Below are 121,116 nucleotides of genomic sequence, written 5' to 3'. Positions count from 1 at the left end.
GACCCAAAACAAATTAATTCTGTCATCCTGCTGGTTTGAAAATACACCTGATATAATGACATCTTTACTGGCAACCCTTTAGGTTGTAACCTTAAAGTTGCAGCAATGGAATGTCTCAGAGAGACACGAGATCCCACCACCAATCATCACTCAGAAAGCATCAAAACCAAAATGTAACCACATAAGATATCAACATGAACCCTCCCTCTTTGTTTATCATGTCATATTATTCTTCATTTTGAGTTCAAGTCAGAGTTTCTGCAGATCAGTGAGCACCAGAGCTGAGATCAGGACTTTTATCCAATGCAGCTCCACCACCAGATTTAAGACATAGTGAAGTAGCTAATGGAGCCAAACTGATACATCAACACGCCAGTTTTTATAAGACAATCCTGGCTTATTGAAGAAAGAAAAAAAAAAAAAAAAAAAAAAAAGTGTTATAAGCCAAAAAGAAAACTGCTGTAACAAGATTATTAGAGGGGAAAAAAAAAAAAAGATGTGAGTGAAGGCTGATGGGGAGATGCCGTTGTCCTGGTCAGCTACAACCAACTGGGCAGCTTCATATCAGAGCAGGTGGATGATTGCTGATGGTCTGGTTCCACTGTTAGTCGACAGGGGGTGCTGGGGGCTCCCTTCTCTCACTCTGCAAAGAAACAAGGAACAGAAACATCCTGAAATATAATCAACCAGTAAGAGTTAAACCTTGAGACCCAGTATCCTGCAAACAAATGGCAGCATTCCCACATGCACTTGTCATTCAGCTCTACAGAGGCCTGGTAACAAGACATTTTTTTTATTTGATTCAGGTTTGTTGGAGAAGGTTTGGATCTCAAACTTGCTGGATGGTAGATCTTAAGGACCTAGAGTTAAGACACCCTTGAGCTAAGGCAGGGCTATTCAACTTGTTCCCACGAGTGCTGTAGCCCTGCAGGTTTTCAACATATCCCTGCAACAACACACATGACTCAAATTAATGAGTCATTGTGCAGAATTTCATTGGCTGTATTGTCAGGTGCATTCAAGCAGGGATACATTAAAATCCTGCAGGGCTGTATCCCTGAATATCCCTGAGTTATGGAGGGGCTGGGCGACATGACCAAAATCTCATATCCCGACATAGCTCATTTTATTTCCACATAACAATATAAATTTTTTTGTGTAATTTTGTGTCAGTCATCAGTTATGTGTCAGATGTGCTTGGAAACGGCAGCAGTGATCTCCTTCCATCTGTGAGAACTATGGCTGTATGGCGTTTCATGGGTAAATGCCTGTTGCAGTGTTTGTGTCTGAGGTTTATTATGAACACTTTCGCCCCCACTTAATGTTGCTTTTGCTTGTTGACTCTATTCTTTATTCTGTATTCTTTATCCCGATTCCTGCGCAGGTGATAAAATGAGTTGGTTGTGTCGGAGTCCGTTGTCGGGACTGTGAGCCAGTCTGTTGTCGGTTCCACGTCGGTCTTTTTATATCCAAACTGCATCCATGCAACAGAAATTTCCCCTCTTTTATGAACAAGCTCATCAGTTTGGGTTGGCTGGTCATCTTTTAGTGAATTATCCTGCTCTGAAACACATCTGCCAACATCCTTCTCCATGTTTATTTATATACTGCAGCGTGCATGCGGTGAAGCGCATCTTGACATAAATACTGTAGTAAAGCACTTTATTGTGGCGTAAACGATAGAGCCTCATATGAAACGATAGACATTTTCTATCATCCAAACAGTATATATTGTCGTATCTCCCAGCCCTAAGTTATGGCATGAAAATATAATGTTAAGTACTTACATTATGAGGTCCAGTTGGTTTGCCTGTAGGACGGGGTCCCCTGAGACTTGATGGGCGCAATAGAAACAGGACCAAAACCACCACGACCCATCCCATCAGAACCATGGGGAGGGTCAGGTCCCCACCACCCATTGTCCCACTGGGTCCTGGCACTGTGCAGAAACACAACTTTCACATAGATGTATTCTAATATTTCTTATTTGAGAAAATGAGTGCTGCCATTTCCACTCTGACATGGAAACACCACAAAGTGTCTATTAAAGAGGTGGGTATACATACACTCCTGTGGGCACTCCGTGTCTGTGCAGTAGGACTGAGATTGCCTGAGCTGGAAAAAAAAAAAAAAGATTATAGAAGGAACATATGACAGAATAATTCACTCATTAGTGCACTCATCTGGGAAAAGAGAAAACCATAAGTGGCCTATAATCAGACAGCTTCCTATAGCGTTGTATTTTACACCATAAAGATTTCCTTATTATAAAAATCAAACAGTTTTATGAAGTATGCCATGCAAATATGACTGGAAAATGTCACATTACATCTTTAGGTGATCTTACAATGCAAATCAGAGCTCAGAGTAGCATAGTAGGAAGCTCTCAGCCAACCACAATCTGCCATGTAAATTTAGCCTCTGTATAAAAAGCAAAGATCCCCAGAAATCTGAACAAAAGGACAACAGCCTGTATTGTTTATTACAAATCTGACCTCATATTTGGAAACTTGTATCACTGTTTCATACAGTGAAGCAGAAAGAGACATCTTTCCAGGACAGCGCTGATAGGATATGAAAACAAACACGGAACAGGAACCAGGATGTGTTGTCTCAGTGTGACTGAGTAGCTTTTCATTTCCCTCTCCGTCCTTCTGAAAAGCCTTTCGTTGATTGCTGAAACGTATGCTTTTGCTTCCTTCTCTACGTGTCTTATTCACATTACATTCCTGAAATACTTCAACCTGTCCCTGCACCTCAACAGCAACACTGCTGAATCTGCCATGCCATTCAAGTGACTTTAAAAGCCTTTCAGTTTTGTTGCTTACCAGGTTAATGAGGCGCCTCATGGCGTACTCCTGGGTGCAGATGCACTCACAAGGGTCAAAGCCTCCCTCCGCCATTTCTCACCAGATAGTATCCACCTTGAAAGAGAAGCACTAGATGTAGCTAGGACGCACATTAACAAGTGAGACAAGTCCAGTGCTGCTGGTTGTTAGTGCTGCGTTGTATTGTTGTTCTACAGAAAGGGGGAGGAGACTGCTCTGCTAAGAACAGCCAACATGTTCTGCATTATCGCCACATTAACAGGGAACAGCTAAGTTATAGGGGGTTATGTTTTCCTTACCAAATTTGTTTTCTAGTTGTTGGAGCAGAGAAAAAGTAGGTAAGAAAATTTATAACAACAACAAGGATGTCCCAAAACTTTACCATGTTCATGATGAAAAACTAACCATAGCTTAAAGAGTCGATTATAGCCATATGTACGTATCAAGCTGAATTAAAGGTCAGCTGATAACAACTTTTTTTAATGACTGATACAATAAAATCTACTATTAAAGATAAATGATAAGAGCACTTCTGCAGAACATCTAATCATAAAGAGAAACAAAACAGCTTGAAAATCCGCCATCGTACTGGCTGACTGACTGGATAAACTGTTCAGCCAGCCAACCTCCACAACATTCGTGCACGATTACTTCACCTTGGGATAAGATGAGCATCATACGTGTATACAAAAGGAGAGCAATCACAACCGAGTAAGGAATTTAAAGAAACAGAATCTGTGGACAAAAACTAGTTATGAACTGGTCAAATGATGGACAGGCTGCTGGATCTGACTGGAGGATCCAGCAACAGCTGAAAGGTGGTTTAACCTCTTCATTACCACCAGATGGTGATAAAATGTACTACTGGATCACTGGCAATGCAGTGGTCATGAAGAGGTTAAAAGGTATGTAAATTCTGCCCACTTGGTGCACCACTGTCACCGTTGTGGTGCAAACCCACCCTTTGTAACAAAAGAAGTAGGTCATCGCTCACATCTTGGACCATTTCTTAACCCTTTAATGTATCATAACTGATGCAGAGTATATGACTTCTGCACCATTTAGCTTAACAAATACTTTTGTATACAAATATGTATTCTGCAAATCCAGGATTTAATTGATATTCTACAAACAAAGTATTATTTGATTATCTTCAGACCTTTTTTTTGAAGAATAAAAGCAAAAAAATAGATGCTAGTTTGAATCCTGTGTTGTTTCCAGGGCTTCTTTTTGCACTTTGCAAACCCCAACCAATGCCAAGAAAAAGATCCAAAACCCAGACAAACTGAGGGAGGATGTCTAAGATGTAGGACAGGGGCAAAATACACACAAGGAAAGGGAAATTTAAACCTTTTCTTCCTCGTATCATCATAGGGAATGTGAGATCCTGGGAAAACAAAATGGTCAAGCTTTGAGCACTAAGGGAATATCAGGAATGCACTTGGCTATGTTAACATAGACAGCAATACAATGACTAATGAATATTAAATAAACGTAAATAATATTCCCATTATAATGTTAACATGAGCTCTCTGGGACATTCATAGTGGCTTTGTTCTAAACTTCAGACCTCTTGGAGCTTAACTTTGAACACACTATCAGAAGTTTGGGTTTTTTTAAAATGGTGGTTCAGCCAGATCCTATTATTAATTTTCAGCATTGTAGGAACCAGGGCTATGACGATATGCTTTCATCCCAATTCTATTCAACTCCAATTTTTTTTATGCTGATTCGATTTAAATTGCGATTCTCATGATCCTTTAAAGAAAATGTACAAAACTTTTTTTGCTCATCATTTCTCTTGATTTCAATAAGGAAAAAACAACGCAGTAGTCAGACCATCATTCTGCTGCTATAATACCCAAGAAGACAAGGGAAAAGATCAATAAAAACGACAAAAAATTTATGATGGATTGTTTTTATTTGTTTGAAAATTTTTCATTTTTAATTTAAAAAAAAAAAAATCTATTTTAAAATTGTGAAGCAAAAGGAATCCCGATATTTGATTTTTTTTTGTTTCGATCCCCCCCACCCATAGGAACTATAAAAATCTTTCTGGAACCAGCCTGAAAATGATCAAATTTATCACTCTGTTAATACGAAAACTGATTCTTCTCACTTGGAAAATATTCAACCACCGGAGCTGGTCCCAGTGGATGAGGGAAATTATACAGACCCTTAAACTGGAAAAGTTGAGATTCACAATATGTGGCACCTCAGGTAACTGAGAAAATCTACAAGTGTGTCATGGACTGTTAAAACTAGACTTAAACCCCCTCTTTCATTAAAAAGCACCTCAGATGTAATGGTCTTCTATAAACCCATATCTATTTGCCTTTCAGCCCATCACAATGTGCTAATATTTCCCTTTTTTATGCAACTGCAACGTGACTGTTTGTTTGGTTTGTATGCTTATCTGTTTGTTTAATTGCCATATCTATCACTGTAACGGCTCCTCCTGTACTGTCCTTCTGTGTTTAGTTGTTCATTTTTCTTTAAAAAAAAAGTCTCTGAAAATATTGGAGTTAATGCTTTCATGAATTGCAGATAAAATAATCATATGTATGACTACATATACAGATGATACTACATCTCTGTGTGCAACTGCAATGTTTTTGCATTCATCCAAAGCTTTAATTACAAAACAAAGAGCTTTAGCCTGGTCAGGTTTCTGCTGCACCACAAGAGTGTCTTCTTTTCAGCACAACATTCATTTTTTGCACTGAGCTATGCCAGAACTGGGTTGCCAGATCTTGTGATAGAAACAAGCAACTTGATCTATGGAAACAAGGTCACAACTCCTCATTATAAGGAAACATGGCAATTGTGGAGTCTATGGTAGCATAGTGAAGCAACAGTGTGTATCAAAAGATGCTGTGAGAATTCCAGTAGGATGTAATGTTGCAGTTAAGGTGTGTAAATGTCTACCTAGTAGACAGTCAGGTCTCTCTGGAAGTACTGTTAACCTATAGGGGCTGACAGCGTGACAATGAGCAGTACCCACTTGTGTACAATATATCTGGACATTGCATAAAAGAGGAGTCAGGGCAAATCAGACATTGGATTGTTAGTTGTTTGCTCTGTCCCTGGAGTTCAACTGTGTTATTTTGGTAGGAACCAATGTCTGACCCAGCACTGCTGCAATAACATAATTTCCCTTTGAGGATTAATAAAGTATACAACTCAGCTCATACACCTACCCTTTTCAGGATGTAGGTGACGTTTCCAGAAAGAAAACTATGACAGTTTCCTTGATCTGTGTGGTGTTGATATAATTGTGTTGGATCAGGTTGAATGTCCACTTCATTATTAATACAGCTAAGTCCAAGTAGAAATCACATTTTTGACACCACTGTCAAAAAACTTGAAAATGCAGCTTTAAAAGAACACATTTACGTTGATAAAGTGATCCCTGAGAGCACGTACCAAATATCAACATGTGAAATAAAACCAATGAAACCAAATCAAACCCTTATCATAAAAAAAAAAAATAAAAAAAAAATACAATGACAAAAAATATTCTTTTAAATGTTTGTGAAATTAATTAAACTTCCTTTGGTGTGTGCAGAACTCTACTTCAGACTTTTTAATGACTGTGGTGGCATCCTGCAGTGTCCTATGCAGCCGTCTGCTGGGGAGGAGGACACACGGTGGGAGACAGGAAGAGTCCGAACAGACTCGTCACAGTGGCTGGTTTTACCCCAGACTGCTCCCTGGACTCCATAGAGGAGATGAGTGAGAAAGGGACATTTAGGAAACTTCAAACCATCCTGGACAACTCCTCTCACCATTAGCATTCAACATCAGTATCACCTACTAATGGTAATATTTGGAATCATTCATGTGTATGTATGCATATTAGGGGTGGATAATCGAAAAATTGAATATTGGGATTTTTTTGCTTCACAATTTTAAAAATCTTTTTTTTTTATGTTAAAAAAATCTTTTTTTTTTCAAATAAATAAAAATAATTTATTATAATTTTTTGTCATTTTTATGGTTTTTATTTATCTTTTTACTTGTCTTTTTGGGCATTATAGCACCAGAATGATGGTTTAGCTGCTGTGTTGTTTTTTCCTAGTTAAAATGAAAAAAAATGACAGCAAAGAAAAGTTTTGTACATTTTTTTTTGTTTGTTTTTAATCTCCAAAAGTCAGCAATATCGAAGAATTGTGAGAATTGCAATTTAAATCAAATCAGCACCCAAAAAATCAGAATCAAATTGAATCGGCACAAATACATATTATCAAAGCCCTAAGGTATATACCTATACATGAGTCCATTGTGTAAATATATATTTATTCTTTTAAATTTTAAAGCTATATTTTATACTTTTTATACTTATATTATATCTTCTTTTTTCTTGTCACTTGCTGCTGCTATATATCAATTTCCCTTGTGGGGAGATAAATAAAGTCGATCTAATCTTAAAAATAGTACTTCAGAAAGTGAAAACAAAGAGATGCCTGTATGTAAGTATTGTTACTCATTTGTGAACTGTTTTAAAAGATATTACATGTATAAACCAAGAAAGAAAGAAGAAAAAGGACTGCGTCTGTACTTTTTACTATGGCCTGGGAGTGTTGGCCGAGTCAGTAACTTCATTAAACAGCACCAGAAACAGTTTTTTTTACATCAACATCTCTCTTAAACAGTAAAGTAAAATCTGGAACACTGGCTGTCATGACGATGGCAGTCAAGGCAGGTCAGTTAGTTTTGGCACCTAACATGTACATGTTAGATTTTTTCTGGGGGTCTGGCCGCACATCTGCAGAAGAATGAACAAACAGGCGACGTGGTCTGTTTATCTTGACACAGCTGAAACCTAATGAGCCGTCAAAGCTGCAGCTACAGCCTCTTATTTACCCACTCTTTTGGTTAAACATGACCACAACTCTTGCTGTCGAACTCCTTTAGCATAACTAGCTTCTTGCGAGTCTAGCCAGCAAGCAGAAAACTCCCAACCATTTTCATTTTCTGCCTTTTTCTTTTGTGTCCGTGTTCATGACTAGACACATATGTAGCAAAGAAAAGCAATGAATCAAAATTCCACTTACTTGAGCTTTTTCACCCTCGGAAATGATGAATATCCTTAGCAGGCCTGCGGTGCTGCTGTTGCACTGCTGTTCCTCTCAGACCCGTCAGTCCGCAGACTTGTCAGCCATCCGTCTGTTTTGTTTAGTACACGTGAGCCAACCACCTATTCTTCACGACAGACATCCGGGACCTCTTGAGCCGATACAAGCGTTTCTCATTGGGCTAGACTTTTGATTGACAGATCTTCCATCCAATCACAATCAGAACAAGCGCACCGTCTGGAAAGTAAACAAATAGTCCATCTGCTTGCCAGCATACAGAGGAAGATTAATTCTAAACATTTGTTTAATTGTATATACAAATATATAGCGACATATTTGGTTAAAAATACTTGGTCTAAGGGAAGCGTTTTACTTCTATAATATGTGATTTGTTTACTGTTGATCATGCACTGCTACCTATGTGCAGTTGCAGACTCATTTTATATATTATTACACTTATTTATTACAGTGACATATTTATTGATTACACAACACTATTACACTAAAGACTAAAATTGCACATCAGCTTGATGCATTATCTTGCAAAATTTTACATATTTCCCCCCACTGTCTTACAAGATGTAAGTCAGAAAAAGTAAGTGTGCCACACTGTGATGGTTATAAGGATTTATGGTGGAAAATAGTTTGGTTATTTTATCAATAATAAACATTTTATTTAATAACTGTCTTAGTATACCCTTGTCTCAAAAAGTGTTACAGCACTATGAAGAAGCAGTGAGATGTGTAAAGGTTTACCATCTTAAACAGAAGAACTGGTATGAAGAATTTTAGTGTGGTATGCGCTCAATGCAATATTTTTGCATGGATTTTCTACATTAAAATCTAGAATAAATTGATTATAAAGCTACACTAAATCTGCCTTTGACTGAAATACTTAAAAGTATGGCAAATTCAGTTGTCCATGTCAAATGTCACCTTATGTGTAAATCAGAAAGGTACATTGTCAAAGATGAGACTGCTATGTAAACACAAGTCTTAGTTTGCAGTATTAAAGATGTATTCTCAGCCAAAATATCCCAACTGCTATTTAAATAATCAAATGAGCCTTTCAGGTCATTTCAGTAACATTTAAAATGTGATATTTTATTCTTTTCCATTCAATAAGAGATCGGTTAAATGTAAAAAAAAATCCATAAACCTTTCTGTCCAAGAGACCAGGTGTGAGAAATGACCTGAAAGGCATGTTTCAAAAGAGCACTAACCCATGTTTTCAGCCAGTCACTTTAGCTCATGAATGAAAGTTCCAGCTCGTGCTCCATGCGGCAGCTGTATGTTCTGGACTGACTGATGCTGCGCGCTGGCTGGCTGGTTTTAAGGCCGGATTATCCAATGGAAATTATGGGCACAGACCCAGGGGCCCAAGCCCACTTGGGGCCAATGTGGGGACAGCTTAGGGCAAACACCAGCAATTTGGACATGAAATAAAATGTACATATAAGAAGGCCTGGGCAATTAATCAGATTTTAATCTCAATTACGATCTGGGTTTTCAACGATCATAAAAATAAAAAAGGACGATTATTTTTCTCTTTGCAGTTTCCTCTCCTGCTGTCTTCAGTTGCTAATCGAGCGTCACTGGCATTGCAGTGCTGTGCTGTAAACTCCTCCCACAGCCACTTTGGTTTCATTCAGCCACTGCTGCCAACTTGGCGATTTTCTCACTGAACCTGGTGACTTTTATTGTTAGAAGCGACTGGCGACAAATCTAGCAACTTTTACTGGAGTTATTAGAGACTTTTCTGGTGTTTTGGCGACTGACTTGAAGGCACATATTGTTCTGCAGTTACAGTAAGGAACAAGTAGCGGGAGTCTCTCCCAGCGATCCCAGGCAGCCAGTCTCAGTCGGCTCTGCATTATTTTCGTATACATAGTTCGACGAGTTAAATCACTGTAATATCCCTCCTTTACGGGCGTTACCACAGCAACACATTAATCAGCTGGTTCAAATCAGCTGTTTTTTAACAGGTAAATGAGAAAAACGCGTGTAGCCTGACAGCGGTTTTTGGCATAAAACGTACATCGAGGCCAACATAAAATAGTTCCTATATTAGCGATAAAAGCGGAGTAAACAACTCGGAACCGTGCATTAGACGGTTATAATGGACGACCTGGTCGATAACACCATGGCGCACCGTTGTTTAACAATACTGGATAATTGTGTTAAATAATCGAGATCTCAATTTCAGTCAAAATAATCGTGATTATAATTTTTGTCATTATCGAGTAGCCCTACATAAAAGCCAGATAGTTACACCACTACCAATAGTGCATTGCTATTGGTACCATTGACTGAGAATTGTTAGAAATGTCGTTTCACAGAGTATCATTCACAATTTTTAACAATGTTGTGGTGGGGAAGGGGGGCCCCTGGAACAGTCTGAGCCCAGGGATCTGTGCACTTTTAATCCGGCCCTGGGCTGGCTGGCAGGCATGCAGTCGATGGCAACGGTGGGCTCCCGCTAAGGTGAGAGGAAGCGCAGGACGGTGAAAGTGAAAGGAGCTCTGTCCAAAAAAAAAAAAAAAAAAAAAAAAAAAAAAAAAAAAAAAAAAAAATCACACAGATAGCAGTCTCCACACTCAGACAAAACCGGGAGAGAAACCTTCAAGGCAGCGGCAGCAGCAGCTCGTCAAAAGGCGCAACCATGGCGAACATCGCGGTCCAACGGATCAAGCGAGAGTTCAAAGAAGTTCTGAAAAGCGAAGAGGTGCGTTCACGTGTCTGTCTGCTTTTTTTTATTTAATCCAGTTACGCCCTTGTTCTTTCTTTAGACTTTATTGAAATGTGTTATGTCAGCAAGTATTTAGGATAGAACAAAATTTCCCAGGGAAGTCCCGGTCCGGTATTGCAGCAGGTCAGGCTAGCTTTAGCTTCATCTGTTGTAATGTCAGGTGGGTGTGTTCAGGAAACACCGGGGATTGACAGGCCCCCCTGTTCCCAACAAAACAATACTGCATACCAGTGAGTAAATACCTAGCTGAAACTATCCTACTTTGAACGAACTGTTGCTTACACCCTACGTACGACCATTATTTATCCTATTAATTAGTCATTTTAGTAAAGCAGCTTGTAGCATGCTTAAGGAAATGTTATTTTGTCATTTCATTTTTAGTTAGCATTAGCATGTCGTGTTGTGGTCCAATGTCCAAAACACAAAACAAACTTATCGGTTTTATGTGTTCAGTGTGGATGATGGTGGCTATTTACAAGGTTTATATAGTCTTTCTACCTGTCTGGTCAAGTTATATACATCTAATCGTTAACTTTGGCTTGTCTAGCTACAGTAACTAGCTACATGTTTTGCTAACATGAGTGCCTCTGCTCCTTCTGAAACTCATATACACTAATAATTTATTTAGGAAATTATATAAAATGTTTTTGATACCACCAGCATGTCCATATCTTTACATTTAGAAGCTGAAGCTTGATTAAATATTTGATAAACTGAGATGTGTGATTGAACTAAAGATTTATTTTTTATTTTTTAATATTTGTTCATCTGTCATTTGTCCCAACTCCCAGACAAGCAAAAACCAGATTAAAGTTGACTTGGTGGATGAAAACTTCACAGAGCTGAGGGGTGAGATAGCAGGTCCTCCGGATACACCATATGAAGGTACTGCCGTACACCTAAACTTTAACAACAATCCAGAAATGTTAAGATTGGTGATGCTTAAATAGTTTTACTGTAATTTCGCTCCAAGGTGGCAGATATCAACTTGAAATAAAAATCCCAGAAACATACCCATTTAATCCACCAAAGGTACGTGTCTTTATTTTTCATCTGTTCTTCTGAAAGAAATGAGAAATTATTTGTCTTTTGCTTGTGATGTTCATTTTAATACAGATTAGCAGCAAACACAAGGAAAATGCTTAACCTTTGACTCTTACAGGACGCAAATTTGGTGATTGTTTTGTAAGTTGGTTGACATTTGAAGGGTGAGGTTTCTCCTTAAATAAGTACATTTCCCTGAATGATCACCTGTGATGAAACAGAGCTGCCTCTTAGAAATGGCAATACTTCTATCTATAGGTTGTGAGGTTAGTCAGAATACATCTGTTGCTGTCATGACATTTCCGTTTGACAAATCACCTAATGAAGAGCTTGGACATTTAGACACTATAGGCTATCATCCCACCAGTAAAGTTATAGATTTGTAGAGATAATATTAATGTGTGTTGAAACTGTAAGTGGCAACACAGTGACCCACCACCTTAAATCCAGAGGTCTATCCATCAACCATAGGTTAGTACGTTCTCCAGTTTGTCAACCGTCTGTACACAAAGCATAATTTTAGTTAGTGTTTTGGTTTCATAAATACTGACATATTCTTTATCCAGTTTAGCAAACCTAAATATTTAATCTAAAATACTCTTAACAGATGACAAGAAATTGCCGTTTGAAAGTATATTCTGTTATATTTGTCACATGTCCAGAGACTATCAGAAAACAGTACCAGGAATTTTAGGCGAACTAGATGGGATGTTCCTAAGAGTGAATATTAAGTGCATGGAATGCTTTGCTTTCTGTAGGTGCGCTTCATTACCAAGATCTGGCACCCTAACATCAGTTCTGTGACAGGAGCAATATGTCTGGATATTTTAAAAGACCAGTGGTGAGTGAGACATTTCTAAACTCTTGGTTCTGTATCCAGAGATCCATTAGACATGCTGCAACGTTTAATCTGTCTCACCCAGGGCAGCTGCTATGACCCTGCGGACGGTGCTGTTGTCTCTACAGGCTCTTCTCGCTGCAGCAGAACCAGACGACCCACAGGACGCAGTTGTAGCAAACCAGGTTAGACTTTCCTTCTTTTGTCTTTTTCAGTCTTCTTCTTCTTGCCAAGATAACGCTGACCTTCTACTGTACAAGTGTTTAATCTTCTCGTCAACCTGAATTTATATTTTGGTCACTGTTGGTCTGCAGATCTTTGAAAGCTTGAACTATGTTTGATTCCTCAGTATAAGCAGAACCCAGAAATGTTCAAACAGACTGCAAGGCTGTGGTCACACGTCTACGCAGGCGCTCCTGTCTCTAGCCCGGACTACACGCGAAAAATAGACAAACTCTGTGCCATGGGCTTTGATAAGGTACTTTTTTTTATATTTAACATAAATTGTTCAGCTTTGGAGTGCTTGTTGAACAACTATGTGGCAAACCCGGCATTTACAGAATACTTTTAAGTTTAATCAGTCAGTTCCATGTTTCTTCCTGTTTTTATTCAGAATGCAGTAATAGCGGCCTTGTCTTCAAAATCCTGGGACGTGGAAACGGCGACAGAGCTGCTCCTCAGCAACTGAGTTCTATCCGAGTGTGAGGATACCAGGAAAAAAAGAAAAAAACTCCCAACATCATAGCATCAGCTCCTCTCTGGCACCATTCCACCATTGCCTTTTGTTAAGCAAACACCCTCCCTACGTTCACCACAGCAGTCTGAGCCTTCTTATTTTGCTACGAATTCAACACCAGTAGCACCACAGTTGCCAACATGTACACCATCCTGTTGCCTGTCTGATCCCATCCACCCATTCTAGTCTTTTTTTTCCCTCTCAACTTGAAATGTGTGCTTTGTAATAAGCTCAAACTTTAAACCATGCATCGTGTCCTCCTACCCCATTTGGTTTTTCTTTCTTGTGCTTCATCACTTTGCTGCTGTTTGCCTGGTGGGTTTTGCAGGGTAAAATTCAGGGGAGTCTTGCACACTTCTCTGTCACTACAAAACAAGTTCCTTCATGCAGCAAGTTGGGATGTGTGTCATTCTCCTTGATGGACTTTTAATGAGTCTTGCTGGGTTAAATTTACTTGACTGGATAGTGCTGTGCATGAGCCATGTACTGGTTGTTTTTCCATCATAGATATTTCAATCCACTGCAGAAGTTTGGATGTATAAAGTCTTTTTATTTTGTATCGCACATCCTCATCCTCCGACATCTGCACACATGCACAGGAAGAAAACGGAAGTTCTGTAAATAGATGTGTTCCTTTTTAAAATACAGTGGGGATATACATTTTTTTTTCCTACATGGACGGCATTGTAAAAATATTTTAAATATAAAATATGCCTAGTTTACAATTATATGAAGAGATATCTTTTTATGCTTCTATGATCCACGAGAGATCCCTCTGAATGTCCTTTTTTCTTCTTCTTCCTCCCACTTTGCTCTTGTTTATAGAGGTCGCACAGGCAAAATCTAGGCCCAAACATTGGGGGGTGGGGGTGGTAAGAGCTAGTGTAAGTCTGTGCAGGTCATTATGTGCCACCTCTTCTTCTGATACACCACAACACAATCTTTTCTAGTGTCTTTTCTTATCCTTGCATGTTCTGTTGCCTTTATTTCATTTGGCCAAATGATGTGGGTGCATTTGTTTTATCACCTCACAACTTCAAGACTTTTTGAACCTCTATTCATAAAGCTGCCAAGCACACCCAGTTTTAAGTTTTGTGTGGGCTACCAGTTTTTTTTTTTTTGGTTGAAATGAACCTATTGCTGGAATACTGTTTTCCTCTTCTATGAACAGATTTGTTCTTAGTCACGAAATGAGTGATTTTTGAATGTCACGGAGGATTTAGATTTGCAGTGCTCTGGTTTTTCTTTAATGGTCATTGATAATCTGCAATCTAATCATTAATTCAAAATAAACAGCATTTGATCAAAGATATTGGCCATATAAACATTTACGCACATTACTGAATGTGCTTTACTACACAGCCAAACTTAAGCTTGTGTTTGGAGTATTAAAGAGACTGGAATTCCTCTTAAGATACAAGTGTTGTCAAATGTACATGGACTGTACTTGTCAAGATTACAGAGAAGGGGTGCACATGCGTTTTCAGATGGGGGATTTCATGTTCAAGTTTCACCCGTTTTGCCTGACCTGCACCTCAGTGAGGCATTACAGGACAAAATGGAAGTTACGGTGCAACCCTCTCTGCCGACAGTGAAGTTAGTTTACAGTTGGAGCCAACAAGTTCAGAAGCAACAAGAAATGCACACGATCTCCTTGCAAATATTAGGTTTTGTTAATAAAGTGCAATGTTGTAATCACAGGAGGGGGGGGGGGCACCATTCAGAGCTGGATCTGCATTTTTAAGAAAAAGGTAGAAAGACACGCCTCTTTCCACTCAGTCTTCCTGGTGTTATCATATACAATATTGCACGATAAAGCTTAAAACAAAAGGAAAAAATAAAGAAGGGTTGGAGGCTGTTGAACCGGTTTCTCCATTTGGATTGAGACCTGTTTTTTTTCCTGGAAGCAAGCATCAGCAGTACAATAAGCATGGTTATTTATTGTGACAGTGTCATGTTTCTTTGATTAAAAAAAAGTGGGGAAAAAAATGTTTGCTTGTGTTTCTGAATGCTGCACTTTAAACACTGATCAAAACAAATTCATTGCACAGTTAACATCTAAAAGCATTTATTCTTTTTGGGGGAAAAAATTAAATAGGCATACTTTTAACTACATCAAAAAAATAACCCGTTAAGACAACCCACAAGGTGGCAAACAAAGCTTAAAAGTATTCAGAAAAAACTTTCACTTCTGTCTTGTACACACTGGAAATAAACCACAAGGCTGTAAGAAGCATGCCCGGCAGCAGCTAAGGCAACACCCAGACCGTTTCCCTGGAATTAGTGCCGTAGTCAAACCCCTAACAGCAAAGTTTATAAAAATCTATTGGAAACGTTGATGTTCCTGTATTTTTGTTATTTGCTGAAAGTTGCACACGCATATTTACAAACTACTGCAAAAGTAGTGAGCTTGAAAATGTAAAATATTGTGCAGCACAGATACCAAGGAGGAAGAAGTCAAGAGTCAACAGGGTGGGAAAGATCCCAGGAAATTTAATAAGCAACAATCATAACCAGATTAAAACGTTTTGTAAAATGTCCATCCTGTATTTTTTTTTCTTAAAAATGGCTCCATAAAAGAAGCAAAGAGCAACAAACACAAAGGAAAAAATATGTTTCTGTGTAAGATCTACATACAGCGAGTTTCAATTTATGACTACAAGGTGTTTAAAACCTTCTAGGAAGTCAGTGAGTGTGTGTGTGTTTGTATATTCAGCGTTTGTTTTAAACAGGTCCATAATGTCTCCAGGAAAGCTTTAATGGTCAAGAGGAGCATGTACGTAGGGTCGGGTAGGTGCGAGGAAGATTCTGGCCCAGTCGGGATTCCGTCTTTAACGTCTCCTCTTTACCTGAAAAACAACAAAAGTCAACATCAGTGTCAACATATAATATTTATCTGAAGTTTGTCAGGGTGGAAAATATTTTAAATGTCCCACAATCACACGTGTCCAAGTCCACATTCACAGCAAGCTTTCTGACTTTAAGTGTGTAATGAATCTTTCTGTAAGTGGCCAAGTTCCTTCATTTTCACCATTTTTTTTTCTTTGTTCTTCAGAATAAATCAAGTCCACACACACACACACACACACACACACACACACAAATGTGGTTCAGCTCAGACTCCCCTCTCCCTAGCCAAATTTGCCAGCTCTGCACGTGGCAGGGGGGAGCGGTGGTGATTATCCTGAGGCGTTCCCAAGCCATCCAAGAGACATAATCCCTCTAGAATGTCCTGGATCTTCCCCAGGGTCTCCTCCTGCAGGGACGTACCTCACCTTACCAGGGAGATGTCCTGGAGGCATCCTAACCAGATGCATGAGTCACCTCAACTGGCTCCTCTCGATGCGGAGGAGCAGCGGCTCTATTCTGAGCCCCTCCCGGATGACATATCTCTAAGCCCGGCCCCCCCTGCGGAGGAAACTCATTTCAGCCGCCTGTATGTGGCTTGGGGACTCTGTTTTTTCTGAATATGATGACTACGACCATGGGGATAAATGTTCCCTTGCCCTTAAGTGGGTCACCAGGGACCCTGCCTCTGGAGCCAGAGGTGGGGCATAAGAGCGAGTGTTTGGTGGCCGGGTTTTTGCAAGTGAGGCACGGTCGGGCTCAGCCCGAAAGGATTACATGGGACCCATCTCCTGCAGGAGGGGCTGTAGAGGTCAGGTGCAATGTGAGCTGGGCGGCAGCAAGAGGCAGGGACCCTGGCGGTCCAATCCTCGTCTGCAGGTGGAACATCACCTCTCTATATGGTACATACCAGCGTAATATTCCAAAACACTTTTATATAATGAAGCTGTCACATATGAGCTCAATATAAACTCATGAATATTCTGCAGCTGTAAATGTCCCTCCTTCTTCTTCCTCCTCCCCCTTTGCTTGTTTCCCCTTCAAGAGCATGCAGCGGCTCGGAAAGACAGGAAGCTGTCTCCTTAGTCTGATAAGTCACCGCTATTTAATCACAAGGATAAAAACAAGGAGAAAATTTGCAACTTCAGTCTTGCCCAGTTTGCTGCTTCACATCTTTGAACAGGATGTACGCAAAACAACTTCGATTTTTTCCTACAGATGTGACTCTTTCACAACCACGCAAATCCTTCTCTGCACATTCACAAACTTTTTATTTCCTTTTGAAGGATGATAAAAATGGATTTAAAATACAATTTTGCAAACATTGAACTGGCATCTGATTAAGACGAGTTGATGGACCCAACATCCAAACTCATCAAACATCTGGAGCACACTGATGCAGTTGAGACCTCAACGTCACTGTGTGGTCTGTGGTTACAGCTGACTTCAGGAATAGTCTCATTAAACCAACTCACTACCAGTCCACATACCTCCCCTCTGATGACACTCTCCCTGCCTACCAGAGGAAACTCTCCTCCTTTTACTTGACATCTCCTTGGTTATATGGGGTCCATCCTACAGCAGAGCTGTGTGTGAGGAGGCATTGGTCGCTGTGCTGAACTGTGAAGCCCTCACTGTCTAGGAAAACTCCTCCTACAACTTGCTCTGTTTTTTTTCCAGGATCTCTGTTTCTCCCCCCTTTTTTTTTTTAAAATTCCCTTTATGACCATCTGCTCAGACAATAAAATTGAAAACCAGGATCTAAAAGTTAAAAGCACATCAAATGCTCTGCCGACTCCCTTTTTTCTCTTCACTTAAGCTGATCAGAGGGAATAAACCAATCATAGAGGATCGACTCCTTGCAGCCGAGCAGATTCTGGTCAACAATTTTTCCAGCATGCAACATCATCACAGGGTCGAAAGATTTGTCCTGAGGGGAAATCTTTCTCAAGTGGGTGGGTCAGGACTTTAGTCAGGTTAAAAATTTTGTCGCTTAAACCTACTAAAGCTTGTTCCATACTCCACGAGAAGCGAGAACTTTTTTCTTGTTCTCGAGGCCTCCAGAAGAAAATGACATCATTTTGTTCTCACGGACGCGTTTGGAGACAGTTCTCAACACATCAGGCTGGCAGAACTTTTTTCTTGCGGGGCTCAGAGAAGTATGGTGTGATTGGTCGGACATTTGAGGTGGGCGTGGTTAACACGGAAAAAGCATGAAGCGGAGTTGCTGCTTCCATGTTTTTGCTGTTGCAGGTAAAACGAATTGTTTTGATAAAACAGCTAATCAAGGTGGTGAGAAAGTACAAATATTTTTACATGTGGCATTAAAACACTCGGACCCAGCTGCGTGCACAACCCGCCCAGCCGCGGACGAAGCTGCTCGTTAAATATAAAACTAGAAAAACACTCGGAGAGCGGAAACCTCCGCCATGCACAATGTTAAAGAATCCTTTTAAAACATTCCTGGATCCAAACGGTGACCCGGATCACCACCAAAATTTAATCACTTCTTCATTTTCACATTTCCAACAACTCTTGAAATGTTTATAAAAATCCGTCTGTAACCTTTTGAGTTATCTTGAGCACAAAGACGCCGCGAAAAACGTAACCTCCTCGGCGGAGGTAACAACTGGGTTAATCGCACATAAGAACAGACATCACCCCCCTCAGTGATCCCTCCCCGCTGCAGACGTGCTTCTTGTGGAGTATGTATGGAACTGATGAAAAAGAAGTTTTTTCTTGTTCTTGCAGCCCCGAGAACAAAAACTCAGTTCTTGCTTCTCGTGGACGACGTAACAAGCTTAAGACCCGAGTGCAGCCATCACAAGACAAAGACGTATCACAGACCCAACGACAGACAACCCTGAAGGTTGGCTTTATATGAGGCAAAACTATCGTACCAAGATGTGGATAACTGCAAGATGTGCAACTTCCTGCCGTGCTTGTTCTTCTCTTACCTCTGCAGGTCAATCTGTCTCTTTGTCCCTTCATCGTTCTGCTGCTGCTGCTGCTGTTTTGACATCTTGATGTTGATTGACTCTGCTGATGAGTTGGAGTCGGCCGCTCTCTTCCTGCCTCTCCCACCTCCGCCTCCTGCCGCCGGCGCGGTTACCTCTTTTTCAGCCGCCGCAGGAGCAGCAGCGGCCGACTTAGGAGGGCGTCCGCGTCGCTTGACAGGCGACGCTTCCGTCCTGGTTTCAGGAGCTGCTTTCTGACTGGGCTCATCCTGAAAGACACGGAGAAGCTGAGTAAAGACAACAGCGCTTTACGCTGGGAGATGCCTCCGTCCCACGTGAGCCCACCTTCTTCCCCTCGTCGTTCTTGATGACCGGGTTCTCGTTGTTTTCTTGCGCCCGGCTCTCCGTTGAATCGGTGGCAGCTGTGTTGTTACTGCATTAAAAAAACACAACAAACAAAAACACAGATGAAATAGAGAACTTTTTGATTCCTAGTGTGACTAAACCGCCGTACACGGTGTGAGTTTACCTGTTCTTGCTCATCGTTGTGCTCAGAGGAGAGGAGTTGGTGCTGGTATTACTGGTTGTATCTGAAGCTGTGGTGGTCTTGAAGATCCTCCGCCCTGGTACTGTAAGGGGTTTGTTGACCGTTGCCAACACTGGAGCTGGCTTAGGCTGCATGACCAGAACAAATGAATATGATCTTAATATATATGCTGCCTTAAAAACAAATCACTGTTAAGATTTAATGTATTATTCTGCTACTTATCTCTCTTATACACACAATACTTAAAATACCAATGTTTTACTGAATCTTATTTACCTTAGAATAAACTCTTTAGCTCTTCATCTTATATTCCTTACAATTCCATATCTGGTTGTCTATAAATTACAAGCTAATGTGAGCTATAAAGCAGTCATGGCTTAGAGGAACCAAATGCTAAAAGTGTATTTACCTTCCCAGTGAGAAGCATTTGTCTCATCTCCGTCGTCAAGTATTCTTTATCGTTTTTGAAGTCCTGAGGGAAACATTTAATTTTTTAGATTATGAGTAGAATTATCTGGAAAAATCACAAATATCACTACAAATGTCATGTTTTTGTCTCCCAGCAGTGCAGATTTTGATATTTACAAATAAAATAAAATCACAGATGAAGTTTTAAATCTAAAACAGAATCGTATGTCTTGATTAGAAGAGGAAAACATCAGTCTGTCTGAGATGGCAGACAAGCTGAAGACTGCTGTGTGCATATATGTTACCTTGTCTTGTACGAGGAAGAACTTGGAGGGTAGCACAGGTTCCTTCGGACTATCCAGGTGACATGCTGTGCTCTTATTGGCGATCACAAATAGAGCAACATCGCAGACGACGTACAGTTTCTGTAACCATGACGACAGAAAATGCAGTAAGAAGTGTTTGACCGCAATGCTACTTTTATATGAAAATAAAATCACGACCATCAACACAGTCTGTTCTCACTGTGATTCATAGTAAACAGCTGGAGTAAAACTCTCCTACAGTGGAAGCTACAGCTACAGAAAAAGGGTGAAAAAAAATACCATATATGATCTAGGTATGAAAGTACCATGAAGATCCATCCTGATGTTTGTTATAATATTTACTGATGTGTGTGTGTGTGTGTATACCTCATTGGCCTTTGCATCATCAGGGCACTGGGCATCCTTGGTTTGTTTAATGTTCTCAACCATCTTCCGAAGAAAGGCATGACTGTTGTTCTCATTCTTGGTCATCAGCACTTCTAACATGAACCACAGGCACCTGAAAACATCAACACACACACACACACAATCATGATTCATGTCACAAGTGTAGTCACTGGGGGGGGGGGGCGACGAATGAACCTTAAAACAGTGACACGCCTCTGTGGCACGGCATCATATGTAATACTTGGTCAATTTTGACTCTTTCGTGTTATTTTTATAGGATTTAAATACGGGTTTATCAAACAGGATGTATGAGGAACTTTGAAATGAGCTGAATTGATGAATGGTGTATATATGAACTCTTTAGCTGTAACACAAAACCTGCCCAACACATCATAGCAGTGTTAATGTGACAGACAATGGGATAATTTACCACCTGACTGCTACGCTTAGCTGGGAATTCCTGATACATTTTCAAACCTCATCACTAATTTTCCAGAAGTGACTGAAATAGTGGGACGCAAAATGCTCGAGGCAGAAAAAAGTTAAATTACCTGATAATAACAATTTTATCGAGTGGAGTCGCTTCAAATATTCTGAAAGTTCAGAACTGTTGATGTTTTTTTTTGGACCACAAAGAATATTGGACCCATTTCAAGTTGTAATACAACTAAGAAATGACTATACTGGCAGTAGATTTAGCTTTTCAGCGGCGTGTTAAGTTCTTAGAGTAACACCAGAACAGGTGTTACGCTAAGGTGTTTAGCTTGTTATAAAAGAACACTAGTAGAGGAAACAGGCATTTAAATGGCTTCTATTGTGACATGCTGCTGTTTAAAAACAAGATCAATATAAATGAACTTGTAGAGGGGTGGTGAGTCTCATTGGGGAAGCACTGCACTTACTCTTTGATGTCTTTGAGCTGTTCGTATTCATGCGGTTTTGTAAAGTCTGGATCGTGGGCCAGCAGGTGGATCATATAGGGAACAACATACTCAGGAAGAAGAGAGACGAGTTTTTCTAATGAGAGGGAGAGAAAATAGCTCATTTTAATGGTACAAATATCATTCCAGAAAAGAAAAAAAAGAAAAGAAAAAGATCATCTTCAACATAATAAAACAAACCCAGACAAGGCTAAATGGCATCTAATTCGGAGGACATGTGAATGATGGTCGAGATCGCTCATCATGTTCATGTGAACGTAAAACTGTTGAAGTCTCTTAAATACTACGTTAGGAGATTAAAAAAGGGCCAAAACAGAAACCAGCTGCACCAATATTAATGTAACCACTGAACACAGGAAATAACCCAATGTTAAACTTTGTTAGCATGCAGTTTGGTGTATTGTTATTATACATTTTAAGGTAAGGATTTCGCAACTATTTTGCTGGCTTTACAAATTTTGAGCTTTTTGACTGAATCTACAACAACACATTGCGAGCAAACATGGAACTTGAAGCTCGTTCATGTCTGGTATTGCCATGACGACACATGACAGCTGCTACAACTGCAGATAAAACACTCGTATGGAAATAACTTAAGTTTAATTGTAATTAATACTGAGCTACAACAATTACTTTCTGTGGAGTTAAAAATGGATTGCAATGCAGACATATTTTGCTGAGATCATCCCTTGTCTGAAATGTCTTGATGTTCCCTGATTCCCTTAAAGCAGGAATTGCAGCTGTATGTAATAATGTAGTCCATGTGAAACCTTTTTGAGGCTGTAAACTCACCCTGAGCGAGAGGGTTTTGTTTGATGTACTCTCTACGGACGGAAATGTTTTTGAGGAGGCACTGTCGGGCGTGAGCGCGGCGCTCCTTCACTGGATCCTTAGCACACAGGGCGAACACAGCCAGGTACTCCAGTGGCAACAGCAGTTTGACCAGAGCCAAGTGCAACTTCTGTGCAAAAATTTGGCGAACCTGGTAGCACTCATCCTGCACAAAGAAACAAGCAGATTTAACAATAAGACCAAAATCATGACAAAATTTGCTCAAAATGACACAGATCAGGTCATATTACTCAAAGAAGCCACGCAACTATGTCTGGTATGCGATTTATCATCATTGTGGATTTAACTGTAGGCTTCTTTCACATCTAGAAACATTAATGATAAAACTATGAATAACATTAATTGCGACTCAGAGTGCTTTTAGCTTATGTGTAGAATACTACAGAAAGGCTGATAAACAGAAGTCATAGATGATTTAACAGTTCAATGAAATAAAAATGATCCTCTCATTTTCTTTTCTCTTTTCCCCTGCCAGGTCCAGCACTGCCATATAAAGACCAATGATGATTTCAACAAAAAGAATCATAGAAATATTCAGAATATCAATGGCAGCCATGTACATGACATGTCTCCCTTGAACGAGCGGATCTGTCTGTCAAAAATATGGCGCACAGATTGCTATACTGTATGCTGTGATGCTGGACAGGACTGGTTAAAAAAAAAAAGGAAAAGAAATAAAAAATGATCAAAGACTTGTGATTAAATGTAAAGGGTAAAACTGACATTGATAACGAGGCCACAGAGCTGAAACTGCTCAGGTGTGATGATGTCATGGTAACACGGCTCTTGTGCTAGCTTCATGATGGCTCCACCTGCAGCCAGCCTTAGACGAGACATGTCTGATTTACTGTAATGAGAAAAGGTGTGAAACATCAATAAACAAACAAGTTTCTACTAAACAAACTGAGCTTCCATTTCCTCCTAAAGCTCCAGCTTTCAGAGTAAATGATAAACTGAAAAGAGATCCAAGTACATCTTGACGTACCTGATCTTCTTCTGCTCCGTGAGATCTCCCTCGCTGACCAGCATGGCTGACAGCAGCCGTAGCGTGGAGTTTGCCGACTTGGACTGATTGTTCTTCATGCCCAGTAACCAACGAACCAGCAGCTTGATGGCCTGAACCTGAGGAAGAGAAACGCAGCATGTTTTCACTTCATCTGTTTGTTTTTAATACAGAAAGTAAAAGAAGTTAAGAATCCCTGCAATCAAAACATGATAATATGGAACAGATTAATTGAAAATGTTACGCGAATTGAGCAGGAAATAATTTTGCCGGCCGCCTCACCTTTGCTAGAACCTCGGGTGAGACTTCTTCATCGGTGGTCCACAGCTTCCCGTTCTTGTTCCCCACCGACTGGACAAATAAAGACATTTATCCTTCACATGCTCATGACCACATTTGAATTTGTGTGCTGCTGCTTTATTAAGACTGTAACTACACACACAGTTCACGCACCCTGTCATTCATGAGCAAGTCCTTCACAATGAAGTTAGCCACAATGGATTTCATTGGCGAGGCAAACTGATCTGGGGCCAGCATGGATATATGCCCCAGGGACACAAGCGGAGTGATGAGCTGCTCTGGAACGTCTGCGTTGAGACTACGTGACAGAGGCTGCAGATAAAAGATGAAACAGCATGAGTGCAACCACCTAAAAACAGATTCAGCTACAGACACAAAGATGAAGAGCAAACTAATGAAAAGAAAATCTGATTTAGCCTTTAAATCACAAATCAGGTCATTACTGCTTGTCAAGACATGACTCCTGACCTCAAATATCTGTGCCAGTTGTACTTCCTTGTTGTTAAAAATGGCATGAATACAGTGCACAGCCTGTTTGGCCTGATGAGGTGTGCCCCGTTTGGCTTTCTGATGCAGGATGGGAATCAGCGTCCTAAAAGCACATTACAGGAAGACATCATATTAGCATTTCTTTCATTTCAGAGATGACCAGAAAAACGATCATTTTAACACTTAAAAAGACCAAAAGGCCATTTTAGATTGATCTGAACCAGATGTACAGTCCTGCTTATAAAAAAAAAAAGGAAAAAATACAAGGATAACGCTGCTACTCATCCATCACTTACGATCTTATCTGTTGTAACTCTGTTTCGATCTTGTGCCCAGTGTTCCTGAAAATCTGGATGGCTGCTTCTGCCACTTTGTCATCCTCCATCTTCAGACACTGGAGCAGAGACTCGTACGTTTCGGCTGAGTGGAACGCTGTGGGATGTGTGAATGACAAGACCTAAAAGCAGAACAAAAGTTTCATTAGTTTTTAATCTGGACAGTAAGCACATAACTTTTGCACTTTTCACAATCAAGCTTTAAAAGACGGTGGGAATATTTCTAGTTTTGTGCCTTTTGCTTAATTCAAAGCCTGTACCTTAAGGAGCTCCAGTCCAGAGCGGATGGCTGTATCAGGGGTTACACCTTCCTCATCGTCATCAGCTGTGCCTTCAATGGACTTGTTCAGGAGCTTTACTAGAGCACTAAAGCAAAACACAAATTAGTACCATCCTTATGTTCAACTACAGGCAGTCCTCGGTTTACGAACAAGTTCTGTTCCTATGCCGTGGAGTCACCCGAAATCCTGCATAAGTTGGATTTTAACCCTTAAATACCCCCTAAATGAATAATAATGAATGATTAAATAACCTTCTCAATACACGTGTTATACACTATATTAATGAAATAAATATACATGCAATTACAATAGACATTTAAAATAAAGTAATTATACGTGCACTGAGGCGTCATCTAACCTCTGCGTGCATCGTAAGAACTTGTACGGACACTCGTAACTTGGAAAAGTGCTCTATTATTTTATTTCTACATTTATTTAACGAGCATCGTAAAGTCGAAACAACTTAAGTCGAGAACCGCTAAACCCGTGGACATCTTCTTACATTTTCTATCAGTTTAAAGCATTCATAGATGAAACCTAGATCACAAAAAAAGTTTCATACTGCATATTTTGAGCGGAAGTAACCTTTAAACGTGTGTTTGCTCTCTCATGGAGATTTCCATGATACAGAAAGGGTTAAACTGGAGCTCAGATTGAGCCCTGCAGTTACACCTCACCACCACAAGGTGGCACAATGAATGAGAGAAGCCTGTTAATGGTCCAGTGTTACACAATGACAGACAGTGCATGCAGCTATTTGACTGAAAAAGCAGAAAAGACTCTAATGCTGTGTCATATGACTGTTTTATGTTTCAGTGCTCAGCACAAAAACACATTTTAATCCAATCAAAAAGAATTTACAAACCAACCTGAATCCTTTCAAATAAAGCATACTCTGATCCCTTTCATAGGAACACAAATGTAGATTTTTCTGAATAAAACCTTGCTCTTGATACACTAAAACGTGACAGGAATTATTCTGACCTAATGGCTTCAGAGTCGATGTGAACAGGGGCGATCCGCTCCAGTAGGAATTTCACCATCTCCAGGAAGGGATTGGTTGGTTGTTTTGGGAATGTTAATTTCCGAGTGATTTCCCTCTGTGCAAAGCAAAAGCAGGCAATTAATACACACACATTTACACTCTTTGATCTTCTCCAGTTTCTCATGCTCCTTTTTCCTGATATTTCCATCACTGGGAATGGATACATCGATCACTACGGCTTTCCTCTGCTTCTTATCCATGATCACCATGTCCGGTTGGTTGGCCACCACCATTTTGTCTCTCTGGAAGTCCCAGAGGATCTTAGCCCTCTCACTGTCCACCACCTTGGGGGGAGTTTCCCACTGGGACTTAGGGATCTCCAGTCCATATTCTGCACAGATGTTCCTGTACACTATGCCGGCTACTTGGTTATGATGCTCCATGTATTCTTTGCCTGCCAGTAGTATGTTGTGGTATGCCCAGGTACTTGTAGCTTTCCTCCACATCTGTTATCCTGCCCTCTGGGAGTGAAATGCCCTCCATATGGATTACCTTCCCTCTCTTTGTTATCATTTGTCCACATTTCTCTAGTCTGAATGTCATTCCAGTGTCCCTGTGGTAGATCCTGGTGGTGTGGATCAGTGAGTCGATGTCCCGCTTACTCTTAACGTACAGCTTGAGGTGATCCATGTACAGGAGGTGGCTCATGGTGGTCCCATTCCTGAGTCAGTATCCATAGCAAGTCTTGTTGATTAGTTGGCTGGGGGGGTTCAGGCCTATACAGAACAGCAGCGGGGACAGGGCATCTCCTTGATATATGCTACATTTGATGGAGACTTGTTAAACTGGCTTGAAGTTGGCCTCGAGGGCGGTCTGCCACAGCCTCATTGAGTTTACAACGGAGGTCCTTATGCTGCCGTTGATCTTTTAAAGAAAAGGAGGTAAGTATATGAAAGCTTTATTGTCTTACCACACAGATCTCAGCCTGCTTGCAGGAGCAGGTTGGACTGATGAGCATCTCCAGTTGCACTCGGAGCTTCTCGTCCTCACCTAGGACCTGGTTGAATTTCTTCATGAAGTCCTGGGCCTTTCCAGCATCTGGCAGGTTCTCTGAAAATACAAAACCGTGTCAGATTAGGATGTTAGAAAGTCTGAATTCAGATGGTTAAGTAGAAAACATAACCATCATGTCCAAATAATACATGTTTGTGTTCACTTCCAACTTACTGGCAATACTCATCAGCTTCCCAAACATTGCTGTGTTATTGGCTTCAGACTACCGGCGGGAGGAAAAAATATATATTAAAAAAAGGTCATTTGGATACTTCAATCTGTACGTTTCAGTTAAAGTTAAATGGGTCTCACCACTGGCAGCTTGTGGAGATCGAGGAGCTCTTTGACAAGACCTCTGAGCATGTTCTGACACTTCCACATTTCATTCAAGGCCCTAAAAACAAACAAATAAATAAATACATAAACACACTTGTGCAATTGTTGCAATATTAAAATGTTTGTTTTGATGCTGGAAAAAGAAGCAGGATTGGGATTGTATCTTAAATTTCTTTTGCATAATATACTTCCTTTAAAATTGCATGCTAATATCTATGTATGAGACAGAAAGCAGCTGCTGTTTGTTGCACAGAGATGGAAATGTTTCAGGTTTACTAACTTGACAGCATTTGTGTCCAGGCAGGCATAAAGGTAGTACAGGCATTTCATCTTCTCCTCTGTGTCAAGATTGTGAGGGACCATGTACTGGGCAAAAATCTTCTCTACTAATAACCTGCAAAAACAAAGTTTACATTCATTTCTTTATAAAGAAAAAAACAACAACAACAAAATAAATAAAACAATCAAAGAAGAAATCATTTGGGGCTTGATCTGTTAGAGATAGTGCTCATTTGTTATCTCCACTAACAGTTGTTTAGACTCAGCATGACAAAGCAAACAAAAGAATAAAAGCATGAAAACATTTGCAGCCCAAGTCCATATGTTAAGTCTAATAATGTTCAAAACTAAATCTTTGACAATACTTATCATTTTTACACATTCAAGCTTTGGTTCATAAAATAAATCTATTAAACAAATTTTATTTATAAATGACTTTGGAGTGCTTTAGAGGTGCATTTTTTATTACGAAGAATTGAGATAAATACAAAATCATCCTCACTGCTCGATGGCATCCTTTCATCATAGGGGGCAAAATCTAACAACGGATTTAGGAAACGGATCGGACTCAGTAAGTTTTCTGTCCCTACAGACTTTTGTCTCATTTAAATGAATAAATACAAATAACAGCAAAAATAAGGACAAGGTGTGCAAAGGCTTTAGACTTTTGATGGTTTGTTCTTCAGTAAATCTGTTTAAAGTCAAAGTTTGCCATCCTAAATATAATTCCTTATTAGACAGATATTGGATTTTTTTTTTTTTTTTTTAAAATCAAAATCCAATATAGATTTTGTCCAACTCTTAATTTCCGATCCTGACATCTTTGGAGCAGGTTGTGCCAAACAAGACAAAAATAGAACTATACATGACATCTCTTCTACATTGTCATTTTGAGTTAGAGGAGACTTAGCTGAAGTCTCATATACAGTATAATATGTGCATGTTGTGTAAAAGTTATGTTATTAAAAAGTAAAAACAAATACCAATAATTTCAGAATTTGTATTTTAATGTTGATATCAGCAGTAAATATCGGACATCTCTATTTATAATAATAATAATAATTATTATTATTATTATTATTATCTTAAATAATGAAATGTGTTCTCACTTGTCATCAATGCTGTTCTGATAGTAGATGTGAAGCAGCTTGTCTTTGATCCAGCTGATCTTCAGGGCCGACTCCTTTCCTGCCTCATGGTGCAGACAGTACTTCTTATAGAGCTGAGCCAGACCCATCATGGCCTCCTTACGCACACGCCACTACGGCAAGAGGGAGAAGAGAAGATAACAGATGAGAAAAATGTCCAGATTAGGGTTTTGTTGAATGTGGAAAGCAGATGTTACTAATAAGGTAAACTGATCAAAACTCAATGAGATTCAGCAAATTCACATCAACTAAATGAGATGAAGAGCTCAGAATTATTTTGTCTTCATTAATCCTGAAGGCTGATCATGAAAATGATTAAAAAAACAAAAAACAAACAGTAGAGGTGCTATAAAACTTGAATAAATTAAAAACACATAACCTGTCATTTCACTCGAATTTTTTCTATTTTTTATTTCATGCCTATGGTCCGTATTTCCGTTATGACAAAAACCTCTCTCACCCTCTTGTCCAGAGTCCTTTCCCGCACAAAGCCAAGCAGCTGGTCATTGACCAAGTTCAGGTCTTTCTTTCCAGCATTGATGATGGTGACGATGACGTCATGACGGATCGCTTCCTCAGGGTCGTGGGAACGCACTTTCAAATATTCTGAATAAAGAGGCGAAAACATTAAACCACCTTTCTGTTACAGCACTGTGTAAAAGGTTGGTTTAAGCTGGAAGGCAGAGATGATGGTAATTCAGACAAGCGTTGGTACAACCAACCACAAACCAAGATAAAACACACACCTGTCAGGTCCCTCGCCAGGTCTGGGTGGTTCATGAGGCAGTGACTTGCGAACTTTACACACTCTAGCCTGACTGGTACATGGATGTCGTTAAACCTAAAGACAAACATCAGTTAAATGTCATGGGTTACACTCTGAGACATACGATGCAAACAGATAAACATCCTGATCTGCACAAACAACTTCAGTTAAAGAGAAAAGATGAAGGAAAGATCTCATTTCATTATAATATGCTTGTCAGTTTCTTTCTTTTTCCTTACGGTAGGCTGATGAGCTAAAACCATAACAATCAAGCCCTTTTGCAAAAGGTTTGTATCAAACGCATGTGCAGCTCTGAGACAAGAGACCCACCGTCCTAAGAAGCATTGCCACAGTGGTCTGTTCTGTGAGGCCAGCTCCGAGTCTTTGGCACCAAACAGCTTTGCCAGCAGTCGTACAACAGCCAGACGCTCCTCACCATCGTTGCTCTGTAAATAAAACCAGACAAAAAAGAAAACGTTAAATGTCTCTTCAAACTAATATACTTTTTTTGTTTACTCATTAAAAAAAATGTCTAAAAATTGTGTTGTGCTCAGACCTACATGCACAGCATGACATCAGGACACCACGACAGACTACCTTTTAAAGATCTGCTGTCCTAAAGGGGCTTAGTGTGCTTCATTAATTCCCACCGCTATGCAGGTTATGTTTTTACCGGTGTTTATCTGTTAGTTTGCGTTCAAGATAACTCGAGAAGTTATGGACGGATTTTTATTGAATTTTCAAGAGTTGTTGGAAATGTGAAAAGAAAGAACTGATTTAATTTTGGTGATACGGATCATTGTGTGGATCCAGGAACTTTTTTTAACACTGAGATCGGGCCATTTTTAAGATTAGTGCACGTAGGTCCAACGGAAATGGTTGGAGCACTTGGGAAAAAAATACTCGTTTCTGGTGCCAAGCGTGACCCGCTCCGGGGACAGTGGCAGGTGGGGTGTTCGACTGGGGTGCTACACCTGCCAAACGGTAACACAAGTGTGCTAATGTGAGCTCAGGGAGGACAGAAACCTCCTGTGGAGCAGAAGGGCAAAAGCTCGCTTGATCTTGATTTTCAGTATGAATACAGACCATGAAAGCGGGGCCTCACCATCCTTCTGACTTTTTGGGTTTTAAGCAGGAGGTGTCAGGAAAAAAAAAAACCTTGGAAAATATATTGAAGACTGATTCAGGTAAAAGAACCATTCCAGATACTATGATCCAGAATATGAATAAATATGGGGCCTTTGGATTTTTCATTATTGGAAGAGAACAAATAATTACAATATGGGGGGAACTGTGGCCCTTGGCGGAGGTTTACGCTCTCTAAGTGCTTTTCTAGTTACCAGTAGTGATATCAAAAGAAATAATTTAATGCATGTGATTAAATTCACTTTAAAGAGCTACAAATAGAAGGCGTAGAGTTTGTTTCACCATTACTGGTTATAGGAGGATGCATCAGTGTTCTTGTTATTTTTCTATCCTTGTTTCCCTTTCGGCTTGTCCCTCTGATTCGCTAGAGCGAATCATTGCTCTGGTAAATTGGGACGTTGATGCCGTTTGCCCTTCCTGACGCAATCCTCTGCATTTATCCGAGCTTGGGACCGGTCCTCAGAGCAGTCATGTCCCCCTCGGGGCTGCAGCAGGGTATTTTTCTATTCTTGTTATATAATAAAATTCTTTGTGGATAAATAAATCTCCTTTTTTATTCCAATGAATCTAATTTAATTTGTTGCATAGCAAACACATGCAACAGGATTTCTCCTTCAGTGGTTGTAGAACAGAAAAAAAATGCCACATTTAGCCTTACACACTCCTGCATGTTAAGCTACTTGACTGAAAAACACTAGCCGATTTGGGACTGATAAGCCATGTCTCCAGTATTGCTGCACAGCAGCAGATAAGACTTGCGATTAAAAACAAAAAATCAAATTTGCCACACAAAACTTTCTGGTGAAGGCAAAGACGTAAAGCTTAATAAAAACATAATAATCTCTTCTGCAGCAGCTGCTGTTACTGATGCCTTTTATGATCACCACGGACTAAGGTAAAATTTTAACTTCAGCCACAGCAGGTGTTTATTAACGGTGTATAGTTTACACACACACCTCTGGGGCAATTGTGCAATTCAGTGAAACAGCACTGTTCACATCTTCCTGCAAAGGCTCAACAACCCAAGAGTTTGTGAATGTAAATAATAAAAACTGGAAATAATAAATGATCATTAACATTACCCAAAAAAATGTATCTCAAAGGACACAACTATTGAAAGTAAGGACCGGATAAGTTTTATGTGGTTTATCATTGTTTTTGAAAGTCAGCGCCTTTATAAACTTGACCTTAAGTTTGAACTCCAGTTGCGGCATGACAGAAGTGAGCAGCAAAGGGTCGATGGCAAAAAGTTCCTGGATGAGGTCAAAGACGTGCTCTGAGAGATCACTGACTGACGACTTTCCCATCACTAAAACCTGATTGAAGAACTGTGGAAGAACAAAACAGACATTAAAGAGATTTTTTAGCACTAATGATGATTAAAAAGTAGCTCTTATACTGATTGAAAGTAAATAAATAGGAGGTAAAATAAACAGACAAATAGGATGAATAGCTAATAAGTGGAGAAAAATAAAATAATAAACAGGATTTAGGTCAATCCTCACATTTGCAATGCACGTCTCAATGGTCTGGACAGTCCTCTTCAGCAGTGTCTTTGCTAGATCATATGCCTGTTTATTTAGGTTCTGTTGCAAGGAGGATGAACATTGATCAGTAAGTACAACACTGAATAAAAAACAAGACAATTCCCATTAAATGAAAAACTCAAACTTCTTGATCTGGGTAGTCATTTAATGTAGTTTAAGAGTATTAAGAACATCTCACAATAATGATAATACTACTAATAAATCTGAGCTATATAAACATTTATTGTGTAACCTTGTGTGCAGGAATGAGGTTGATTAGGATAGTGTCCAACAACTCCTGTGTGACTCCGTCCCCCTCCAGGATGATAGAACTCATCAGGTCCATCATGTGCATCTGCACCTTCTGGTTATGACTGTTACTGAGAACGAGCGAAAACAGAGAATTTTCCTCAACGTGTCAGACAATGACCCCAAAAAACAAATCAAGGCATTGAATTAAAGATGTTATATAAGTGTTAAAAATTAGGTGTATAGCTGAAAGAAAAACACAAACATATTCAAGACTTTTATGCCGAAATATGTCAGTCGCTACAAATCTACACGTTTTCAGTGCAGCTAAACATCCATCATGAAAAAGGTCCAGAGATAAAATCAACATAGATCTTACTTGATGACAGAGAAGAGTGTTTTGAAAAGCTGGATGAAGATCTCGTTGCAGTCCTCCAGTTCAAAGCAAATATTGTACGACTTCACCCAAGCAAGATTCTATAAAGAGCACAAAAGCAACCCTCATCTTTAGCAAGCAGGTCAACCGGGACTTTTCTCTGAGGCACATTTCTGTCGTTACAAAACTTCTGGGATTTCTTGCATTGACTGATGTTGAAAAGTATAATATTTTGCAGTCAATCAACTTTCTAATTCCTTATCTAATAGCTTGATCTGAAACACAAGCATCTTTTTGTGCAGTTTAAAAGTTTTTGTGCAGTCGGAGCAGAAAAAAGTACGATATAAACAAACATTGTTCTGTCCAGTGTTTATATTCTACATCCCCGATGCAGAATACGGATGTGTGTCTCACTTTAATGACGTAATAATCAGATGAAATGTGACCGTTCAGACTGAGGTCACATTGAAAAAGATGTGATATGTATCTGATTTAGTCCCATGTGACAGTGGCCTTGGTTGGATTCGGGAAGGAAAAAAAAAGCTGACTTCTGGTGCTCAAATGATAATAAAAAGATTAGACATGGGTTACATATGGGTAAAATGTTGTATTAGAATCCCTTTTCCCTGCAGTGTGAATGAAGCCTATTGTTTGTTTGTTTCTATGAAATAAACACCTCACCTCCAGCAGGTAGAAATACCGGTTGAACTGAGGACTCTTGGTGTCTTCCAGTCCCTTTAATTGTCTGGTGATGAACAGGAAAATGTCCTGGAGAAAAGTAAAAATTTAATTAAGAGGTAGATGCAAGAAGGTTTTGAAGATCTGAATGGAACTTCAACATAATGTACATTCATTCAGGAGATTTCTAGACTAGCTTGCAACATATTTGTAGCCAAGTGGCTGCTAGATGACTGTATACGGTAACCTTTACTATCATAACTGGTAGGGGTGGGAAAATCAAATCGAAAAATCAAAAATTGGGATTGCTTGCTTCACAATTTTAAAATCGATTTATTGTTTAAAAGATTTTTTTCAAATAAATAAAAATAATCCATTATAAAAAAATTTGTCATTTTTATTGATCTTTTTACTTGTCTTCTTGGGCGTAATAGCAGCAGAATGATGATCTGGCTACAGTGTTGTTTTTTTCCTCATTGAAATCAAGAAAAATGACGAACAAAAAGAAAAAGTTTTATACATTTCTTTTGTTTTTAATCTAAAAAAAAAATCAACAATATCGAGGAATTATGAGAATCGCAGTTTAAATAGAATCGGGACAAAAGCATATCGTCACAGCTCTAATAACTGGTTATCAGGTCTTCAGGCTTTATTACCATCTAAGAAATGATACATTAGCTGAGTACCAGTCAAGAATCTAATAACTAAATGGTTTTGCAGACAGAAGCCAGTTCAACTTGTATGATCATGGAGGGTTTGGAACACTTCTGGAGAACATGGTTGACAGTCATGGTTCAAAACTTTACCTTGAGTTTGTCATGGGAGGTATAAGGGGCCTCAGGAGCGTAGATCCTGAAGATGTCTGCTAAACAGCAGGCCACCAGTAACCGTACGTCTTTATTGGGGTTCCTAAGGAAGAATTCTGAGGCAAGGTGGAGCGCCAGGCCGAGATACTGCTGCTTCTCCTCTTCAGAGTCTTGATCCATGTCCATGTAGGTCTTCACCACCATCTGTAACACACAACACATGGTTGTTAGGTTTGGTATCTGTTTCTATTGCCATGCTTAAAGACTGACAAAGCAACTTGAATATTTGCCCTTTCAGAAACGAATCCCAAACTAAACTTAAATATTTTCCTGTTGGTATTAATGTTTGTTTTGAATTTCAAGTGCTGCCAGGTGTGTGCCCGTCATAGATGTATGACTGGCACCTAATTATCAGTCATGTAAAAAGGAAGTTATGGAGCTTGGGGAAATCCCATGTTTCTGCAGAGGATGAAATGGCCTCTCCGTGAGCCCACACCTTAACCCAGTTGTTGTGGTGCTTTAGGGTGACCAGCAACATCACGCTGGTTGAACAACGTCTGGCTGAGGAATGGGATGCACAACATGACCAGGCTGGTGAACTGGTTGTGTTTTCTACCTCACTGTCAAGCTGGCTAATCAGAACGTCTGAACGATTAATTGTTTTTAAAACAAAATCACAATTTAAGTCACCACGATGAGTAAATCGCAGTGAGATTGACAAGTCGCACAACGCCTGATCCAGGTTTCAAACCATTTAAGATTTTACAAATCCACTCTCTTCAGATGCATTTCCTGACGTCTTTCTCGTGCGACAGGCGAGTCAGCTTTTTGATGTATCCAGCCCTGGTTCTGCTTTATCTGAGTCTCAAATATCTTTGCACAGGATTGTTTCATTCCTTCCATTCCTTCCTTCCACTCATCTTTATCCGCTCTTTCACAGCCGGAAAGAGGGAGGCAGTGGATAGTGCAGAGAAGACAGAATAACTGGGTGCAAAACTGAGGGGAAAAGTGTTATTTCTCGTATTTTCACATGGGCTTCGCACCCATAGGGAATGTGAAGCCAATCAAACATTTTCCTAGTGAGTGTTCAACACCTAAATATGACGAGGCGAAGAGGAGGCAGATTACATCTTAAATTAAACACCGTTTGAGAGCTCCACTCAGCTGCGAAGTCACATCAAACCTCATCAAGGACTAATTTCCCCTGAATGACTGAAACACTGAAGCAAAAACAGAGATAAAGCGTTCAACTTCTGAAATGTTCTGATGAAATGAATGAGGACAGTTTTACAGAGTGGAGTCGTTCTAAATATTCTTTAAGTTCAGATCTCAGACAACTTGTTGATGTTAATATAACCTTTGAAGAATATCTGATCCATTTTAAGCTGAAATCCGACTCAAAGATTCCTACAATGACAGTAAACTCAGCTTGTTCAGCCGTGTCTCCATGATGGACATTAAGTTCTCAGCATAACACCAGTGTTTCTACCTTCACCTCCCTGGGAGAGTTAAAACAAAACAAAAAAGGATTTCTGTCAAAAATTTTTAAGTGTTTAATTCTTCATCGTTCAATGGATTTCACTGCTGGTTGGAGAGGGCGTATCTGTGTGTGCAAGCGCATGTGTGTGTGGCACTGAGGTGATCCCAGTTTTGTTCAGTTTGGAAATCCTGTAGAGCGAGAGCAGGTGTTGCGGCGGTAATCAGATAAATAAAATCAGACAGTTACGTTTTTAAACCTTTTCTACAGGAAATGCAGCCTTCAGGTTGGATTTTACAGCATTGTGCCCTTGTTAGAAAAGAGCTGTTCATATTTAGAGTTCATGTGGTAATAATCCTATATCTCATATAGAAAATATGTCTCCGCACTGAACAGAAGAATTTAGAGATTAAATCAATATCCAAATTGCAATAGTGGTTAATAAAAATGGAAATGAGATTTTCTCACATTGTTCAGGTGCATTTTTTAAGACTTGTATAACAATGACCAACAAGTACTGTCAAAGGGTAGAAATAATCAGCTAAACACAATTGCAGAAATGCATGTTAAAAAAAACATCTGAGGACAAAGTTAGCTGAAATTAGAAAATCTGAGATGCACACATGGTAGGAAAAAAAACAACATATTGCGTGCCAGGGCAGCACTGTCCTAAAGGTCTGTCTATAAAGCTGCAAAATGTGTTGATGATGGGCTTCTCTCACCAAAACAGTTCCCTATGCTGGTTTGTTGCAGGTGAGGCAAATCAGACTGTCAAAATGGCATGTATAAAGTCTATTTGCACTACCATTTGTTGTTCGAAAAGAAAAGTATCTCAGAACTGGACTGGTGACATTATGACATGATGTTTGCAGGGGAAAACAAACCATCTCTGTGTCACTGTACAAATGTACGGAATAAATTACAGGGAAGCTCAGACCACTGTAAGAAATGTTTAAAGCGATGAAATCATGCAGCTGTGGTGACTGTCATGCTTTGGAAAACTAAACTAGTTATTTACTGATTGTTTATAGAACCAAATAAAAAATGGCCTTTGCATTAACTCTGAATCAGGACTAGAACTGCGTGTTTTTCCGTCTCTTTCTTTCTTTTCCTTAAAAGTCCAAACAACAACCGATAGGGTAATAATTTAAATTGATGTAATTGGGAAAAAAATAAACCAGAATCCTGAACTAAATCAATTTTTCCTAAACGAGTATAACAGCTATCACATGTGTGTACACTGTACACCCAACACGCCCTGAGCTTATAGAAATTGTGTCATCTATATATAGGTGCTCATCAGGGATTGATTTCTCAGCTGTAAAATACCAACCTAATATGTGTGATGGTCACTATTCCTTAATATAAAATGAATTGGGTGCCATTGTCAGCGGTCACAGTTGAGTATCTTATAATTTGCTTTGCTAAAACACATGGGTCACATTGTTTTACCTAATGAGAATCAATTCCTAGGAAGCTAAAAGAGCACTTCATAACAAGGGTTTTCACATTCAGAAACTCCTAATTTCTTTTCTCCATCCTAAGAAACAAATTGCATTTAAGATGAAAACAGCAGGAATTTTTAGTACTTAAGCTAAACAGAAGCACTTGTGTATTAAAAAGGTTGTTTCCATATTAATCTGTTCAAACACGTGAGTATTTGTGGAAAATTACTACAATATTATAGTTTCAGTAGCCTCTTCCTCGGTGTGTGTTGAATTACAGCTGTAAAGCTCTCCCAAGTCAGGCAGCCAGCATGTGTGGGGGATGGGCTAACAGCTCAACGGACTGCAGAGCAGCACACTCACTCCTACACATATTCGTGTGTTTACACACACACACATATTCAAACCAGTCCTCTGTTCTTGGCTGAGGAAAGCATGTGGCCTCTTTAGCTGGAGAGCAGGAGAATCTATGCAACCTACATTTATTGCTGTGCATTTGGAGAAATATTTTTCATGTCTGTTTTAAAACACAAGTGGTTTTTTTTCCACAAATAGCTCAATGTGATTTGTGCATGCAGATAAGTGTTTGACCAAAACCAAGCCATAACTTTGCTGTGTAATTCCTGCAAACAATTCCCATATCAGAGAAATTTAAAAAAAACATAAATAAAAAAAATAAAAAAATCAAGTTAAACATCTACAACAGGGGTGTCTAGCTCCAGGCCTTTGAGGGCCACAGTTCTCCAGATCTTAGGGCACATTCATATCAGCCTTTTTGATTCGAATCTGAGTCCATTTGCTTGGAAAGTTCGCTTCGTTTGGAAAGCTGTGAAAGCGCAAAATGAAATCTGTTTTGGACCAAAGAAGCAGACTTGGTCCGCCTACAAACACAGGTCTCAGTCTGTTTCAAGTGGACCAAATACAGGAAGCAGACTACAAAAAAAAACAAGTCACTTCCTGCATTTGATGTAGCATTGCATTGCGGGTAAATAAACAGCGATGGCATTAAGAGTCCTCTGCCTCGTCTGCTGTTCATACTGTGTTAATTGTTGCAGTGTATGTCTGCAGTATACTTGCATAAGACAAAATAAAAAAACGCAAAACAGCGATAGTTTCGTCTCCATGTTTAACTCACAACAGAGTTTTCTTCTTCACGTCGGTCTTGTTTTCTCTTTTGCTAAATACTAGCGCAGCGCCACCTTTGGTCGGAATGGGGATATATTATTGTAAAGGTTTGGTGTGTTTGACCAAAGTGCAGCGTGAGTGCAATCCCCGGTCTGAATGGATACACTCCCTACAACTGAGTCGAGTCTTCAATTGGACAGAGTCTAGCGGACTATCCCGACATGAATGCATCCTTAGATGTTTCCCAGTCTCAACACACCTGAGTCAAACGAAATGGATCTCCTCTACAGCTTTTTATCAAGTTCTATCCCATCATGTTGACCCATTAATCTGATTAAGGTGTGCTGCAACAGGAAATATTCTAAACCTGCAGGACAGCAACCCCCGAGGGAAGATTTTGGACACCACTACCCTACAAGTATGCTCAAAGATATCAGCAAGGAAAAACAAACAAAAATGTTATTTTGATCTATTTAGCTTTCAATTGCACCAATGGCTGGATCACATTACTGTTAGTTTTCCCTACAGATTCTGCATTTCGGCCTAGTTTTTATTATGAAACTCTGAATCAGTATGCAATATGTTACATTAAAAACTGTAACTACTCTGTTCTAAGGCTTGATGAAGACCAGAACATTCTTCATTGTATCTTCATTTACAAATCCAAACTACTGAAAGAGGATGTACTTAACATGTTCATGAATTAATAATTCATGCACATAAGCAAGTAATCTGTTTTACCAGGGGTGGGCAACTCTGGTCCTCAAGGGTCACAGTTCTGCAAGTGTGAGGAGTTTCCTTGCTGCAACACACCTGACACACATCAGACTTAGCAGACTTGTGCAGAGCTTAACATAAAACTGCACAAGTCTGCTAATTACCCATTGATTTCAGTTAAAAGTGTTGCAGCAGGGAAACTTCCCACACTTGCAGGACTGTGACCCCCGAGGACTAGAATAGCACACTCCTGGTTTAAACAGATAAGGCATGAACATTTACTAATTTAAGTTCAGTTGTGCTCATATCAGATAATAAAATAAATAAATCAATCAATAAAACTAAGGGGTTAAAGTTGGTATGGGACAGTGCACATGTTTTTGCATTTCCACAAATACTGGGAATAGTACCCAAATATCCAATCAATCCATCCTAATTTTTTTTTAATCTTTCTGCTGATGTCAAAACCCTGTGGGTCGTGGTTCGTACAGGATGGCTTGGTTAGGTAATCTGCGTTTTCCGTTGTGTCTCCGCATGAAAACATCATCATAAAATAGCGCCACTACCCGTTCTTGAATTATAATGTAGCAAAACGCGAGAGGAATGAAGGAGAATGGTTTGTGTTCCTTCTTGGCATGTGGCTTCAAACAACTAAAAATTCACTTAATATATGTTTTAAGCGCTGAGTTGCACTGAAAGTGATCACTCTTTTGATCGCAGCAACTCAAGCTTCAACCTTTTGGATCAAATTGGGACCCCAACAGAAGGGTCCCAAAACAGTGGGATAGTTTGGGTTTGATATACGGAAACGCAAAAAATCCCAAAACAAACAAAATAAAGTTGTACTGCACTGTACCAAAGCAGACTTGTTTGTGGAAACATGGCTTCAACAGTGGAGCTTGACTCAAAAGAATTCCCTCTTCCAGTGCAAATCAACAATAAAAACCTAGTGGGAGCTGTGTAATGTTTAATTATAATGTGGATTATTTTGTTGTCACATGGAAGGATTAAGGAACACAGACTGCTTGATGTCCACTACTCTCCTCCTTTGTTTCTTGCTAATTTTTTTCATGCACTGCAATGCCGTCACACTACTTTGTAGCTGAGCCATCCACCTGGTTTACATCCTGCCTACCAGGTAAGGGTACGGCTGGCTGTGGAAATACAACAGAGATCAGGGCTCAGCATACCAAACCATCCCATCCTGAGCAGGTTTCCCTTGGTGGAAACAGGCGATTATGTGACACTGACGGCCGTCTTTCAGATGTTGCTCTCCTTTGTGTTAATGCTGCTTTAGGGCTTTCATCCAGACATGTCTGTGAATAGCCATTGATATGACCACACAAAGCAGATAGTGTTTGTGTAAAATATATCAATGCTTGATGGAAGCATGGTAAAAATATCACTTTTCTTGTTTAATTGCACTGCAGAAACAGCTTAGCTGTTACATAAGGACACTTCAAAGCCCTTCTACAGTTCAAGTGTTTCCATTACATGTTGTTTTCCATAAAAGCTAACAAATACTGTTGTACAAAATGAAATAGCAGTGCATGGCAACATTTGGGAATACAGTTATATGGTCAAACTGAAAGCAGACATTTTGGCTACACTTCAAACACTGTTATATAAAGTTTTGTCTCATTTGTTTACTAAGATGATGAAAAAAATCTAAGTGTATGCTGTAGGTGAATTATCTTAAGTGAAACCACTTTAGACAGTACTGTTATTTGTTTAGTAACACATTCCTCTAATCCATCTGATAAACATAATTAAGTCACAGTTGGAGGTCATTAACACATGAAGTCAACATGATCAGTTAAGACAAGATTAATGGAAAGAAGTGCATGTCTGAAACGGGCCGCAGTTATCTGCAGTGTTTTTACATCGCGGTAGTATCAGGAATTCCCCAACATGTTTCACACAGGAAGCTTCTTCTCTGAGAAATACTGTCTAGGTAGGTGGTCACCATTACACTTTGAAGGGAGATCAAACATGACGCCTCCTCCATTTCTTGTTTTTTTTTTCTGTGTACCTGGTAGGGTATGTTAGCTCTTCGTCTTTCTACGCTATTAACACTCGTTTGGCTTATTTCACCAGCCGTAGGTGCGTTCGCAATGCAAATGTCAATTCCAATTTCAGTTTCTGTTTCAAGATAAAAAAAAGTCTTAATCACCTGACACCACACTGAGCGCTCACAGATTTTTACAAACACACTACCACAATGGACGCAATACATATTTACCAGCTGTGCTATGATCTTTTAAATATATATTTTATGTAAATTACTCAAATATGACATTTCTTCAAATGTGAAGCTGAGTGTCCACAGTCAGCTGAACAGGCTGCTCCCCAAATAAGGTCAGACAGAGTAAAGTTCACCAGCTGTGGGAAAGCAAAGAAACACTGATTTTCTCACTAAGTGTGCAACTAATCAGCTAAACAATGGAGGTGGGTTGTGCAGATTTTAATACATTTTAAAACAAACAAAGCACATAGATGGAGTATGTTATTTTATTTAGGGAATTAAATACTTTCCCACCACCGTGTGCAGCATACTGAGGTTCACTGCAGTGAGAACTAAACATGTACTCTCAAAGTTGTGTCCAGTAATGATTATTATCCAGCAAATATACAGTATACTAGAAGCTGTGGGAGGCAACAGTTTCTACAACTAAGGCTGGATCAAAACTAAATAACAAAAAATAGTTTAAAAAAGTGAAAGGCTAAATAGGGAAACCTTTCCACGTCCCTTCTCATTTTGGTAAACAAAAAAACTAATTATTTTATTGTGTTTCATCGAATCATTTAAATTTCATGTTACATTAAGTGATTTTTTTTTTTTTGGGAGAAAAAAATTAATTGAACATTTACCCTTCATTCCAAAGACATATTTTCTTGCATAAAAGGCAAAGGCGGATGCACAGCTTAAAGCCAATGTGTGCAGTACGTACAAGCAAGTGCAATCAAAGCCTCACAACACTGGCAAAAACGTCATTGTCATTATATGTAGTAGATAAAAAGAGACACAAACAAATCCATGCTATACATGCTTTCACATGCTTTAACTAAGGACTATTATCAAAATTATCGATGACTTTGAGTACAGATATGGCACAGACTGCCTTGTAATTCATCTGTGCTATGAGTAGATAAACCAACAGCCTCGTACTCTCAGACTGATGACTCGCTGATGTAAGCTTATCTGCCAGAGAAAGATTATTATATACTAACATGAAACAATTTTCACTACAAATTCCATGTTTTCTACTTTAAAAAAAGATATATCTTGTGAGAGACACCCCCCCCCCCCCCCCCCCCCCCTTCTTCAGGCCTCCTTTCCAATAAATATAACAAGATTATTACAAAGACGAACAGATTAACTGACCAATCCTAAACGGTCCTATTAACCACATGGGTCCCATACAGTTAATGGTACTCTGTGGCTCCAGGCAGAAGTCTAGAGCCAAATATCATAAAAGTTAGCTTTGAAACCAGTTAAAAAAAAAAAAACCAAAAACATTTTGGACATTGTAAAACACGAAGTTGAAACTGATGCACTGACCATCACTGTGCCAGATTCTGCAGACCACCCTGCTACAAGATACTGAAAGATTTCAACTTCCTCCGACAATACTGTGCAACTAAAATGTTATTAAAACATAACAATGACAATTCAGTCCATAAAACAGAGGGTAGATAACAATTTACTAGTTAACTGTGATCAAAAGAAGCCATTTAGAGAACTAAACAAATAAGACTGCTTTATATACACAACTAGCAGTAACTATATGTTCAAATGGCTGCAACCTTTGCTACCTTTCAATTTACTTTTAAAGATTTATTTAATTAGAATAAAATATGTAATTTAATTTGCATGTCTGTTAGAGTGACAAATGATAAAACAATCTAGGGAAATTTTAGAGGTTTGTCAATACTGAGTATAACTAGATCTCTCATTTTAACAAAAAGGCTGCAAATTTGTTTAGTTTGTAGATTGCATCCAGTGAATTTTACCATGCAGAAATGACAAAACAACAAAGACGATGCAACCCTCACACACCGTAGTAATTTAGGTACAAGACCAACACCATACATGTGATTATGAACAATTCAAACATGTACATGAAGTGGTAAATTGAAATGAAAATTAAAGTTGGAAATGACAAGACAGAATATTATTGTAAAACACCTACTGCACACCAGAATATGTAGAATAGCTTATTGCAGAGACTGTGTGTATCTGAGGATGCCGACTGATATATTGCCATAAAATAACTTCACTACTGGCCAACAACATTGCTGACTGCATCTCTTGAACTAAATGACTCCTTAGACCATAGCAGCACATGCAATTAATGTCAGCCTTTCTGACTCTTTGCGACACACATCAAAGCGATCCATAAACATCTGTCTTGGAGATTCAACAACCTGTCACAGCACACTTTTCAAAAAATTTAGGGTTGTTTACTTTCCGTTCAGTTGCATAACCAGAATTAAGATGTAAAATCATATCGGTATAGGTAGTAAACAATAAACACTGAAACATGAAACAGGATCCTGGTAAACCTTAAGATTTGAAGGTGTGAGGAGGATAAAGAGAGGATAGAAGGATGTGGTGTAAAGACGTTTAAAAAAAAATGTGTGTAAAAGCAGTAAATAACGTAGTAGAACAGAAAGTGTCCCAGTTCTAAAACTGCGACTGAAACCACGATCCGAATGTCCACCGTCATGTATCACAGTTTTCTTTTCTTATATTTTGATTCTAAATGTAAACATTAAATGGATGTGTTTATTTCTCATGTGCAATCACAATCAGAAATGCAGTAAAAAATAACACAATCCCCAGCTACAACATTTAAAAGCTATTAGCAGAGAGACCCCAAAATGACACTACAAAATTCCCGCCCTGCATTCAAACACAATGTAAACAATGGAGCATTTGGCAATGATGGCCATTCAGGGGTTTGGTTGGATTCAATCAGACCCAAATGTGTTGGACTGATGGCTGAAATTCAAACAACGTTCCCCACATTGTTTCTACACAACTGAAGACATGACTGTGTAAACAAGCAACTGCAAGAAACACATAGAGAAATGTGTACATGAAGTCACCGCAGCTTTCTAAGCCGTTTTTTGGACTCCCAGCAACAGTTTATGTCTATATTTTCAGGTTTCTCACTTGTAAACTGTGTTGAAAACGTGTTTTCAAGCTCACATTGAAGAGTTGTTATGATGCAAAGATACTAATTATTAATAATTTGGATCATTGCAATCTGCTGGATGAAGTTCAGGTTTAGTGACGTTTCATTCAGCAGTTTCATTCTCAGATGTCAGAGTTTACCGTGTGCTTGGTTTGAGTTCCTACACTCATTATGAATTTAAACACTACAGATAATGAAATGTCCATGAAGCCATTTTGACAGAGATGGATCAAAACCTGCAAGTCAACAAACTGTCAGCTCCAAAATACACCATCATGCTAATCAATTATATGTTAATTAAACATTTATTGTTGTGACATTTTGAATCCAAAATCAAATATATTATGTTAACCTGCATGGATTCATTTCTGAAAAATTAATTTTTAAAAAAAAATGTAATGTCAGGAACAGATGTCTCAACATATAGGATGAATTCGTGAAAAACATCTTTACACAAAAGCAGCAGTAAAGAAATATTTTTTAAAAAGTAACAAAATGAGTGTATACCTATTAATTACAATAACAAATATAGAAACAAAAACTTCACTGGATCTGATGACTGAAACGCCTGAAAAAAGTGAACAGTTTTAAGTATGGTGACTGGATGTCTGACAGAATAATGAAGCTTATGTTAATCAGTAAACAAACATCACAGACTGATGGAGGAAAGTAATGTTCTCATCTGCACACAGGAGCATTGCCTATACCGATATCACTACATTTAAAATAATGTACTTCTTGCATCTATAGCCAGTAACCATTTCTACACAAATTCTCAAGTCTACCACCTCACACGCTCTCTGATCATCCACTTAATCTAGCTGATTTGTTGTAAATGCAGCCATCTCTTTTGCGCACATAACTGTCCATTATATCCAAACCACTGTCAGCCAGAAGCACATCAATTGGAAAAATGTTTCTGCAGAAGTCCACTGTACCCTGGGATGCGTTTATTCAACATATTCATTGCTCTGCACTAACATGAAACTGCTCTGGTTAATTTTCTTTATGTGCGCTGATCACAAAGCTGCTGCTGCAGTTGAGTACACAATATGGGGGAAAATTAACAAGTTAAAATACCAGTCAGGAATTCTGAATAAAACAGAGATTAAAAAAATTTGATCCACTGCTGAACTGATGGAAACAAGCTAAATTTTGGGAACACCCAAAATGGGAAATTACTCCCACAATTCTGTGAGTTGATGCACATTCCCCATAGTAAATAAAGAGTAATAACATGTAAATGCTTTGTTCACAACTTGTTTCCCCAATTCATTTTAGTCTTTAACGTCATGTTAAATAACACATCAGACAAATATTCAATGTTTCACCTGTGAACAGGCCATTGCATGTACTCCCTCCTTGACTCTATGATATGGACTGGGAGCAGAATAAAATTTAATACTTAAGTTTCTTTCTTAACTTCCCATTAACCTGTTTTGTTGACTGCATGCAAAAATAAGTTTGATCTGTACTGAATTTTATAAACTGTTTAGTATTAAATCAGTCTCATTTTACACACACAGGTATCTTCAGAGTATTCTAAACTTGATCACAATGCTGCTGCTACAACCAATGTACTAAGAAAGGGTAGCAACTTAATTTGCAACAGTTTCCAAAATTATGAGGATTTTGGCATTGTGTCAGATCCTACATACTTTTCTCCGGGGTTATAACTCGTTTTTTGAACAGCAAGCAACGTCAACGAAATACCTTCAGTCTTTTGACAACCTCATCGTTGCTTATCTTGTCAGTAATCTCTTTTACTCCAGGAGGATAGACGATCTTTCCATCCCCCGCCGGTTTCTGCTGTTGCGGGAACTCCATGCCTGCTTATGTGCGGTCCACACGGTCTTCTACTGGCCTCTATGGGTCAGAAAACAAAAGTTCAACACAACCATGCTACCGCACTTAACAAAACATCGCTTTTAGCATCATTCTCTTGTACTAAACATCACTTTCCACAGCTAAGACACTTAAAATCACACTCGTATACTGAACTATATTTTAGTCCGGTACACTTTTTAGACGGAAAGCCATCATTTGAACAAGCATCGTGCATCTTATTAGCTCGCATGCTAAATTACCTCAGCTGTATATTTTACGTAAAATCTTCACAAAATAACATATAGACACAGAACGAGTTCTACTAACATTTCGCCAACATAATAAGTATTTAAACTGCAACGCTGTTAGAAAAGTACTAGTACTAGTAGCCGGTGTATAATGACTGTCATACAGGTTATCAAATTAGCTAGCTTGCTATTTGCTCTGCAAACAACATCGGCTAGCATTTTGCGGGAAGTAATGTTAGCAGAAAGCGGCTAATTCCCGTTAGCATTCTGGTTAGCCTAATGTTGCTAGCCTAGGCCGCAAACTATCCAGGTACCCATCACATCTCGTCTACAATCAGAGGAAGTGAAGTATCCTATCATCTTTGCTTCAAATAGCCATGCTCGTGGTCAGTTCCTGTGATTAACAACTAATGCAACTACTTTGAGAAGTTTGAAAAATAAGCTAATTTACTTGTTACGATCTTTTTTTTCAACTTCCAAGCATCTCTCCGTACTGCCGCTAGTTTACAGGCGAGGCAGGGCTGCTACCGTCGCCCTGAGCCCTCCTCTCTCTCTCTCCAACAACTTGCCCCACGGTTGATTTTGAGCACCCTAACAAATGCAAATAGAATATATTTATAAACAAACAACTGCGACCGAAAATCCTGGATATTTGCCAAGCGCTTCCTTTTTAGTATTTACCTCTTAAATGGGCCGTTTTAATTCATTAGTCTGACTCAGGTTGAGCTTAGTTTTCGGCACAAAGATCTCTGTCCGTTCAGTCAATGCTGTCTGTGTGAAGGCTGGGGGACGAGCGCCCCCCTCGGTCTCACAAGGGAACTGCAGCTCCACATTCATGGCGGGATTCGGAAGCGGCACAATGCTGACTTCACTTTCTGTCAATATATGGGCCTGGCAAATAGTGTATGGCATTCATTAAAAACATTCAGTTACATAGATTTATTTAAAAGATATATGTATAGATAAAATATGTAGGTCTACTTTATAGAGATGGGCAAATGAAGCTTTGTGGGTCTTTTAAGACTTCTTCCCAGTTGTTTCAAAAACAGATTTGAAGCTTCAACTCCTCAGACAAACCATCTAGTGGTCAGCTGCAGTTACGGCAGCCACAAACTTCCAAACAATTATGCTTCCAGCACAAAAGCCATAAATTCAATCTTAAACAGTCATCTCTTCTTTCTGAGAATAATCTTACATTTTTAAACATCAGTAAAATAATAAAACCTTGTCCTCTCAGACATTTAATTTCAGCATTGTAACAGTTTTATATTATTCCATTTATTCATTTTCTGTAACCATTTATTCCTCACAATGGTTGCAGGCAGACAATTAGCAAATCCCATATCAAAAAACACCTATCTTTGTTCATCAAGATCAAGTCAAAATGTTCCCATTTTATTTATTAATTTTATCTGCATTCTCTACCATTATAGCTCTCTCCCGGTTGCAGGACTCTCACAATGAATTAATTGGTACCGGTGATTTAAATCACTTATCTAACTTGTGGTCTTTCTCCAGGATGTATAAGGTCTCCAATATCTTTGGTCACATCCTCACAAAAATTTAACTGAAGCATCAACACAGTGATTCAAACCAGTCTGCTTCAACAAAATAAAACAGGCTTTGAAGTCTCAGTGTAAACTGTCTCATTTCTTCCACTTTACATAGACACATCCGGATTATCCAATGGGCATTATGGGCACAGGCCCAGGGGCCCACACCCACTTGGGCCCCATGTGGAGCCCATGTAGGTAAAACACCAGCAGTTTAGACATAAAACGAAATGTACATAAAAGCCAGATAGTTACACCGCAGTGTCTAGTGTATTTCTGTTGGCACCATTGGCTAAGAGATGTTAGAATATTTGTTTCACAGTGTATCATTCATAATTTTCACAATGTTGTGGTGGGGAAAGGGGGCCCCTGGAACACTCTGGACCCAGAGGCCTGTGCACTTTTACTCCGGCCCTGTAAATAGATATGCATTATAGATAAACAGTACAACAGCTCTACTTAAATCGTATTGCTTTTAATTATATTGAGGCACGTGTCTAACTTTATCAAACTTTATTTAAAAAAATTTTAAATAAAAAATTATAGGGAATCTTTTATTAGTGTAAGACTGCAGGCCTGAAAAAGAAATGTACTTTCTGAAGCGGATCCACCACTTGGAGTGCTGTTGGGTGCCAAACATCGGCGCCATTCTCTGGAGTTGGGATTGTACTGTAGCATGCTCTGTTTATGGGCCACCCTTCAGCTAGTAGTTAGCAGCTAATGAGAGCCGTCACCTTGGCCAGAACATGCCTCGGAGAAAGAAAGCTGGCCAGAGCCCAGCCAGGCAGACCAGCGGGCAAAAGGACGGAGGAAGCTTCGGTTACAACCCTGTACGTCAGGGTTATGATCCAGTTATGGCGAGCACCGCGGAGCCAAGCAGCGCTGTCAGGGAGACAATTGTTAAAAGCATGCAAGAGATGTTTTCCCACCTGGACCCAGAAGTTATTTACATCGTACTCTCCGAGTGTGACTTTAAAGGTACCAAAAAACAAATGTAGGCCAGGTTGTCTAACCTGCTTTGTAACTATGGGGGAGGCTTGGTGTAACTTTGCTAACCAGTTAGCTGAATAGCATTTATGTTATGTTCTGATCACGTGACTGAAGCGTTTGACAGTACGAGGTTACTCTGGAGTTCACTTCCAATCATGCTTGTAGATCACCTGTATGTTCTTCACTAATTTCAGACCGAAGCTGCTTCTTTTTTTCAATCCGCAAACCCATTCTCACTCATCCACCTGTTGCCTAAATTGAGCACTGAATTGAGCATGTGGGTGACAGATAAAGTTAGTTTAACAGGTCGATTCTATTGTCTTTAAGCGCCATGAAAGATCAAATTCAGCCTGCACTGTTTGTGTTTTTTTTATTTTATTTTACCAAACAACAAAATTAACATTGGAATAACTTTTAGAATGTCATTTTTGAACATTATGACATAAACGTGATATTCTTTCATTTTATTATTCGTGTTGCCAGGGCTGGATTAAAAGTGCCCAGGCCTCTGGGCCCAGAATGTTCCAGGGGCCCCCCTTCCCCACCGCAACATTGTGAAAATTGTGAATGATACACTGCGAACCGAAATTTCTAAAATCTCTCAGCCAGTGTTACCAATATATGTACATTTAACACTGTTGTGAGACTACCTGGCTTTTATGTAAATTTTGTTTCATGTCCAAACTGACAACCCACTTGGGGCCCGGCCTGTGCCCAAAATGCCCATTGGATAATCCGGCCTCACGTGTTGCGAATAAGACGGCTGGTTAGTTTAGTCTGTGTGTTGTATTCTTTGTGAAGTCCATCAAAACACCTAAAATTGTGATCAAGCTTTGATGGCAGGTGTGAAACTTTGTTTTTATCCAATGCTTTTTACCTGTATTTTTCTGATCATGTGTATTTTTTGTCTTAGTTGAACATGCAATGGACTCCCTCCTGGAACTGTCTGTGGCTGCTGAAGTTGCAGCCCCAAACCTGACTTCTCTTTCTGGCTTTGAGCGCACTGCTGCAGCTTTGCTCAGTCCGAATCACTTTTCTGAACTGACACCGGACACACAGTCATCCACAGCCTCACATCAGTCCTCTTCTCCTCCGTCTGCTGATCTGCTGACAGAAGAGCTGAACCTGCTGGTTGATCAAGAGTTGGAGACACGAACCACACAGGAAGATGTTGGGGAGGAGCACCAAAGCAGCGTGTCATTATCCGATTTTGCACCACTTTCTTCGTTTCCTCCACCACCTGTTCCTCAGCAGGCTCTTCCAGAGCTGCTTCAGAGCAGCTTAGAAACTCCAGTGGGACAGTGCTTTACTGAGCAGCAGACATCAGCTGGAGGCTTGGCTGACCTTTTGTCTGGAGCTTCCTCCCCACTTGACCAGCTAAACACCAGGAATCAGAAACTTCCTGAAGGACAGGGAGAGGTACTTGATTTCACACACCTGGTGACAGAAACTTCTGGAGAGAAGCCAAAACTTCCTTTGGATCTGGCAGCCTCAGGGCGTCCCTCGGCTTTCCAGGTGTATAAAAAGCAGGATTCATCTCGCACTCTCCCAGACAGGACTGAGCCCCTGGAGTCTAATCCGGTCGTTGGTGGAACAAGATCTAAAGTGAACTTGCAAATCTACAATCCACATAGTCATACTGCATCACCCTGGAACTTGGGGGCTCCAGTGTTTTCACCTCGTATCCATGGAAACCAGGGACCGGCCTTTATCACACCTGTAGCTCAACCACCCTTCAGTTGGTTCAGCCAGACTAGACCTGTTTCTCCCTGGCTGAACCAGGCCCCTGTGAGCCAAGCACCCCTCAAGTCCTCTGCTGTTATTCCCAAGTCCTGGGCCTTGCCTGCTGCTCCACAGGTTCCTGTCCAGTCCAGCAGGCTACGCTTGCAAGGGAAGGTGCTCGTGTTGCTTCGTGGTGCTCCAGGATCTGGCAAGTCAACTTTGGCAAGGTAAAATGGTCTTGATTGTCAGAACTGCATATATATCTGTATATTTTAAATCTGGGCTGAAAATAACAAGAACCTCCACATTATTTAGTTCTCTTTTACAGAATCCATTTTAGGAAAAAAATTAAGATAAGATAAACCTTTATTAGACCCACAGTGGGGAAATTCCAGTGTTGCAATGCAACAGCAGGAGAATGGAAACATGCAATATGCAAGATAATAGATGAGATAATAGCTCTAAGAATAACTTTAACAACAGCCTTAAATCTAACACACCATTCAAGTGGAGCAGAAAAAATAAACTGAAATAAGATAAGATTACAAAAACTATTATGTACTTTAAAATGTGTGCAGCAAATGAACAGTATAAATGAATATGAGTAAAATGACTTAAATATATTCTAGTGTTATATACATATACAGCAATATGACTGACTATGAAGAGTGCAGCATTAACTGAATAACAGTAATAATTTGGGCTGTGAGGATATGCTTTTGTCCCGATTCAATTCCAATTTTTTGGGTGCTGATTTGATTTAAATTTCCGTTCTCACAATTCTTTGATATTACTGATTTTTGTAGATTAAAAACAAATAAAATGCATAAAACTTTTTTTTTTTGCTCGTCATTTTTCTTGAAAAGAACACAGTAACCAGACCATCATTCTGCTGCTATAATGCCCAAGAAGACAAGTTAAAAGATCAATAAAAATAATAAAAAAATGACAAAAAATTTTATAATGGATATTTTTTATTTATTTTAAAAAAATTTAACATAAAAATCTATTTTAAAATCATGAAGCAAAAAAATCCAGCTTTTTTATTTTTCGATTTGATTTCCCGACCTCAAGTAATAATATCAGTGAAGTGACTTAAGTGGGTTGTACCAGAGATACTTCTCAGTATTGCATATATGCATAAAGTGGTGATGTTGATCAAACCTTGCACTGTAAATGTATTCATTTTTTAAATAGAAATCACAAACCTCACACTTTAAGATAATAATCTCTCTTACTCTCTGACCACCATGTCTCACTTCTATCATTTCTTTGGGTTTTTACCTAAATGGCTCCAGTATATAGTTATGATTTTTTTCTTTGTCAAGCAACCTGTGTTAATAGTGAATTAGAATACATTCACAAACCAAAGCAGTGATTGGATCTCCAACCCACAGGATAATATTATCTAAATATAAAATGGATAAACCGTAAGTCTACTACAAAAGTATTTTTCAGTCATAATGACAAAGTAGTTTGTTTAGGAACTTAAGATCTGTGGGTTTTGTGTTACATCCAACACAAGCTATGTTATATGACTTGAACCCAGCTTCATGTGTGTGTCTGCAGAGCCTTGTTGGAGCATAACCCAGGAGGAGTTATACTGAGCACTGATGATTATTTCATCCACAACGGAAACTACGAATTTGACCCCACGTTACTTGGCGAGGCTCATGAGTGGAACCACAAACGAGGTTAACAAAAACAATGCCTTTATGAAGTTTGACAGCAGTAACAAGTGAATTTACCTGTGGCCTTCCCAGGACATTTTTTTATGTCTGTAATTAATCACTATTGTTTTACTTTAAGTTATTAGTTGGACATTAGTAAAATTTTTTCTCATCTGCTCTTTCTGTCATGCCAACTCACAGCCAAGGAGGCTTTCAGCAGGGGTGCCAATCCTATCATTATTGATAACACCAACATGCAAGGCTGGGAGATGAAACCTTATGTGGCACAGGTCAGTCAGCTCAACAGGAGCACGTGATGTATGATAAAAGTGGTGAAAATCTTTTTTTAAATACTGAAATATAAAATTAAGCCTGTTAAAATATGCTTATTCTTTACATTTGCATTTTAAAACATGCATACCAGTTCCAATATGAACAAAAATGTTGCATTTTTTATAATTAAGGAATAATTATTTTATCAGATGGTTGAATATTGTTTGCAACACTTGATTTTGGCATGAAGTGCATGAAAAGACCAGTTGCATATCTCTGCTAGGCACTGAAACATGGATACAAGGTGCTTTTCAAAGAGCCGGAGACATGGTGGAAGAATAAGCCCAGAGAACTAGAGAGGTGAGAGAGACAACATTAGCAAAAATGCTGTTTGGGAAAGTTATATCTCATTTTTGAATACATGTTTCTGTGCAGACTCAGCACACATAATGTATCGGTGGAAACGATCCGCCGCATGCTGAATGGATATGAGCGCTTTGTCACAGTCCAGTCTATCATGGGTTCAAATATGCCAGAGTTTAAACAGCGCCTTCCTCTCGAGAACAAAACCTCACAGTAAGTTTTTTTTTTTTTTTTAAAGGATGAAAACCCATTTCCATCAATGTATTGGAAGAAATAAACAATCCTGGATTTTACTGTAGTGAGAAACATAGTAAGGTAGTGTCTCAGAGGACTAAATTACCCAGAATAGAAAAACTTTTTTGATAATTTTAATCAATCATTATAACTGCTATAAACTGCTATAAAGTATAACAAGAAGCTCACCTCTAAGTTTAATTAGCCAGTTTAGTTCAGCATTAACAGAATTAAACTGGAAGGATAAAGTCACAATGGTGATAAAGCTACTAGTTTTGATGACATGTCATCCCGGTGCTTACCCTTTTTTGTTTTTCTACTGTAAACATGTGTACAGTGTTTTTACAGTGTCTGTTTAGACTTTTTCTTTAAAAAAAAAAACAAGGATGCAACACTTAAAGGTGCTGTCTGTAACAAAAACAAAGGCTGATTATCTAAAACTATGATTCTAGCTATATTTACTACTTTACTAAAATAACTGAGCCATTTATCTACTGGATCTTCTTGTTGTACTCCAAATACAAAGCAGCTGCCATGTTTGTGCCACTATTTTTTACTACACTGTCTCTGAATAAACAAATTTAGAAACAACCAAATGGGAAGTGAGAGCCTTCTGAGCTTTTCAACAGCGGTATCAGCTTTGTTTGATTGGTGCTAGAGCAGCGTTTGGGACGAGTAATGCCTTAAAAGGACCGTAGAAGAAGACTACTAAAATTTAAAGTAGCAATTTGTAGTACTGTAATTTCTGCACCTGAAGCAACTGTATCCACCCAGATGTTTGTGTAGAAGAATTTTGGGCATTGATAGCCACCATTCATTTCCAACTTGCTATACCCCTCTTTACCACTAGATGTCAGTAATTCATATACACTGTATCTCTAATTTGGTATGTTTCTAAATGTCTTTTTTTACAAGAGTTATCTGTTTATTACCATGTTACTTCAACGGCAAAAAACATAAATAGTATCGATTGTTTTTTGTAGGTTGTAAATATTACAAGGTGTTTTGAAGACACGAGTATTTTTGCTTGAAATGAGCACTTTTATGATCACCAGCTGAACATAAATGATCAAGAACTGATGTATATCAATTCTAATTTTTGCAACTACAGTACTTTTGTTTGAGGTTTGTTTGTTTCCTTTGTTTTTAGGCCAGTGTCTTCTGAAACACCAGGTCCTGACCTTGTGCGTCAGTCCGGATTGACAGAGGAATGTGAAAAATCTCATCCTCAGCATTTTTCCTCCCTTCCTGATGTGTCATGTTTTGGTTACTCTGGAGAGGATGCAATGCTAGAAGACGGTGCCCAGAAATCCACTCAGCTCACAGAAAGCCATGCCAGCAACCCTGATATTTCTGATTTAGACGATCATATTGATATGGGGGAACTGGATTCTGAGCTGGACACCCAGTTGGAGCTAAACTACCAAATGGAAGACCAGAGAATCCCAGACTGTGTTGTGGAATCTGTGATAAATGAACAGTCTGTGGAGGAAATCCATGTTGATTATTCTGAGTCTATTCAACAGAGAGTGAGGAGAGAAAGACCGAGCAGGAGGTCTGGTTTTGACAAAGTGGAGCCTGCAGATCTGGTTAAAGTTTCAAATCAGCCAGATGAAGAAAAGCCAAAGGATGAGGCAGCTAAAGCAATTGAGATGGTGAGGTGCGAGGAGGAGGAGGAGGAGGAGGAAGAGGAGGAGGAGGAGGAGGCGGCTTCTAAAATGCTAAATTTTGTGGGTGATTGGCCTTCGGAAGGGTCGCTAAAGCAGCGGCAGGCGAGGAAAAGGGAAAAGCACAGAGAAGCTGAAAAAAGAGACAATAACGAAGAAAAAGTCAAGTGTGTGCTGTCGGGTCCTGATGTTAATGAGTTTGAGAAGCTTCTTGATCTGATTCAGACTGGTGGAGGCCCAGTTCAGACCAGTTTATCTAGCTCACGCTCAGTTTCTCCGAGCTCAGGAGAAGAATTTGTGAGAGAGCCTGAGGCCGGGAGCGTTTTTGAGCAATCTAATAGTGAAGCAAAACAGCCCAACAGTGTTAACAACAGTAAAGTTGAACTACCTGACTGCGTGTTAAACTGGAAGGCAGCAGAATCTGGTATCGTCAGGGAACAAAGAGCTGGTTATTTGGTGGAAAATACAACTGAAAATGAAGCAAGTGGTACAACTGAAAGAGATGCTGCTGTGTCGGAAACTGGACAAGAATCTTTACATGTGGATGTGAAATCTTCCAGTGTAACCTGTGATACAGTCAAAAGCCTCGATATCAAAGACAAAGTTGGTGCAGATGTGGGTTTGGATTGCAGCTCAGTAAGTGGCAGAGAGGCTGAGGTTGACGGGAGTGTCGTTAATGAAACAAGTCAGAGTCCAGCTTCTGAGATCTTGGTGGAAACAGAAAGTTGTGGAGGCAGTCAGGAAAGGAAGCACCATCAGGGTCGGAGGTCAGGGAAGCTCTGCAAGTTGGCTCTCACCTTCACTCAAAACTGTCCTGCTTCTTCATCCAAAGATCTGGACTGCCCAAATTCCACAGCTGAAAACAGTGACCTTACTGAAAGCAGTGTTAACGCAGATGTCACACCGGTCTTTAATCCCATCAGCTTGGACCCATCAGCAGAGTTCAGTTTTGAACAACACCTAAAGCATACACCATTTGTTCCTGTGGAAATAGGCTGCTTCACTCAGACAGAACCTCAAGACTTTGCCCTTCTTTGGCGTCTCAACCATCGGGACAACTCTGACGATGCAATCCTCTCCAGTGACATCACAGTGTTGTGTGGCGTATCCTCTCGATTTGTGCCAAAACCCTCCTCTGCTGCGGTCGCTGTTGATCTGTCTGGCCACTCAGATGTACCTTACCATGTGGTGCATGAAAAAGGCACACATGTGGAGGAGAAAGAGCTTGAGGTAACTCAAGACCGAGTTGAGAGTCTTCGCATTCTCAGCTGTCATTTTAAGCTAGTTAGCTTTGATACGTTAGAGGATCTGTATGACAAGTGCCATCAGGACTTAGAATGGACCACCAATCTGCTGCTGGATTCTGGAGAGAGGTTCTTTAGAGATGAAGATGTTGAGGACATTGGTGCAGCCAAAGTAGACAATATATCTGGTCTGCTTGGAGATTTACACAAGGCTGCAGAAGACAGCAAAACTTCTGATGGATTAGATGAACATCAACATGAAGATTGGCCATCAGGAGAGCAAAATGGGACTGAGGAGGGAGCCCAGAACGCACCCTGTGGGACAGTTAATGAGGTAAAAGAAGGTGCCAACAACTTGGATAGATCAAGTTTCAGTGTTGCGTCAGTTCCAGTTACAAACGAGAACCAGTCAGATGCAACTCCATTTGTAGAAAAATGTCCTCAAACAGAAATCTGTCTGCCTAAAGCAGTGAAATTAGAGCAAGGTATATCAGCGCCAGGGGTGGGAGGTGGAGCTTGCTGTGGGCTCTTTGATAATGAAGTAATAATTGAAGAGTCAAGGGTTGAGTTTGAGGACGACACGGCCAGCATGGATGAGATCAATCGACTGCTGCAGGCTGAACTGGAGGAAATGGAGAGACAGGAAGAGCAGAGGAAAAAGAAGATTAAGAGCCAACATCTTGATATTCAGACTGTGGAGTTGAAGCTACCCACCGAGCTGGCGCTGCAGTTAGCTGAGCTGTTCGGTCCAGTCGGAGTAGATCCAGGTAAATAACGCTCAGGGTACACAATTAAAAATACATATTAAGAAGTATATTTAAACCTTGAACGAAATTAAGACTTGAATGCAGAATGTTTTCTATACTACATTAAAACCATTACAAGACAAATAAATTAAACTTGATCTCGTCTATTGGTACAAAGTAGTTTTCCCTGTTTCACTACATTGAATTTTTACCTATGCTGCACTGGTCAATAACCCCCGGCTGCAGCCTGGAGAATGGGGCAAGGCTGGATATTGGGTGTGGTTGAACGTCCAATGGGCGTGGTTGGATATCAAAAGGACGTGGTTATGGTTAATCCAATCAAAGTGTTGAGGGGCAGGGTTGGACGTCCAACTCCGCCCAATATCCAGCCCCGCCTCATTCTACAAGCTGCAGCCAGAGAATGCACTGGTAGCGGTTTTGCCATTACTAAAAGGGGCAACCAGACATGCTGGTAATGGAGAGGGAGCATGCTGGAGCAACTAGAAGTGACTAATTAAAGAAAAAAAAAATCTGTATTAAGTAAGTAGTAAGTCATTATGCCCTCTATGTGGCAGCAGAACAGCTGGTGGGCAATTAATATTAAGTGATTCAACACTCTCTTAGTTGTTATGATGGTGGTCTTTAACACAGCGGTCCACAGTAAAACACATTATGTGCTCCCTTGCATTATAATCTAGCCCAGGAGGGTCCAGCCACAATCCTGCAGGTTTTCCATGCATCCCCGCTCCAACACACCTGATTCAAATGAATCAGTCATGGTGCAGAACCTCCTAGGATGCTGGATCTATTCAGTGCAGGCCAGGTGCGTTGGAACTGAGATGCATCAAAAACCTGCAAGGCAGTGGCTCTCAAGAACCAACTTTGGACACCCATGATGTAGCCAAAATGTTTTATTGGCATTTTATATTTATAAGCCTTTGTTGATATGAATTAACTGCTTACTGGGTTTGGAATACAGTTTCCAACTCATTTTAAGGGTATTCATAATGACCTGATTATATTTAATTGCTAACCTGGACATCTGTCCTGCCTGATGATTATGCTCAGGTTCATGCTCCACTGATGACTTTGCTGTGCAGATGGACCTCAATCTGGCTAAACTGCTCCACCAGAAGTGGAAGGAAACAATCCAGGTAATCTGTCATGGATACGAGCATCCCTTCTATCCAGCAATACTGTGTTTACTTGTGATGCCACTAATGAGAGGGTTGATGTGGGTTCATCTGGATATTCATGTTTTTGGTTTTTGTTTTTTTTTCAGGAAAGGCAAAGACAGGCAGCTCTTTCTTTTCACTTGCTCCAGGAAAGTGAGTAGTACCACACACACACACACACACACACACACACACACACACACACACACACACACACACACACACACACACACACACACACACACACACACACACAAACAAACAAAACACATACATGTCCATGTGCTGCAGCATGCCTTTGTGCTGCTCAACCACTCAAACCAACTCCTGTATGTCATATATAATACACACATGCCCATTTGTTGGCCACGTTTAAATACTTGACAGAGTGATCAAGGTTTTGCTACATAACTATTAAAATAAACCTTGTCTGGATGTTTTAGGTTCAGCTCAGCAGGATGATTCAATTGTCTCCAAATACAGACCACCAGACTGCATGCAACCACATGGTAACATGTCACTGGCTGCCCAGGCAGAGGCCTCTGGGTCGATACCATTCATGGACCACTGGAATGTGTCCCGTCCACATGTCTCTCTCAGGGACGTCATAAAAGAAGAACAAGCCTTACAGGAGAAAGTACAGAAAGTAAGGCCACACTTTGAAGTAAAATGTTGGTATTTTGTGACATAAACTCCTCATTCTTCTCCCCTTATGTACCCTAACCCCTGTCCCACCCACTTACTGTCTTTCAGACCAGACAAAGTCGTGTTGACCTGGACCGGAGGGATGGCGCCACGTTGTTGAAAGAGAAGCAGCTGTTTGCCCTCTTTCCCACCATCGACAGACATTTTCTCCAGGACATCTTCAGAGACCACAAGTAAGACAACAGCTGAGACTGTGTCTGCTTGGATTGTGATCACCATCACATAATAATGAGAAATCAAGCCTGTTTCCACCGTGAAAGTAAACATAATCTCCTGGACTGCTGTTTCAGCAGCAACATTGCACAATAGTTACATTGCAGGGTGTGTGTTCAGAACACCACAAAGCAATTCCTTTTCCAGAAATGAACTAAAATCCAGAACAAAATGAATACGAGTGTACACTTTTTGCTTTAACTTCATTTTAAAACAAACACTTTGTTGCTAGTGAGGGACATGTTTTCTCTCAGTATTAAAATTAGCAAGATAGAGAAGAATAACAGAGTTTAATACGTTTAATATGATATTAATTATGGAAGAGCTTCCTGCTAGTTATTTTACAATCAGACTTTGTGTTCAAGCCACCCAACATAGAGATAAATCAAATATCCCATCTCCACTTTGCTTATTGTGTCCTGCAGTGAGATTCTTAAGAAAACCGAGTCCCTGATACAGAGGAACAAAGAGGATTTGTTCCTAAGTGTTAATTGTTTTCTGCAGTATTTATTTACATAAGGCTAACTTCAGCTGGAAGCCTCTGTAATACTTTATTTTTATTCATTCTGCTTTTGTCCTACCTACCATTGTAAATAGGTTTTTTATTTTTATTTTGGCATAGTTATAGCCTGACCCAGACAGAGTTGTTTCTTCGCTCGCTGCTGGTCGAGGAACCTGTGAAGACAGTCGTTGCTCCAGAGGCTCCTCGGACTGACCACCACAGAGCAGCCAGCAAGGAAAGAGAAAAGGTACAAACAAGATGGGGAGTGGATGGCACAAACAGTGGGGCATTTGTCATGTGTGTTGAGTTTTCCATAGTGGAATCTGTTTTTTATTTTTATTTTTTTAGTACAATTTTTTTTATTATTATTTTTTTAACGAAATAACAAGTTTATGTTCTATAAAACAAATCTTTGCCCATAGAGTTCATCGTTTCTATTTTTCCCAATTCCCTGTCTGTCGTTTAAATCTATTAGAGGCAGAAACCCCCAGAATTAGATGCACCAAACTATCAGGATACAGAAGACCCAGAGTATGAAGACTTCAGGGCAGAAGCCAGCCTGCAGAGGAGGCGACAGCTCGAGAGTTTTGCAAAAGCTGCAGAAGCCTACAAACAGGGACGGAAAGAAGTGGCCTCATTTTTTGCACAGCAGGTAAAGGAATAAAGGCGAATTATTTTAATTTAATATACTGTTTGTTTGTGTTTATGGATGGTGAGCCTCAGGTTTATCTCTTTACTCCATGTTATTCCAGTTCTCCCTGTCTCTTCCCATTTTGTGTTCTTTTAGGGACACCTGCATGGCCAGCGGATGCGTGAAGCCAATCATCGCGCAGCGGTTCAGATTTTTAACAGGGTCAACTCATCCCTGCTTCCCAGAAACATCCTGGACCTCCATGGGTTGCATGTAGACGAAGCCCTGGAACATCTGGCGCAGGTCTTACAAGACAAAGCCGCAGGTACTGCATACTATTTCTGACACGCATCACTCAGTGTTAGCCTTCTGGTGGTTAACCAACACGGTTAGTTTAGGGCTCAGTGGTTACTAAGACGGAGGACCCATTATTGATTGCCCCAGACTCAAACTGTGGTAAACCACCATGGGCCCTTGAGCAAGGCCCTTAATCCTCAACTGTTCCCTGGGTTCTGAAGTATGGCGGTACTTTGCTACCTGTTTTTGTTGTTGTTGTTGTTGCATGATCATAAACCCCTTGCCAGTGAAATCAAACCCTGCATCATACCAGCATCCATGTTGATTGTACAACTTGTTCTCATAATTTTAAGTTTCTTCCTTCAGTTTTTGACAGAAAATGATCCATAATGTCATTCCGATGCATTGATGACCTCAATGTCAAGGCTAGAAAGAGATCTGAGGCAAAGCTAGCGGTTGTAGGACTGAACGAATGCTCTTATTACTGTCCTGCATCACAGTTGTTACATTTACATAGGAGTTTTAATTCCTCTTTAATTCCGAATAAAAGTTAATTTCACTTTAAAAGGATAAAAAAAACGACCATGTAAACACTTAATTCCTAATGCAAATTTCTACTCAGAATTAAACTTAATTCTGATGTAAGCGGCTGGTTTATTCGCATTTTAATTCGAAACTATTTAATTCCTCTGTCATGTAAACATTTATTCCGCTCTAAGTTAATTCCGGTGCGCTCTGCACATGCTCGTTACCTTGTCGTGTCCCGATGACGCGCGTTGTTTTGCCTCCCGTTTTCGGTGGTCTATGTTTCTTCTCCTTCTCAGTTGCTGCAAAAAGTGCAGCAGTATGCTCATGTTGAGCTGGTACTTCAAATTTATAATGAAAATAGCGGCAAAACTGGTACTTATTATGTAGTTTTTACTAGTTTACGACTGAAAATACGAGAAGCAGGGAGCACACTTAGTTTATTTCCGGTATACGTCATGTGCACCCTCTGTCCAATCAGAACCCTTCCCAACCCGCCGCTTTAAAGAGGAATTTGGTGAGGATGTGTTTCATATAAACCTTCATTCAGAATTATTACTTTCATGTAAAGTCGTAGTAAAAAACATTAATTCCAAATTATTTAATTCCGAATGATTAATTGCGAATTAAAAAACCTCATGTAACCATAGTCATTGTGAAGAAGCTGCTCGTAAAACACATTGAGAACTTGACAAAAAAAAAACAACAACAGATGTTTGCTAATGTTACTGTAACCTGCCCTTTCATTGTACTTTTGGTATCTATACAAAAATAACCACAATTTTTAAACAGTTATATAATAATTGTTGAACTCAACAGTCTCAAAATGATCCAGGCAGTGATCCAGATCATCCACAAAATCTCATCACTTGTTCCCTTTTCCATTTCTGAAAAATTAAATAAAAATCGATCCATTACTTTCTAAGTTATGTTGCTACCAGACAGATAAACTAACACTGCCAGATATAACCTCTACATGTCAGGTAAAAATATAAAGGCTGCCGCTGCACACAGTAAAACAAGCATAAGGACATTAAATCTGCTCTTTTAATGCAGAAAAACACCTTTAATGGCATTTCATCATAAAAACATGTTGCTGTTAACTGTATTCTGTGTGTTTTGTATCTCTTTGTGTGCAGATTGTGAACAGGGTCTCTGTCAACCTCAGCTCTCTGTCATCACAGGAAGAGGGAACCACAGTCAGGGAGGAGTGGCCCGCATCCGCCCTGCTGTTATAGACTACCTCACCAACAAACACTACAGGTAGACGCACACACGCATTCTCACACAGACACATGCAAGCGTAAAACCCAACCAGATGTGTTCATGTTCACCCACCTTCTCCCCTATCTCTGCATCTTGCAGGTTTACGGAGCCAAAGCCGGGTCTTGTGTTGGTATCCTTAAAGTGAAAAGACCCTGTTTTTGTTGCTATGGAGGACATCTCGCTCTTTATTTCCTACTCGCCACTTCTTTACTAAGTTTTCAGGTTTAACAGCACATGCAGTGTGTTTACCTGTAAGACCGTTTTGGTACTCTTTAGATGGTGTTTGTACAGTGTAGCCACTATAATCTGAATAACTGCTCACACTGACATTACTGTGAATGTTTTTGCAGTGTAAAGGACTTTCTCTTCCCATGGAAAATGACTACATTGTTAAGTACAAATAAGGTATTTTTATGCATCTGCAAAGTTTTATGAATGCATTTATATTTTATCTTAAGTTTTTATATAGTTGCATTTGCCTTTATGTGTTTTAGAGTGAACAGAGGCTGTGTTCAGCAGGCTGTGTGAATTGTCTGCTGCCATTGTTTTAAAAAGTGTTTTTTTTTTTTTTTTTTTGAGACGTCTGATGTCAGATGTCTGCATCATCAGGTTAACTGCTTTATAGGAAGGGAGTGTGTTTCTTTTGATTTTCGCGCTGCTGTGAGTCTGAACCTTCAGAGACGACCAAAGAGCCGTTGAATAAGTGGAACAACCTTATTAAACGGATTGAGGAACTTTGCTGTGACTTCTGCAGCAGTAGCTCTCCTTGGTCTTGACATGTGCCTTTATAGCGTAACACTTTTATAAAGATTTACATGGTTCTGTGTGTGAGAGCGCAGACAGAGTTTAGCTGCTAATATATTAACAATCCAACTCAGGTGACAACTAACGTTGAGTGTTTTTGATGTTTTTTTAAGGCCAGTTGGTCATTCCAGCTCATTCCTCGTTGCTTTTATTATTAAAAAAAAACAACACTACCAAATTATGTAGCAGTGGTCTTCCAGTGGTGGTAAAACAGTTTTATAAGTTTAAAATTGTCATTTTTCTATTGGTGTAAAAAGTGTTCGATGACATGTTTGTATATTTTTGGGAATTTGTCATATTGGAAGAAATGATTGTATTGTTACAGAGATTGTTATATAGTCAAATTAAAATCTTTTACAGATAACTTTCTCATCTTTTTTGGGGGGGATTTGTGTGAACAAATGTGGCTTTTTATTAGTGGTTAACTATAACATATTTTTATCTATTTATAAAGGATGCTAATTATCTAGGAAACCAGTACAAATCATATTAATCCATCAGTTAGACAACTTGCTGATATTATAAAAATAACATGACATTTTGTGGACATGATTGGAGGATTAATGTAATATATGCTCTTAAAATGCATAACAATTTCTATTCAAACTTCAACTTGGTGCTCAGATCACACACATGCGTCACACTCTTCACATCATTGTGGATTTTTGGTTTTAAAAATTTACACCATTTACCAGAGATTGTGTAGGTTTATGATAACATTAAGTGCTTTTTAATTAAGAAGAAATCTTCTTTTGACAGCATAACTTATTTCTTGCACTAGATGATAAAAAGTCATTTCCTTCATTTCAATAAGTGTTTTTTTTCCCCCTAAATTATTGATAAAGCTGTGTAGAGGCCTCTAAAGTAACATAATGTACCACTTTATAGAGGTTTTCATGTGAGGCATATTGCTTGTAGGTCTAAGGCTGAATAATTTTGTGACTCTTACTACGCAGATACAGTTGCCATGTATAAGTACACTATATTTATATAACTAACTGATCAAATAGGATGATTTCTAAAGCAAATTTTCTGAACTGCTTTTAAGTCATGAGAAATTTACATCAAATGATCACAGATTTGCGTTGCTCAGCTTGCTTTCAGTTATTTGTGAGTTTTAGCAGGAAGTGTACGACATGATAATGTAAAAAACATTTTCTCTGGTCTCAAACTAAATTTTGCATCTGTTCAGAATAAATCTTATTTTGGTCAGTTAGTTGCACGTTCGGATTTTAAGACTGAATAGTTTTGTTATTATTTTGTCTGACTGATATTTTATTATAGATATTCATTAGATCCGTTTTTATTACTTACATTTTGCAAGTTTATTGGTCCTTGTAATAAGTTCATTCATTTATTTCAGAATAATTCCTCACTGGTTTTGGTTTGGAGGCAGGTGGGAGCTGGAACGAGTGGGTATGGTGGGGGATAAAGAAGTATTGTTCTCTTTATTGTTTGATGTTCTTTAGTTCTTTTAATTTAAAACAACTTGCGGTACATTAAGTCTGAACAAAAATGTGCTACATAAATAAAATCTGATAGATTCACTGAGGAATAGGTGTGTACAACCCTCTGTAATGGTTGTGTGACATAAAGGCGTAAGAAGGATTTTTATTACTGCAGGAAGACTGAGGTGCAGTCTGTTCATGTCAAATCATAACTGCTTAAAGTTTGCTGGAGCTGGAAGGTGCAAACAACAGAGTTCAGACACACTTTGACCTGTGAAGGAAATCTGCAGCATCGAACAGATGTTTAATAAATATTCTAATACTCCAGATGTTGCAGTCTAATTACACAGATGTTATATCACACATATAGAAACATAACAAGGCTGAAAACTCTGGCATCACTGTGGTGATTAACGCATTTATTACTTTTACTTTAGATGACTGTAACAGGCTTTTTACTTGTTTAAATTCAATTCAATTCAATTCAATTCAACTTTATTTATATAGCGTCAAATCACGGCAATGCCATCTCAAGACGCTTTACAGACAGAGGGGAAAACATAATGAAAGCCAATTCATAATAGCCTATATAAGGAAACCAACAGATTGAGTTGAGTCCAACTCAATCTCCCATCCTGAGCAAGCACACTGGCAACAGTGGGAAGGAAAAAACTCCCTTTTAACAGGAAGGAAACCTCCGGCAGAACCCGGCTCAAGGACAGGCAGCCATCTGCCTCTGCTGTGTGGGGGGAAGAGGACAGAAAGACAACAGACAACAGGAACTGCTACTCCCGGCCAGGGAGACCTGCTGAGACAGGAGACATACATGTTAATGATGCAACACTGTTATGGGGGGGGTAAAAGAAAGAGATAAAGAGAAAAAGAAAGAAGCTCAGTGTATCAGGAAATGTCCCTCAGCAGTCTAAACCTATAGCAGCATAACTAAGGGATGCTAACCATCCCTAGCTATAGGACTTATCAAAAAGATAAGTCTTCAGCCTAGTCTTAAAGGTGGGGAGGGTGTCTGCTTCCCTAACACTAACTGGGAGCTTATTCCATAAGAGAGGGGCCTGATAACCAAAGGCTCTGCCTCCTGCTCGGCTCTTTGAGACTCTAGGAACCACAAGTAAGCCTGCAGTCTGCGAACGAAGTACTCTACTTGGTATATAAGGAACAATGAGGTCTTTGATATATAGTGGTGCCTGGTTGTGGAGGGCTTTATATGTAAGGAGAAGGATTTTAAATTCTATTCTAGATTCAACAGGCAGCCAATGAAGAGAGGCTAAAACTGGAGAAATATGATCTCTCATGCTGGTTCTGGTCAGGACTCTGGCTGCAGAATTCTGGATCAGCTGAAGGCTTTTCAGGGCATATTTAGGACAGCCCAGTAATAGAGAGTTACAGTAATCTAGTCTCGAAGTAACAAAAGCGTGAACCAGTTTTTCTGCATCACTCTGAGACAGAATGTCCCTAATTTTGGCTATATTACGTAAATGAAAGAAGGCTGTTTTAGTAACCTAAATAAAAAGAGCTTGACGGGTTTATTCAGAAGGCATCTGCACGGTTTCATCCTACACTCCAGAGAGCACATTTTACTGGTTTAAAACTGGTGAAGCATTTCACAGGAACCCACACTCATCCTACTGCCTTTATATTTATCCACATGAATGATCAAGTATTCTTTTGATAGTTATGAGAGCAAAGATTTGCAGGATGGGATTATTTCTTTTATTTAATAAGGATAGACCAGTAAGGTGATCGTGAAGAAGGCATTGGAGCTCCTTCCTTTAGTATTTAGAAAGTTCAAACATCATGGTTTCTAAGGCAACAGCAAGTTTTAAAACCCATGCGTTCATTATATGTAGACTGTGGTGATAGTCACTCCTTATACTTATTTTTTATATTTGACAGTTTTATGTCAAAGCAACGTTAAAGTTAAGAGATAAAAAGCTTTATGTTGTTTGATAAAGTGATGTTGTGTCTGCACATCCTGTATTTTAATCACCTTTCTGTTTGCTCAGTGAAGCTGCCAGCAATAAGGGCTGCAGTGAAGGCACAAAAAGTCTGCATCTGAGTAAATAGTGACCAAATTTACCTGAATAAGGATTTTTATCAAAAGAGAAACAAAGTCGATGCTGAAAACCTCTTCCCACCCTAATGATCACTTTTACCTCAAAAGGATCTGAAATATAAACTGATAAAGTCAGATTATCTAGCTTTATGTCCTTTTTTTTAGTGTCATCACATAGCTTTTTATTTGACAAAGAAACCTAAATTCATCGGGAATTTAAACCGAGCTGCAGCAGGAATCTTCTCCAGATTTCACACCTGCAGGATATTAGACTAATATTAACACAATGAATCATGATTCAGTCTTGTACGCGTTCAATCCATGAAATCATTAATCAGAATTAATCAGTTGATCTCGTGAAGTCATATCTTAGTAAGTTTCTTTTAACTTGCACCTGCTCTGCGCTCTACTTCTGCGTAAAAGGCGCAAGGAGAATGATGCAAACTGATAAAAGAGAGGGGAAAGAGAAAAAAAACCAAAACAACTCCTGTCAGTAAAGCGCAGCTGCTGTGGGGGAGGCGAGATGTCGACTCAGTGCGTCACACCTCCGCACTCCAACAAGCGGATGCGCTCACTTTGCCTTTTCTCGCATATTCTGACTTCCCTGCGAGACTTACTGAGCAAACACTGGCAAGAGGTGCCACAATAGTCCGTCCACGTGTTGGCTCAAGTGTCTCCAGGCGTTTTAAGATACCTGCTTGCAGATTATAATCCCAAATTATAATCCTAAAAGTCACATTTTAAAGTCTGAAGACGGTGTTTGTTCATCTGAGGAAGGAGTCAAAGGCGCCAGCAGCAACATCCGCCTGTTTAAGAGTGATCTGACTGACAAGGTAGGCCCAAACATCGTTTTTATCCTTCATCTCCATGTTATGTGATATTTTTCATTGTTTTAAACTGTGACTTTTAAAGTTGCTTTTCTTTCTAAAGTTGTCCATCATTAAATACATGGTGAGCGTTCTTAAAAATGTGTGTGGAATAAAGTACTTTAAGAATATTTCTTTCACTGGAAACCTCTCACATTGAGGTTTGCTATTTTAAGACCATTCATCTGAATTATGGAAAACCCGCTGATTTTATTGTCCCATCTACGCACCAGTTGGTGTTTCCATCTAGATGACTGAATGTATGACATGGCAGGTGGTTTTTGAGGTTTTTGTAAAAATATATTTATTTGTATATATTTATATATATATATATATATATATATATATATATATATATATATATATATATATATATATATATATATGTATATATATATATATATATATATATATATATATATGTATATATATATATATATATATGTATATGCTGAAATGCCAGAGTTTGAAACAGCACAGAAATAAGAAGATGCAAACAATACATTATGTTTACGATGATAATAACCATCAGTGTGAACTTCTGTTGCTTTAAGACAGTTTTGAAAGCTGCATCTGTTGTCAGCTTGTGGTGAATGACAACTTCAAGCAGAATTGAGATCTGCTTTTATGTAAAAGAGTTGCAACACAACAGCGGGAGACGGGTAGATCTGATATGCGAGATGGATGATTTGTCTTCAGATGGATGTGTTATCAGTGAGCACCTGTTAAAGTCCTCACAATCAAGCTGTAAATTCGGGGTCACACCCAAACATACATATGTTTACTTCCGTGTTTAAAATCTCGACATAGTTACAGATTAAAGCTGTGTGCAGAGGAGCCGTGCTGCTATCATCTTCTGTTTTTAGATTGTAACGTGTCAGTTTTCCAGGGGGAAAAAAATAAGGCTTCAGTTTAACAAAATCCAAAACCATCCAGTTTTTAACTATCGTGGACGCTGAGAGTCTTCATTATGCTAAACTATTGTTTCGTTTTCTCTTTTTCTCCTGTGTAAATTTCCTTCTTAGGTGATGAAAGTTTAGATCTGAGAGGCCATAATGATCTGGGATGAGATTGAAGAGAAGCGCTTGAGCCTGACCATACTGCTGCAAGGACTGAGCGGAAGCGAGATGAGCCAAGATGGTCTAAAGCAGTAGGAAGTGAAGCCTAACGTGACGCCTGTCTGCAGGAGAGCGCCGACAACACACCTTCTGTATGAGAAATATTAGAGAAAGCTCGGCGTTGGTCAGTTGAGCTGACTGAATTGCCTCTACTGGAGAGCGTTTCTGATCCGTGGAGCTGACACAAAGCAGATCTACGAATCGGATGCTTTGAAAACGGCCACTTGTTCTCAGACGTACATCGCAGGGACTCGCTGTTATCCCGCTAACTTGACAATAAAAACACAACTATAGAATTTCTCCCAAGGACTTCCTGCGGAGGGAGATCCAATCATGAACGGCTTGACGGAGATGTCGGTGAAGTGTGTCCTCGTTGGGGACAGCGCTGTCGGCAAGACGGCCTTACTGGTCCGCTTCACCTCGGAGACCTTTCCAGACACTTACAGGCCCACAGTGTTTGATAGTACAGGTGTGGAAGTGTACATGGACGGCGTCCAGATCAGCTTGGGCCTATGGGACACAGCCGGCAATGACAACTTCAAGCAGATCCGACCGAGATCATACCACCAAGCTGACGTTGTCCTCATCTGCTACTCTGTGGCTAACCCTAACTCTCTAGCTAGCGTCCAGCGCAAGTGGATCGCTGAGGTTCGGGAAAACCTGCCCAAGGTGCCAGTTCTGGTCGTTGCGACCCAGACTGACCTCAGGGAAGCGGGAGTGCATCGAGGCACCTGCATCACGCCAGCTGAAGGGAAACGCATGGCTCGGGAAGTCCAAGCTAAGGGTTACCTGGAGTGCTCATCCTTAAGCAACCGCGGCGTGCAGCAAGTGTTTGAGTACGCAGTGCGGACCGTTTTTAATCAGGCCAAGAAACAAGCCAGGAGACGCATGTTCAGCCTAAACCAGTGCAAGGCCTTTTGACCTTTTACCCTCATGTGGTTGCTACCTGTGTTCTGTGTTGACTTTTTAGTGTACAGTTAAAAACTCAGTCCGCTCTGGAGGTGCAAGGATCCAAACCCTGATATTTGTTTTTCACTAAACCTTCCAAAAACACCTGAATTCAAGCGTATTTGAAACTGAGAATACATTTCAGGAATGTAAACCTAATGAACCAGAATGGAAATGTACAGAAATGGATGTTTTATGTTTGTGTAATGGGGAGGTCTTATAACATGGGCTTAGTATGTTGTTGTTAGCGTGTTGATGGGGAGGGTTAGGGTTAGGATTCATGTTAAAGACTTTCCTTACTTAAAGCCTTAAAGCTTTCAGCAGAGACAAACATTCATGTGTCTCTGTTAGAGATACTGTTTGCCATGACATTAACATTAAAATACTGTTAATAATTATGTTAACTAACACAAATTAAATGATACAACAGGTTTTTTTTTTTTTTTTTTTACAGTTCAATTGAATCTTTGCACATTTGTCTGAATCAAAGATTAAATCTACTTTTCTTTCATTTGTTTCTCATTGAATGAATGAACTTTTATTCGGACTTATTTTGATCATTTGGCTCAGAAACGTGTCACATTTGGTCTTGATGAGCTCTTCAGGAAATCTTTGATTATAGTAAAATTTATTAGATGTGGATTTAAGAATAGAAATGTTAAGTAATCATTTAACAGATTACTGCATTTAGTTGTCATAAATATGTGTCAAACTTATTCAAGGTGTAGAAATATTTGCTACTGGGTAAAAAAAAACAAAACTTAAAGATGCTATGAACAGTTAGTGATTTATTGATTTATACCTAAAAGATTCAATGATAAAAGGATTAGGTTTTAGGTTTTTGTGTATTGTGATTAATCGTAATTGAATTGTTTACCTCTGTTTTTTAAAAAATGCAACAGAAATACACACTTGTTACTTGTCTTTTAACTTTGTTTTTTTTTTAAATTTTTATTCACAGAACAAGTAACTCATGTCAAACTAAATTAAAATTAAGTATTTTTATATACTTTGGGGACAAGTGGTTAAATATGCAGGATACCGCAGCAAAAAAAGAAAAAAAATTAAATATACATATATATTATAGATCTTCAAGTTGATAATTGGACTTACATGACTTATTTTCTTTGGAGAAAAAGAATCATGACAAATATGTATGTTGCAGACTATTATGTATGATAATGAAAGTTTGAACAAAAATTTGTAATAAAACTTTTCTGGAGCGTTTTATACATGCAGTACATGTTGCGTGTCTTAATGAGTTTTTGTACATGAATTTGTTTTCTAATACAGATTTTCAAAAAAAAAAAGTTTGCCATTTTCATGATGTTACTATAAGAATTTGTGGCATGGCTGTAATGAAATAGAAAACTGTATAATACTTGTGACTCTGTAAAGAGTTTTTCCTTCTAAAGCAGCGACGGCCATGTGCAACATAACTCCACGAAGCCATACAGGGTAAATGTAAATATTCTACTAATCTATGATGCAGTTTTGACCATAAAGAAAATGTAAAAGTATTGGAACAGTTGTGATTTTGACAGAATAAAGTTGTCACTGCAGAAGAGAAAACAAGTTTAAGACTTGCTTGCTAAAAAAACCCAAAAAAAAACAAAAAAAAAACTTGCTCACACAGAAACACGAGATAAGTGGAAATAGAATAAAGAGGTTTAGATTGCAGATGTGACCTTAAACTGATGTATTTAATGAGTTTTATTCAACCCAACTTTAAAAGCTGTTTTCTGACTGACCACAACAACACAAAACAGCCCCCAAATACTCACAAGTCATCCAGTTTTAAGGCTGTATTTGTCATATCAGAGGACGACACTGGAGAAATCAGACAGTGTTTAATACGCTAAAGGATTAATATAAAGTGCAAAAACATAATGTGTAAAAAGCACCAGAGAAGAGGTTCAGAGAAGCTGTTCCTTCCCCCTCATGTTTTCTCCCGCTCATTCTTTACTTACTTCCTTCTCATGTGGTGTTCAGAGCTGCCAAGGATGAGAGGCATCACACACACTTTTCAAGGATATGCCGAAGAACATCTAACCACATCCCAGTACCCACAGACACACATATATAAATACATTACAGTAGGTATACTTTAACAAGCATCCTTTCAGCCTCTCTGCTGTTCACCACACCTACAAACACTCTTTTTATTCTTTCTGAACACACACATACTGCAATAGATTTATTATACAAAGTCATGCATATGCCACACTGCAGAGACTCAACTGGACAGAAAAGAAATGTAACAAAAGTCTTTGTATATCCAGCTAGTTTATTACTTGAAGAAGCACAATGTGGCAAAAAAAATAAATAATGTCGAACCAGTGAGACATCTCGTCTTACTGTTGCCTTTTAGAGCTTTTCTACTTAATTGTTGCTTTAAACCATCTTCTATTTGCAGAAAGATATCAGACAGCCTACGTGTTTTCCTGTTAAGTATATATATATATATCCTCCATTTGAATCCAGTCATGCAAGATGAAATGTTAGCATCCATTTCTGTCTACATGGATTGTTGGTGACAGCTTACAGAAGAGACATGCTCAGGCTTTCAGCGTCTTTGACTCAGTGCTGCGGTCACATCTTTTATGTCTCATTGTGCCTTTTGCCACAGAACCACAATGCCTCGTCCTTCTCTATCTGTCTGTTTCTCATTCTGTCACTCACACACACACACACACACACACACACACACACACACACACACTGGTGGTATACAGAGCTGTATGTGTAGAGCCACTTCACAGTTAGCGGTAGCTGGTGTGCTTACTTCTCAAGTGCCTCTGGGAAATTAGAGAAAGGGGGCTGGTGAGTAGGTTTTTTTTTTCCTTGCAAACATTTTGACATGTAACACCAGAGCAGCTACGGTAAACAAAATCTTTGTTGCCTCTCTGTGATTGTTCCTGGACTGAAGCACGGAAAACACTGACTCATCTTTACAGCTAAATCTAAGAAAGACATATGTCAGGTTATTAACAGCACCTGTGTTTTTTGTGCAACATAGCCTGGCTACTGGCAACCATGGCAACAAGAGTCAACTTATCAGCACTCTAGTTTTGCACAATCTCAGACTGTAAGGTGTGTTTAAGCCTGTTTAATTTTTAACCTATGTGACTTTTAAGAGCTTTTTTTTGCTGTTTAAGTAGCCTTGGAAATAATTTAGACATCATATATTTGAAACCGTAAATCTCATAAAAACCCTCAATATAAATATTACTGTTAACAAATTTGATTTCAGAAAACAATCAACAATTAAATAATCTATTTAACCTTTTTTTGTGTGCATGTCATCATCTGCAGTTGACTGTTAGCCTATTTTTCCTTTTTCTTTGATGTGGGGTGGTCTTTACTTCTGAACTACCTGAAATGTCACAATTTTAGTCCAATGTTCTCTGCTATTACTCATCCAAGTTACAATGTATGTGTGCGAATGTGTTTGCATACCCCACCCCCACAAACAGACTCAAACATAGTACGTACTTGTTCCTATTACAGTTTCCAATCTACAGAAAGACGTATTTCACACATAGAAACAGCAAATCAGTCGACCTGATGGCTCTAAAAGCGGCAAAAACTAACCTTGTAGACCACGAAAACACATTTATGAACCTATAAATAAAGAGAATATGAGTTCTCTAATAGATATTTGCCTCTGCTGGCTTGTTCCAGTGGGAGAAGCACAGCTGAGACTAACATTAATCACACTTTTGTCTGACTGAGGCTTGTCAGCTCGACAGTGATCGAGTGTAGGCTACCTGATGCGTCGTTTCACAGGAGACACACTGACCTGCCTGAACTGGCAAAGCACAGGCAGCACAATGAACAGCCTGTTCTGTAGGGGTCACAGTAAGCCAGTGGGGCAACAGGAAGTTTTTCTTGCAGTAGTAATAATTAATACATACGTTCTAAATATCAGCTTGGCAAAAAAGAGAGAAAATATAGAATATACCAGGAAATACGATCCGTGACACACTGACAGAGCATCTGCTGCTTCTCATGACAAGTCAAGCTAACTTCTAGTGAAATGAAGACAAAATGATGAGACTCACTGGTGTATTTGCTGACAACTGTGCCATGATGGGAACCCGATCCCCAAAAAATGTCTTTATAAATTTTCTTATTTTATTACGTTTTTTTGTCTATACTTAAAAAACTAACAGATGCATATTTTAACTTTAATGTCAGCCACTCTTTTGTTGTTCATGTTGTCTGCATGCTTAAAACCATTTTTTACCAAACATGTCTATGTACTTACGTTTCCTTTGTTGTCATAAAAACACTGCTCCTAAATGTACACACCTGTCACAGATTGTGAAGCTTTCGCAACATTTTCCTGATCTACACACAAACAGCAGCAACACCCTTGGTTTTTGTCTTGTTAGTTGTCCACTTTCCTTCATGAAGACATTAATATCTATCTATCTATCTGGAACTCATATATATGTATATCTATCTATTTATCTCTCTCTATATATACATATATATACACACACACACACACTATATATATATATATATATATATATATATATATCGTATTTCCTGGTATATAGTATTTTTTCTCTCTGTGTATGTGTATTATTTATATAATATTAACATAATAGGTAACATAATAGGTAGTTACAATACAAAAACATATCATTGTATTCTAACTTATATGTGAAATTGCTTCTAAGCCTTGATCGGTGCTTATTAAACAGCACCATCTCAGAAATGAAGATTAGAAAAATGGTTTACAGAAGCTCATTTTTGCTTCTTCACACATACAGACGCACACACACACACACATACACACAGGAAACACCTGTCCTGTGCGACTTCAGTACCACAGAAACTAAATGATACATTAACATATGACGAGACGCAGCTCTTTGCAGATTCAGACACAAATGTCAGAGACATTTCTGTCTACAGTCTTTGTCCTGAGACAAAACTATAGATTTACTCTAAATATGTTTGTTAAGGTTAATCTGAATACTTTTATATGTCAGAATTACATTGTTTTATAAAATGTTTTGAGTGTAGTCTGCATTTTTTGCAAGTTTTTATTACATTTGCATGATTGTGTTCTTCAGATATTGATTGTAAATATTGAAAGCACACAGTATATTTACTAAAATCTCTCTTAACATGCACTATTTCTCCAGCCAGAGTATTGATTTACACTGTTATATTTTTATGTAATTATAAGCTTTGATCTAATACATTCACATACATTAAGAAATATTAGAAAATGTGAGGTGTTTTTTCACTGAATTCAAAATGTTAAACAAATAACTTCCAAGAAACAGTGTAGCTTCCAAATTTTACCGCGATTAGCATCACAGTTTTACAAACCACCGCTGCTCCTCTGTTCCAGTTCAGGAAACCTTGACTAGATGTTTTTAAAAAGGAAATCTTAATTTAATCAGACAAATTCAACTTGAGCTTTAATTTATTACGTAATATAATCTAAGCTATTATTCCTTGTCTGAAATGATTATTTTAATATATTGATGCTTAAAGAGGAAGGTGAGTTGAGTAGTCTAAAACAAAACAGGGATGATGGTTTTTGAAGGCCTAATGTTTGGTTTACATATATAAAGCAGCATTATTTCTTTTTACTAATTTTGTTACTAACTAATTTTGTTATTATTTTATCTTCACCTGTAGTCAGACTAGTTGCCATTTATCTTTTTTGCTAGATTGGGAATACTAAAATTTGTGGATGTGCACATTTTTAACATTCAACATTTCAAACATTCAATAATCAATATTATAATTAAATCAGATTAAAGATATTATTTCTTCTTTTTGCCCTCAGAAACATTTTTCTTCCTTTTATTCATGCTTGTTGTGAGCATAATTTAGACTTTTTAAACACCCCCCACAAAACCTCACTAAACATGTACGTTCGGGTCCAGCTCAGAAGCTCAACAGAAATGGGGAATTAAACAATTATTTAGCAAATTACTACTAAGCAATAAAAAAATAAACGCAAAACAACACCATGTAAGAATCAGCAGGTTGTTGCCTTTTTGACAACTAGCAGATGAAGTAAAATCTGCAGGGAGCTTTTTTTTGGCCTTGGATCATGTATCACTACATCATCGCATGCAAAACGTGTGTTTTCATGATGAATGACATTGTAAGAATGATTCATTGTGTGTGTGTACGACTGACACATGTCAGCTGTGTAACGCAGTACGACTTGGTGCGTTGATGTGTGTTTGTCTTACAGCTGGTTGTGGTTATGTACACAAGTAGATAGAACTGCAGGCATCACATTTCCACCTTCACATTGCCATTGTGCAATGTGATACGGTGATACTGCCATGCAGTGTACCTGTGTTTGAGTTTGTGTGTGTCTGTGATAGCTTCAGGTCCTGTTCCAGAGCAACAATTACACACACAGACAGAAGGAACCCACGACTAACAGCTAGCGAAGCACTGAGAGCTTCTGACAGGATGTTAGACTTTGAGAATTTTCTGCGGTCTCGGTTGGCTTAAGAATGGAGATCAGAATTGAGTGATGCCCTGGATTTGGGCTCTTTCTATCTCAGCGACTGCTTTGCTGAATAATTGAACACTTGGCTTGTGACTGGCAAAAAATGAGGAGGGCAGCACTGATGGTTTGGCTCAGCCTTTTGGTGCAAGGTAAGTTTTGCATGATTGATCACTTTGATATCTGTATGTGATATATGAGTGATACATGGGTTTATGTTACAAAGCCAGGCTTGCTTTCTATTTTCTCCTTGTTCACTTGATGTTTTGTCTGTTTGTTGGTGTTGCGTGATCTTTTATTGTTTTTTCTTTCTTCTATCCACTCTGCCTTCTTCCTCTGGATCCCACAGTGTCCCACTGTGCTCAGGGTCTTTATGCTCGCAAGCTTCTAAATGACCTGATGGAAGATTACTCCAATGCTCTGAGACCTGTGGAGGACACAGACAGCGCCCTCAATGTCTCCCTGCAGATCACACTGTCACAGATCAAAGATATGGTGAGTAGAGGAAATGCTCATGTAGCATGTATAATTACTATACACACGATCACAGGTATGATCCGTTAACTGAACCTTTGGCAAAACCACTATGTATATTATGTAAAACAGTATTATTTGAACTAATGCTTGGCTGCACAACAAATTTATTTAATAATGACTTTAAGAAACTAAACATGAATAATTGAGATTCACACAAAAACTGATTTGCAAATGAACAATAATACATAGGGGGAAAAACAAACTAAGAACATCTGAAACTAGAACAATATAATGTTGAATAGACATTTATATGTTAAAAAAAAAGCAGTATAAAGAATAATATTCAGCACAGCTGCTAATCCCTTTGTCTTCTAGCATTGATTGACTGATTGATTGAATATATTATTTGAACATAATGATAAAATCTAAAAACCAAAATAAAAATATAAATAAACTAAAGAGAGAAAGACACAAAGGAGTTGGAAGCATTATCTTATCTAATCCCACCCCAGTAATTTTAAACAGGTTTTAGTCATTATAAAATCACCATAATCATTAACTACCAAGCATGACATAATCTTATAATAATTATAACTCCACTCATGCGATCAATATGAATACATTTTTTGATTTAGCATGCAGAGACTGAGAGTACCGTCCTGTCCTGAACACTTATACAAAATGCACACACAACAGCTTTCTCTACCTTGATCAGAAGTATTTCCAATCTTCTAATAAAGTTAAGTCTAACCAATTTAACCGTAAATGAACTTTCAGTGATCCTCCACATGAGTTGTTTGAAGATAAGATGGCGGTGCCGCTGTTTTGTGTTTTGTGGTTTATAGAATTACAGAATTGTTTGTACAAAAGTGTATGCATTTTTTTAATGAAGGTGTTTTATGACTATTGCCAGCAAGTAGTTCTGTTTTATATATAGCAGATATTAATTCATATATATTTATTTGGGCTCCAAAGCCAGTGTATATCCTTATGGTGTATGTAGAGCCTTTTCTGCAAACCTCCAAACTGATTTGTTTAACCCACACAATTGAAATTTCATGTTTTCAAGCTAAAATTTAAATAAATGCCCTGTTTAAAAAAAAAAAAAAAAAAAAAAAGTTTCCTGTGCACATTGAACTTGCCATTTTAAATTATATTTTAAACCAAGCTAAATAAATACATATAAATACAAATAAAGAATTAAATAAATATTTCTTAAAGAGTTCATGGCACTTCTCAATACAAAAAATTTAAAACTATCTAAAATATTCTTTTATCTTTCAGAAAACAAGCTACTTAACCTGGCCTATCAGAAAGCTAAGCAAATGTTGGTTTAGCTAAAACCAATGATAGCTTGCTAAGATAGAAAGCTAAATGGTTCTCCAAAAACTAAACTTAGCAAGCTAAAGTAACGGTAGCTTTGCTAAAACTAAACTTAGCAAGCCAAATAAACATTATTTTAATAACACTACTCTAAACAAGCTAAAGTAACTGTGGTTTATCTACGACTAAACTAACATGTTTTGGTTTAACAAAGCATAACAAGCTAAGTTAACAGTGTTTTTTTCTTTTTTAAATCAACACTAAATAGTTTTTGTGGAACAATGTTAGCTGCTGGGGCTGAATTTATTTGGCAGTGCGCAGACAATTACAAGATTAAATTAAATAAAAGACACAAGGCTATTTATCACAACTTCATTGGAAAAAGAGACAAATACTCACAAATGTAAAACTATTTAAAAATTTTATTATTGTAACTCAATATAACTAATGTCACAATGTAAAAGCAGCATCTATAAAGTTCTTTCAACTTTCTCACCAGTGTGTGAAATAAAGTGTGACCTTAGGTGTGATAAAACTACAAAGAAAGTGGATTTTACATACATATGGTATGTTGGGTTTCAAAATTATTTGAACATCTTTTTTTCCTTACAATTATTGATTATAATTGATATGTGATTGTTTTTCATATTTCTAAATTTAGAAATTTAGATTTTTTTTTATTATACATTGTGAGCAATTGTCTCTTTTTCTTATAGCGTTGTGTGCAAATGTCTTGTGAGGAACTGTCACGTAATCTGTTCAGCAGTTTAACATTTAACTGAGTTTCTGTGTTATGCATGGCGAGCTCTCTTTGTGGGAGTTTTGTAAAATTTCTCTTAGATGATGTTCCCTGAGAACAGTTTATGTTAAAACATGGCTCACCAATACAGGTCCTAAAGCGTATCACAGGTTTTAGGTGTTCCCCTGCACCATCACTCCTGATTCAAATGAAAAGGAACTCAAACAGCTTGTGCAGTTTTGCAGGACCTGGTTAACAAGTCACTGATTTGAGTCTATTTCAGGTATGTTGCAGCAAGGAAACATCTAAAACCTACACGATAGAACCCCTTGAGGATTTGGGTTTTTTTTTTAACTCTGGTGTAGACTGTGGTATGGTAACATATAGGGTGCTGTAATTATTGAAATTGTAACGTAATTGTAGTTAAGTTCTGCCACCACATAACAGGCATAACCGGCTTTTTTCGTACACACTGACTATAAAACAAGATTTTAAAACAGCGCTTGTTGGAGCTGATAAAGAAAATGTTAACTTGAAGTCAATTTTAATCTCTTTTCATCAGATTATAGTATTCAGTCTTTGTAAAGTCTCATCTGAGTCTTTGTAAATCTGTGTGTAGGATGAGCGGAACCAGGTGCTAACCACCTACCTGTGGATCAGACAGGTCTGGTTTGATGCCTACCTGAAGTGGGACAAGGAGGACTACGATGACTTAGAGATGATAAACATCCCGAGTGACCTGGTTTGGAAGCCGGACATTGTTCTTTACAACAAGTCAGTATCAAGAAGCAGAATCTAAAATTAACAAATATAAACTGACAAAAAGAAGTGAAAAAGAAGGTGAAAAGGTCACATCTGACTGAGTTTATGCACCAATAAACATGTATTTTCTTCTTTATGCTTGTGTAGAGCAGATGAAGAGTCATCTGGTCCATCAAACACTAACGTCAAGCTGCGTTATAATGGCGAGATTGTCTGGGACTCTCCGGCCATCACAAAGAGCACATGTGTGGTCGATGTCTCCTACTTCCCTTTCGACTGGCAATCATGCAATCTTACATTTGGCTCATGGACCTACAATGGCAACCAGGTGTGTATCAGGAGGTAGATGAGGACCTAGTAGGTGGATGACATTTAAAATAATCATACAGACCACGCAGCAAATTTTCACCCTTATTTATTTGTTTAGATGAGACAGTGTTTGTTTGAAGCCCTTTCTGATTATTGATTATTTCTGTGATGTCACATGACTTCCAGGTGGACATTAGTTTGGGCATGGACAGCGGTGATCTGTCTGACTTTGTGGAGAACGTGGAGTGGGAATGTCACGGCATGCCAGCAGTTAGAAATGTCATGATGTACGGCTGCTGCTCAGACCCATACACAGAAATCACCTACACCCTGCTCCTGAAACGCCGCTCCTCCTTCTACATCTTCAACTTGCTCCTCCCCTGTTTCCTCATCTCCTTCCTGGCTCCGCTGGGCTTCTACTTGCCGGCCGATTCCGGGGAGAAGGTTTCCCTGGGAGTCACAGTGCTGCTGGCGCTCACCGTGTTCCAGTTGCTGGTGGCTGAGAGTATGCCTCCAGCGGAGAGCATGCCCTACATAGGTAGGGATTATCCCTAGAGTTCTATTTGCCTCATTAATGACATCTAGTAACCACACAGATCAGTTTCTACCAGGAAAAGAGTAAGATCACAAATCATTATAATAAGATGTAAAGGCCAAATTTTGACCTGTTATCAGAAATCTGATCTCAAAAGCTCTTAACTTTGATTTAAAAAGTGTTTAGTTTGACTTAATGCTTTTTCTATGTCAACATGGGACCGCCAGGTCTTGACAAATAACACAAATATTCAACTGTGTCACTGCACAGCAACTAGGACTAAAACTCTTAATCAGAGCATTTATTTTTATATAACTTCATATTTTATTTGGGGAAGAAGATTTCCATGTGACTGTATTTTATAATGACATGCTCAAAAAATTGTCACACTCAAAACTTCACTGTCACTACAAAGAAATAAGCTTATTTTGAACCAAATACATCATATTTATTTCAGCATTTTACTCTTTCAAAGAAATGTTAGAGTAAAAAGTCATCAAACTTAGGTTTTGTGACCATAGATGGTCCCTTCTTAGTTGGTCACATCCTAAAAAAATAAATTAAGAATTTACTATTATTCAGAAGATTTGTCTGATATATATATATATATATATATATATATATATATATATATATATATATATATATATATATATATATATATATATATATATATATAGTCATGGTTCACTACTGTATATTTCACAGTAGTCAGATTCTTTTTGTAGCCTGCTGCGACTTTTATTCTTATTTGGAAAATGTTGTACCCCTATTCTTGCAAGAAGGTTAATTTTATTAATTTATCATTATATTGAAGTTAACATATATATTATAGGTCACTTTTAAGGTGAGTTTAGAATCATTGTCCTGTTGTAAAACTGAAACTTAAAAAAAAGCTCCAGGGATGTTTGATTTGCCCTGCTGGCAATACTATAATAATTTCTCTGAAAGACGTTTTCTTTAACTAGTCTTCCAAATCTCAGCTTGACTTCCATGCTGCTTTATAATTGAACCCAGTTATATTCATTTTGTTTGACACACCTGCCTTATCACATCAGTGTTGTGAGCTGAAGTCTTTCCCAACTACCGTCACACAACACAAGAAGCAAAGTACCCCCTTAAGAGTAAGACAAGTTGATCACAGATGGATTTTCATTGAAAAGTTTTTTCATAGAGTGCTTTGGTTCTGGAATATTTCTTAGAAAAGTCTCAAATTAAAGATATCCATGTATGATTTCAGCTGAATCAGTTCTTTTTCTTAAGAAGCCATGATGTTTCAACAGAAAACCTGGATGTCAGTGGCTGGATGGAAATAAACTATAACTTGGCTGTTTTAAAGCCTCTTTCTGCTTCGTAGACATCCACTGTTTCCATTTTCAAGGTGGTGGGCAGCTGCTTAGTGGAGCATTTATTGACAAAGCTTTGAAATTTAGGTCACCTGGCCTCTCCTGATTATGTCAGCATTAACCTAGCGCTGAAATCCCTTAAGTTGTGTGGTGCTACTTTATTCTAGTTACTCTAAAATTGTTTAAATTAAAATAATTTGGCTAAAATCTTTCCAAATAATAAGTTGCCTCGACACATATTGACATATTGCAAGTCTTAGTAAGTGTGTAACTTTGCATTTTGCAAATTAGAGCTGTTATGCAAGCACACACACCAAAAATAACTCATTTTCTCCTCTTTCAGGGAAGTACTACATAGCAACCATGACTATGATTACAGCCTCAACTTCCCTCACAATCTTCATCATGAACATTCATTTCTGTGGCGCGGAGGCCAAACCCGTCCCCCACTGGGCGAAGGTGCTCATCATCGACTACATGTCAAAAATCTTCTTTGTCTATGAAGTGGGGGAGAACTGCACAACACCGGAAAGTGAGAGGACCCCGCTGTACCCAGAGGAACCCATGAGTGATAGAGGCTGCTACCCTGATGAGCTTTTCCACGATGGATTCTATAGTAACGACGACTCGTACAAGTATCGCAATGGCCACAGCGTGCACCACAACCAGCACCAGAAAAGCCAAGCAAATGGCAGCACCAACGGAAAGCATCACCATTACAGCAACCATAACAATCACGCTTCCAGGCTGGAGAGGGGGGAGACGAAGCAAGAGCCCATGAAGCGCTACCACCACATCAGGAGGGACAAACTGGATTATCAGGCCCCTTCACACCCACAAAACCTCCAGCACCTGAATGGTGGGCTTAAGGAGCAGATTCTCTACCCTTCTGAGAAGTACCAGATCCCATCCTGCCCCTGCTGCTGCCCGTGCCTCCAACACAAGCAGGTGACATCGCCCTCAGTCCCTCCCTGCTTCCTGAGCTGATCTGTTTACTCGCCTTGGTTTTTAGAATTGCCTTCTGTAATTCATCTGTCTGCTTCACAGGTGGTGAGGAACATCCAATACATCGCCAACTGCTTCCGTGAGCAGAGAGCGACATGTGTCAAGGTAGCGGAATGGAAGAAGGTTGCCAAGGTGATGGATAGATTTTTCATGTGGATCTTCTTCGTCATGGTCTTTCTCATGAGCATCCTCATCATCGCCAAGGCATCCTGACAGCTTCCTCATCATCTTTTCATCACTAACCCTCCAGCATTGCCGCGTGTCAGTGTTACTCAGATGTTCCTGCTTTCACACCAACATCACGCAGTCCTGTTTTGTATGCTAGAAAGTTGCATTTCATGTGTGTGTATGAGAGTGTTGGTCTGGATTCACTGCTTTGCGTTTGCCTTTCGTCTGAGGAAGTCAGTTAGTTAATGTCAGGTGTGCTTCCATGTGTCAAGGAGTGCTGGAACGGTAATACAATCCAGGCCTTGCCTTGAACATGCATGGACTCTCCATTATTGATGAGCTAACAGCCAGACATTCAGCTATAGGCATTACGGTTCTTGCATTGCGTTTTAAGCAACCACATGATGTTTTCCAGTTTGCTGCAGGACCACTAACCAGAAATACATCAAACATGGCAAAAAAGTCGCTGACAAACTCCGCACAGTCTTTGTTGGAAAACTGAGGGCAAAGTGCTTAAGAATAAGAAAAGTAACTCATACGTCAACATGAGACTTTGAAAGAAAGGTTGGATGTTTACATTTTCATGCTTTAAACTAATAATTCATTTCTAACTTTATACTAAGATCTTTAATTTAAAGTTTATGTCCTGAGATTAAAGGGTGGATATGCACATTTTCTTGCTTTTAATTAACTTACATTGTTAATAAATGGTTTAAAAAAACAAAACAAACCTTTGATATTGTGTTATTAAAAGTGGTTTAACCTTCTCTGGCATTTGTTTGTTTTGGGTTAAATCAGATTTGTTAGACACAATGCATGTATCTGTCTTGCAAAAGTGTCCATTTGTGCTGTTACAGCCGCAGGAATATTGAAACATGATCACTGGAGTTATATAACGCACATGCACGTGTCTCAAACAAAGCTCAGGAAGCAGCTTAGACACTGTAGAGGGCGGATCAGCTGTAATCCTGGAGCATGAACATTTTCATTCTGGCAGCAGCCTCTGGAGGGCAGAAGAGGATTCATTTACTGGCTTTGCAAAAGTGCACGGATAACCAGATGCAAGTGAGTAGGTTTATCTACAAGACACTTAAATATCCCAAATCAGAAATGGAATCTGTAAATTATTATCAGCACATCTTGTTAATGGTCTTTTAGTTGGAGGAGTTAAAAGAATAGGATATAAAACACTTCAGCAACTTTACTTCAACAGTTTTTCTCTGCATGATGAATGAAGATCAACAAGAGACACTTATTCCCCCACATATAACTCGTGCTCCACTCCAGTGACAACTCTGAGGGTTAAACGGGAGCCTAATGAAATGGAATAACTGATTAAACGGAAAGGACTGCAACAGTAATGCAATTAAACACTGTACAGCTCACACAATCATTTCTAATGTAAGAAGCAGACAAACTGAATATTTCAGGCTCAAGCTGGAGTTCATTATTATTTCTATAAATAAGTGTCCCCATTTCAGACTCCAAGAACACACATCCTCCTTAGATTCACTGAAGGTCTTTCATTAGGACGATCTTCAGAAAGTGTTTCAAAAAGTTGCACCCCAGTGCAATGATCATGGAAGACAGAGTATCAACGTAAAGTTCACTTTTCTGATATTCTTGTCTGATTGATGGCACAGCTGTAGTGACGTCGGGCTGCGTCAGCACATCATGATAAATTCTGTCAATAATCTGCCTGACTAATCATCCAGCCGGCTTTTGCTTTCACCTGGTTGAGTTTATGAACAAAACTCCACAAATTACGACAAAAAATCATAGTTTGGCAGCAGAAGGATGTAAAATAATCCACTTTCTTTGTAATTTGTACCAATTACATCTGCGTAGCTGCATATAAAAATTAACAAAAGGGAAATTCATGTTTGGTGGATTATTTCCTTGTTGCAACATTAACACTTGGCAATAAATCTTATCCAGTCACAAAGTCTGTTTATCTTCCTGTTGAAGGGAACCAAGTTTTTTAAAGGAAAAATGCATTTGTGGGTTGAGCAGCCAAGTTGAGAATGTGGGTTACATCCAAGGAAAAATGGGTACTAAATATGTTGAGTTGAAGCATGGGGACAATGTGGAGCTGCATCTTTCTCATTGGAAAAACAAGGCTTGTCAATACTGGAGGCAATCTTAATGTAGAGCGATACAGAGATGAGATTCTTCAATCAGAGGCAGTCTCGTCTCTCTGCAGTCTGGGACTGAACTCCATTCTCAACCCCACAGAGGCAAGCTGTTGTGGCTTTGCTGTGCTTCCACATGCTGTCCCTGTTTGTTAAATAAGTTATCAAACTGCCAATGTGTCGCCAAACAAGAATTCATAGCAGAATAAGAAAGTTTAGCAACTTTTTCATGTGGCACCGTTTAAAAAGGGGAAATCACCTGACTTCACGACCACCACGATAAGATTTACTCCCAGCAATAATAATAAAATATTCCACCAAACAGAAAAATGTATTACGTTTATAAATTTTAATTCTATTTTTAGTGTGTTTTTGCAGAACATCTGCAGACTCTTCATCATTTGTCCCAGTCTACCTGAACCCACAAGAAAAGTGTGGCTCCTTTATGATAACTACTCGCTTTACCTTTAGAAAGAACAAGAACCAAATCACTGTTAGACTTTGATCACAACTTACACAAAAACACTTACACATATCGATGAGGAGATTGTTGGAACGTGACCTCTGGCTGGTCTTCTCAGAAATCAGCTGTGCTGATTAATTCAGAGACAGACTATTGGACCACACTTCCTCCAGTCAGATACTAACTCCCCGCTGATGATGGCGGGGTAGAGTTCAGAGGGGCTTTTGCGTGTCATACGTTCTGACACACCCACAACAACAGCATCTATAAGTTGCTCATCCGCTCCCAGTGTGGAAAAAAAATGAAGAGGAACAAGATGTCATCCATTACTAAGCAGCTGCCTTCCATCAGTTTTGCAGGTAAGACTGGATCTTTATTTCTTTCTTTCCCATCTGTCTTAATTTTGACCTCTTTGTCCCCCTTACTTTTTCCCCCCTCAGGCAAGAGGACATTTCCCCCTTCCTCCACCATCATCAGACTGGTTTTACTAGGAAAAACTGGAAGTGGAAAAAGCTCAACTGCCAACTCCATCTTGGGCCGCAAGGTTCTGGATGTGAAGGTCAGCAGTGCCTCGGGCCCGCAGCGTTGCCGCAGGGTCAACGGAGAATTTCGCGGGCGACAGCTGCTGATCCTGGACACTACCGGGGTGCTGGACGCTCATCAGACTCCACAGGAGGTGCAGAGGGAGCTGAGGAAGAGTGTCAGCCTCCTCTTCCCTGGGCCCCATGCTTTCCTCATTGTTATTCAGATTGGGAGGTTCACTCAGGATGAGAGGGAGGCAGTGTCCCAGATTAAACAGGCAATGGGCCTGCAAGCTTTGAGCTTCTCCGTGGTGGTTTTCACTCATGGAGATCGTCTGGACGAGGGGACATCGGTGAAGAAGTGTCTCATAGACGGGTGCAAGGATCTTGCCGAGTTGGTGGCTGAATGTGGTGGAAGGTACTGCGTATTTGACAACAAAAGCTCCAAGAACAAGGAGCAGGTGTCGACTCTGCTCGCCTTGATAGACGGCATGATGCAAGACAACAGAGAAAGCTACTACACCAGCAAAATGCTCCAGAGAGCAGAGGATGACCTAGCTCACCAGCTGCACGAGGAGAGGAAGATGCTCACCGAGAAGGATGAGCTGCTTAAAAAGAAGCAGGAGGAAGCTGTGAAGGAGTGGTACGAAAAGAAGCTGGAGATGATTGAGCAGAAAAGCAGGATGGAGCTGGAGGAGCTGAAGAAAAATCAGGAGCTTGAGAAGGAGAAGAAGGATGAGCTGGCGAAAGATCGGGAGGAGGCCTTCAGGCGAGAGGTGGAAGAGAGGAAGTCACAAGAAATGGTGAGATTGATGGAGGAGGAGAGGAAGAAGAGGGAGGTGCTCCAGGAGAAACTCGACAAAGTTACTGAAATGTTGGAGGAGCAAGTTGAGAGGGAGGAGAAAGTGAGACGATCGATGGAGGAGAAGATCCAGAAGGAGAAAGAGGAAAGTGAAAGAAGAGAGAGAGAGAGGGAGCTCCAGCAGATCCAGATGGAGCAGACCATAATGCAGAGAGAGGAAATGGAGAGAGACGCTTTGCAGAAAGAGTTTGAGAAACTCATCCAGAGTCTGGAGGAGCTGAGCAGGAAGGAGGACGAGAAGAAAAAGCAAATAGAGAACATGCTCAGACGGGAGAGGGAGGAGAATCAGAGAGAAATAGAGATACAGATGGAGCAGCTCAGAGCGGAGAAACGGCGAACCGAGGCCCTTAAACAGGAGTTAAAACTCCTAAAAGTCAAGGTTCAGCAACAGAAAGTGAATGAAGAAAACCTCAGGAGACTTCTAGAGCACCACCTGCAAAAGGAGAGGGAGAAGTGCAACAAGGAAATCTCCATGTTGAAGAAACTTTGTGGGAAGAAGTGTGTGGAGATGATTGGGATGTCCTCAGAAAAGCACTCGATGGTGGCAAATGTTACTGGGTACGTGCATGAGATGGGACTGCTGGGGCTGAACGTAGCTCTGGAAAAGTTTGGAGGTCCATGTTGTATCCAATAACAACTCAAACTTATGAATTAAAATCATTATAACTTTCTTTATACATTTCTTTTGCCACGACGGTTAGCAATTGTTGGTCTTCTGGCCGTGACCACAGGGTATAATAACTTTTTACTTTAAATTGTTTGGGTTTTTTTTCTTTTGCACTAACCATTAACTAAGAGTTGAGAAAAAAAAAAAAAACGGGAAATTAATGCCCGTGTGAAAGCAATTTCATTCCAACAAATGGATGTAATTCCTGTGTGTGTCCTAAATCAGCAAATGCACAAACTCTCAAAAATGGAGATAATCTGATTATTAACTCCCGCCCTCTGCCCCAGGCTGCTGTCTCTGTCTCCATCATCTAAATCTGTACTCAAGCAAAACCCTGTTGCCATTAATAAAGAGCAAATACAGCTTTTCAGCTCAGTTTCAGTGTTCCTTACCGATGCTGTGACCCCAGCTGTGCCATCTGGTTGTGCTGCCAGCCAAAAAGTCTGCTGTTATCCACTGCACCATGAATGGCTTTGAGAGTCGCTTTGTGTTTTTCTTTGAGGGAGCCTGCCTCGCCCATGTTGTGGGAACATAATGATAATCTGTTAATACAATCATGACCACTTGCCTCTCTTGTTTTGAGAACATAGACGTTTCTCATGCCGTACACATGACTGAATTTATTAGAAGTTTGTCATGTTATTGTTTGGGTGGATGATGCTAAAGCCGTGTTGTACAGTGCAATATGTTCACAAGATACTGCATCAGAAAGATTCAGTAATAACTTGCTTGAACATGTAACAGTTTAGTTAGCATATTAAAGTAAAAAAAAAAAAATTTCTATTTCAGGTCTTGTAGACATAAACCTTTAAATCTGCAGTAATAGATTTCCTTTTGCCCTTTTCTTTACAGAAAAGAAAGTTAAATACCGATAATGTTGTCTTTAAAGTTTCTATGACAAACATGTGATAATACAGAAAAATATAAACGCTAAAATTTGGACTACTTGATGAATATTTGTCACATTGACTCGTGTCACTGCTGAGAGAAAACTGGATCGCTTGCTGCTTTCTGTGGAACAGTGCTCAGCAGCGAGTTATTAAGTACGTCTATGTATCATTTGGTGCTGAGCGTGTAAGGATTCCCAGTAGCTGTCAAAAATGCTTATAAAAATGTTTAAAAAGTGCTTCAGTACTTTTTAAACTTGTTATATAAACATTATAACATGTTTGTTAAAGGTCTTAAAGGTCCGTCTGATATGAGAGTATGGAGAAGCTCCATGGAAAAAAGAAACGGATTAAATCCAGTTCACATTGACTTGGACGAACGAAACTTTAGAAAATCCAAAGTGAAAACTAATATTTTATTGTGGAACCTGCATTTTTTTTTTCCTCATTCAGAAATATTCTGCCTCACTAGGTTTCAGGCCACATTCTTGAATAAACAACTTTACCTGATTTGATGGCTTTTCAGCAAAATTATTTTGCCCCCAACGGAAGCTTTTCAAGATCTTTTCACTTCTGACCCAAACAACAAGTGAATGACATGTGGCACATGTGGCGGCTCCTGATGAGGACGGATTCCCCAGATACCGTTTCCTCACAGCAGCGTCAAGCCAGACATAGAGATAGACTCCTGAAGGTAGCTTTTTTTTTAATTTTTTTTTTTATTTGGTATAAAGGATAAGGGGTGGGTTGTGTGTTTGGGTTGCTTGTGTGTGTGTGTGTGTGTGTGTGTGTGTGTGTATAAGTGTGAAATTGATTTTATGTTGTAAAGCACTTTGAAATGCATCTGTATGAAAAGTGCTATATAAATAAAGTTTGATTTGATTTGATGTAACTAACTCATACATGCAAACTCCATGTACCCTGTGAGCCTTGTGCCATCCATCCATCTATCCATCCATCTTCTACTGCCTCTCCGGGGTCAGGTCGTGGGGACAGCAGCCAAAGTAGCAATGATTGATTAGACACAAATGAATTATTCTCATAATTTTAAACTTAAAAAGCAGGTTGAAGAATCTGAACGATGCAAGCTCACCAGGTTTATGACAACACATAGGTAGGTTCTGATGACCAGCACTGCGGTCCAGTCTACTCTATGCTCATTTACAACATATGTGATAAACATAAAACATGTAGAAATTAGTTTTAACAAGAGAAAAACAATGAAAATATAATGCATGGTTAAAAAATGTTACAGATCTTTCCAGCATCCTGAGAAGTAGACATCACCAGTGTTGATAAAATACTTCTGTCAAGTCTGTCGGTGCTGATTTGATCCTTGGCATTTACTTTTTCAGATTTAAACTGGGTGGTTTTTATTCATAATTATATCTAATAGATTAAAGAAGTTGTTAAACTGGTAAGACGTGTTTTACTACATTTGATTGGCTCATAGTGGGGCTAACTGTTGATGAACTGAACTAGAAATGGGATTACATAGTCTTATTAGAGGGCATAAAATACAGAACTGACCATGGTGGAGATTTCAGCAGTTTTCATGCTGAAAACACTTCAGGGCCTCAATAAGAAATAGACAAATTTTTGTCAACATGTCCTCCGTGTAAAGTGTTCAAACATCATGCCTGTTCTTTAGCATCCCTTGAAGGCTAAACAAATGACAAGTATGGCTTCTAAAGGGATGATGCATGCCCTGCTCCACACATGTTCATTGATTGCAGCGACTATCTGAAGGCCGAGTTTGCATCAATTTGTGCACCTCTGAGTCTACAACCCACGTGATGGTGCAAACAACATGTTCTGCCTCTCCAGTCAGTGCTCAGCTGTTAGTATTCACATCCCTGTCGTTGGCTTTGTCGAGCACAGACATTTTGTAAAACATTATGAACTGTACAGTGTGCTCAAAGGGTGGGGGGTGGAGGGGGATGGTGAAAAACTCTCTGTTCGACGCTGAGAGAAAAAAAAAGGTGTGATGAAGAGAAGACCACGGCAGAGGGGGGGGGGGAGGGTCATTCTACACACCACCATGCAATGACATATCATACTTGTTGCATGATTTGGACTTGGCTTCATGGATATTTTTAGACACTTTATACATCTGCATGTCAAAAGGAGTGTGATTTAAAAAGTCAAATAATTTAAACCATTTTGAAATTATAGCAGTAAATGTAAAGTAATAAAATAATTTCAACTGGACTACAGAAAAAGAAATCAGGCAGGAGGAATCAAATTGCTTCTTCACATGAGGAAATAATAACTAAACAATAATAATGGGAAAAGAGCAGCAGTAAAGGATTTATGAAGGTATGAAATTATTTTAGGATCTGTTTCAAACATTTGTCAGATACTGAACACACATTTTGATGTTTCCTTCGACAGAGTTCAGTCAGTTCTTGCTTCTACCATGTTCCACATGCACTTTCTGCAACTTATAGAGTCTACATACAACTATTTGACCTTAAAAATATGTTTTTAACTTGTTTATGGCACAGGGCCTTTTATCGTGTAAATATGTAGCCATTGTTTTAGCAGCAGCATATTGAGGCTGAGAAATGGCACTTCACTACTTTTGCACTAACTTACATTAACCAGCAGCTGAAAATCAATACTGCCAGGTGTGCTCTGTGGCTGATTAATCAAATAAATACAAGAGAACATTATCTGGGGGAAGAGAGGAAAGAAAGACGGAAAGGGAAAAGGAGGTAAGAGGGTTGGACAGCTACTAGGATGATGCAGATGGATGTTTAATTAACTGTAGATAAACGAAGCCTCACCGAGAAAATCTGTCAGAGTTCAGTATTTAGCCTGATCAGACCCTAAACAGCTGGAGAATGAAAAAAAGTTCTTTTCTTATTTTGACCATCTACAAAATAAATAAATTTATTTACAAAGTCAAACTTCTTCTTTTACATTAAAAAAAGAAAAGAAAAAAAAAAGTTTCTTCTAAGGCAAGTCTGCTTAAAAACCTGGGGGTCTTTTGCAGTTAACAGATGAAGCCAGAGTTTTTGGAAAGCTTGAAATTGGCATCAGCTGGTCTGTCCTAATGATGACTGCAAGCAAAAGCTAAATAAAGGTCTGAGATCTTGCTATAAATTATCTGAGGGCTAAAATCTCTGAAGGTGAAATCTGCTGTGTTCCTCAGTGCTGCGGTCTCTTTCCCCACACAGAGCAGAATATTAAACTTTTTAAAAAAATATATGTTTACTTTAACTCAATGCATGCCTTGATTTTATGTTAATATGTGTTTGTGAAATTCATATCATTTTCTGCACATTATCATCAGAAAGAAATTAGAACATGTAGAATATTATAGTCAAAGACATCACTGTCTCTATTAATGCAACAGCAGATTAACGGTGCAGTTTTTATTCTTGGATCAGTGAAATAGGTTAAACCAAGTTGAATTGCTTTGAATTAGCCAGTGGTGATCAATACCTCCGCAGGACGCAGACTTGGATAACCTAAACTGAAGAAGAGCGTCAGCAAATGTGCTAAAAACGACAAAAACTGGGTCTTTAGCTGCTGCTTTCTCAAGTGATCAACTTTTCTGTGCACTGTTGAGTTGTCGGCAGTCAGCTGGTGCCCACGCAGTAAATCTGATGTGCGCTCAGAGCGGCAGCACAGATCAGTCCGACCTGAGCAAGGGTGCGCGATCTCCCCCTGCACACCAGCGTGAGAGTGGGCTTCCTCATCTGGCGGATTATCCTCCCTTCACTCCTGACATGTGAGATCTCGGCGATGAATAACACCACCGGCTCAGTTCTGGTAGGAGCCGGCGGCCACGAAGAGATCCCGGCGCACAGAGCCGTCATCGGCTGCGTCCTGGCGCTGCTCATCATCTGGACGCTTTTGGGGAACTTCACCGTGTGCGCAGCCGTGTATCGATACCGCCACCTGCGCGCTAAGGTGACCAACATCTTCATCGTGTCCCTGGCTCTGTCGGATCTCCTGGTCGCCGTGTTGGTGATGCCATGGAAAGCTGTGGCTGAAGTTGCAGGGTTCTGGCCGTTCGGAGGATTCTGTAAAACCTGGCTGGCCTGCGACATCATGTGCTCCACGGCCTCCATTCTCCACCTGTGCGTCATCAGTGTGGACCGCTACTGGGCCATTTCCAGTCCGTTCCGCTACGAGAGGAGTATGAACAAGAAAGTAGCCTTCGTTATGATCGGAGTGACTTGGACCGTTTCCATAGTGATCTCATTTGTCCCCGTGCAGCTGGATTGGCACCGAGCGGAGATCAGTGACCTGACCGGACAGGATTTAACGCCTCGTGATGATGGGAGCTGCGACTCCAGCCTCAGCCGCACCTACGCCATATCCTCCTCCCTCATCAGCTTCTACATCCCCGTTGTTATCATGATTGTCACATACACGCGCATCTACCGGATAGCCCAGATGCAGATCCGGGTGATATCCTCCTTGGAGCGAGCGGCGGAGCACGCGCAGAGTTGCCGCTCGCACCTACCCGAACTATATCCTCACGTGTGTACGGAACTTGGTGCCAACTCCTCCTATCAGTCCCACATTGGTGTTCATCCGGATTCCCAGTGCTCCCATCGCGAGCTCAAAGTGTCCATCAGAAAAGAGACAAAAGTGCTGAAAACTTTGAGCATCATTATGGGTGTTTTTGTCTGCTGCTGGTTGCCGTTCTTCATCCTAAACTGCGCGCTGCCTTTCTGTCCCGGACCGGGGGCCCCTGGAGCGCAGCGTGGCCCTTACTGCGTGAGCGAAAAAACCTTTGACGTGTTTGTGTGGATAGGATGGAGCAACTCGTCTCTTAACCCGGTCATTTACGCGTTCAACGCGGACTTCAGAGACGCCTTCTTGCGCCTGTTGCGCTGCCGCGGCTGCGGCTTCTTGGCCGCCGTGAGCGCGGCTGTGGAGACGATGATGGCGAGCAACGAGACGGGAAACCAGAAGCGGGACAGCCCGCAGAAGGCGAAGCTGAGCGTCTCCACGAACGCCAGGGGAAGTCAGGACAGCGGGAACACCACCGTGACTGTGTTTTATCACAAAAGGGCCACGTCGGATCAAGCGTCAGACACGGAGGAAAGATGCGACAAAGACAGACTGACGCAGATACCCATATAAACAGCATCATTTACACAGACAAGCTGCGTTTCTTTGGATGTTTTTTTTCCCCAACAGACACAAAACTCTCAGTCAGTTCAGGATAACTAATTCATTTTCTATACCGCTTACTCCACGTCAGGGTTGAGAAGCTGGAGCCCATCCCAACAGGTAGCAGGCATGAGGCCTCCAGCATGACACTGAACCTCAGACCTCTAGCTTTAGGAAATTAAAATAAGTTCAGCCTGATATAAGGTTGCATCCGCTAAACTGAGTCACTTTTGCGTGAATCACTTACAAAGCAAAAAAAAGTATTGTGTGACAATAAATTCTATTTTTGTGGTTACAGTGGACTTTATTTTTTGTTAGATTTATGTGATAAAAACAAAAGAATTGTTTCCTATAACTTTTGAAACATTAGCATTCATATATTTTCTTTAGATGAGCAGTGTATTGGTAAAGTGAGCCTTCAGACCAGCTAAAATCAGCAACTTTAACTGCAAAGCAGAACACTGTCATTTCTAATAAAATAATCCACTTAGTTTGATCTTGCATAATTAAAATAATTCATGAATAATTAATAGGCTACTATCCCCTTTAGTATAAAAAAGTTTACCAAAATGTAAATAAAAACAGAATGTAAAAACTTGCAAATCTCATAAACCCACCTTTTTATTTCCAAGTGGATATAAAAACCAAATTATTATTGTAAGCAAATTTTGAACCTGGCAGCAACACACCTTAAAAAAGAGTGAACAGGGACAATAGGAGCCTCTAAAATGTAAAGATGGCTAAAGGTTTTTTTAAAAACATTGTGGAACAATTAAAAAAAAGTTCCTCAATGTAAAATGATCAAAAGTTTGCCGGTTAAAATCATGCACAGAAAAAAGCAATGTCTGAAGAAAAATCTGGAAATTTCTGTGCAAAGCTTATTTAAAATGTAACATTATGAAAAAAAAATTATATGTGGCCAGATGCATCAAACTTTAAACTTGTAATTTATGAATTAAAAACAAACACAAAAAAACTATTAAGAATAGACAGAACACAAAAATAGCATTAACATTTTGGAACTCGTGCTTTGGCATTTATGTGCATGTGTCAAATCATGCGTGTGCACGTAGCTCACAATGGATCCTAAACTAAAGCTAAAAGACAAACATTAGATTTGCATAATTTAAAGGGAAATGGAGGTATCCAATATTTGACATATTCATTTGTTTAAATATGGATGATTTTACACGAGAGTAGCTATCAAACCCCAACATTAGCTGAATGTCTCAATTTACTGTGCACTTTTATATTGAACTGAGCCTTTTGTGGGCTGCAGCACTGCAACCTTGCAGCTCGAAGGTCACTAGTTTGAACTCTGGCTGGGGACGGGTTCAGACTGTGGCTTTTCTGTGTGAAGTCTGTGTTTTCTCTCCATGCATTAGGTGTATTGGTTAACTGATCACTAAACTTTCACTAGTGAGTGTGAATGGTTGGTTTTCTCTCTGTGATGGACTGGCAACCTGTCCACCTTGCCTCTTACCTGGCAGATACTGGGATAGACTCCAGCTTCCCTGAAAGCCTGAACTGGAATAGGCAGAACGGAAAATGAATGAACAAATGAATGAATGAGCAATTCATAAATATGCTTTTACATTTAGAAAAGCTTGTAAAGCTGATTAATCAGCTTTTTAATCATTAAGAATGACCTCACAGTTCTCCTCAGCAGGCTGAGTGTGAAACATTAAGCAATATTGCCAAGTTTTCTGCTGCCAGTTTAAAGATCTTTAAATAGCTCATTTTAGCTGATGTCACTCCTGTGTGTGCTACATTACGAGGCAACTACATTAAAAAATTAAAGAAATCCCAAAACACAGATCTTTATTCACATTTTTTTGAGTTAATATAACAAAAAAAATGTCTATTTTCTTTGTAATAGTTGCCAATTTCCATTTATGGAGTCTCTGAAGTCTTTCTAATCTGTTTAATAATATCAAGTGCAAAAGTGAAGCGCATCATTACTGAGTTGTCTTTGATGTCAGAGGGCTGGAGAACAGGACATGTGAAGGAGCATCACTTTGCAGTATGTGATCTCATAGAATGCGGCAGATGTCTTCCTGTATCTCTGCTGGAAGAACCTGCTAGAAACTGGCAGCAGGTTGGAGAGTTTTCAGTCCATCGCCTTTCTGACTGGATCCAGTCTGTCCTCACCGCTCGTGCAGCTTGACTTGCAGAGGTGCCCGAGTTAATTAGTCTGTTTTATCAAGTCACTAGCTTTTTAGCAGCCAATAAAATTTTTGGTAAACCTTCAGCTTCAGTGAGCTTTTGCATAGGTAGACCTTTTTACATCTTGGTAACATCACTTAATTTTTCAAGATGCTTCAGTTGGCAGTTGTGGAATATAGCATCTTTGGAGGACATAAGGGTACCTGGTTGCTTAATCTTTAAAATTTCTTAATTATTCTATTAATTTACACTTTTCCTTTAAGTTCTCTGTGCTACAAAACATCCAACTGCCTGCACCAGTTCTAGCAAAGTGAAATGTCACAGTGTCAGCTTTTCCAAAGGTACTGAAGATGCCTGATAAATATACTCTGCTTGACACAAGATCCTCATCAAATTAGGTGATTAAAAATGGTTAAAAAACAAGTAACGATTTCAGCCTCTAATGCATAGAGAATAATGGTGATAAGACTCTTTAAAGTGCACACATGGGAGAGGTCAGGGAGCAGGAAACGCATTAAAAATAAGGGGAACAAACTCAACTCAATCATGACTAAATTTAGCATTTTATTCAGCAAAAAATCACCTGCATGGTCAGCTGCTGCACACGGACTTAATGATTTCCTTTTCAGGCATAAGATTAGTAATCTTAAACAAACAGCAGAAGTCATCACTCCTGCTTTACTGGAAAAACCCTGAAAATATTGTAAAGAGATCGACTCAAGGTAGACAGCAGGTGACCTTTCCTCCCTCCTCCCCCCACATGTAGAGAGATTTATTAGAAGTCAGGATTTCTCTGAATCTCTGGGATTATGTAAGTAAGTCACATTAGCACTCATCTTGGCAGCTGCAGCATGCACTTTACTTTTCCCCACATCCATACCTTGGAAGAAACAAATATGAATAATTTGTACGTTAAGGTTGTTCCTGTGAAAGATGCCCTGACCAGTGTGAACATAGAAGCTTTTAAGATGACAAAGTTAAAAAAAAAAAAAAAGAAACCACAAGCTGTGTTTCCAGACTGAGATGCTGATGTAGGAAAGGAGAGCAAAGCAGTTTGAGGTCTTATTTTCCACTGTGTGATAATGATTTTCACATGTCAACATTGTTTCTTGTCTGTTAGAAATGATTTACTTTTTGCTGTTAAATATGTACGTTACAACCCATAAAATCAAGAAGCCTTAATAGAGCCAACAAGAATGATGATTTACAGATTTAATCCATTTTTTTCTTATTAAGTAGCCAGTTTTTTATTTTTATTTTTTTGCTCTTATTAAGAGTTGAATGAGACGACTGATGCACGACACATCTATGTGCGGTAAATATGCAATGTGTTTGCTTTTCCACAAGTAGAAACTCATCAGCATATGAAGGCCTTCACATGTTGCAGGTGTGATGAAGTAATGAGAAAACTATGAGACACCCACTTGCAAACATCTAACTTTTCACACCTCTGTGATGTGAACTTACTTTTGCACATTAAAAAGTGAAAACAGATTTGCTCCTGTTTATTTGTCAGAAAAAAATATACTGAAATCAATATGGCAGGAGTGTCCAGCGCTGGTGCTTGAAGGCGACAATCCTGCAGGTTTTTCCATGCATCCCTGCTCCAATACACCTGGACTCAAATGAATCAGCCATTGTGCAGAACTTCATTAGCTGTTGGATCAATTTAATATAAGCCAGATGTGTTGGAGCAGGGATACAGAGAGAACCTACAGTACAGAGGCTCTCAGAGGACAGACTTTGGACACCCCTGCAAAATGGTTTAACTACAAAAACGAGGAAAATTTTCTAATACTTCTGCATCCTAGTAACTATTCTGATGGTCTAGTTGTTGTTCCTCAGTCATACAGGGGTCATACAGTTATAGAAACTAAAATATCTTGCACTATTGTTGACAGGACATGACACCCCAAGACTTTTATTTTCACTACAAAGCCATTTCTTTTTTATGTCATATTTGTGTATGTTTTAAGAGAGAATTTATTAAGTTGATTAATGACACAGACACACTGACATACTAAATACATACTGCCTTTATATGTCGAATTTCACAACTTCAGAGAGAGTGAGTCCATTTTAGTGCCGAAGGATGTAAAATGGAGGCTACTTGACAGTAAGAACAGGAGCTCCTCTGCTGCTGGAACAAATATAAAAAATAAAAAGCCTTTAATCATGAATGATAAACATGCTAACAGCAAATGTCATCAAGCCTCTCTAAGCAGGTTACAAGTAAAACTAGAGTTACATGAAGCTACTGCTTTTTCTCTTCAGCTGGAGCACCTGCAGTCTGTTTTGTCTGTGTGGATATAAATTTTAGGTTGCATGTGGATATCCAATGAGTGCACGTGCAGAGCTCCCAGGGGACAGATAAATATGGACACCCAAAGACCTATTTCAACAGGAGGAAACTATGATATGGACTCAGACAAAAGAGTTATCTCTGAAGAGAGGAAAGCTGGTCTTTGTGCTGAGCTGAAATGCTATCTCTGTATTGACACATCAGGCCTTCTGAGGCTTAAAGACCTTTATCTGCATGACTGCTTAGTAATCACCCAGAGCTTCACTTGTCTGGATTGCATAATAAGAGACAAGCATTGGGGTTGAATTACAGCTTCTTTTGTAGGTTTGCAATTTTCAGGAATTACTATAATGGGATCTTTTCTGTTACATGATCAAACTGACTGAGTTTGATCATGTTGGAGAAATGTATTTACACTTCTAAAGTACCGAGTTCTAGTGAAATGAAAAGACCTGACTAAGATTTCTTCTGGTGTTTTACTGTCAGGCCTAGACTGTTAAGAAGCCAAGGAAAGAAATATAAGTATGAAAATGAGACCACAACCTCTTTTCCTGTTTTTAATATTGAGTTGTTGACAATCTGATCAGCATTTCTAAGGAAAGCTTGACATGAAAGTAATACAGTTATGTTTCGGGATGCACCGATCCACTTTTTGGCAGTTCAGATTGGATACCGATATTTGAAATTTGAATATCTGCCGATACAGATATTTGCAGATACCAAATCTGTTTATGTGAACATTATTGTGACTATGGTTATTATTGCTGTTGTAACTGTGTAGGATTTCATTAGGTTGTAATAAATGACCCATCCTTTCTGAAGTTACCTCACCAATACAAATATAATAACATGATATATTTAACAATTTCAACTAGTTTTATTTTGATTTGGCACCTTTTACCTAAATACAACTATAAATGTGTGGTTTTAAAACAAAGATCTAGTATTTAGTGCAGTGTTCCTCATTGCACAACTCGCGAGCCGCATGCGGCTCAGTGACTCTTGACTTGCCGCTCGTGAAGCAGCCGCTGGCTTTCTGATAATGCTATCTAAACAAGTCACAATGATCCTCAACGGTTCAGTTCTCTCCACAAACAAGAGCTGCAGGCTGCTTGCAGAAACTTTGCTGTCCTACCGACCCTGACTGACCCTGTCAGATTTGTCAGTTTTGGCTAATTTCAGCTGCACCGAACTCCGCCAAAGAGCCGCTCTGTCGGTAGCTCCGTATATATATTGAAAAAGAAACACCCACATTCCAAAGGCATTATTGTATTTTCACCATATACTGTTGCATAAGAATGCCATTACTCTGTGCAATATTCAGGATAAAGATTCCTTGCTAAAAAGCTGAATGTTACTGACTTGGCAACATAGCAGGATAAGTAGCGTGGGAACGTTTTTTTTTTGGGGGAGGGGGGATGGCGGCTCTCGTCTTGGCTTAGTATATTGAGGGCGGCTCTTGTTGAATTAACAGTGAGGATCACTGTTTTAGTGTAACAAAAACGTCGCATTTTAACATTTAAGGCATTTATTTCTTTTAAAACATGTCCGAAGCATGTCGTCAAACACATCCGAGCTGGCTTGACTAGTGTGGTATCAGTTGTGGTATTGGTACACTTTTATTAATAAGTTCCGAGTACACATGCTTGGTATTGCTATCTAGTTGTGGTATTAATGAAATGAAAAATGAAATGAAAAATACTTTATTAATCCCAAAAGGGAAATTCAATACTGTAGTATATAGTAATTAATTTGAGGATGTCTTGTTCCGGAGGCTGCTGGCTGCTGGCAGGAATGATCTTCTGTATCTTTCAGTCTTGCATCGGACCTGAAGAAGTCTCTCACTGAACACACTTTGTTGTTTCATCACTGTGTTGTGGAGAGAGTGTGAAGAATCCTTCATCATCTTCATCAGCTTGTGCAGCATTCTTCTTTGGACAATCAGCTCCAGCAGCTCCAGAGTTACTCCAAGCACAGAACCAGCTTTCTTGATCAGTTTGTTGATTCTCTTCAAGTCTCTGGTTCTGATGCTACAACCCCAGCAGATGCTGCAAAGCTGACTGCACTCTCCACAACAGACTTATAGAAGATATGCAACATCTTGGTGCAGACGTTAAAAGATTTAAACTTCCTTAAGAAGTACAGTCTGCTCTGATCTTTCTTGTAGATGTAGTCAGTGTTGCATTTCCAGTCCAGTTTGTTGTCCAGCTGAACTCCAAGATACTTGTATTCCTCCACCACCTCCACCTCCTCTCCCAGGATGGAAACAGTGCTTTGTTTGTTCTTGTTCCTCCTGAAGTCAACAATCATCTCTTTTGTTTTGCTGGTATTTAATATGAGATGATTGTCACCGCACCATTTAACAAACTGACTGACCAGTTCTCTGTACTCTGCTTCTTGTCCATCACTGATACACCCCACAACTGCAGAGTCTTCAGAGTATTTCTGCAGATGACAGGACTCAGAGTTGTACCTGAAGTCGGAGGTTTACAGAGTGAAGAGGAATGGCCAGAGTACAGTTCCTTGTGGTGCACCAGTGCTGCTGACCTCCATCTCAGACACACAACCTTTCAGTCTCACAAACTGGGGTCTGTTTGTGAGGTAGTCATAGATCCAGGTGGTTGTGGAGGTATCCACCTGGAATTTATGGAGCTTCTCACATAACAAATCAGGCTGAATGGTATTAAAAGCACTTGAGAAATCAAAGAACATGACCCTCAGAGTGCTGCCTGAATGGTCCAGATGAGAGTGTGCTCTCTGGAGCAGGTATATGATGGCATCTTCAACCCCAAGTCCATTACGACATGCAAACTGTAATGGGTCCTGAAAGGTGTTTACTTGCTTGTTGAGGTGAGCCAGTAAGAGTCTCTCCAGGACTTTCATGATGTGAAATGTCAAGGCAGCTGGTCTGTAGTCACTTGGTTCAGCTGGTTGTGTTTTTTTAGGCACTGGAACAAGGCAGGAGGTTTTCCACAGCACTGGGACTCTATTTTGTCTCAGACTGGTGTTGAAAAGGTGCTGGAGAATTGGACATAGTTGTTTTTGAGCAGGTCTTGAGAACTCTGGGACTGACACCATCTTGACCTGCAGCCTTGTTCTGGTTCAGTTTCTCAAGTTGCTTCATGGCCTGATTGCAGGATACAAGGTGGAGGTCTCAGGATGTCCTGATGTGGAGGGAGATGAAGCTGTATTCTGGTCCATGACTGAGCTGCAGGGTGACAGATTGGAGGTGTGAAAGGATAGCAGTGGGCTTATGGAGGGTGTGTGGTCTGTTGGGCTGGAAGTAGGGGGTGAACTGAACCTGTTGAAGAATATTTCAGCTCATTAGCTCTGTCCAGACCTCCATCAGGCTGGTCCCCCTTTAACTTGAAGCCGGTGATCTTCTTCATTCCAGACCACACATCCTTTACGTTATTCTGCTGGAGCTGACTTTCTAACTTCCTCCTGTAGTCCTCCTTGCACTTCTTAGTTTGTGTTTTAAGTTGTTCTTGTGTTGCCCTCAATAACTCCCTGTCTCCATCGCTGAAGGCTTTCTTTTTGATGTTCAGCAGCTTTTTCAGGTCACTGGTGATCCAGGGTTTGTTACTGGGGAAGCACCTCACTGTTCTTGTTGGGACGATGCTGTCCACAGAGAAGTTTATGTAATCTGTCACACATTCAGTCATGGCGTTGATGTTGTCTCCATGGAGTTCACAGAGGATGTTCCAGTCTGTTGCCTCAAAGCCTCCTCTAGGAGCATCTTTGGCTTCAGCAGACCAGATTTTGATAGTCTTTGTGATGATTGCTTGCCGCTGAACGATGGGCTTATAGGTGGAGGTGAGAAGAACCAGATTATGGTCAGATCTTCCTAAAGGAGGCAGGGCATTATTCATATTTGCATAAAATAAGTCCAACATCTTATTTTCTCTGGTGGAGCAGCTGACAAACAGCTGGAATATTGGTAGAGTTGCAGAGAGGGAGACATTGAAGTCTCCGGAGATCGCCATGAATGAGTTTGGATTCTGTGTTTGTAGCCGTGCAACAACCGAGCTGATGATGTCACAGGCTGTGTCTGGTGCAGTACCAGGTATTATATAAACCGCTACCAGAATAACACAGGTAAACTCTCTGGGTAAATAATATGGACGGAAGCTCACAGCTAACAGTTCGATGTCCCTTGTGCATATTTTCTCTGAGACAGTAACATGTCCAGGATGACACCAACGCTGGTTAACCAGCACTGCAATTCCACCACCCTTTAGCTTTCCACTGTGCTGTCTACTGCGGTCTGCATGGGCCATTTTAAAGCCCGGCACAGACACATTATAGTCAGGGATGTGTTCATGCAGCCATGTCTCGGTGAAGCACATAATACTGCACTCTCTGTATTCTTTCAGAGACCTTGTTAGCATCTCAAGCTCGTCCGTTTTGTTAGCTAGCGATCTCACATTACCCATGACGACGGTCGGGAGCAATGGTTTAAATCTCCATCGTTTCCTTCACTCTCTGACTCCTGCTCTGCATCCTCTTCTCTTTCTTTTCAGCTCCATTGGGATTTGATGTGTTGCTTTGCTGATAATCCTGTTTTGGGAATGTCTGCTTTCATTGGTGATGAACCCAGTTGTTACCTCCACCAAGGAGGTTATGTTTTTTCCATGGTATTTGTGTTCAAGATAACTCAAAATGTTATGGACGAATTTTTATAAAAAAAAGAGTTGTTGGAAATGTAAAATGAATAACTGATTAAATTTTGGTGGCGATCCGGATCACTGTTTGGATCCAGGACTGTTTTAAAAGGATTCTTTAACATTGTTCTTGGCTGAGGTTTCCGCTCTCTGAGTGCTTTTCTAGTTTCAAATTTAAGTTCTGGCTACTCGTAGAGTATGTAATGAGCTTTATGCAACAGTACATGGTGAAAACACAATGTCGCATGTGGCTGCACAATGAGGAACACTGAATTAAAAGCCAGATCTTTGTTTCAAAACCACACATTTATAGCAGTATTTAGGTAAAATATGCCAAATCAAAATAAAACTTGTTGAAATTGTTAGATCTGAGATGTTATTATATTTGAATTGGTGAGGTAACTTCAGAACAATTTATTACAACCTAATGAAATCCCACACAGTTATAACAGGAATAATAACCACAGTCACTAATGTTCACATAAACAGATTTAGTATCTGCAAATATCGGTATTTGCAAATATTCAAATGTTCAATTTCGGTATCGAATCGGAACTCCCAAAAAGTGAATCGGTGCATTCCTATTTTTGAATGAAATTTACATTTTGTGTGAACAAGCGGAATTTAAACAAATTAATCCAGCAGTAACTATTCACTTTAATTTGTAAAAAAGTATTTCTTGGCAACACTGGAATGAAATCATTTGTGGCATCAACTTTTCATATCTCCCACATTTATAGATTCTTTTCTTTTAGAAGAATAAAATATAGCATCTTACCCTGACATATCTTTCAGTCAGGATTGACCTTAAAAGGTAAAATCAGCTAATAAATGTAAAACAGGATACAAATGCACAAGTATTAATAACTTAAAACACTTTGTAACACAAATGAGGAACAAATGTGAAAGTCTCCCCACAGCTTAGATATCAGCAGCAGTAATGACTAACATGTCAACTAGGGGTGGGAAAATCAAATCGAAAATTGGGATTTTTTGCTACACAATTTTAAAATCGACATTTTTGTAGAAAAAAACAAAAACAAAAACAAAAAGAAAACTTTTTTTTTCATATAAATAAGAATAATCCATAATGATTTTTAAAAAATTTTATTTTTATTTTTATCCTTTTTATGATTTTTATTGATCTTTTTACTTGTCTTCTTGGGCATTATAGCAACAGAATGATGGTCTGGCTACTGTGTGGTTGTTTCCTCAGTGAAATCAAGAAAAATGACAAGCAAAAAAGTTTTTTACTTTTTTTTTTTTTTTTTTAGTCTATAAAAACCAGCAATGTCAAAGAATCATGAGAATCGCAATTTAAATTGAATCGGCACCTAAAAAATTGGAATCGAATCAAAGCGGGACAAAAGCATTTCGTCACAGCCCAAATGTCAACAGCCAACTAGTGCTTGAAAACTATCAATATTTTTGACAAGTATTGATATTTTTGACTCAAATGGCGTATCAGGATACAAAAGTTATTTGCCACGGTATACCAGAATGTGCGCGCCCACAGTGCCTGGCAAGCGAGCACGCTGCAGGCCAGCCAGGCAGACGGAGTCTGACCGGCTGGCAGAGAGCCCTCCCCGCGACCCAGCTTCTTCTTGTGCAATCACTTTTTATTTATTACAGCAGCACAACAAACTTGGCCAAACATCTGAAGGACCAACGCTTTCATGAAGAATTCCGACATCTCCCATCCATCATACATTGAACGTATTACTGATGTGGCCAGTGGTGTGCTTTAATGTTGTTTGTTTTCTGATTAGCTGTGGATGGCATGCTGCTAGGCCGTGCTAGCCGCGTTTAGCTTGCTGCTCGATTAATGTTGGTTACTTTGTTTTCTGCCATTAGCCATGGCTAGAAGCCTTTAGCTAGCTAACACTATTCAAATGTACTGTTTTTGGTTAAAGTTGCAAAGTGAAGCAGAAAAAAAGTCAACCTGCAACCAGAAAACAAAAGAAGCACACAGCCAACTCTACCACCTCTGTTGGAAAAACAAAGAAAATATGACCCCAAGTCACCAAAAGCTGTGCAACTTAACAGGGCTGTGGCAGAATACATAAGTGAGTATCAGGTTTCTTTTTACACAGTGGACAAACCTGGTTTCCAACAACTTCCTAAGCAGCTAAATCCACGGTATGTTCTTCCTTCATGAAACCAGTTCATGTACACTGAAATCCCAGAGTTGTACAATACAACAAGCAAACACTGATGCATGCAGAAACCATACTTGGCATGTACAACTGACATTTGGACCAGTAGAGCTGCATCACCTTTCATTGCTGCAACCCTGCAGTTTTTAACAGAGTACAACATTTCAATTGTGTTATGTTTATTTTAAGTGGTTCTGTTCTACTGATACGGTTTAATACCTTAAAGTATTGTTCTAATTGTTTCTTTTGTGCATTGTGCTACTCCAGACAACCAAAAATGTTGTCATTGTTGCTATATTTTTGTCTTGCAGTTTATATGACCTCAGAAAAAAACATTTTTCACAAGTGTTTCCACTTTTCTTTCTTTTTTTTTTTGTCTTAAATCTTTTTGGTTATTTGCACATTAAAAGAATACCTCAGATGACTTTAAAATGTAGTTGAATTGTGTTATTTAAATTTGTCTAACTTATCTGTTATTTGGCTGAGAAAGCATTTCAAATGTTTTCCATGGTAATAAAAATATTTTATGCTTTTAAGCATTTATCTTTTTTTTTTATGGCATGTGATTGTAAATGGTATCGAGCATCAAATATTTTTCAGGGTACAGATATCGAGTTAAAATGTAGTGAAAATGTAGTATTGTGACAACCCTACAGCCAACAATATCTCATCGAGTCGCACGCGCTCCACTACTGAGTGGTGGCAGGGCGGGGTCTCAGCCAAGACTCCAATTCCAGTTGAATTGGACCAAACAAGGATAAAAACTATAAACACTGCTGATTAAGCTTAAAATTGATGTAGGCTACTTTGATTTGTCATGAAACATACCTCGACATTTCGCTCCTCGTGCGTGCTCTTTGCTACAGCGGCAAAAGCAAAAAGGTAGTAAAAGTTTCGGTGTCCTGCCAATTTCCTCCGGGTATGAACTAAGTAACGCAACGTTTTGCCACGCGCTTGTTTAGCTGTGCTGGACTTGAGATGATGCCTTCAATTACCGTACGAACTTCCTACGTTTAACGAAAAACATGAAATAAACTAAATTAACTTCTTTTTAACATGCTATTTATATACGTGGCTATTTTATTTAAACCTTTCTAACCAGGGTTACACTTGACCGAATTTCAAAAGTCTAAGAAATACTGAAATCTGGGGAAACAAGTCAGATACCAAAAATCCTGGAACCCAGATCTGGTACAGAACTCCCCTATGTTTTTGGCCCAGATCCACGTAACAGATCCAGGTCAGTGTCTTTTGGCACAAAGAGCCAATACTGACACATATGTTCTTCCAAAACAGGCTCAGGACCGATCTCAAGTTGCTAATTGTTTGGAAACTGTTTTAGAAACAATGAACAATGTTTTCATTGTATTATTGGCTGACTACCATTTCGAAGTTGAGCTGAGTTGAGTTTATTCTACTTTATGATATTTTGGATTCAACTGTTCAATAGTGCAACATTTTCTGTGATCATTTTCTCAGAAAATCAAGTGAAAAAAGTGAAGTGTTTCAATTATACCTGTAAAGTTGAATATGTAATTAGTAAAAAGCTGCACAGGTGAGTGGTGTTAAGGTGGTAGCGGAGATGTGGACCCAAACGCAGAGATGAGGGGAACAGGGATGTAGATGCTAGTGGCTTTATTTTACAAAGGCACGCAACAAAGGACACTCAAGGGACTAACTACAACCAATGATCCAGCAACAAGGAATGAAAACTGAGGAGTATAAATACACAGAACAAAACGAGACACAGGTGAAACAAATTAACTAAATGAACCCAGGTGAACTCAATAACGGGAAATCAATGAAGCTAAACAAGAACCGAGGAACTAAACAGGAAAAACTACAAAATAAAACAGGAAGCCCAAAAAACAAAGCACCGAAAAACCCAAATCATGACAAGTGGATGTGATACAGAATCACGCGATTTATAAAAATGGTAACAGTTTTCTTGCTTACCTCTAAGCTTGGTAGGAAATAAATATTTTTATAAATATATTACAAAAAAATCCTTTCATCAACAAGTATTTGACAGTAAAATCCATTTTGTGTAAAAGCATTATCTCTACTGGCTACCAGGGATTATGCTGCAGGAGTGAGAAGATACTGTGTGATTGTTTCTACGGGTTAAGCATGTGATTCTTGCAGCTTTCACTGCATAATGGCTTTGTAACCTACATCCATCATTTGCAGATGTGCGTTATATGTAACAGTTTCCTTATCAAAGAGGATTAACGTGGGAAAAAAAGAGAAAAAAAGGGTCAAAAACATTTAAAAATATATACACAAAGATTTGGTATGTAGGTTATTCAATGATGATGTCTTTCGAGAGCTGACTGGAGTTCATAATTAAATTAAAGTAAATCCAGTGGTGTAGTGGTTCCTCAAGAAGTGGGTATGGTCTCAGTTTTTTGCCCTTTAAAAAAAAATTAAATAAAAAGAGATGCAGCTGGCGTCAGGCTGCATATGAACATCTTTACTATGTCTATGGACAGGCTAAAGTTAACAGAGCTGCTGGCTAACTGCACCAGTTTGGCACTGGTAACATCAGCTGAGATGCTGGCTGACATACATTCATCATAAAAGCATCACAGGGGCTTTAGAAATGGGTATACTCAGTGCTAACTGAAAATAACTGGGAATACTCTGTATAAGTGTGTATACCCTGAACTACACCACAGAGTAAATTAATAATATTCACTGGCTGATGACCATCCATATTTCAGCTTTGTATCCCCCAGAAGAAGCTCATTGTGGTAATTTAGCTCATTTGAAGAATCTTCTTGGCACTTCACTGCTTTATCTTGACTGCAAGACAGTTGAAGGGACCATTAAAGCTGTAGGCAAAGCAGATGGGCAGATGGTGGATGTGTTGATTGATTTATAATGTATGTACAATGTATGTATTAAAGAAGGGGAGCTCAACACATTTATTCCTCCATTTAAGAATATTTAAAATGATAAGGCAGCATTGCTGATGACAATATTCACATTGAGCAATTTTAGCTGCGATGGGACGAATGAAACATGAACAAGCTTCTTCTCAAAAGTCACTTTTTATTTGATGAAACTAAATATAGAAATAAAATGAAACATTGGCTGTGGCATTGTGCAGCCTATAAATCTGAGAACTTCATTAACATATTTGTGACCTAAACATGTTGGCAGATTTTTAAACATGCAAAAGAACATAGAATACGATTTGATTAATTTTATGTTGCAGAGGTTTTGTGTTTTCTTTCAGTTTGTCACTCGGCTTTATGTTAACAGAAAAATTAGACCCCAAATTGTTGTATTCTGCAAAAGTATCCACATTTCTATCAAATTAAGACCCATAAACGCAGGTAGGAACATGATGTGACAACAGCGAAAGCAGTTGTGTTGAAAGTGAAATGTAAATGTAAGTAGTTATCTGTGCTAATAATATCAGGATTTCAAGTAATGATGAACTCACATTACTTGTGACAAAAAGTAATATTCTAAAGCATAACGTGTATGAGTTATGAGTCCTCTTTTCTGTCATCTTTCCACCTGTGCCGCTGTGCATTCTGGGATAGCAGGCTGCCCAAAGTCCACACCAGTCACCTCAGATGCATGAAACAAAACAACATCTGGGATTTTGGGGAAGACTTGTCTTGAAATGTATTTGAAATGAAACATACTTGAAAAGAAAAAATTACTTCAGTTGTTGGTAGCATATTTCTTCCTTTTCTCTTAGAGTGGGCTATCATTATAATCTGAGATGTTGGACAACCCAGGGCCTTCTGATGTTGGTTTCAAGGGGCACATCCTTCATTTTCCACCATACGTGCTGATTGAGCAACAAACTTGACATAACTGAAGATGAGGTTCACTTAATATGACATATGTTCTTACAGGTTGCCATTTTACTGAATTAGTTTTTACAAAGAAGATAATCATCCACCAGTTAGTAGCAAAGATTTATTGTAGAAGCTTTTGTATAAGTGTAGTTAGTTTTTTTCCAAGCACAATTTTGAAAAACTTTACATAAGAGATATTTAGACTATTTTTTATAAAGCGAGAAAGAGGGTGGGAAAGACTTTATGGCGGGGTTTGGAGGTGGAGAAGAGGGTTATACTAAGAAGAGGGAAACGTATCCCAGAGGTGTCCAGCTTCCGAGGTCTTCAATGGCCATAACCCTGCAGGTCTTCAACATGCCCTTCTCCAACAGACGGGCCTCAAAATAATAAACCATCGTGCAGATTTAGTTTGAGTCAGGTGTGTTGAAGCAGAGACACATTGTAAACTTGCAGGACAGTGACCCGAGAGGACCAGCTTTGGACATCCCTGACCTATATTAAGATAGGAAATGGTTGCTTTCCTCTCTCAGCCGTATAAAAGCTGGGATATACTTGGAATATAATGCAACTATATGCAAGCTCTTAAAACACATTCTTACATGCACTGCTGTGATAACTGTGGTCAGATTAGACCAATAAAAAACCTTTACAAGTATAATCTGGATTACCAAGTGCAAATAGGCTTTATTGAACAAATACCCATATTTGATCCCTTCATTGGACATTTACAGCTTCTGTATGCTAGACCATGAAGCTGCATGCAAGGGTTGTAGTATGAGATGCTTGATGTGGTAAAAGGGGATCAACGCACTTCCCCAGCAGTTCTGGTTTATTGCCCGCTTGCACTGGTACTGGATCCTTGTTTCTAACCACAAAGACTTGCATGGTTACATCCAGTAAGATATATAGCATTTTGTTGACTGAGTAATTTAGTCAATTTCACATTTCCTTCCTTTTTTTTATTTAAATGTAAATGTATTTAAATGTCCCTTTAAAAATGTCTCTTTTTATGAATTCTGTAACAGCTAAAATAAATAAATGAGTGAATAAATAAACTGATATTAAAAGAATGTAATTGAGAAAACATGTTCAGTTTAGTAATAAATTAGCGGAATATATGTGCGCAAGTGCCTGTACATGACAGAAACAGAGAGCGAGACCTATGTCTTATGAAAAATAAAACATGATGTTTCAGATGAGACATTGTTGGGTCAGTAGAGCACAGAAATGTTACAAGAAACTTTGCATTATAGGAAAATGTATTTTGTACATGCAAAACTCTAGCAAATAATCCCACCCAATATATTTATGCCCAAAAATTAATATTATAAAGCAAAAGGATATTTATTAGGCTATATACAAGCTTATGCATGACATATTAAAAAAAAAAAAAAGATCTATCATATTTATTTAGATGGCTTCACAAAACTGCCTAAAAAACATTTGTTTCTTACAAAAAATGACAGCAATGATTCGGTTGTGATGATGAAGCTGCGAGTTTACAGAACATGTTTAATTTATTTTCATTTCTAAATGGTCAAAGTGCCGAGAGAGACCCAGAGGGAACCACAGAGGGCCAGCAAACAAATATGTTAGGCCAAGAAGAGGTCACAAAATACTTTTTTAATAAGAGTGTTTCCAACAGACAGACACATGTGTTTGTCACAGCTGTGCACAGCTGGCTGCCGCTTCTCATTCCTGCTGCTGCATGAAACAGCTGAATTATTAGTGCAAGACATCAGAAAGCCTGACATCCCACTCTCACTGTGTCCTTCTAACCCTCTAAAAATAGACCAGAGAGAGAGACACACACTCAGCGGAAAACAGAGTTTGTGAACCATGCACTGTAGATCGGAAAGGAAAGTAAAGGCTGTTGACAGATATAAATATTCATGCAATCTAAAAGGATCTGGACGAAGAAGACATACTAGAATAATGTGCAAATGCACCACATGAAGAGAGCAAAGCACATTGTAAATTAAAGAAAACAATAAGAATTTGTTGGTGCAGCATTTATTTCTGAATGTTTATAGACACTCGCTGTTTTTGGTATTTAAAAAAAAAAACAGCAGTGCAAAATGTTAAGCAACAGGCGATCCCATGTGCAGCTGAGTTTAAATGTGTAGTTTCATTGAGAAACTCTGCAGAAATGTCACTAGTAATCATTTAATAAGCCAAGAATAATTCTTGCATTCAGTGTGTTGCACGGAGGAATTCTGTTTTTTTCTCATTTCATCACAATGTTTCCAGGTTGCTGGTGTTCATGGGAAAAACATTCGTGGAAGGCAGACAGTGGGCGGTAACTGGTCTGGTCAGTAGGGCAACAATGCAGAGCCGCTGCATGGAGTCGGGCATCGGTCCAGCAGTAACACTTCTGAAGCAGCAGGAATTTTGGAAAACTTCAAAGTGGAGTCACATGAATTCCTTGGTGGGAAGGGACCAACTTGCTTTTACTCAAATACCACACAGCCAGATTAAGAAACAAGTCCCTCAGTTCTGCTGAGGATTAAGACACTAAAAACACCCAGGAAGAGTAGTTTTATGTCCCTAACAGTGTTCCTTCAAAAATAATTTCAGCTTAATAAAAAGCCATTTTTCAAATGCATTTCTTAAATGATTGGTTTGTTGTTTCAAGTCAAATTTGTGTCTCTTGTTTCCATATTTTGGCAATCCAGTTATAGCTGTTGGACGTCACAGCAAGTTTTGTACAAGTTCCTTTCTGTTCCTTAATGTTGCTCACGTTGTGCTATTTTCTTTTAACCATTATGTATCCATGTGCTGAGTTACTATTTCTGTGATTTGTTTCTATCACACCTTGTTTTTTCTTTTTTTTTCTATAACTTTGTCATTACACAGTAACACATAAACTTCTGATTTACTTGATTTGTTTAATATCATAAAAACATTTTAGTTTTAGAGTGATGTTTTCTGGCTCCTTAACTTGTTAAAAGTTTAAACTCAAACAAGTATTTTCAGTGACCTAGTAAAATTATACTTGTCTGGACTAAATTAGTGGTTCTTATATGAATCTCCTTTACTGTCCTGTTATCTGTTTTAAGTCTGTGGTTTATGCTGACCTCTGGTGGCTCATAACTATATCTGATATGATGACTCGCCATCAACTCATGCTTGGGGTTCCAGTCTCAAATATGGCACAAATGGCTCATTCTAGGAGAATAAAAATATGGCTGGTATTTTAGCAAAATTATTACATACCAAACTAAATGTTAATTTTGTAAGCTATCTTTACATTTTCTGTCATTTACCTTTGGTTTTGTTACAGACTGCACCTTTAAGGACACAAAAAAGTCAAGATTTGTTTGCCGTATAATGTCATAAAAAGTTGGTACAAAAAAAAAAATATTGGTCTGTAAATGTAAGTGTTTGTATTTTTGCAAAATAAAAAAAAGAATAAACAAATACAATTTTCAATCATCTCAAAGAAGCATGTTTGTGTTATATAAGGCCGCTATTCTCAAAGCGGTGTCCTTGGACCCTTGTTGGTTTATGCGGTTTGAGGTCCGCAAAAGAAAAACAAAAAACAGAATGGGTGAATGACTTGATGTTGGGGCCACCATAGCTGAGTTAAATTAACATATTTTCCTTGAGATTAACCAATCAAGGCAAAACTGCATGTTCTGTAACCCAGTGTATTAGCTTTTGGCTGGCAGTCAGACTTGTGATAAAGACTACAGAGAATATAATGTGTCTTCGTGAAACATGGTGACAGAATGTTTGGACTGGAGAGTGCAGATTCACCTGGGTTAGGGTTCAGACAAATATCAAAGAAATGATTGACAGTCCGCCGCTGAAAGTACAAATATTGTAAAGCGAGGCAATAAACCAAACCACACCGTACACTGATCAGCAAGGTAAGAAATCAGAAATGTTTTTTTTTTTTTTTTTTTTTTATATAATTCAATTCAATTCAATTCAATTCTATTCAATTCAACTTTATTTATATAGCATCAAATTACGGCTTTAGATGCTTTACAGACAGAGAAAAAAAAAACATGATGAAAGCCAATTCATAATAGCCTATATAAGGAAACCAACAGATTGAGTTGGAGGATCCAACTCAATCTCCCATCCTGAGCAAGCACACTGGCGACAGTGAGAAGGAAAAAACTCCCTTTTAACAGGAAGGAAACCTCCGGCAGAACCTGGCTCAAGGACAGGCAGCCATCTGCCTCTGCTGTGTGGGGGGAAGAGGACAGAAAGACAACAGACAACAGGAACTGCTACTCCCGGCCAAGGAGACCTGCTGAGACAAGAGACATACATGTTAATGATGCAACACTGCTATTGGGGGGGGGGATGAAAGAGAGAGATAAAGCTCAGTGTATCAGGAAATGTCCCTCAGCAGTCTAAACTGCTGGGGGACATTCTCAAGGGAGTATTGAGAAGTCAATTAAGAATATATCTTCAAAAGTAAAGGGAACGCTAAAGTAACACGTTATAGATCTGAATGAATTAAATATTTTTTATTAAATACTTTGTTCTTTCCATAGTTGAATGAGCTGACAACAAAATCACACAAACATTATCAATGAAAATCAAATGTATAAACCCATGGAGGTCTGGATTTGGAGTTATACTCAAAATGAAAGTGGAAAAACACACTACAGGCTGATCCAACTTTGATGTAATATTCTTCAAACAAGTCAAAATGAGACTCAGTAGTGTGTGTGACCTCTGTGTGCCTGTATGACCTCCCTACAATGCCTGGGCATGTTTCAAAGTGACAGAACTATGGTGATCAGCTAGCCTTGCCCTCTGGTTTTGGTTTGATAGTTTTTTTTAAATATTTTTATGCATGACAGTTTTATTTGCTGTGCATTTTATGTTGTGGGCAAGGTCACTGATTGCCAACTAGCCACAACTGGCATTCCTCCTCCCTGCCACTAAGTTGGCAGGGAGTTAATTGGCCAACTGGGAACAGGTGTGAGGCAGGTTTAAGGCACGAGTGGAAGAAGGCAGGAGGGGCGAAGGAGAATGTGACCACTATGGAACGCAAGCAGCTTGGGCTGCGCTATCTTAGACTTAGACTTAGACTTAGACTTAGACTTAGACTTAGACTTAGACTTAGACTTAGACTTAGACTTAGACTTTGACTTTGACTTTATTGTCCCCAAAGGGAAATTCTTTTTCACGTACACAGCACATGTTTGACAACAAAAAGGACAATGACAACAGACCACAGAAACAACATACAAATACAATGAACAGAGTACACTCAGCGCCCCCTGCTGTTTAGAAATGTTATGACTGAGGGGATCAGGCTTGATGGGCCTTGAAAGGACTGGCACCAGCAGCAGGAGGGAAGGACAACAAAGGGAGAAGGACTATGGCAGCGGGAACCCAAGGAGGATGGTGGCTCATGATGTGGAGCGCTGCTGTGGTGATCGCCAGCCAGACTAAGAGACAACACAATGCCAAGTCAACAGCTAAGTTAAAGGAAAGTCGGCACATCTAGCTGTTGTGTGAGTGGGCTGGTTCCCCTCATGTAAGAGTGCCTCATCCCCTGTTCTGTTTCCCTCCTAGCAACCATGTGGCCGAGACTGAGGTGGGCGGTGGCGAATATCCTGGCGTATGTTTTAATTATTTTTTTTTTTATCCTGGGACTTTTAATAAAAAGAACTTTCATCCCTTCGACCCTTTTCCTGGCATTCTGTTCCTTGAGCAGTGGGGAACTATCTGGAATCACAAGAACCCTATGTGACACATCCTCCTGATGAGGCGGCAGATGTTCTCCTGAGGGATCTCCTCCCAGACCTGGACTAAAGCATCCGCCAACTCCTGGACAGTCTGTGGTGCAACTTGGTGTTTGTGGATGGAGCGAGACATGATGTCCCAGATGTGCTCAATTGGATTCAGGTCTGGGAACCAGACGGGTCAGACCATAACATCAATGCCTTCGTGTTGCAGGAACTGCTGACACACTCCAGCCACATGAGATCTAGCATTGTCTTGCATTAGGAGGAACCCAGGGCCAACCGCACCAGCATATGGTCTCACACGGGATCTGAGGATCTCATCTCGGTACCTAATGGCAGTCAGGCTACCTCTGGCGAGCACATGGAGGGCTGTGCAGTCCTCCAAAGGAATGCCACCCCCCACCATTACTGTCCCACTGCCAAACCGCTCATGCTGGAGGATGTTGCAGGCAGCAGAACGTTCTCCATGGTGTCTCCAGACTCTGTCACATGTGCTCCAGTGTGCATCTGCTTTCATCTGTGAAGAGCACAGGGCACCAGTGGTAAATTTGCTAACCTTGGTGTTCTCTGGCAAATGCCAAGCGTCCTGCAGGGTATTGGGCTGTAAGCACAACCCCCACCTGTGGATGTCAGACCCTCATATCATCCTCATGGAGTCTGTTTCTGATTGTTTGAGCAGACACATGCACATTTGTGGCCTGCTGGAGCTCATTTTGCAGGGCTCTGGCAGTGCTCCTCCTGTTCCTCCTTGCACAAAGGAGGAGCTAGCGGTCCCGCTGCTGGGTTGTTGCCTTCCCACGGCCTCCTCCATGTCTCATGGTGTACTGGCCTGTCTCCTGGTAGCGCCTCCATGCTTGTCAAAAATAAAACTACAATCCAGAAAGTCACAGAAATGGACTTTGAGCGTTTGCAGAAATTGAGCAACAGATCTACAGATATTGCTAGAAGCTGTAAAGATATCCGGGACATTTATGGTGAAAAAGAAGGTAAGCATGCACGACTTGTTTCAGTTTCCTGAAGGAACATAAAAAAAAAAAAAATCATAGATATAATAAAAAGCTAGTTATTAATCACCAGCAAACACTGATCATCATTTACAATGTTTCCAGATGGGTTGTACTACCTGACCACAGCTTATGGCACAAAATATCAGACTTTCTGCGACATGACCACAGCTGGAGGAGGCTGGACACTGGTGGCCAGTGTTCATGAGAACAGCCTTCCTGGACGCTGCACAGTGGGCGATCGCTGGTCCAGTCAACAGGGAAGCAATCCTGATCTGCCAGATGGAGATGGGAACTGGTCCAACAGAAACACCTTTGGAACAGCAGAGGGCGCCACTTCTGATGATTTTAAGGTACGGAGGATGATCTGAACCAACAGCTGCAAAATGTTAAAGCAGGGGTATTCAGTGTGGTCCTACGAGGGCCACAATCCAGCAGGTTTTCCATGTATCCTTGTTCTAACACAGCTGACTCAAATCAAAGAATCTCTCTGCAGAACCTGATAAACACAATTTCTGTGTTAAAAAACAAAGACTAAAGTGAGACTTTTGCATGTTTTTTGTATTCCACAGAATCCAGGATACTACGACATCTTAGCAGAGGACATGTCGGTTTGGCACGTTCCCAACAACTTTCCAATAGAGCACTGGAACTTAGGCGCCATCCTCCGCTACCATACCAACAACCGCTTTCTTCGTCTGTACGGGGGAAACCTCTTTTATCTCTTTATGGTAACTGACATCATACATGTAAAATTTGATAAGATTATGCATAAAACACTAAACAACATTCATTAATTTGCATAGATGAAGTCAATCTTTTTTTGTTTCATCCTTTTCCTTGCAGCTGGATGAGGTCTAGACTCAGAAACTACAAATATATTTACAATATTTTCTGTTGCTAAATGGCCCAAAGGTTGAAGGTTCAGCTTTTACTCAATTAGAACAAAATATTTTCCGAGTTTAAAGTATTAAAAATCTGTTTTCAATCACTGAGGAAACCTTCAGCTCTACAGATGCACATGTTCATGACAAGATTGTGACCCTCTTACAGCGATATCCAGTGAGATACAACACTGGCTCATGTGCTGACAGAGGGCCGGCTGTTCCCATTGTGTATGACCACGGAGACAAGGAGCTCACCAACAATCTATATGGACCAAACTCCAGATGTAAAATGCTCAAACATTATACAAAATAAAAACATCCTTTTTAAATAATAATTTGAGAAGAAATTGAGTTTGTTCAAATGAAAAATCTGGACTTTACTTTGTGTTTTCTTTTATCTCTGATTGAAGTGGAGTTTGATCCAGGCTATATCACATTCAGAGCAATAAACAACGAACGGGCAGCCATGGCTATCTGCTCTGGAGTAAAGACGAAGGGATGCAACACTGAATATGTGAGTCTGACATTAGTACAGTTAGTAGTACTTACTGACAGGTTATGTATTAACTTGGTATCTGAACCTTTCCCTCTGCTGTTGGTGAGTTAAGGAAAGATCTACACGGGGGGCAAGAGGAGGCGACTGCCCCCCTACTTCAGAGCCTTATCTCTGATGTCACCTAACATTTATATATTGGTCAAAGTAAATTTTTTTGTATATCCAAAAAGCCTTCATAGACTGAAATAACAGATCAGTTCATAAAAAAAGATGATTAAAATTTTTCTCATAGGTCCCTGAAAACTTTAGCAATGGTTCCGCTTTAAACACAAGTCTACTTACCACATCGGTGACCTGCGTTGGCATGTCATAGACCTGTAGGAAACAAACCGTCTGCAAACTGGCAGAATGGAGCGACTTCGCTTCCCAAATAGTGAAATAACAAGGGGACCAAGTTTTAAGTGACAGCTCAGTGTGGTCATTAAAAAGTAGGCGTTGAATATTATCCGAGGTAAAGCGACCTTTCAGAAAGCCTGTCTGATCGGGATTTATTATTTTTCCTATTACCTCTTCCATCCTATTGGCCAAAACTTTTGAGAAAATTTTTAAGTCAGCATTAATCAAAGAAACTGGGCGATAGTTTGCACATTCAAGGTGATCTTTTCCTGGTTTTGGTATAACAGTTATTAGGGCGGTATTAAGGTCCTGCTGAAATGAGCCAGTATGCAATGCATACTCTATTGCCTCAAGCCAAATTGGCCCAAGAAGGTCCCATAATTGAAGGTATAGTTCCACTGGAATACCATCAATTCCTGGTGTACGGCCTTTCTTGGTGCCCTTGACTGCCTTTAACAACTCCTTCAGAGTTATGGGTTTATCCAGGTTTTCAGACTCTTCTGCTGTTAAGGTAGGAAGATTTAGTCCTGCAAAAAGTTCATCCAAGTCATCTTCCAGTGGAACTCCATCACTAGAATATAAATTTTCAAAATATTCCCTAAAAATTTTATTTATGTCTTCAGTGGAGGTCAACACCCCTCGTTGGGTACATTTAATTGCTGATATGGCTCTCTTAGCCTCCTGTTGTTTTAGGGTCAGTGCCAGAAGATGACTTGGTTTACTGCCCTCAGAGTAATATTTAGCTTTTGTCACCTGCAACATATATTCCACCCTATTTCTAAGTAAATCATTCAGCTCTGCTTGTCTGGATTTAAGAATGTTTGCTTTGGCTAAATTATCATCTTTTTTAATTTCGCGTTCCAGATTTTTGCATTCATCTTCCAAATCTGAGATTTTTTGTAATTGTTGTCTGTGAAGCTTTGAGCTAAACTGTACTGCCACGTTACGAATACATCCCTTAACTGATGGCCATATTAATGTCTTATCTGCAATGGTACCCCTATTCAGAGCTATAAACTCTGATAATTGTATCTGTAATTGCTTCAAAAATTCATCACACATTAAAAGTGTAGTGTTAAACCTCCATCTACTATTCTTGTTCTTAACCATACTGTAGTTAAATGTTGATAATATTGGATTATGGTCAGATATATATCTAGGCAAAATATCTATTGAGCTAACTGTAGGCAGAAGACTAGTAGATACTAAAATGTAATCAATTCGCGAAAATGTTTTATGTCTAGCTGAGTAGAAGGTGTAGTCTTTTCCCGAAGGATTGTGTATTCGCCATATATCCTTTATGTTCAAATCTGTCATGAAAAGGTTAAGTGCCTTAGAGGCAGCATCCTGAGAGCCTGAAAATACCGAAGTTGATTTATCGAGGTCCATGTTCACTTGGGCATTCATATCAGACCCTATATATAGCTGGTAATCAGAGAGTGATAGTAGTCTTTTTGTAATAGAGGGAAAAAAGTCACTTTCAAAAGTATTTGGTGCATACAAATTAACAAGAGCAATTTTCTTCCCTTGAGCAGATAGGCAACAATATGTCATTCTTCCTGCATCGTCAGAACCCGTTTTTTCACTTGAAATATTCAAATTTCGCCTCATAACAATCATAGCCCCTTTTGTGCGTGTACCGTCAGCTGCCCATGAAACTGGTTTAAATAATCGATTCTGCATCCTCATTACATCATTTGGTCTCAAGTGAGTTTCCCGAAGCATTGCTATGTCTACTTTTTTTCTGCTAAGGAAATCTAAAATCTTGGATCTTTTATAAGGACAGTTTAAACCTTGAACATTAAGAGACATTATGTTGAGACTTTCCGATCTAACAGCATCAGTGCGATTTTGAGCATTATTCACATTTCTGGTGGTGCCCCCCCTTACCCCAATCCCACTACCTGCGCCTCCCCCGTTTCTCCCCCCTTCCCCGCCGCTGTTACGTCCCTCCTGTTGCATCCGTCAGTGTCGCTTGGCAATGCGAACGCCAAACTCCGACCCCCTCTCCTTAATTGTATAAAATTGAACCCCCAGTCAACTAGTATCTTAACCTAATGTCAACAACTGAGGTAAAGTTAGTTTGATGTTTGATATTCAACAGATATTCGGACACCCAGTCTCCCGACCCAAAGCCACCTCGTCGTGGGGTTAAGATGCACGATGCAACGGTCTTCTTAACTTCATACCTTCCATCTATATTTGAACACCCAGTCTCCTCGTAATGAATTGCCGACCCTAAGCTGCTTTGTCGTGGGGTTGTGACAGCAAATTTCACCGCAGCGGTCTTCACCACCGGCGGATAGTTAGGGACCGTCAACAAATTAACCATGGCAGAATTTAAACATAACTATCTCCGCAACCACTGGGGCTATGAATGTCAAAACAATTTTAAACAGCTTACGATTTATCTGTGAGTGCTACACTGCCTTTATTTTCTCCATTTTCATCTAGTCCTATTTTATATGAATTTTTAATCAATTCAAACATCAATAGGTTTTTACTCACGTGACTTACACACCTAAAGTCACAAACTAATTACTAGTCCAGTCCTGCCACACATTGCACAGCCTTTTATTTTCCTCATTTTCATCTTGTGGGATTTTATATGAATTTTTTAAGATTTCAAAGTTCAATAGCTTTTTAGTCATGTGACCTACACACTTCAAACACTGCCTAATGGTTCAGCTAGTCCTGCCACATGTTGCACAGCCTTTATTTTCTCCATTTTCATCTCGGGTTATTTTATATGAATTTTTTAAGATTTCAAAGTTCAATAGCTTTTTAGTCATGTGACCTACACACTTCAAACACTGCCTAATGGTTCATCTAGTCCTGCCACATGTTGCACAGCCTTTATTTTCTCCATTTTCACCTCGGGTTATTTTATATGAATTTTTTAAGATTTCAAAGTTCAATAGCTTTTTAGTCATGTGACCTACAAACTTCAAACACTGCCTAATGGTTCAGCTAGTCCTGCCACATGTTGCACAGCCTTTATTTTCTCCATTTTCATCTAGTCCTATTTTATATGAATTTTTTAAGATTTCAAAGTTCAATAGCTTTTTAGTCATGTGACCTACACACTTCAAACACTGCCTAATGGTTCAGCTAGTCCTGCCACATGTTGCACAGCCTTTATTTTCCTTGTTTTCATCCTGTGGTATTTTATATGAATTTTTTAAGATTTCAAAGTTCAATAGCTTTTTAGTCATGTGACCTACACACTTCAAACACTGCCTAATGGTTCAGCTAGTCCTGCCACATGTTGCACAGCCTTTATTTTCTCCATTTTCATCTCGGGTTATTTTATATGAATTTTTTAAGATTTCAAAGTTCAATAGCTTTTTAGTCATGTGACCTCACTACCTCAACACACTAATTGCACAACAAGTGCTGATATTTTTTTATTCATTTTATTTTTATTTATCTCTTTTATTTAACTTTTTATTTTATTTATTATTTGTCTATATTTCAGCATTTTTCTATTGTATGAGCTTACCAGTATATCATGTAATTATTGCATATTTATGCATTATATTCCATCCATCCATCCATCTTCTGCCGCTTTTCCGGGGTCGGGTCGCGGGGGCAGCAGCCTAAGCAGGGAAGCCCAGACTTCCCTCTCCCCAGCCACATTTGCCAACTCTGCGGGGGGGATCCCGAGGCGTTCCCAGGCCAGCCGAGAGATGTAATCCCTCCAGCGTGTCCTGGGTCTTCCCCGGGGTCTCCTCCCAGAGGGACGTGCCTGGAACACCTCACCAGGGAGGCGTCCAGGAGGCATCCTGACCAGATGCCCGAGCCACCTCAACTGGTTCCTCTCGATGGGAAGGAGCAGCGGCTCTACTCTGAGCCCCTTCCGGATGACTGAGCTCCTCACCCTATCTCTAAGGGAGAGCCCGGCCACCCTGCGGAGGAAACTCATTTCAGCCGCCTGTATACGAGATCTCGTTCTTTCGGTCACGACCCACAGCTCATGACCATAGGTGAGGGTAGGAACTTAGATCGACTGATAAATCGAGAGCTTCGCCTTCTGGCTCAGCTCCTTCTTCACCACGACAGACCGGCGCAGAGCCCGCATTACTGCAGACGCCGCACCGATCCGTCTGTCGATCTTACGCTCCATCCTTCCCTCACTCGTGAACAAGACCCCGAGATATTTAAACTCCTCCACTTGAGGCAGGACCTGACTCCCGACCCGGAGAGGGCAATCCACCCTATTCCGGCTGAGGACCATGGTCTCAGATTTTGAGGTGCTGATTCTCATCCCAGCCGCTTCACACTCGGCTGCGAACCGCTCAAGCGAGAGCTGGA

General features: G+C 39.4%; 8 protein-coding genes across 9 annotated transcripts in view; 6 read left to right on the top strand and 2 right to left on the bottom strand.

The window, feature by feature from the left end:
- Positions 1-575: 575 nt before the first annotated feature.
- On the bottom strand, positions 576-7,982 carry smim14 (small integral membrane protein 14). Its single transcript, XM_079265209.1, has 5 exons — positions 7,886-7,982; positions 2,829-2,924; positions 2,067-2,115; positions 1,788-1,939; positions 576-643 (listed from the first exon to the last, which is right to left on the bottom strand). Exons 2-5 carry the CDS (start codon positions 2,901-2,903, stop codon positions 605-607), a joined length of 315 nt encoding a protein of 104 aa, XP_079121335.1. The 5' UTR covers positions 2,904-2,924; positions 7,886-7,982; the 3' UTR covers positions 576-604.
- Positions 7,983-10,347: 2,365 nt separating this feature from the next.
- On the top strand, positions 10,348-15,250 carry ube2kb (ubiquitin-conjugating enzyme E2Kb). The gene is made up of 7 exons (XM_079264333.1): positions 10,348-10,631; positions 11,447-11,540; positions 11,629-11,687; positions 12,458-12,540; positions 12,623-12,722; positions 12,887-13,015; positions 13,151-15,250. The coding sequence occupies exons 1-7, from the start codon at positions 10,569-10,571 to the stop codon at positions 13,223-13,225; spliced, it is 603 nt and encodes a 200-aa protein (XP_079120459.1). The 5' UTR covers positions 10,348-10,568; the 3' UTR covers positions 13,226-15,250.
- A 395-nt stretch (positions 15,251-15,645) lies between these two features.
- pds5a (PDS5 cohesin associated factor A) lies at positions 15,646-47,101 on the bottom strand (the record flags this gene model as incomplete). Of its 2 annotated transcripts, XM_079238337.1 has the most annotated exons (33): positions 47,016-47,101; positions 45,973-46,125; positions 34,295-34,498; positions 33,492-33,578; positions 32,814-32,911; positions 32,439-32,565; positions 32,165-32,245; positions 31,847-31,987; positions 29,844-29,959; positions 29,494-29,588; positions 29,208-29,353; positions 28,709-28,860; positions 27,601-27,714; positions 27,297-27,378; positions 27,159-27,207; positions 26,902-27,041; positions 25,931-26,046; positions 24,926-25,031; positions 24,627-24,787; positions 24,310-24,433; positions 23,995-24,153; positions 23,824-23,892; positions 23,524-23,660; positions 23,262-23,385; positions 22,479-22,683; positions 21,648-21,762; positions 20,725-20,857; positions 20,338-20,457; positions 20,034-20,096; positions 19,607-19,752; positions 19,423-19,510; positions 19,078-19,346; positions 15,646-16,122 (listed from the first exon to the last, which is right to left on the bottom strand). In XM_079238337.1, exons 2-33 carry the CDS (start codon positions 46,084-46,086, stop codon positions 16,119-16,121), a joined length of 3,885 nt encoding a protein of 1,294 aa, XP_079094463.1. In that variant the 5' UTR covers positions 46,087-46,125; positions 47,016-47,101. The 2 variants fall into 2 exon arrangements, with proteins under 2 accessions (XP_079094463.1, XP_079094462.1); XM_079238336.1 differs by lacking the exons at positions 15,646-16,122; positions 47,016-47,101 and adding an exon at positions 46,786-46,919 and having other exon boundaries at positions 19,074-19,346.
- A 1,460-nt stretch (positions 47,102-48,561) lies between these two features.
- Positions 48,562-63,140, top strand: n4bp2 (NEDD4 binding protein 2). Its single transcript, XM_079264329.1, has 16 exons — positions 48,562-48,865; positions 49,791-50,826; positions 52,169-52,293; positions 52,471-52,559; positions 52,826-52,902; positions 52,978-53,118; positions 54,290-56,817; positions 57,865-57,950; positions 58,079-58,124; positions 58,415-58,617; positions 58,725-58,849; positions 59,512-59,638; positions 59,867-60,043; positions 60,179-60,347; positions 61,984-62,107; positions 62,210-63,140. Exons 1-16 carry the CDS (start codon positions 48,634-48,636, stop codon positions 62,253-62,255), a joined length of 5,331 nt encoding a protein of 1,776 aa, XP_079120455.1. The 5' UTR covers positions 48,562-48,633; the 3' UTR covers positions 62,256-63,140.
- A 5,610-nt stretch (positions 63,141-68,750) lies between these two features.
- On the top strand, positions 68,751-69,338 carry rhoh (ras homolog family member H; the record flags this gene model as incomplete). Its single annotated transcript, XM_079264427.1, has 1 exon — positions 68,751-69,338. The coding sequence occupies one exon, from the start codon at positions 68,751-68,753 to the stop codon at positions 69,336-69,338; it is 588 nt and encodes a 195-aa protein (XP_079120553.1).
- Positions 69,339-75,970: 6,632 nt separating this feature from the next.
- On the top strand, positions 75,971-82,573 carry chrna9a (cholinergic receptor, nicotinic, alpha 9a; the record flags this gene model as incomplete). Its single annotated transcript, XM_079238371.1, has 7 exons — positions 75,971-76,016; positions 76,214-76,359; positions 79,023-79,177; positions 79,313-79,493; positions 79,661-80,012; positions 81,699-82,303; positions 82,403-82,573. 7 exons carry the CDS (start codon positions 75,971-75,973, stop codon positions 82,571-82,573), a joined length of 1,656 nt encoding a protein of 551 aa, XP_079094497.1.
- Positions 82,574-91,813: 9,240 nt separating this feature from the next.
- LOC306773937 (D(1) dopamine receptor-like) lies at positions 91,814-93,166 on the top strand (the record flags this gene model as incomplete). Its single annotated transcript, XM_079263885.1, has 1 exon — positions 91,814-93,166. The coding sequence occupies one exon, from the start codon at positions 91,814-91,816 to the stop codon at positions 93,164-93,166; it is 1,353 nt and encodes a 450-aa protein (XP_079120011.1).
- Positions 93,167-114,911: 21,745 nt separating this feature from the next.
- LOC306773928 (intelectin-like) overlaps positions 114,912-121,116 on the top strand; it is a gene marked incomplete at both ends in the record, with an annotated part of 14,443 nt that continues 8,238 nt past the window's right edge. The window contains 5 exons of the mRNA XM_079263873.1: positions 114,912-115,005; positions 115,129-115,376; positions 115,596-115,754; positions 116,077-116,194; positions 116,321-116,424. Coding sequence (XP_079119999.1) covers positions 114,912-115,005; positions 115,129-115,376; positions 115,596-115,754; positions 116,077-116,194; positions 116,321-116,424 — 723 coding nt within the window. The remainder of the gene's footprint in view (positions 115,006-115,128; positions 115,377-115,595; positions 115,755-116,076; positions 116,195-116,320; positions 116,425-121,116) is intronic.

This window comes from Telmatherina bonti (assembly GCF_933228915.1).
Source record: "Telmatherina bonti genome assembly, chromosome: 3".
NCBI lineage: Eukaryota > Metazoa > Chordata > Actinopteri > Atheriniformes > Telmatherinidae > Telmatherina > Telmatherina bonti.
The sequence above is the reverse complement of the archived record's forward strand: the minus strand, read 5'-3'. Positions and strand labels throughout refer to the sequence as shown.

Excerpts from the sequence above, each read along its gene's own strand:
- smim14 (XM_079265209.1), bottom strand. The coding sequence starts at position 2,903 with ATGGCGGAGGGAGGCTTTGACCCTTGTGAGTGCATCTGCACCCAGGAG. Across the intron at positions 1,940-2,066 it reads CACGGAGTGCCCACAGGAGT|TGCCAGGACCCAGTGGGACA; the intron begins GTATGTATACCC and ends GTTTCTGCACAG. Across the intron at positions 644-1,787 it reads AACCAACTGGACCTCATAAT|AGTGAGAGAAGGGAGCCCCC; the intron begins GTAAGTACTTAA and ends GTTTCTTTGCAG.
- n4bp2 (XM_079264329.1), top strand. The coding sequence starts at position 48,634 with ATGCCTCGGAGAAAGAAAGCTGGCCAGAGCCCAGCCAGGCAGACCAGC. Across the intron at positions 57,951-58,078 it reads AGTGGAAGGAAACAATCCAG|GAAAGGCAAAGACAGGCAGC; the intron begins GTAATCTGTCAT and ends TTTTTTTTTCAG. Across the intron at positions 58,125-58,414 it reads TTTTCACTTGCTCCAGGAAA|GTTCAGCTCAGCAGGATGAT; the intron begins GTGAGTAGTACC and ends TGGATGTTTTAG.
- ube2kb (XM_079264333.1), top strand. The coding sequence starts at position 10,569 with ATGGCGAACATCGCGGTCCAACGGATCAAGCGAGAGTTCAAAGAAGTT. Across the intron at positions 12,541-12,622 it reads GATATTTTAAAAGACCAGTG|GGCAGCTGCTATGACCCTGC; the intron begins GTGAGTGAGACA and ends TGTCTCACCCAG. Across the intron at positions 13,016-13,150 it reads GTGCCATGGGCTTTGATAAG|AATGCAGTAATAGCGGCCTT; the intron begins GTACTTTTTTTT and ends GTTTTTATTCAG.